General features: G+C 44.8%; 14 protein-coding genes across 14 annotated transcripts; all 14 read right to left on the bottom strand.

The window, feature by feature from the left end:
- Positions 1-643: 643 nt before the first annotated feature.
- On the bottom strand, positions 644-7726 carry LOC121182840 (mucin-2-like; the record flags this gene model as incomplete). Its single annotated transcript, XM_041039466.1, has 6 exons — positions 644-827; positions 1834-1961; positions 2681-4190; positions 4295-4304; positions 4780-6043; positions 6416-7726. Coding segments are annotated over 6 exons (4407 nt in total), but the record flags the coding sequence as incomplete, so codon positions are not given.
- A 2184-nt stretch (positions 7727-9910) lies between these two features.
- Positions 9911-12597, bottom strand: LOC121182841 (mucin-5AC-like; the record flags this gene model as incomplete). The annotated part of the gene is made up of 3 exons (XM_041039467.1): positions 12581-12597; positions 10494-12119; positions 9911-10433 (listed from the first exon to the last, which is right to left on the bottom strand). Coding segments are annotated over exons 1-3 (2166 nt in total), but the record flags the coding sequence as incomplete, so codon positions are not given.
- Positions 12598-14221: 1624 nt separating this feature from the next.
- On the bottom strand, positions 14222-17368 carry LOC121182842 (mucin-5AC-like; the record flags this gene model as incomplete). The annotated part of the gene is made up of 6 exons (XM_041039468.1): positions 14222-14372; positions 14466-14902; positions 15260-15971; positions 16065-16174; positions 16424-16731; positions 16861-17368. Coding segments are annotated over 6 exons (2226 nt in total), but the record flags the coding sequence as incomplete, so codon positions are not given.
- Positions 17369-21205: 3837 nt separating this feature from the next.
- LOC121182843 (mucin-5AC-like) lies at positions 21206-28792 on the bottom strand (the record flags this gene model as incomplete). The annotated part of the gene is made up of 4 exons (XM_041039469.1): positions 21206-21835; positions 26003-26959; positions 27389-28051; positions 28277-28792. Coding segments are annotated over 4 exons (2766 nt in total), but the record flags the coding sequence as incomplete, so codon positions are not given.
- A 1860-nt stretch (positions 28793-30652) lies between these two features.
- On the bottom strand, positions 30653-33892 carry LOC121182844 (mucin-5AC-like; the record flags this gene model as incomplete). Its single annotated transcript, XM_041039470.1, has 4 exons — positions 30653-31175; positions 31236-32132; positions 32328-32854; positions 33110-33892. Coding segments are annotated over 4 exons (2730 nt in total), but the record flags the coding sequence as incomplete, so codon positions are not given.
- A 2628-nt stretch (positions 33893-36520) lies between these two features.
- LOC121182845 (mucin-5AC-like) lies at positions 36521-41934 on the bottom strand (the record flags this gene model as incomplete). The annotated part of the gene is made up of 3 exons (XM_041039472.1): positions 41930-41934; positions 39428-40094; positions 36521-37837 (listed from the first exon to the last, which is right to left on the bottom strand). Coding segments are annotated over exons 1-3 (1989 nt in total), but the record flags the coding sequence as incomplete, so codon positions are not given.
- A 775-nt stretch (positions 41935-42709) lies between these two features.
- LOC121183870 (mucin-5AC-like) lies at positions 42710-45061 on the bottom strand (the record flags this gene model as incomplete). The annotated part of the gene is made up of 2 exons (XM_041041168.1): positions 42710-43232; positions 43293-45061. Coding segments are annotated over 2 exons (2292 nt in total), but the record flags the coding sequence as incomplete, so codon positions are not given.
- Positions 45062-48946: 3885 nt separating this feature from the next.
- LOC121182846 (mucin-5AC-like) lies at positions 48947-54004 on the bottom strand (the record flags this gene model as incomplete). The annotated part of the gene is made up of 3 exons (XM_041039473.1): positions 48947-50731; positions 52214-52245; positions 53116-54004. Coding segments are annotated over 3 exons (2706 nt in total), but the record flags the coding sequence as incomplete, so codon positions are not given.
- A 2925-nt stretch (positions 54005-56929) lies between these two features.
- On the bottom strand, positions 56930-59893 carry LOC121183639 (mucin-5AC-like; the record flags this gene model as incomplete). The annotated part of the gene is made up of 2 exons (XM_041040798.1): positions 56930-58592; positions 58755-59893. Coding segments are annotated over 2 exons (2802 nt in total), but the record flags the coding sequence as incomplete, so codon positions are not given.
- Positions 59894-62317: 2424 nt separating this feature from the next.
- LOC121182847 (mucin-5AC-like) lies at positions 62318-64366 on the bottom strand (the record flags this gene model as incomplete). The annotated part of the gene is made up of 2 exons (XM_041039474.1): positions 62318-62962; positions 63479-64366. Coding segments are annotated over 2 exons (1533 nt in total), but the record flags the coding sequence as incomplete, so codon positions are not given.
- A 528-nt stretch (positions 64367-64894) lies between these two features.
- On the bottom strand, positions 64895-76137 carry LOC121182848 (phospholipase A2 inhibitor and Ly6/PLAUR domain-containing protein-like; the record flags this gene model as incomplete). Its single annotated transcript, XM_041039475.1, has 7 exons — positions 76089-76137; positions 75406-75507; positions 75134-75301; positions 74870-74986; positions 72645-72786; positions 72339-72435; positions 64895-64948 (listed from the first exon to the last, which is right to left on the bottom strand). Coding segments are annotated over exons 1-7 (729 nt in total), but the record flags the coding sequence as incomplete, so codon positions are not given.
- Positions 76138-97323: 21186 nt separating this feature from the next.
- On the bottom strand, positions 97324-100172 carry LOC121183927 (phospholipase A2 inhibitor and Ly6/PLAUR domain-containing protein-like). Its single transcript, XM_041041247.1, has 5 exons — positions 100068-100172; positions 99717-99818; positions 99449-99619; positions 99171-99287; positions 97324-98012 (listed from the first exon to the last, which is right to left on the bottom strand). The coding sequence occupies exons 1-5, from the start codon at positions 100114-100116 to the stop codon at positions 97771-97773; spliced, it is 681 nt and encodes a 226-aa protein (XP_040897181.1). The 5' UTR covers positions 100117-100172; the 3' UTR covers positions 97324-97770.
- A 13956-nt stretch (positions 100173-114128) lies between these two features.
- Positions 114129-120420, bottom strand: LOC121182849 (urokinase plasminogen activator surface receptor-like). Its single transcript, XM_041039476.1, has 7 exons — positions 120185-120420; positions 119272-119373; positions 118999-119166; positions 118758-118874; positions 117780-118060; positions 115260-115296; positions 114129-114379 (listed from the first exon to the last, which is right to left on the bottom strand). The coding sequence occupies exons 1-7, from the start codon at positions 120234-120236 to the stop codon at positions 114138-114140; spliced, it is 999 nt and encodes a 332-aa protein (XP_040895410.1). The 5' UTR covers positions 120237-120420; the 3' UTR covers positions 114129-114137.
- Positions 120421-126609: 6189 nt separating this feature from the next.
- Positions 126610-129348, bottom strand: LOC121183926 (urokinase plasminogen activator surface receptor-like). The gene is made up of 5 exons (XM_041041246.1): positions 129238-129348; positions 128809-128910; positions 128554-128721; positions 128289-128405; positions 126610-127422 (listed from the first exon to the last, which is right to left on the bottom strand). Exons 1-5 carry the CDS (start codon positions 129287-129289, stop codon positions 127181-127183), a joined length of 681 nt encoding a protein of 226 aa, XP_040897180.1. The 5' UTR covers positions 129290-129348; the 3' UTR covers positions 126610-127180.
- Positions 129349-136200: the final 6852 nt, after the last annotated feature.

Consider the following 136200-nt stretch of genomic DNA (forward strand, 5'->3'; position numbering starts at 1 on the left):
CTTGTCTGTCCGTTCCCAAAATTAGTTTTCTGCTTTACTTATCAACTTTTTTTAATGTGTAATTTATATTTTATTAATTTAAACAAACAAATTAAATTCACTGCATTTTCTCCATCCAGACAATCATGAGACCAGATCTAGCTTAAAATCACCTGCATTCACACTTGTCAAACCTAGACTTGATTTACAAATAGAAACAGAAAACTGTTTAAGCACAGTTGTAGATTTAGGAAAAACAGAAAAATGGCAGTTTCCACCATCAGACCGGGTATAAATTAAAAACCACTATTAACTACAGGTTGTTGTAGTTTGAGTAATGGTTGTTGTTATAGGGGTGGCAGTTGTTGTTAGAGCAGTACTTGTAGATATGGCACCAATTGTTAATGGTACAGAAAGTGTTGTTGTTGGACTAGTAGTTGCCGAAGAGGTTGTTGTAGCAGTTGTAGTTGGAGTACTGATTGTTGTAGTAGAGATGGAAGTTGTTGTTGGTGCAGCGGTTGTTGCAGTTGGGCTAGTGGAGGTTCTTGTAAGGGCAGCAGTTGTTGGCACAGAAGTCGTGGTTGCCGCAGCAGTTGTAGTTGAGGCAGCAGTTGTTAGAATTTGGGCACCAGTTCTTGATGGCACAGAAGTCATTGTAGTTGAGCTAGTACCTGTTGAGGCAGCGGTTGCTGTTGGTGTAGGGGCGGCAGATGATGTTGGCACAGTAGTCGTGGTTGGAGTAGTGGTTGTTGTTTTGGAGATGGCAGTTGTTGTTGAAGCAGCAGTTGAGGCGGTGGTTGTTGATGTTCTTGTTAGAGCTGCAGTTGTTGTAGCTTGGGCAGCGGTTGCTGTCGGCACAAGAATCGTTGCTGCAGCAGTTGTAGTTAAACCAGCAGTGGCTGTAGTCATATGCTTAAACTTGCCAGATTTGGACTAGATCAATTGATGTTTTAAAAGAGGAAGGGAAGCCAGAGACTTTTGCTGCCATGCATGTACTCAGTTGTAAAAAACGGTTTTGAATGTTGAAATGTTGAACGTCTTGAATTAAAGTCACTTCACATTTGTTACTGGTTCATCATTCTATGCTTTTCGGTTAAAAACACCCCAACAGGAAACAGTTGTTATCTCATTCATCAGCTTTATTAGACAGATTGTAAGATTATAATATATATAGTGCAGTTGATGTCAGCACATTAAACAAAGCAGTACGTTTTTGTGCTGAAGCAAAGAAGAGAATACAAAAGATTATATAATGAGTGATGATATTTAGATAACACATGATTACATATAGAATAAATTAAAGTGAATAAACAATATGTACCAACAGATAAATAAATTGCAATTAAATAAATACTTAAGTGATGGAATAAGATTTACATTTTATATGTTCTATTATACCATGATAATGCTCAATTTTGACAGGCTAGAAGAGTGTACTTATTTTAAGGTAAGTGAACAGCTGAGACAAAGCATCTTCCAAATTATTTAGGAACCACACAGCTCATTTTGGATGATCTCTTATCCTTTGTTTACCAGATCATTGTAGACAAAAAAGTAGTGTTCCCTTGTGAATATACATTTATCAACTACACAACTTACTTATCCCATCTCATGCTTTCTAAGACTCTATACCCTTTTTTTAATCCTACATTTGGAATTGATGACCTGTGTAACTGCCAAAGGTGGAAGTGAGAAGTGAGCAACATGGCTTCACAATTCATAAGGTCAGTTCAGAGTCTTTCTAGTGGCTTCAAGGATGCGTTGTCCCTGCTCCTTCTGTGTTCTAGAAAAGGGTATAGATAAGGAGCACCAGCAGCAAATGGGTCACACCAACTCTGATAAAGGAGGCGTCACTTGATGCCATAGAGGTTGATGCTGAAGCAGAGGTTGTTGGAGCAGAAGTTGTTGTAGAAGCTGCTGTTATAGTTGGGGATGTGGTTGCTGAAGGGGTAGACATTGTTGTGGTGGCAGTTGCAGTAGGGCTAATGTTTGATGTTGGAGGGATGGAAGTTGTAGTTTGGGAAGAAGTTCTTGTTGGTGCAGCAGACGTTGTTGCAGCAGTTATTTTAGTTGTAGCAGTAACTGTTAAAATTGGGACAGAAGCTGATGTTAACACAGAAGTTGTTGTTTCTGCACTAGTTGTTGAAGTTTGGATAACAGCTGATGTAGTTGGGGCAGCAGTTGTTGTAGTCAAGACTGCAGTGCTTGTAGTTTCAGTATCAGTTGATGAAAAAGAAGTTGCTGTAGTTGGTCCAGTAGTTGTCTTTGAGGCTGCAGTTGTTGTAGTTTGGACTGAGGTTATTGTAGTGGCAGCAGTTGTTGTTGGCACTACACTTGTGGTTGATGGGCCAGTAGTGGTTGTTATATGGGTGGCAGTTTCTTCAGATGGGCCAGCAATTGTTGCAGATTGGGAACCAGTTGCTGTTGGCACAGAAGTTGTAGTTGAGTGAGTAGTTGTTGAGGTGGTGGTTGTTGTGGCTAGGGCAGCAGTTGAGGTTAGCACCATAATTGTAGCTGGGCCAGTGGTTGTTTTAGGGGAGGCAGTTGTTGTTGGGATAGTTGTCGTGGCTTGGGCAGCAGTTGAGGTTAGCACCATAATTGTAGCTGGGCCAGTGGTTGTTTTAGGGGAGGCAGTTGTTGGGATAGTTGTCATTTTCGTTTGAGCAGCATTTGTTGTACTTGGGCTGCTGGTTGTTGTTACAAGGGCTGCAGTTGATGTTGGTACAGCAGTCGTGGTTGCATTGGCAGCTGTAGTTTGACTAATGTTTAGTGTTGTAGGAGTGGAAGTTGTTGAGGTTGGGCCAGTAGTTGTTATGACAGCAGCGGTGGTTGTTGCTGAAGCAGTAGTTGGAACAGTGGTCGCTGAAGTTGGGCCAGTGGTGGTTGTTGTCAAGTCAGCAGTTGTTGTCAAAACAGCAGTTGTGGTTGCTTCAACAGTTGTTGTAGTTTGAGTGGTGCTTGCTGTTGAAGGGCTGGCGGTTGTTGTTTGGACATCTGCCGTTGCTGGCACTATAGTTGCTGTAATTGGGCCAGTGGTGGTTGTTGTTGGGGCTGCAGTTGTTGGAGTTTCGGCAGCAGTTGTTGTTAGCATCATAGTTGTAGTTGGGCCAGAAGTTGTTGTAGAGGTAGCAGTTGTTGTAGGGATGGTTGTTGTCGTTTGAGCAGCAGTTGTTGTACCTGGGCTGCTGGTTGTTGTTACAGGGGCTGCAGTTGTTGTTGGTACAGCAGTCGTAGTTTCATTGGCAGCTGCAGTTTGACTAATGGTTAGTGTTGTAGGAGTGGAAGTTGTTGAGGTTGGGCCAGTAGTTGTTGTTGGGGCAGCAGGGGTGGTTGTTGATGAAGGAGTAGCTGAAGTTTGAACAGTGATTGTTGAAGTTAGGCCAGTGGTGGTTGTTGGGGCAGCAGTGGTAGTTGTTGATGAAGCAGTAGCTGTAGTTGGAACTCTGGTTGTGGAAGTTGGGCCAGTGGTGGTTGTAGGGGCAGCAGTGGTGGTTGTTGATGAAGCAGTAGCTGTATTTGAAACAGTAGTTGTTGAAGTTGGGCCAGTGGTGGTTGTTGATGAAGCAGTAGCTGGAGTTGGAACAGTGGTTGTTGAAGGTGAGCCAATGGTGGTTGTTGGGACAGCAGTGGTGGTTGTTGATGAAGCAGTAGTTGTAGTTGGAACACTGGTGCTTGAAGTTGGGCCAGTGGTAGATGTTGTCAAGTCAGTAGTTGTTTTAAATACAGCAGTTGTGGTTGCTGCAGCAGTTGTAGTTTGAGTGGTGCTTGTTGTTGAAGGGCTGGCAGTTGTTGATGGAGCAGAAGTTGTTTTTGATTGGGCTCCAGTTGTTGATGGGATAAAAGTTGTTGTAGTTGGGCCAGTGGTGGTTGTTGGGGGAGCAGTTGTACTTGGGCTGCTGGTTGTTGGTACAGCAGTCATGGTTGCATCAGAAGCTGAAGTTTGAGCAGTGATTAGTGTTGAAGGAGTGGAAATTGTTGAAGTTGGGCCAGTGGTGGTTGTTGAGGCAGAAGTGTTGGTCGTTGCTGAAGCAGTAGTTGTGGTTGGAATGGTGGTTGTTGAAGTTGGGCCAGTGGTGGTCGTTGGGGCCGCAGTGGTGGTTGTTGATGAAGCAGTAGTTGTGGTTGGAATAGTGGTTGTTGAAGTTAGGCCAGTGGTGGTTGTTGGGGCAGCAGTGGTGGTTGTTAATGAAGCAATAGTTGCAGTTGGAACACTGGTTGTTGAAGTTGGGCCAATGGTGGTTGTTGTCAAGTCATCAGTTGTTTTCAATACAGCAGTCGTGCTTTCTGCAGCAGTTGTAGTTTGAGTGGTGCTTGCTGTTGAAGGGCTGGCAGTTGTTGATGGAGCAGAAATTGTTGTTGATTGGGCTCCAGTTGTAGTAGTTGGGCCAGTGGTGGTTGTTGGTGGAGCAGTTGTTGTAGGGATACTTCTCATTTTAGTTTGAGAAGCAGTTGTTGTACTTGGGCTGCTGGTTGTTGGTACAGCAGTCGTGGTTGCATCAGCAGCTGAAGTTTGAGCAGTGGTTAGTATTGAAGGAGTGGAAATTGTTGACGTTGGGCCAGTGGTGGTGGTTGGGGCAGCAGTGGTGGTGGTTGCTGAAGCAGTAGTTGTGGTTGGAGCGGTGGGTGTTGAAGTTAGGACAGTGGTGGTTTTTGGGGCAGCAGTGGTGGTTGTTGATGAGGCAGTAGCTGTAGATTGAACAGTGGTTGTTGAAGTTGGGCCAGTGGTTGTTGTTGGGGCAGCAGTGGTGGTTGTTGATGAAGCAGTAGCTGTAGTTGGAACAGTGGTTGTTGAAGTTGGGCCAGTGGTGGTTGTTGGGACAGCAGTAGTGGTTGTTGATGAAGCAGTAGTTGTAGTTGGAACACTGCTTGTTGAAGTTGGCCCAATGGTGGTTGTTGGGCCAGCAGTGGTGGTTGTTGATGAAGCTGTAGTTGTAGTTGGAACACTGGTTGTTGATGTTGGGCCAGTGGTGGTTTTTGGGGCAGCAGTGGTGGTTGTTGATGAAGCAGTAGTTGTAGTTTGAACACTGGTGCTTGAAGTTGGGCCAGTGGTGGATGTTGTCAAGTCAGCAGTTGTTTTCAATACAGCAGTTGTGGTTGCTGCAGCAGTTGTAGTTTGAGTGGTGCTTGTTGTCGAAGGGCTGGCAGTTGTTGATAGGGCTCCAGTTGTTGATGGGATGAAAGTAATTGTAGTTGGGCCAGTGGTGGTTGTTGAAGTTGGGCCAGTGGTGGTTTCTAGGGCAGCAGTGGTGGTTGTTGATGAAGCAGTAGTTGTAGTTGGAACACTGGTGCTTGAAGTTGGGCCAGTGGTGGATGTTGTCAGGTCAGCAGTTGTTTTCAATACAGCAGTTGTGGTTGCTGCAGCAGTTGTAGTTTGAGTGGTGCTTATTGAAGGGCTGGCAGTTGTTGATGGAGCAGAAGTTGTTGTTGATTGGGCTCCAGTTGGGCCAGTGGTGGTTGTTGGGGTAGCAGTTGTTCTAGTTTGAGCAGCAGTTGTTGTACTTGGGCTGCTGGTTGTTGGTACAGCAGTCGTGGTTGCATCAGAAGCTGAAGTTTGAGCAGTGGTTAGTGTTGAAGGAGTGGAAATTGTTGAAGTTGGGCCAGTGGTGGTTGTTGGGGCAGCAGTGGTGGTCGTTGCTGAAGCAGTAGTTGTGGTTGGAATGGTGGTTGTTGAAGTTTGGCCAGTGGTGGTCATTGGGGCCGCAGTGGTGGTGGTTGCTGAAGCAGTAGTTGTGGTTTGAGTGGTGGTTGCAGTAGCTGAAGTTTGAGCAGTGGTTGTTGAAGTTAGGCCAATGGTGGTTGTTGGGGCAGTAGTGGTGGTTGTTAATGAAGCAGTAGTTGTAGTTGGAACTCTGGTTGTGGAACTCTGGTCAGTGGTGGTTGTTGGGGCAGCAGTGGTGGTTGTTGATGAAGCAGTAGCTGTAGTTGGAACACTGCTTGTTGAAGTTGGCCCAATGGAGGTTGTCGGAGCAGCAGTGGTGGTTGTTGCTGAAGCAGTAATTGTGGTTGGAGTGGTGGTTGTTGAAGTTGGGCCAGTGGTGGTTGTTGGGGCAGCAGTGGTGGTTATTGATGAAGCTGTAGTTTCAGTTGGAACACTGGTTGTTGAAGTTGGGCCAATGGTGGTTGTTGTCAAGACATCAGTTGTTTTCAATTCAGCTGTCATGGTTTCTGCAACAGTTGTAGTTTGAGTGGTGCTTGCTGTTGAAGAGCTGGCAGTTGTTGATGGGGCAGAAGTTGTTGTTGATTGGGCTCCATTTGTTGATGGATTAAAAGTCGTTGTAGTTGGGCCAGTGGTGGTTGTTGAAGTTGGGCCAGTGGTGGTTTCTAGGGCAGCAGTGGTGGTTGTTGATGAAGCAGTAGCTGTAGTTGGAACCATGGTTTTTGAAGTTGTGGTTGTGGTTTGAGTGGTGGTTGCAGTAGCTGAAGTTTGAGCAGTGGTTGTGGTAGTGGTGGTTGTTAATGAAGCAGTAGTTGTAGTTGGAACACTGCTTGTTGAAGTTGGGCCAGTGGTGGTTGTTGGGGCAGCAGTGGTGGTTGTTGATGAAGCAGTAGTTGTAGTTGGAATTCTGGTTGTGGAACTCTGGTCAGTGGTGGTTGTTGGGGCAGCAGTGGTGGTTGTTGATGAAGCAGTAGCTGTAATTGGAACAGTGGTTGTTGAAGTTGGGCCAGTGGTGGTTGTTGGGGCAGCAGTGGTGGTTGTTGATGAAGCAGTACTTGTAGTCGGAACACTGCCTGTTGAAGTTGGCCCAATGGTGGTTGTTGGGTCAGCAGTGGTGGTTGTTGATGAAGCAGTAGCTGTAGTTGGAACAATGGTTGTTGAAGTTGGGCCAGTGGTGGTTGTTGGGGGAGCAGTGGTGGTTGTTGATGAAGCAGTAGTTGTAGTTTGAACACTGGTTGTTGAAGTTGGGCCAATGGTGGTTGTTGTCAAGTCAGCAGTTGTTTTCAATACAGCAGTCGTGGTTGCTGCAGCAGTTGTAGTTTGAGTGGTGCTCGCGGTTGAAGAGCTGGCAGTTGATGGAGCAGAAGTTGTTGTTGATTGGGCTCCAGTTGTTGATGGGATAAAAGTTGTTGTAGTTGGGCCAGTGGTGGTTGTTGGGGCAGCAGTGGTGGTTGTTGATGAAGCAGTAGCTGAAGTTTGAGCAGTGGTTGTTGAAGTTAGGCCAATGGTGGTTGTTGGGGCAGTAGTGGTGGTTGTTAATGAAGCAGTAGCTGTAGTTGGAACAATGGTTGTTGAAGTTGGGCCAGTGGTGGTTGTTGGGGGAGCAGTGGTGGTTGTTGATGAAGCAGTAGTTGTAGTTTGAACACTGGTTGTTGAAGTTGGGCCAATGGTGGTTGTTGTCAAGTCATCAGTTGTTTTCAATACAGCAGTCGTGGTTGCTGCAGCAGTTGTAGTTTGAGTGGTGCTCGCGGTTGAAGAGCTGGCAGTTGATGGAGCAGAAGTTGTTGTTGATTGGGCTCCAGTTGTTGATGGGATAAAAGTTGTTGTAGTTGGGCCAGTGGTGGTTGTTGGGGCAGCAGTGGTGGTTGTTGATGAAGCAGTAGTTGTAGTTGGAACACTGCTTGTTGAAGTTGGCCCAATGGTGGTTGTTGAGCCAGCAGTGGTGGTTGTTGATGAAGCTGTAGTTGTAGTTGGAACACTGGTTGTTGATGTTGGGCCAGTGGTGGTTTTTGGGGCAGCAGTGGTGGTTGTTGATGAAGCAGTAGTTGTAGTTTGAACACTGGAGCTTGAAGTTGGGCCAGTGGTGGATGTTGTCAAGTCAGCAGTTGTTTTCAATACAGCAGTTGTGGTTGCTGCAGCAGTTGTAGTTTGAGTGGTGCTTGTTGTTGAAGGGCTGGCAGTTGTTGATAGGGCTCCAGTTGTTGATGGGATAAAATTAGTTGTAGTTGGGCCAGTGGTGGTTGTTGAAGTTGGGCCAGTGGTGGTTTCTAGGGCAGCAGTGGTGGTTGTTGATGAAGCAGTAGCTGTAGTTGGAACCATGGTTGTTGAAGTTGGGCCAGTGGTGGTTGTCGGGGAAGCAGTGGTGGTTGTTGATGAAGCAGTAGTTGTAGTTGGAACTCTGGTTGTGGAACTCTGGTCAGTGGTGGTTGTTGGGGCAGCAGTGGTGGTTGTTGATGAAGCAGTAGTTGTAGTTGGAACACTGGTTGTTGAAGTTGGGCCAGTGGTGGTTTCTAGGGCAGCAGTGGTGGTTGTTGATGAAGCAGTAGTTGTAGTTGGAACACTGGTTGTTGAAGTTGGGCCAGTGGTGGTTGTTGGGGCAGCAGTGGTGGTTGTTGATGAAGCAGTAGCTGTAGTTGGAACAGTGGTTGTTGAAGTTGTGCCAGTGGTGGTTGTTGGGGCAGCAGTGGTGGTTGTTGATGAAGCAGTAGTTGTAGTTGGAACACTGGTTGTTGAAGTTGGGCCAGTGGTGGTTTCTAGGGCAGCAGTGGTGGTTGTTGATGAAGCAGTAGCTGTAGTTGGAACCATGGTTGTTGAAGTTGGGCCAGTGGTGGTTGTTGGGGAAGCAGTGGTGGTTGTTGATGAAGCAGTAGCATTAGTTTTAACAGTGGTTGTTGAAGTTGTGCCAGTGGTGGTTGTTGGGGCAGCAGTGGTGGTTGTTGATGAAGCAGTAGTTGTAGTTGGAACACTGCTTGTTGAAGTTGGCCCAATGGTGGTTGTTGGGGCAGCAGTGGTGGTTGTTGCTGGAGCAGTAATTGTGGTTGGAGTAGTGGTTGTTGAAGTTGGGCCAATGGTGGTTTCTGGGGCAGCAGTGGTGATTGTTGATGAAGCAGTAGCTGTAGTTGGAACCATGGTTGTTGAAGTTGGGCCAGTGGTGGTTGTTGGGGCAGCAGTGGTGGTTGTTGATGAAGCAGTAGTTTCAGTTGGAACACTGGTTGTTGAAGTTGGGCCAATGGTGGTTGTTGTCAAGACATCAGTTGTTTTCAATTCAGCTGTCATGGTTTCTGCAACAGTTGTAGTTTGAGTGGTGCTTGCTGTTGAAGAGCTGGCAGTTGTTGATGGGGCAGAAGTTGTTGTTGATTGGGCTCCATTTGTTGATGGATTAAAAGTTGTTGTAGTTGGGCCAGTGGTGGTTGTTGGGGGAGCAGTTGTTGTAGGAATACTTGTAATTGTAGTTTGAGCAGCAGTTGTTGTACTTGGGCTGCTGGTTGTTGGTACAGCATTCGTGGTTGCATCAGCAGCTTTAATTTGAGCAGTGGTTAGTATTGAAGGAGTGGAAATTGTTGACGTTGGGCCAGCAGTAGTTGTGGTTGTGGTTGGAGTGGTGGTTGCAGTAGCTGAAGTTTGAGCAGTGGTTGTTGAAGTTAGGCCAATGGTGGTTGTTGGGGCAGTAGTGGTGGTTGTTAATGAAGCAGTAGTTGTAGTTGGAACACTGGTTGTTGAAGTTGGGCCAGTGGTGGTTGTTGGGGCAGCAGTGGTGGTTGTTGATGAAACAGTAGTTGTAGTTGGAATTCTGGTTGTGGAACTCTGGTCAGTGGTGGTTGTTGGGGCAGCAGTGGTGGTTGTTGATGAAGCAGTAGCTGTAGTTGGAACAGTGGTTGTTGAAGTTGGGCCATTGGTGGTTGTTGGGGCAGCAGTGGTGGTTGTTGATGAAGCAGTACTTGTAGTCGGAACACTGCCTGTTGAAGTTGGCCCAATGGTGGTTGTTGGGGCAGCAGTGGTGGTTGTTGATGAAGCATTAGCTGTAGTTGGAACAATGGTTGTTGAAGTTGGGCCAGTGGTGGTTGTTGGGGGAGCAGTGGTGGTTGTTGATGAAGCAGTAGTTGTAGTTTGAACACTGGTTGTTGAAGTTGGGCCAATGGTGGTTGTTGTCAAGTCATCAGTTGTTTTCAATACAGCAGTCGTGGTTGCTGCAGCAGTTGTAGTTTGAGTGGTGCTCGCGGTTGAAGAGCTGGCAGTTGATGGAGCAGAAGTTGTTGTTGATTGGGCTCCAGTTGTTGATGGGATAAAAGTTGTTGTAGTTGGGCCAGTGGTGGTTGTTGGGGTAGCAGTTTTTGTAGGGATACTTGGTGTTGTAGTTTGAACAGGAGTTGTTGTACTCGGGTTGCTGGTTGTTGGTACAGCAGTCGTGGTTGCATCAGCAGCTGAAGTTTGAGCAGTGGTTAGTGTTGAAGGAGTGGAAATTGTTGAAGTTGGGCCAGCAGTAGTTGTGGTTGTGGTTGGAGTGGTGGTTGCAGTAGCTGAAGTTTGAGCAGTGGTTGTTGACGTTAGGCCAATGGTGGTTGTTGGGGCAGCAGTGGTGGTTGTTAATGAAGCAGTAGCTGTAGTTGGAACAATGGTTGTTGAAGTTGGGCCAGTGGTGGTTGTTGGGGGAGCAGTGGTGGTTGTTGATGAAGCAGTAGTTGTAGTTTGAACACTGGTTGTTGAAGTTGGGCCAATGGTGGTTGTTGTCAAGTCATCAGTTGTTTTCAATACAGCAGTCGTGGTTGCTGCAGCAGTTGTAGTTTGAGTGGTGCTCGCGGTTGAAGAGCTGGCAGTTGATGGAGCAGAAGTTGTTGTTGATTGGGCTCCAGTTGTTGATGGGATAAAAGTTGTTGTAGTTGGGCCAGTGGTGGTTGTTGGGGCAGCAGTGGTGGTTGTTGATGAAGCAGTAGTTGTAGTTGGAACACTGCTTGTTGAAGTTGGCCCAATGGTGGTTGTTGAGCCAGCAGTGGTGGTTGTTGATGAAGCTGTAGTTGTAGTTGGAACACTGGTTGTTGATGTTGGGCCAGTGGTGGTTTCTAGGGCAGCAGTGGTGGTTGTTGATGAAGCAGTAGCTGTAGTTGGAACCATGGTTGTTGAAGTTGGGCCAGTGGTGGTTGTTGGGGAAGCAGTGGTGGTTGTTGATGAAGCAGTAGTTGTAGTTGGAACTCTGGTTGTGGAACTCTGGTCAGTGGTGGTTGTTGGGGCAGCAGTGGTGGTTGTTGATGAAGCAGTAGCTGTAGTTGGAACAGTGGTTGTTGAAGTTGTGCCAGTGGTGGTTGTTGGGGCAGCAGTGGTGGTTGTTGATGAAGCAGTAGTTGTAGTTGGAACACTGCTTATTGAAGTTGGCCCAATTATGGTTGTTGGGGCAGCAGTGGTGGTTGTTGCTGGAGCAGTAATTGTGGTTGGAGTGGTGGTTGTTGAAGTTGGGCCAATGGTGGTTTCTGGGGCAGCAGTGGTGATTGTTGATGAAGCAGTAGCTGTAGTTGGAACCATGGTTGTTGAAGTTGGGCCAGTGGTGGTTGTTGGGGAAGCAGTGGTGGTTGTTGATGAAGCAGTAGTTGTAGTTGGAACTCTGGTTGTGGAACTCTGGTCAGTGGTGGTTGTTGGGGCAGCAGTGGTGGTTGTTGATGAAGCAGTAGCTGTAGTTGGAACAGTGGTTGTTGAAGTTGGGCCAGTGGTGGTTGTTGGGGCAGCAGTGGTGGTTGTTGATGAAGCAGTAGTTTCAGTTGGAATACTGGTTGTTGAAGTTGGGCCAATGGTGGTTGTTGTCAAGACATCAGTTGTTTTCAATTCAGCTGTCATGGTTTCTGCAACAGTTGTAGTTTGAGTGGTGCTTGCTGTTGAAGAGCTGGCAGTTGTTGATGGGGCAGAAGTTGTTGTTGATTGGGCTCCATTTGTTGATCTATTAAAAGTTGTTGTAGTTGGGCCAGTGGTGGTTGTTGGGGGAGCAGTTGTTGTAGGAATACTTGTAATTGTAGTTTGAGCAGCAGTTGTTGTACTTGGGCTGTTGGTTGTTGGTACAGCAGTCGTGGTTGCATCAGCAGCTTTAATTTGAGCAGTGGTTAGTATTGAAGGAGTGGAAATTGTTGACGTTGGGCCAGCAGTAGTTGTGGTTGTGGTTGGAGTGGTGGTTGCAGTAGCTGAAGTTTGAGCAGTGGTTGTTGAAGTTAGGCCAATGGTGGTTGTTGGGGCAGTAGTGGTGGTTGTTAATGAAGCAGTAGTTGTAGTTGGAACACTGGTTGTTGAAGTTGGGCCAGTGGTGGTTGTTGGGGCAGCAGTGGTGGTTGTTGATGAAACAGTAGTTGTAGTTGGAATTCTGGTTGTGGAACTCTGGTCAGTGGTGGTTGTTGGGGCAGCAGTGGTGGTTGTTGATGAAGCAGTACCTGTAGTTGGAACAGTGGTTGTTGAAGTTGGGCCAGTGGTGGTTGTTGGGGCAGCAGTGGTGGTTGTTGATGAAGCAGTACTTGTAGTCGGAACACTGCCTGTTGAAGTTGGCCCAATGGTGGTTGTTGGGGCAGCAGTGGTGGTTGTTGATGAAGCATTAGCTGTAGTTGGAACAATGGTTGTTGAAGTTGGGCCAGTGGTGGTTGTTGGGGGAGCAGTGGTGGTTGTTGATGAAGCAGTAGTTGTAGTTTGAACACTGGTTGTTGAAGTTGGGCCAATGGTGGTTGTTGTCAAGTCATCAGTTGTTTTCAATACAGCAGTCGTGGTTGCTGCAGCAGTTGTAGTTTGAGTGGTGCTCGCGGTTGAAGAGCTGGCAGTTGATGGAGCAGAAGTTGTTGTTGATTGGGCTCCAGTTGTTGATGGGATAAAAGTTGTTGTAGTTGGGCCAGTGGTGGTTGTTGGGGTAGCAGTTGTTGTAGGGATACTTGGTGTTGTAGTTTGAACAGGAGTTGTTGTACTCGGGTTGCTGGTTGTTGGTACAGCAGTCGTGGTTGCATCAGCAGCTGAAGTTTGAGCAGTGGTTAGTGTTGAAGGAGTGGAAATTGTTGAAGTTGGGCCAGCAGTAGTTGTGGTTGTGGTTGGAGTGGTGGTTGCAGTAGCTGAAGTTTGAGCAGTGGTTGTTGAAGTTAGGCCAATGGTGGTTGTTGGGGCAGCAGTGGTGGTTGTTAATGAAGCAGTAGCTGTAGTTGGAACAATGGTTGTTGAAGTTGGGCCAGTGGTGGTTGTTGGGGGAGCAGTGGTGGTTGTTGATGAAGCAGTAGTTGTAGTTTGAACACTGGTTGTTGAAGTTGGGCCAATGGTGGTTGTTGTCAAGTCATCAGTTGTTTTCAATACAGCAGTCGTGGTTGCTGCAGCAGTTGTAGTTTGAGTGGTGCTCGCGGTTGAAGAGCTGGCAGTTGATGGAGCAGAAGTTGTTGTTGATTGGGCTCCAGTTGTTGATGGGATAAAAGTTGTTGTAGTTGGGCCAGTGGTGGTTGTTGGGGCAGCAGTGGTGGTTGTTGATGAAGCAGTAGTTGTAGTTGGAACACTGCTTGTTGAAGTTGGCCCAATGGTGGTTGTTGAGCCAGCAGTGGTGGTTGTTGATGAAGCTGTAGTTGTAGTTGGAACACTGCTTGTTGATGTTGGGCCAGTGGTGGTTTCTAGGGCAGCAGTGGTGGTTGTTGATGAAGCAGTAGCTGTAGTTGGAACCATGGTTGTTGAAGTTGGGCCAGTGGTGGTTGTTGGGGAAGCAGTGGTGGTTGTTGATGAAGCAGTAGTTGTAGTTGGAACTCTGGTTGTGGAACTCTGGTCAGTGGTGGTTGTTGGGGCAGCAGTGGTGGTTGTTGATGAAGCAGTAGCTGTAGTTGGAACAGTGGTTGTTGAAGTTGGGCCAGTGGTGGTTGTTGGGGCAGCAGTGGTGGTTGTTGATGAAGCAGTACTTGTAGTCGGAACACTGCCTGTTGAAGTTGGCCCAATGGTGGTTGTTGGGGCAGCAGTGGTGGTTGTTGATGAAGCAGTAGCTGTAGTTGGAACAATGGTTGTTGAAGTTGGGCCAGTGGTGGTTGTTGGGGGAGCAGTGGTGGTTGTTGATGAAGCAGTAGTTGTAGTTTGAACACTGGTTGTTGAAGTTGGGCCAATGGTGGTTGTTGTCAAGTCATCAGTTGTTTTCAATACAGCAGTCGTGGTTGCTGCAGCAGTTGTAGTTTGAGTGGTGCTCGCGGTTGAAGAGCTGGCAGTTGATGGAGCAGAAGTTGTTGTTGATTGGGCTCCAGTTGTTGATGGGATAAAAGTTGTTGTAGTTGGGCCAGTGGTGGTTGTTGGGGCAGCAGTGGTGGTTGTTGATGAAGCAGTAGCTGAAGTTTGAGCAGTGGTTGTTGAAGTTAGGCCAGTGTTGGTCGTTGGGGCAGCAGTGGTGGTTGTTGATGAAGCAGTAGTTGTGGTTGGAACAATGGTTGTTGAAGTTGGGCCAGTGGTGGTTGTTGGGGGAGCAGTGGTGGTTGTTGATGAAGCAGTAGTTGTAGTTTGAACACTGGTTGTTGAAGTTGGGCCAATGGTGGTTGTTGTCAAGTCATCAGTTGTTTTCAATACAGCAGTCGTGGTTGCTGCAGCAGTTGTAGTTTGAGTGGTGCTCGCGGTTGAAGAGCTGGCAGTTGTTGATGGAGCAGAAGTTGTTGTTGATTGGGCTCCAGTTGTTGATGGGATAAAAGTTGTTGTAGTTGCGCCAGTGGTGGTTGTTGGGGTAGCAGTTGTTGTAGGGATACTTGGTCTTGTAATTTGGACAGGAGTTGTTGTACTCGGGTTGCTGGTTGCTGGTACAGCAGTCGTGGTTGCATCAGCAGCTGAAGTTTGAGCAGTGGTTAGTGTTGAAGGAGTGGAAATTGTTGACGTTGGGCCAGTGGTGGTTGTTGGGGCAGCAGTGGCGGTGGTTGCTGAAGCAGTAGTTGTGGTTGGAGTGGTGGTTGTTGAAGTTAGGACAGTGGTGGTTTTTGGGGCAGCAGTGGTGGTTGTTGATGAAGCAGTAGCTGTAGATTGAACAGTGGTTGTTGAAGTTGGGCCAGTGGTTGTTGTTGGGGCAGCAGTGGTGGTTGTTGATGAAGCAGTAGTTGTAGTTGGAACTCTGGTTGTGGAACTTGGGTCAGTGGTGGTTGTTGGGGCAGCAGTGGTGGTTGTTGATGAAGCAGTAGCTGTAGTTGGAACACTGCTTGTTGAAGTTGGCCCAATGGTGGTTGTCGGAGCAGCAGTGGTGGTTGTTGCTGAAGCAGTAGCTGTAGTTGGAACAGTGGTGGTTGAAGTTGGGCCAGTGGTGGTTGTTGGGGCAGCAGTGGTGGTTATTGATGAAGCTGTAGTTTCAGTTGGAACACTGGTTGTTGAAGTTGGGCCAATGGTGGTTGTTGTCAAGACATCAGTTGTTTTCAATTCAGCTGTCATGGTTTCTGCAACAGTTGTAGTTTGAGTGGTGCTTGCTGTTGAAGAGCTGGCAGTTGTTGATGGGGCAGAAGTTGTTGTTGATTGGGCTCCATTTGTTGATGGATTAAAAGTCGTTGTAGTTGGGCCAGTGGTGGTTTCTAGGGCAGCAGTGGTGGTTGTTGATGAAGCAGTAGCTGTAGTTGGAACCATGGTTTTTGAAGTTGTGGTTGTGGTTTGAGTGGTGGTTGCAGTAGCTGAAGTTTGAGCAGTGGTTGTGGTAGTGGTGGTTGTTAATGAAGCAGTAGTTGTAGTTGGAACACTGGTTGTTGAAGTTGGGCCAGTGGTGGTTGTTGGGGCAGCAGTGGTGGTTGTTGATGAAGCAGTAGTTGTAGTTGGAATTCTGGTTGTGGAACTCTGGTCAGTGGTGGTTGTTGGGGCAGCAGTGGTGGTTGTTGATGAAGCAGTAGCTGTAGTTGGAACAGTGGTTGTTGAAGTTGGGCCAGTGGTGGTTGTTGGGGCAGCAGTGGTGGTTGTTGATGAAGCAGTACTTGTAGTCGGAACACTGCCTGTTGAAGTTGGCCCAATGGTGGTTGTTGGGGCAGCAGTGGTGGTTGTTGATGAAGCAGTAGCTGTAGTTGGAACAATGGTTGTTGAAGTTGGGCCAGTGGTGGTTGTTGGGGGAGCAGTGGTGGTTGTTGATGAAGCAGTAGTTGTAGTTTGAACACTGGTTGTTGAAGTTGGGCCAATGGTGGTTGTTGTCAAGTCAGCAGTTGTTTTCAATACAGCAGTCGTGGTTGCTGCAGCAGTTGTAGTTTGAGTGGTGCTCGCGGTTGAAGAGCTGGCAGTTGATGGAGCAGAAGTTGTTGTTGATTGGGCTCCAGTTGTTGATGGGATAAAAGTTGTTGTAGTTGGGCCAGTGGTGGTTGTTGGGGTAGCAGTTGTTGTAGGGATAGTTGGTGTTGTAGTTTTAACAGGAGTTGTTGTACTCGGGTTGCTGGTTGTTGGTACAGCAGTCGTGGTTGCATCAGCAGCTGAAGTTTGAGCAGTGGTTAGTGTTGAAGGAGTGGAAATTGTTGACGTTGGGCCAGCAGTAGTTGTGGTTGTGGTTGGAGTGGTGGTTGCAGTAGCTGAAGTTTGAGCAGTGGTTGTTGAAGTTAGGCCAATGGTGGTTGTTGGGGCAGTAGTGGTGGTTGTTAATGAAGCAGTAGCTGTAGTTGGAACAATGGTTGTTGAAGTTGGGCCAGTGGTGGTTGTTGGGGGAGCAGTGGTGGTTGTTGATGAAGCAGTAGTTGTAGTTTGAACACTGGTTGTTGAAGTTGGGCCAATGGTGGTTGTTGTCAAGTCATCAGTTGTTTTCAATACAGCAGTCGTGGTTGCTGCAGCAGTTGTAGTTTGAGTGGTGCTCGCGGTTGAAGAGCTGGCAGTTGATGGAGCAGAAGTTGTTGTTGATTGGGCTCCAGTTGTTGATGGGATAAAAGTTGTTGTAGTTGGGCCAGTGGTGGTTGTTGGGGCAGCAGTGGTGGTTGTTGATGAAGCAGTAGTTGTAGTTGGAACACTGCTTGTTGAAGTTGGCCCAATGGTGGTTGTTGAGCCAGCAGTGGTGGTTGTTGATGAAGCTGTAGTTGTAGTTGGAACACTGGTTGTTGATGTTGGGCCAGTGGTGGTTTTTGGGGCAGCAGTGGTGGTTGTTGATGAAGCAGTAGTTGTAGTTTGAACACTGGAGCTTGAAGTTGGGCCAGTGGTGGATGTTGTCAAGTCAGCAGTTGTTTTCAATACAGCAGTTGTGGTTGCTGCAGCAGTTGTAGTTTGAGTGGTGCTTGTTGTTGAAGGGCTGGCAGTTGTTGATAGGGCTCCAGTTGTTGATGGGATAAAATTAGTTGTAGTTGGGCCAGTGGTGGTTGTTGAAGTTGGGCCAGTGGTGGTTTCTAGGGCAGCAGTGGTGGTTGTTGATGAAGCAGTAGCTGTAGTTGGAACCATGGTTGTTGAAGTTGGGCCAGTGGTGGTTGTTGGGGAAGCAGTGGTGGTTGTTGATGAAGCAGTAGTTGTAGTTGGAACTCTGGTTGTGGAACTCTGGTCAGTGGTGGTTGTTGGGGCAGCAGTGGTGGTTGTTGATGAAGCAGTAGCTGTAGTTGGAACAGTGGTTGTTGAAGTTGTGCCAGTGGTGGTTGTTGGGGCAGCAGTGGTGGTTGTTGATGAAGCAGTAGTTGTAGTTGGAACACTGGTTGTTGAAGTTGGGCCAGTGGTGGTTGTTGGGGCAGCAGTGGTGGTTGTTGATGAAGCAGTAGCTGTAGTTGGAACACTGCTTGTTGAAGTTGGCCCAATGGTGGTTGTTGGGGCAGCAGTGGTGGTTGTTGCTGGAGCAGTAATTGTGGTTGGAGTAGTGGTTGTTGAAGTTGGGCCAATGGTGGTTTCTGGGGCAGCAGTGGTGATTGTTGATGAAGCAGTAGCTGTAGTTGGAACCATGGTTGTTGAAGTTGGGCCAGTGGTGGTTGTTGGGGCAGCAGTGGTGGTTGTTGATGAAGCAGTAGTTTCAGTTGGAACACTGGTTGTTGAAGTTGGGCCAATGGTGGTTGTTGTCAAGACATCAGTTGTTTTCAATTCAGCTGTCATGGTTTCTGCAACAGTTGTAGTTTGAGTGGTGCTTGCTGTTGAAGAGCTGGCAGTTGTTGATGGGGCAGAAGTTGTTGTTGATTGGGCTCCATTTGTTGATGGATTAAAAGTTGTTGTAGTTGGGCCAGTGGTGGTTGTTGGGGGAGCAGTTGTTGTAGGAATACTTGTAATTGTAGTTTGAGCAGTAGTTGTTGTACTTGGGCTGCTGGTTGTTGGTACAGCATTCGTGGTTGCATCAGCAGCTTTAATTTGAGCAGTGGTTAGTATTGAAGGAGTGGAAATTGTTGACGTTGGGCCAGCAGTAGTTGTGGTTGTGGTTGGAGTGGTGGTTGCAGTAGCTGAAGTTTGAGCAGTGGTTGTTGAAGTTAGGCCAATGGTGGTTGTTGGGGCAGTAGTGGTGGTTGTTAATGAAGCAGTAGTTGTAGTTGGAACACTGGTTGTTGAAGTTGGGCCAGTGGTGGTTGTTGGGGCAGCAGTGGTGGTTGTTGATGAAACAGTAGTTGTAGTTGGAATTCTGGTTGTGGAACTCTGGTCAGTGGTGGTTGTTGGGGCAGCAGTGGTGGTTGTTGATGAAGCAGTACCTGTAGTTGGAACAGTGGTTGTTGAAGTTGGGCCAGTGGTGGTTGTTGGGGCAGCAGTGGTGGTTGTTGATGAAGCAGTACTTGTAGTCGGAACACTGCCTGTTGAAGTTGGCCCAATGGTGGTTGTTGGGGCAGCAGTGGTGGTTGTTGATGAAGCATTAGCTGTAGTTGGAACAATGGTTGTTGAAGTTGGGCCAGTGGTGGTTGTTGGGGGAGCAGTGGTGGTTGTTGATGAAGCAGTAGTTGTAGTTTGAACACTGGTTGTTGAAGTTGGGCCAATGGTGGTTGTTGTCAAGTCATCAGTTGTTTTCAATACAGCAGTCGTGGTTGCTGCAGCAGTTGTAGTTTGAGTGGTGCTCGCGGTTGAAGAGCTGGCAGTTGATGGAGCAGAAGTTGTTGTTGATTGGGCTCCAGTTGTTGATGGGATAAAAGTTGTTGTAGTTGGGCCAGTGGTGGTTGTTGGGGTAGCAGTTGTTGTAGGGATACTTGGTGTTGTAGTTTGAACAGGAGTTGTTGTACTCGGGTTGCTGGTTGTTGGTACAGCAGTCGTGGTTGCATCAGCAGCTGAAGTTTGAGCAGTGGTTAGTGTTGAAGGAGTGGAAATTGTTGAAGTTGGGCCAGCAGTAGTTGTGGTTGTGGTTGGAGTGGTGGTTGCAGTAGCTGAAGTTTGAGCAGTGGTTGTTGAAGTTAGGCCAATGGTGGTTGTTGGGGCAGCAGTGGTGGTTGTTAATGAAGCAGTAGCTGTAGTTGGAACAATGGTTGTTGAAGTTGGGCCAGTGGTGGTTGTTGGGGGAGCAGTGGTGGTTGTTGATGAAGCAGTAGTTGTAGTTTGAACACTGGTTGTTGAAGTTGGGCCAATGGTGGTTGTTGTCAAGTCATCAGTTGTTTTCAATACAGCAGTCGTGGTTGCTGCAGCAGTTGTAGTTTGAGTGGTGCTCGCGGTTGAAGAGCTGGCAGTTGATGGAGCAGAAGTTGTTGTTGATTGGGCTCCAGTTGTTGATGGGATAAAAGTTGTTGTAGTTGGGCCAGTGGTGGTTGTTGGGGCAGCAGTGGTGGTTGTTGATGAAGCAGTAGTTGTAGTTGGAACACTGCTTGTTGAAGTTGGCCCAATGGTGGTTGTTGAGCCAGCAGTGGTGGTTGTTGATGAAGCTGTAGTTGTAGTTGGAACACTGGTTGTTGATGTTGGGCCAGTGGTGGTTTCTAGGGCAGCAGTGGTGGTTGTTGATGAAGCAGTAGCTGTAGTTGGAACCATGGTTGTTGAAGTTGGGCCAGTGGTGGTTGTTGGGGAAGCAGTGGTGGTTGTTGATGAAGCAGTAGTTGTAGTTGGAACTCTGGTTGTGGAACTCTGGTCAGTGGTGGTTGTTGGGGCAGCAGTGGTGGTTGTTGATGAAGCAGTAGCTGTAGTTGGAACAGTGGTTGTTGAAGTTGTGCCAGTGGTGGTTGTTGGGGCAGCAGTGGTGGTTGTTGATGAAGCAGTAGTTGTAGTTGGAACACTGCTTATTGAAGTTGGCCCAATTATGGTTGTTGGGGCAGCAGTGGTGGTTGTTGCTGGAGCAGTAATTGTGGTTGGAGTGGTGGTTGTTGAAGTTGGGCCAATGGTGGTTTCTGGGGCAGCAGTGGTGATTGTTGATGAAGCAGTAGCTGTAGTTGGAACCATGGTTGTTGAAGTTGGGCCAGTGGTGGTTGTTGGGGAAGCAGTGGTGGTTGTTGATGAAGCAGTAGTTGTAGTTGGAACTCTGGTTGTGGAACTCTGGTCAGTGGTGGTTGTTGGGGCAGCAGTGGTGGTTGTTGATGAAGCAGTAGCTGTAGTTGGAACAGTGGTTGTTGAAGTTGGGCCAGTGGTGGTTGTTGGGGCAGCAGTGGTGGTTGTTGATGAAGCAGTAGTTTCAGTTGGAATACTGGTTGTTGAAGTTGGGCCAATGGTGGTTGTTGTCAAGACATCAGTTGTTTTCAATTCAGCTGTCATGGTTTCTGCAACAGTTGTAGTTTGAGTGGTGCTTGCTGTTGAAGAGCTGGCAGTTGTTGATGGGGCAGAAGTTGTTGTTGATTGGGCTCCATTTGTTGATCTATTAAAAGTTGTTGTAGTTGGGCCAGTGGTGGTTGTTGGGGGAGCAGTTGTTGTAGGAATACTTGTAATTGTAGTTTGAGCAGCAGTTGTTGTACTTGGGCTGTTGGTTGTTGGTACAGCAGTCGTGGTTGCATCAGCAGCTTTAATTTGAGCAGTGGTTAGTATTGAAGGAGTGGAAATTGTTGACGTTGGGCCAGCAGTAGTTGTGGTTGTGGTTGGAGTGGTGGTTGCAGTAGCTGAAGTTTGAGCAGTGGTTGTTGAAGTTAGGCCAATGGTGGTTGTTGGGGCAGTAGTGGTGGTTGTTAATGAAGCAGTAGTTGTAGTTGGAACACTGGTTGTTGAAGTTGGGCCAGTGGTGGTTGTTGGGGCAGCAGTGGTGGTTGTTGATGAAGCAGTAGTTGTAGTTGGAATTCTGGTTGTGGAACTCTGGTCAGTGGTGGTTGTTGGGGCAGCAGTGGTGGTTGTTGATGAAGCAGTAGCTGTAGTTGGAACAGTGGTTGTTGAAGTTGGGCCAGTGGTGGTTGTTGGGGCAGCAGTGGTGGTTGTTGATGAAGCAGTACTTGTAGTCGGAACACTGCCTGTTGAAGTTGGCCCAATGGTGGTTGTTGGGGCAGCAGTGGTGGTTGTTGATGAAGCAGTAGCTGTAGTTGGAACAATGGTTGTTGAAGTTGGGCCAGTGGTGGTTGTTGGGGGAGCAGTGGTGGTTGTTGATGAAGCAGTAGTTGTAGTTTGAACACTGGTTGTTGAAGTTGGGCCAATGGTGGTTGTTGTCAAGTCATCAGTTGTTTTCAATACAGCAGTCGTGGTTGCTGCAGCAGTTGTAGTTTGAGTGGTGCTTGTTGTTGAAGGGCTGGCAGTTGTTGATAGGGCTCCAGTTGTTGATGGGATAAAAGTAGTTGTAGTTGGGCCAGTGGTGGTTGTTGAAGTTGGGCCAGTGGTGGTTTCTAGGGCAGCAGTGGTGGTTGTTGATGAAGCAGTAGCTGTAGTTGGAACCATGGTTGTTGAAGTTGGGCCAGTGGTGGTTGTTGGGGAAGCAGTGGTGGTTGTTGATGAAGCAGTAGCTTTAGTTTTAACAGTGGTTGTTGAAGTTGTGCCAGTGGTGGTTGTTGGGGCAGCAGTGGTGGTTGTTGATGAAGCAGTAGTTGTAGTTGGAACACTGCTTGTTGAAGTTGGGCCAATGGTGGTTCCTGGGGCAGCAGTGGTGATTGTTGATGAAGCAGTAGTTGTAGTTGGAATTCTGGTTGTGGAACTCTGGTCAGTGGTGGTTGTTGGGGCAGCAGTGGTGGTTGTTGATGAAGCAGTAGCTGTAGTTGGAACAGTGGTTGTTGAAGTTGGGCCAGTGGTGGTTGTTGGGGCAGCAGTGGTGGTTGTTGATGAAGCAGTACTTGTAGTCGGAACACTGCCTGTTGAAGTTGGCCCAATGGTGGTTGTTGGGGCAGCAGTGGTGGTTGTTGATGAAGCAGTAGGTGTAGTTGGAACAATGGTTGTTGAAGTTGGGCCAGTGGTGGTTGTTGGGGGAGCAGTGGTGGTTGTTGATGAAGCAGTAGTTGTAGTTTGAACACTGGTTGTTGAAGTTGGGCCAATGGTGGTTGTTGTCAAGTCATCAGTTGTTTTCAATACAGCAGTCGTGGTTGCTGCAGCAGTTGTAGTTTGAGTGGTGCTCGCGGTTGAAGAGCTGGCAGTTGATGGAGCAGAAGTTGTTGTTGATTGGGCTCCAGTTGTTGATGGGATAAAAGTTGTTGTAGTTGGGCCAGTGGTGGTTGTTGGGGTAGCAGTTTTTGTAGGGATACTTGGTGTTGTAGTTTGAACAGGAGTTGTTGTACTCGGGTTGCTGGTTGTTGGTACAGCAGTCGTGGTTGCATCAGCAGCTGAAGTTTGAGCAGTGGTTAGTGTTGAAGGAGTGGAAATTGTTGAAGTTGGGCCAGCAGTAGTTGTGGTTGTGGTTGGAGTGGTGGTTGCAGTAGCTGAAGTTTGAGCAGTGGTTGTTGACGTTAGGCCAATGGTGGTTGTTGGGGCAGCAGTGGTGGTTGTTAATGAAGCAGTAGCTGTAGTTGGAACAATGGTTGTTGAAGTTGGGCCAGTGGTGGTTGTTGGGGGAGCAGTGGTGGTTGTTGATGAAGCAGTAGTTGTAGTTTGAACACTGGTTGTTGAAGTTGGGCCAATGGTGGTTGTTGTCAAGTCATCAGTTGTTTTCAATACAGCAGTCGTGGTTGCTGCAGCAGTTGTAGTTTGAGTGGTGCTCGCGGTTGAAGAGCTGGCAGTTGATGGAGCAGAAGTTGTTGTTGATTGGGCTCCAGTTGTTGATGGGATAAAAGTTGTTGTAGTTGGGCCAGTGGTGGTTGTTGGGGCAGCAGTGGTGGTTGTTGATGAAGCAGTAGTTGTAGTTGGAACACTGCTTGTTGAAGTTGGCCCAATGGTGGTTGTTGAGCCAGCAGTGGTGGTTGTTGATGAAGCTGTAGTTGTAGTTGGAACACTGGTTGTTGATGTTGGGCCAGTGGTGGTTTCTAGGGCAGCAGTGGTGGTTGTTGATGAAGCAGTAGCTGTAGTTGGAACCATGGTTGTTGAAGTTGGGCCAGTGGTGGTTGTTGGGGAAGCAGTGGTGGTTGTTGATGAAGCAGTAGTTGTAGTTGGAACTCTGGTTGTGGAACTCTGGTCAGTGGTGGTTGTTGGGGCAGCAGTGGTGGTTGTTGATGAAGCAGTAGCTGTAGTTGGAACAGTGGTTGTTGAAGTTGTGCCAGTGGTGGTTGTTGGGGCAGCAGTGGTGGTTGTTGATGAAGCAGTAGTTGTAGTTGGAACACTGCTTATTGAAGTTGGCCCAATTATGGTTGTTGGGGCAGCAGTGGTGGTTGTTGCTGGAGCAGTAATTGTGGTTGGAGTGGTGGTTGTTGAAGTTGGGCCAATGGTGGTTTCTGGGGCAGCAGTGGTGATTGTTGATGAAGCAGTAGCTGTAGTTGGAACCATGGTTGTTGAAGTTGGGCCAGTGGTGGTTGTTGGGGAAGCAGTGGTGGTTGTTGATGAAGCAGTAGTTGTAGTTGGAACTCTGGTTGTGGAACTCTGGTCAGTGGTGGTTGTTGGGGCAGCAGTGGTGGTTGTTGATGAAGCAGTAGCTGTAGTTGGAACAGTGGTTGTTGAAGTTGGGCCAGTGGTGGTTGTTGGGGCAGCAGTGGTGGTTGTTGATGAAGCAGTAGTTTCAGTTGGAATACTGGTTGTTGAAGTTGGGCCAATGGTGGTTGTTGTCAAGACATCAGTTGTTTTCAATTCAGCTGTCATGGTTTCTGCAACAGTTGTAGTTTGAGTGGTGCTTGCTGTTGAAGAGCTGGCAGTTGTTGATGGGGCAGAAGTTGTTGTTGATTGGGCTCCATTTGTTGATCTATTAAAAGTTGTTGTAGTTGGGCCAGTGGTGGTTGTTGGGGGAGCAGTTGTTGTAGGAATACTTGTAATTGTAGTTTGAGCAGCAGTTGTTGTACTTGGGCTGTTGGTTGTTGGTACAGCAGTCGTGGTTGCATCAGCAGCTTTAATTTGAGCAGTGGTTAGTATTGAAGGAGTGGAAATTGTTGACGTTGGGCCAGCAGTAGTTGTGGTTGTGGTTGGAGTGGTGGTTGCAGTAGCTGAAGTTTGAGCAGTGGTTGTTGAAGTTAGGCCAATGGTGGTTGTTGGGGCAGTAGTGGTGGTTGTTAATGAAGCAGTAGTTGTAGTTGGAACACTGGTTGTTGAAGTTGGGCCAGTGGTGGTTGTTGGGGCAGCAGTGGTGGTTGTTGATGAAACAGTAGTTGTAGTTGGAATTCTGGTTGTGGAACTCTGGTCAGTGGTGGTTGTTGGGGCAGCAGTGGTGGTTGTTGATGAAGCAGTACCTGTAGTTGGAACAGTGGTTGTTGAAGTTGGGCCAGTGGTGGTTGTTGGGGCAGCAGTGGTGGTTGTTGATGAAGCAGTACTTGTAGTCGGAACACTGCCTGTTGAAGTTGGCCCAATGGTGGTTGTTGGGGCAGCAGTGGTGGTTGTTGATGAAGCATTAGCTGTAGTTGGAACAATGGTTGTTGAAGTTGGGCCAGTGGTGGTTGTTGGGGGAGCAGTGGTGGTTGTTGATGAAGCAGTAGTTGTAGTTTGAACACTGGTTGTTGAAGTTGGGCCAATGGTGGTTGTTGTCAAGTCATCAGTTGTTTTCAATACAGCAGTCGTGGTTGCTGCAGCAGTTGTAGTTTGAGTGGTGCTCGCGGTTGAAGAGCTGGCAGTTGATGGAGCAGAAGTTGTTGTTGATTGGGCTCCAGTTGTTGATGGGATAAAAGTTGTTGTAGTTGGGCCAGTGGTGGTTGTTGGGGTAGCAGTTGTTGTAGGGATACTTGGTGTTGTAGTTTGAACAGGAGTTGTTGTACTCGGGTTGCTGGTTGTTGGTACAGCAGTCGTGGTTGCATCAGCAGCTGAAGTTTGAGCAGTGGTTAGTGTTGAAGGAGTGGAAATTGTTGAAGTTGGGCCAGCAGTAGTTGTGGTTGTGGTTGGAGTGGTGGTTGCAGTAGCTGAAGTTTGAGCAGTGGTTGTTGAAGTTAGGCCAATGGTGGTTGTTGGGGCAGCAGTGGTGGTTGTTAATGAAGCAGTAGCTGTAGTTGGAACAATGGTTGTTGAAGTTGGGCCAGTGGTGGTTGTTGGGGGAGCAGTGGTGGTTGTTGATGAAGCAGTAGTTGTAGTTTGAACACTGGTTGTTGAAGTTGGGCCAATGGTGGTTGTTGTCAAGTCATCAGTTGTTTTCAATACAGCAGTCGTGGTTGCTGCAGCAGTTGTAGTTTGAGTGGTGCTCGCGGTTGAAGAGCTGGCAGTTGATGGAGCAGAAGTTGTTGTTGATTGGGCTCCAGTTGTTGATGGGATAAAAGTTGTTGTAGTTGGGCCAGTGGTGGTTGTTGGGGCAGCAGTGGTGGTTGTTGATGAAGCAGTAGTTGTAGTTGGAACACTGCTTGTTGAAGTTGGCCCAATGGTGGTTGTTGAGCCAGCAGTGGTGGTTGTTGATGAAGCTGTAGTTGTAGTTGGAACACTGCTTGTTGATGTTGGGCCAGTGGTGGTTTCTAGGGCAGCAGTGGTGGTTGTTGATGAAGCAGTAGCTGTAGTTGGAACCATGGTTGTTGAAGTTGGGCCAGTGGTGGTTGTTGGGGAAGCAGTGGTGGTTGTTGATGAAGCAGTAGTTGTAGTTGGAACTCTGGTTGTGGAACTCTGGTCAGTGGTGGTTGTTGGGGCAGCAGTGGTGGTTGTTGATGAAGCAGTAGCTGTAGTTGGAACAGTGGTTGTTGAAGTTGGGCCAGTGGTGGTTGTTGGGGCAGCAGTGGTGGTTGTTGATGAAGCAGTACTTGTAGTCGGAACACTGCCTGTTGAAGTTGGCCCAATGGTGGTTGTTGGGGCAGCAGTGGTGGTTGTTGATGAAGCAGTAGCTGTAGTTGGAACAATGGTTGTTGAAGTTGGGCCAGTGGTGGTTGTTGGGGGAGCAGTGGTGGTTGTTGATGAAGCAGTAGTTGTAGTTTGAACACTGGTTGTTGAAGTTGGGCCAATGGTGGTTGTTGTCAAGTCATCAGTTGTTTTCAATACAGCAGTCGTGGTTGCTGCAGCAGTTGTAGTTTGAGTGGTGCTCGCGGTTGAAGAGCTGGCAGTTGATGGAGCAGAAGTTGTTGTTGATTGGGCTCCAGTTGTTGATGGGATAAAAGTTGTTGTAGTTGGGCCAGTGGTGGTTGTTGGGGCAGCAGTGGTGGTTGTTGATGAAGCAGTAGCTGAAGTTTGAGCAGTGGTTGTTGAAGTTAGGCCAGTGTTGGTCGTTGGGGCAGCAGTGGTGGTTGTTGATGAAGCAGTAGTTGTGGTTGGAACAATGGTTGTTGAAGTTGGGCCAGTGGTGGTTGTTGGGGGAGCAGTGGTGGTTGTTGATGAAGCAGTAGTTGTAGTTTGAACACTGGTTGTTGAAGTTGGGCCAATGGTGGTTGTTGTCAAGTCATCAGTTGTTTTCAATACAGCAGTCGTGGTTGCTGCAGCAGTTGTAGTTTGAGTGGTGCTCGCGGTTGAAGAGCTGGCAGTTGTTGATGGAGCAGAAGTTGTTGTTGATTGGGCTCCAGTTGTTGATGGGATAAAAGTTGTTGTAGTTGCGCCAGTGGTGGTTGTTGGGGTAGCAGTTGTTGTAGGGATACTTGGTCTTGTAATTTGGACAGGAGTTGTTGTACTCGGGTTGCTGGTTGCTGGTACAGCAGTCGTGGTTGCATCAGCAGCTGAAGTTTGAGCAGTGGTTAGTGTTGAAGGAGTGGAAATTGTTGACGTTGGGCCAGTGGTGGTTGTTGGGGCAGCAGTGGCGGTGGTTGCTGAAGCAGTAGTTGTGGTTGGAGTGGTGGTTGTTGAAGTTAGGACAGTGGTGGTTTTTGGGGCAGCAGTGGTGGTTGTTGATGAAGCAGTAGCTGTAGATTGAACAGTGGTTGTTGAAGTTGGGCCAGTGGTTGTTGTTGGGGCAGCAGTGGTGGTTGTTGATGAAGCAGTAGTTGTAGTTGGAACTCTGGTTGTGGAACTTGGGTCAGTGGTGGTTGTTGGGGCAGCAGTGGTGGTTGTTGATGAAGCAGTAGCTGTAGTTGGAACACTGCTTGTTGAAGTTGGCCCAATGGTGGTTGTCGGAGCAGCAGTGGTGGTTGTTGCTGAAGCAGTAGCTGTAGTTGGAACAGTGGTGGTTGAAGTTGGGCCAGTGGTGGTTGTTGGGGCAGCAGTGGTGGTTATTGATGAAGCTGTAGTTTCAGTTGGAACACTGGTTGTTGAAGTTGGGCCAATGGTGGTTGTTGTCAAGACATCAGTTGTTTTCAATTCAGCTGTCATGGTTTCTGCAACAGTTGTAGTTTGAGTGGTGCTTGCTGTTGAAGAGCTGGCAGTTGTTGATGGGGCAGAAGTTGTTGTTGATTGGGCTCCATTTGTTGATGGATTAAAAGTCGTTGTAGTTGGGCCAGTGGTGGTTTCTAGGGCAGCAGTGGTGGTTGTTGATGAAGCAGTAGCTGTAGTTGGAACCATGGTTTTTGAAGTTGTGGTTGTGGTTTGAGTGGTGGTTGCAGTAGCTGAAGTTTGAGCAGTGGTTGTGGTAGTGGTGGTTGTTAATGAAGCAGTAGTTGTAGTTGGAACACTGGTTGTTGAAGTTGGGCCAGTGGTGGTTGTTGGGGCAGCAGTGGTGGTTGTTGATGAAGCAGTAGTTGTAGTTGGAATTCTGGTTGTGGAACTCTGGTCAGTGGTGGTTGTTGGGGCAGCAGTGGTGGTTGTTGATGAAGCAGTAGCTGTAGTTGGAACAGTGGTTGTTGAAGTTGGGCCAGTGGTGGTTGTTGGGGCAGCAGTGGTGGTTGTTGATGAAGCAGTACTTGTAGTCGGAACACTGCCTGTTGAAGTTGGCCCAATGGTGGTTGTTGGGGCAGCAGTGGTGGTTGTTGATGAAGCAGTAGCTGTAGTTGGAACAATGGTTGTTGAAGTTGGGCCAGTGGTGGTTGTTGGGGGAGCAGTGGTGGTTGTTGATGAAGCAGTAGTTGTAGTTTGAACACTGGTTGTTGAAGTTGGGCCAATGGTGGTTGTTGTCAAGTCAGCAGTTGTTTTCAATACAGCAGTCGTGGTTGCTGCAGCAGTTGTAGTTTGAGTGGTGCTCGCGGTTGAAGAGCTGGCAGTTGATGGAGCAGAAGTTGTTGTTGATTGGGCTCCAGTTGTTGATGGGATAAAAGTTGTTGTAGTTGGGCCAGTGGTGGTTGTTGGGGTAGCAGTTGTTGTAGGGATAGTTGGTGTTGTAGTTTTAACAGGAGTTGTTGTACTCGGGTTGCTGGTTGTTGGTACAGCAGTCGTGGTTGCATCAGCAGCTGAAGTTTGAGCAGTGGTTAGTGTTGAAGGAGTGGAAATTGTTGACGTTGGGCCAGCAGTAGTTGTGGTTGTGGTTGGAGTGGTGGTTGCAGTAGCTGAAGTTTGAGCAGTGGTTGTTGAAGTTAGGCCAATGGTGGTTGTTGGGGCAGTAGTGGTGGTTGTTAATGAAGCAGTAGCTGTAGTTGGAACAATGGTTGTTGAAGTTGGGCCAGTGGTGGTTGTTGGGGGAGCAGTGGTGGTTGTTGATGAAGCAGTAGTTGTAGTTTGAACACTGGTTGTTGAAGTTGGGCCAATGGTGGTTGTTGTCAAGTCATCAGTTGTTTTCAATACAGCAGTCGTGGTTGCTGCAGCAGTTGTAGTTTGAGTGGTGCTCGCGGTTGAAGAGCTGGCAGTTGATGGAGCAGAAGTTGTTGTTGATTGGGCTCCAGTTGTTGATGGGATAAAAGTTGTTGTAGTTGGGCCAGTGGTGGTTGTTGGGGCAGCAGTGGTGGTTGTTGATGAAGCAGTAGTTGTAGTTGGAACACTGCTTGTTGAAGTTGGCCCAATGGTGGTTGTTGAGCCAGCAGTGGTGGTTGTTGATGAAGCTGTAGTTGTAGTTGGAACACTGGTTGTTGATGTTGGGCCAGTGGTGGTTTTTGGGGCAGCAGTGGTGGTTGTTGATGAAGCAGTAGTTGTAGTTTGAACACTGGAGCTTGAAGTTGGGCCAGTGGTGGATGTTGTCAAGTCAGCAGTTGTTTTCAATACAGCAGTTGTGGTTGCTGCAGCAGTTGTAGTTTGAGTGGTGCTTGTTGTTGAAGGGCTGGCAGTTGTTGATAGGGCTCCAGTTGTTGATGGGATAAAATTAGTTGTAGTTGGGCCAGTGGTGGTTGTTGAAGTTGGGCCAGTGGTGGTTTCTAGGGCAGCAGTGGTGGTTGTTGATGAAGCAGTAGCTGTAGTTGGAACCATGGTTGTTGAAGTTGGGCCAGTGGTGGTTGTTGGGGAAGCAGTGGTGGTTGTTGATGAAGCAGTAGTTGTAGTTGGAACTCTGGTTGTGGAACTCTGGTCAGTGGTGGTTGTTGGGGCAGCAGTGGTGGTTGTTGATGAAGCAGTAGCTGTAGTTGGAACAGTGGTTGTTGAAGTTGTGCCAGTGGTGGTTGTTGGGGCAGCAGTGGTGGTTGTTGATGAAGCAGTAGTTGTAGTTGGAACACTGGTTGTTGAAGTTGGGCCAGTGGTGGTTGTTGGGGCAGCAGTGGTGGTTGTTGATGAAGCAGTAGCTGTAGTTGGAACACTGCTTGTTGAAGTTGGCCCAATGGTGGTTGTTGGGGCAGCAGTGGTGGTTGTTGCTGGAGCAGTAATTGTGGTTGGAGTAGTGGTTGTTGAAGTTGGGCCAATGGTGGTTTCTGGGGCAGCAGTGGTGATTGTTGATGAAGCAGTAGCTGTAGTTGGAACCATGGTTGTTGAAGTTGGGCCAGTGGTGGTTGTTGGGGCAGCAGTGGTGGTTGTTGATGAAGCAGTAGTTTCAGTTGGAACACTGGTTGTTGAAGTTGGGCCAATGGTGGTTGTTGTCAAGACATCAGTTGTTTTCAATTCAGCTGTCATGGTTTCTGCAACAGTTGTAGTTTGAGTGGTGCTTGCTGTTGAAGAGCTGGCAGTTGTTGATGGGGCAGAAGTTGTTGTTGATTGGGCTCCATTTGTTGATGGATTAAAAGTTGTTGTAGTTGGGCCAGTGGTGGTTGTTGGGGGAGCAGTTGTTGTAGGAATACTTGTAATTGTAGTTTGAGCAGTAGTTGTTGTACTTGGGCTGCTGGTTGTTGGTACAGCATTCGTGGTTGCATCAGCAGCTTTAATTTGAGCAGTGGTTAGTATTGAAGGAGTGGAAATTGTTGACGTTGGGCCAGCAGTAGTTGTGGTTGTGGTTGGAGTGGTGGTTGCAGTAGCTGAAGTTTGAGCAGTGGTTGTTGAAGTTAGGCCAATGGTGGTTGTTGGGGCAGTAGTGGTGGTTGTTAATGAAGCAGTAGTTGTAGTTGGAACACTGGTTGTTGAAGTTGGGCCAGTGGTGGTTGTTGGGGCAGCAGTGGTGGTTGTTGATGAAACAGTAGTTGTAGTTGGAATTCTGGTTGTGGAACTCTGGTCAGTGGTGGTTGTTGGGGCAGCAGTGGTGGTTGTTGATGAAGCAGTACCTGTAGTTGGAACAGTGGTTGTTGAAGTTGGGCCAGTGGTGGTTGTTGGGGCAGCAGTGGTGGTTGTTGATGAAGCAGTACTTGTAGTCGGAACACTGCCTGTTGAAGTTGGCCCAATGGTGGTTGTTGGGGCAGCAGTGGTGGTTGTTGATGAAGCATTAGCTGTAGTTGGAACAATGGTTGTTGAAGTTGGGCCAGTGGTGGTTGTTGGGGGAGCAGTGGTGGTTGTTGATGAAGCAGTAGTTGTAGTTTGAACACTGGTTGTTGAAGTTGGGCCAATGGTGGTTGTTGTCAAGTCATCAGTTGTTTTCAATACAGCAGTCGTGGTTGCTGCAGCAGTTGTAGTTTGAGTGGTGCTCGCGGTTGAAGAGCTGGCAGTTGATGGAGCAGAAGTTGTTGTTGATTGGGCTCCAGTTGTTGATGGGATAAAAGTTGTTGTAGTTGGGCCAGTGGTGGTTGTTGGGGTAGCAGTTGTTGTAGGGATACTTGGTGTTGTAGTTTGAACAGGAGTTGTTGTACTCGGGTTGCTGGTTGTTGGTACAGCAGTCGTGGTTGCATCAGCAGCTGAAGTTTGAGCAGTGGTTAGTGTTGAAGGAGTGGAAATTGTTGAAGTTGGGCCAGCAGTAGTTGTGGTTGTGGTTGGAGTGGTGGTTGCAGTAGCTGAAGTTTGAGCAGTGGTTGTTGAAGTTAGGCCAATGGTGGTTGTTGGGGCAGCAGTGGTGGTTGTTAATGAAGCAGTAGCTGTAGTTGGAACAATGGTTGTTGAAGTTGGGCCAGTGGTGGTTGTTGGGGGAGCAGTGGTGGTTGTTGATGAAGCAGTAGTTGTAGTTTGAACACTGGTTGTTGAAGTTGGGCCAATGGTGGTTGTTGTCAAGTCATCAGTTGTTTTCAATACAGCAGTCGTGGTTGCTGCAGCAGTTGTAGTTTGAGTGGTGCTCGCGGTTGAAGAGCTGGCAGTTGATGGAGCAGAAGTTGTTGTTGATTGGGCTCCAGTTGTTGATGGGATAAAAGTTGTTGTAGTTGGGCCAGTGGTGGTTGTTGGGGCAGCAGTGGTGGTTGTTGATGAAGCAGTAGTTGTAGTTGGAACACTGCTTGTTGAAGTTGGCCCAATGGTGGTTGTTGAGCCAGCAGTGGTGGTTGTTGATGAAGCTGTAGTTGTAGTTGGAACACTGGTTGTTGATGTTGGGCCAGTGGTGGTTTCTAGGGCAGCAGTGGTGGTTGTTGATGAAGCAGTAGCTGTAGTTGGAACCATGGTTGTTGAAGTTGGGCCAGTGGTGGTTGTTGGGGAAGCAGTGGTGGTTGTTGATGAAGCAGTAGTTGTAGTTGGAACTCTGGTTGTGGAACTCTGGTCAGTGGTGGTTGTTGGGGCAGCAGTGGTGGTTGTTGATGAAGCAGTAGCTGTAGTTGGAACAGTGGTTGTTGAAGTTGTGCCAGTGGTGGTTGTTGGGGCAGCAGTGGTGGTTGTTGATGAAGCAGTAGTTGTAGTTGGAACACTGCTTATTGAAGTTGGCCCAATTATGGTTGTTGGGGCAGCAGTGGTGGTTGTTGCTGGAGCAGTAATTGTGGTTGGAGTGGTGGTTGTTGAAGTTGGGCCAATGGTGGTTTCTGGGGCAGCAGTGGTGATTGTTGATGAAGCAGTAGCTGTAGTTGGAACCATGGTTGTTGAAGTTGGGCCAGTGGTGGTTGTTGGGGAAGCAGTGGTGGTTGTTGATGAAGCAGTAGTTGTAGTTGGAACTCTGGTTGTGGAACTCTGGTCAGTGGTGGTTGTTGGGGCAGCAGTGGTGGTTGTTGATGAAGCAGTAGCTGTAGTTGGAACAGTGGTTGTTGAAGTTGGGCCAGTGGTGGTTGTTGGGGCAGCAGTGGTGGTTGTTGATGAAGCAGTAGTTTCAGTTGGAATACTGGTTGTTGAAGTTGGGCCAATGGTGGTTGTTGTCAAGACATCAGTTGTTTTCAATTCAGCTGTCATGGTTTCTGCAACAGTTGTAGTTTGAGTGGTGCTTGCTGTTGAAGAGCTGGCAGTTGTTGATGGGGCAGAAGTTGTTGTTGATTGGGCTCCATTTGTTGATCTATTAAAAGTTGTTGTAGTTGGGCCAGTGGTGGTTGTTGGGGGAGCAGTTGTTGTAGGAATACTTGTAATTGTAGTTTGAGCAGCAGTTGTTGTACTTGGGCTGTTGGTTGTTGGTACAGCAGTCGTGGTTGCATCAGCAGCTTTAATTTGAGCAGTGGTTAGTATTGAAGGAGTGGAAATTGTTGACGTTGGGCCAGCAGTAGTTGTGGTTGTGGTTGGAGTGGTGGTTGCAGTAGCTGAAGTTTGAGCAGTGGTTGTTGAAGTTAGGCCAATGGTGGTTGTTGGGGCAGTAGTGGTGGTTGTTAATGAAGCAGTAGTTGTAGTTGGAACACTGGTTGTTGAAGTTGGGCCAGTGGTGGTTGTTGGGGCAGCAGTGGTGGTTGTTGATGAAGCAGTAGTTGTAGTTGGAATTCTGGTTGTGGAACTCTGGTCAGTGGTGGTTGTTGGGGCAGCAGTGGTGGTTGTTGATGAAGCAGTAGCTGTAGTTGGAACAGTGGTTGTTGAAGTTGGGCCAGTGGTGGTTGTTGGGGCAGCAGTGGTGGTTGTTGATGAAGCAGTACTTGTAGTCGGAACACTGCCTGTTGAAGTTGGCCCAATGGTGGTTGTTGGGGCAGCAGTGGTGGTTGTTGATGAAGCAGTAGCTGTAGTTGGAACAATGGTTGTTGAAGTTGGGCCAGTGGTGGTTGTTGGGGGAGCAGTGGTGGTTGTTGATGAAGCAGTAGTTGTAGTTTGAACACTGGTTGTTGAAGTTGGGCCAATGGTGGTTGTTGTCAAGTCATCAGTTGTTTTCAATACAGCAGTCGTGGTTGCTGCAGCAGTTGTAGTTTGAGTGGTGCTTGTTGTTGAAGGGCTGGCAGTTGTTGATAGGGCTCCAGTTGTTGATGGGATAAAAGTAGTTGTAGTTGGGCCAGTGGTGGTTGTTGAAGTTGGGCCAGTGGTGGTTTCTAGGGCAGCAGTGGTGGTTGTTGATGAAGCAGTAGCTGTAGTTGGAACCATGGTTGTTGAAGTTGGGCCAGTGGTGGTTGTTGGGGAAGCAGTGGTGGTTGTTGATGAAGCAGTAGCTTTAGTTTTAACAGTGGTTGTTGAAGTTGTGCCAGTGGTGGTTGTTGGGGCAGCAGTGGTGGTTGTTGATGAAGCAGTAGTTGTAGTTGGAACACTGCTTGTTGAAGTTGGGCCAATGGTGGTTCCTGGGGCAGCAGTGGTGATTGTTGATGAAGCAGTAGTTGTAGTTGGAATTCTGGTTGTGGAACTCTGGTCAGTGGTGGTTGTTGGGGCAGCAGTGGTGGTTGTTGATGAAGCAGTAGCTGTAGTTGGAACAGTGGTTGTTGAAGTTGGGCCAGTGGTGGTTGTTGGGGCAGCAGTGGTGGTTGTTGATGAAGCAGTACTTGTAGTCGGAACACTGCCTGTTGAAGTTGGCCCAATGGTGGTTGTTGGGGCAGCAGTGGTGGTTGTTGATGAAGCAGTAGGTGTAGTTGGAACAATGGTTGTTGAAGTTGGGCCAGTGGTGGTTGTTGGGGGAGCAGTGGTGGTTGTTGATGAAGCAGTAGTTGTAGTTTGAACACTGGTTGTTGAAGTTGGGCCAATGGTGGTTGTTGTCAAGTCATCAGTTGTTTTCAATACAGCAGTCGTGGTTGCTGCAGCAGTTGTAGTTTGAGTGGTGCTCGCGGTTGAAGAGCTGGCAGTTGATGGAGCAGAAGTTGTTGTTGATTGGGCTCCAGTTGTTGATGGGATAAAAGTTGTTGTAGTTGGGCCAGTGGTGGTTGTTGGGGCAGCAGTGGTGGTTGTTGATGAAGCAGTAGCTGAAGTTTGAGCAGTGGTTGTTGAAGTTAGGCCAGTGTTGGTCGTTGGGGCAGCAGTGGTGGTTGTTGATGAAGCAGTAGTTGTGGTTGGAACAATGGTTGTTGAAGTTGGGCCAGTGGTGGTTGTTGGGGGAGCAGTGGTGGTTGTTGATGAAGCAGTAGTTGTAGTTTGAACACTGGTTGTTGAAGTTGGGCCAATGGTGGTTGTTGTCAAGTCATCAGTTGTTTTCAATACAGCAGTCGTGGTTGCTGCAGCAGTTGTAGTTTGAGTGGTGCTCGCGGTTGAAGAGCTGGCAGTTGTTGATGGAGCAGAAGTTGTTGTTGATTGGGCTCCAGTTGTTGATGGGATAAAAGTTGTTGTAGTTGCGCCAGTGGTGGTTGTTGGGGTAGCAGTTGTTGTAGGGATACTTGGTCTTGTAATTTGGACAGGAGTTGTTGTACTCGGGTTGCTGGTTGCTGGTACAGCAGTCGTGGTTGCATCAGCAGCTGAAGTTTGAGCAGTGGTTAGTGTTGAAGGAGTGGAAATTGTTGACGTTGGGCCAGTGGTGGTTGTTGGGGCAGCAGTGGCGGTGGTTGCTGAAGCAGTAGTTGTGGTTGGAGTGGTGGTTGTTCCAATGGTGGTTGTTGAGCCAGCAGTGGTGGTTGTTGATGAAGCTGTAGTTGTAGTTGGAACACTGGTTGTTGATGTTGGGCCAGTGGTGGTTTCTAGGGCAGCAGTGGTGGTTGTTGATGAAGCAGTAGCTGTAGTTGGAACCATGGTTGTTGAAGTTGGGCCAGTGGTGGTTGTTGGGGAAGCAGTGGTGGTTGTTGATGAAGCAGTAGTTGTAGTTGGAACTCTGGTTGTGGAACTCTGGTCAGTGGTGGTTGTTGGGGCAGCAGTGGTGGTTGTTGATGAAGCAGTAGCTGTAGTTGGAACAGTGGTTGTTGAAGTTGTGCCAGTGGTGGTTGTTGGGGCAGCAGTGGTGGTTGTTGATGAAGCAGTAGTTGTAGTTGGAACACTGCTTATTGAAGTTGGCCCAATTATGGTTGTTGGGGCAGCAGTGGTGGTTGTTGCTGGAGCAGTAATTGTGGTTGGAGTGGTGGTTGTTGAAGTTGGGCCAATGGTGGTTTCTGGGGCAGCAGTGGTGATTGTTGATGAAGCAGTAGCTGTAGTTGGAACCATGGTTGTTGAAGTTGGGCCAGTGGTGGTTGTTGGGGAAGCAGTGGTGGTTGTTGATGAAGCAGTAGTTGTAGTTGGAACTCTGGTTGTGGAACTCTGGTCAGTGGTGGTTGTTGGGGCAGCAGTGGTGGTTGTTGATGAAGCAGTAGCTGTAGTTGGAACAGTGGTTGTTGAAGTTGGGCCAGTGGTGGTTGTTGGGGCAGCAGTGGTGGTTGTTGATGAAGCAGTAGTTTCAGTTGGAATACTGGTTGTTGAAGTTGGGCCAATGGTGGTTGTTGTCAAGACATCAGTTGTTTTCAATTCAGCTGTCATGGTTTCTGCAACAGTTGTAGTTTGAGTGGTGCTTGCTGTTGAAGAGCTGGCAGTTGTTGATGGGGCAGAAGTTGTTGTTGATTGGGCTCCATTTGTTGATCTATTAAAAGTTGTTGTAGTTGGGCCAGTGGTGGTTGTTGGGGGAGCAGTTGTTGTAGGAATACTTGTAATTGTAGTTTGAGCAGCAGTTGTTGTACTTGGGCTGTTGGTTGTTGGTACAGCAGTCGTGGTTGCATCAGCAGCTTTAATTTGAGCAGTGGTTAGTATTGAAGGAGTGGAAATTGTTGACGTTGGGCCAGCAGTAGTTGTGGTTGTGGTTGGAGTGGTGGTTGCAGTAGCTGAAGTTTGAGCAGTGGTTGTTGAAGTTAGGCCAATGGTGGTTGTTGGGGCAGTAGTGGTGGTTGTTAATGAAGCAGTAGTTGTAGTTGGAACACTGGTTGTTGAAGTTGGGCCAGTGGTGGTTGTTGGGGCAGCAGTGGTGGTTGTTGATGAAACAGTAGTTGTAGTTGGAATTCTGGTTGTGGAACTCTGGTCAGTGGTGGTTGTTGGGGCAGCAGTGGTGGTTGTTGATGAAGCAGTACCTGTAGTTGGAACAGTGGTTGTTGAAGTTGGGCCAGTGGTGGTTGTTGGGGCAGCAGTGGTGGTTGTTGATGAAGCAGTACTTGTAGTCGGAACACTGCCTGTTGAAGTTGGCCCAATGGTGGTTGTTGGGGCAGCAGTGGTGGTTGTTGATGAAGCATTAGCTGTAGTTGGAACAATGGTTGTTGAAGTTGGGCCAGTGGTGGTTGTTGGGGGAGCAGTGGTGGTTGTTGATGAAGCAGTAGTTGTAGTTTGAACACTGGTTGTTGAAGTTGGGCCAATGGTGGTTGTTGTCAAGTCATCAGTTGTTTTCAATACAGCAGTCGTGGTTGCTGCAGCAGTTGTAGTTTGAGTGGTGCTCGCGGTTGAAGAGCTGGCAGTTGATGGAGCAGAAGTTGTTGTTGATTGGGCTCCAGTTGTTGATGGGATAAAAGTTGTTGTAGTTGGGCCAGTGGTGGTTGTTGGGGTAGCAGTTGTTGTAGGGATACTTGGTGTTGTAGTTTGAACAGGAGTTGTTGTACTCGGGTTGCTGGTTGTTGGTACAGCAGTCGTGGTTGCATCAGCAGCTGAAGTTTGAGCAGTGGTTAGTGTTGAAGGAGTGGAAATTGTTGAAGTTGGGCCAGCAGTAGTTGTGGTTGTGGTTGGAGTGGTGGTTGCAGTAGCTGAAGTTTGAGCAGTGGTTGTTGAAGTTAGGCCAATGGTGGTTGTTGGGGCAGCAGTGGTGGTTGTTAATGAAGCAGTAGCTGTAGTTGGAACAATGGTTGTTGAAGTTGGGCCAGTGGTGGTTGTTGGGGGAGCAGTGGTGGTTGTTGATGAAGCAGTAGTTGTAGTTTGAACACTGGTTGTTGAAGTTGGGCCAATGGTGGTTGTTGTCAAGTCATCAGTTGTTTTCAATACAGCAGTCGTGGTTGCTGCAGCAGTTGTAGTTTGAGTGGTGCTCGCGGTTGAAGAGCTGGCAGTTGATGGAGCAGAAGTTGTTGTTGATTGGGCTCCAGTTGTTGATGGGATAAAAGTTGTTGTAGTTGGGCCAGTGGTGGTTGTTGGGGCAGCAGTGGTGGTTGTTGATGAAGCAGTAGTTGTAGTTGGAACACTGCTTGTTGAAGTTGGCCCAATGGTGGTTGTTGAGCCAGCAGTGGTGGTTGTTGATGAAGCTGTAGTTGTAGTTGGAACACTGCTTGTTGATGTTGGGCCAGTGGTGGTTTCTAGGGCAGCAGTGGTGGTTGTTGATGAAGCAGTAGCTGTAGTTGGAACCATGGTTGTTGAAGTTGGGCCAGTGGTGGTTGTTGGGGAAGCAGTGGTGGTTGTTGATGAAGCAGTAGTTGTAGTTGGAACTCTGGTTGTGGAACTCTGGTCAGTGGTGGTTGTTGGGGCAGCAGTGGTGGTTGTTGATGAAGCAGTAGCTGTAGTTGGAACAGTGGTTGTTGAAGTTGGGCCAGTGGTGGTTGTTGGGGCAGCAGTGGTGGTTGTTGATGAAGCAGTACTTGTAGTCGGAACACTGCCTGTTGAAGTTGGCCCAATGGTGGTTGTTGGGGCAGCAGTGGTGGTTGTTGATGAAGCAGTAGCTGTAGTTGGAACAATGGTTGTTGAAGTTGGGCCAGTGGTGGTTGTTGGGGGAGCAGTGGTGGTTGTTGATGAAGCAGTAGTTGTAGTTTGAACACTGGTTGTTGAAGTTGGGCCAATGGTGGTTGTTGTCAAGTCATCAGTTGTTTTCAATACAGCAGTCGTGGTTGCTGCAGCAGTTGTAGTTTGAGTGGTGCTCGCGGTTGAAGAGCTGGCAGTTGATGGAGCAGAAGTTGTTGTTGATTGGGCTCCAGTTGTTGATGGGATAAAAGTTGTTGTAGTTGGGCCAGTGGTGGTTGTTGGGGCAGCAGTGGTGGTTGTTGATGAAGCAGTAGCTGAAGTTTGAGCAGTGGTTGTTGAAGTTAGGCCAGTGTTGGTCGTTGGGGCAGCAGTGGTGGTTGTTGATGAAGCAGTAGTTGTGGTTGGAACAATGGTTGTTGAAGTTGGGCCAGTGGTGGTTGTTGGGGGAGCAGTGGTGGTTGTTGATGAAGCAGTAGTTGTAGTTTGAACACTGGTTGTTGAAGTTGGGCCAATGGTGGTTGTTGTCAAGTCATCAGTTGTTTTCAATACAGCAGTCGTGGTTGCTGCAGCAGTTGTAGTTTGAGTGGTGCTCGCGGTTGAAGAGCTGGCAGTTGTTGATGGAGCAGAAGTTGTTGTTGATTGGGCTCCAGTTGTTGATGGGATAAAAGTTGTTGTAGTTGCGCCAGTGGTGGTTGTTGGGGTAGCAGTTGTTGTAGGGATACTTGGTCTTGTAATTTGGACAGGAGTTGTTGTACTCGGGTTGCTGGTTGCTGGTACAGCAGTCGTGGTTGCATCAGCAGCTGAAGTTTGAGCAGTGGTTAGTGTTGAAGGAGTGGAAATTGTTGACGTTGGGCCAGTGGTGGTTGTTGGGGCAGCAGTGGCGGTGGTTGCTGAAGCAGTAGTTGTGGTTGGAGTGGTGGTTGTTGAAGTTAGGACAGTGGTGGTTTTTGGGGCAGCAGTGGTGGTTGTTGATGAAGCAGTAGCTGTAGATTGAACAGTGGTTGTTGAAGTTGGGCCAGTGGTTGTTGTTGGGGCAGCAGTGGTGGTTGTTGATGAAGCAGTAGTTGTAGTTGGAACTCTGGTTGTGGAACTTGGGTCAGTGGTGGTTGTTGGGGCAGCAGTGGTGGTTGTTGATGAAGCAGTAGCTGTAGTTGGAACACTGCTTGTTGAAGTTGGCCCAATGGTGGTTGTCGGAGCAGCAGTGGTGGTTGTTGCTGAAGCAGTAGCTGTAGTTGGAACAGTGGTGGTTGAAGTTGGGCCAGTGGTGGTTGTTGGGGCAGCAGTGGTGGTTATTGATGAAGCTGTAGTTTCAGTTGGAACACTGGTTGTTGAAGTTGGGCCAATGGTGGTTGTTGTCAAGACATCAGTTGTTTTCAATTCAGCTGTCATGGTTTCTGCAACAGTTGTAGTTTGAGTGGTGCTTGCTGTTGAAGAGCTGGCAGTTGTTGATGGGGCAGAAGTTGTTGTTGATTGGGCTCCATTTGTTGATGGATTAAAAGTCGTTGTAGTTGGGCCAGTGGTGGTTTCTAGGGCAGCAGTGGTGGTTGTTGATGAAGCAGTAGCTGTAGTTGGAACCATGGTTTTTGAAGTTGTGGTTGTGGTTTGAGTGGTGGTTGCAGTAGCTGAAGTTTGAGCAGTGGTTGTGGTAGTGGTGGTTGTTAATGAAGCAGTAGTTGTAGTTGGAACACTGGTTGTTGAAGTTGGGCCAGTGGTGGTTGTTGGGGCAGCAGTGGTGGTTGTTGATGAAGCAGTAGTTGTAGTTGGAATTCTGGTTGTGGAACTCTGGTCAGTGGTGGTTGTTGGGGCAGCAGTGGTGGTTGTTGATGAAGCAGTAGCTGTAGTTGGAACAGTGGTTGTTGAAGTTGGGCCAGTGGTGGTTGTTGGGGCAGCAGTGGTGGTTGTTGATGAAGCAGTACTTGTAGTCGGAACACTGCCTGTTGAAGTTGGCCCAATGGTGGTTGTTGGGGCAGCAGTGGTGGTTGTTGATGAAGCAGTAGCTGTAGTTGGAACAATGGTTGTTGAAGTTGGGCCAGTGGTGGTTGTTGGGGGAGCAGTGGTGGTTGTTGATGAAGCAGTAGTTGTAGTTTGAACACTGGTTGTTGAAGTTGGGCCAATGGTGGTTGTTGTCAAGTCAGCAGTTGTTTTCAATACAGCAGTCGTGGTTGCTGCAGCAGTTGTAGTTTGAGTGGTGCTCGCGGTTGAAGAGCTGGCAGTTGATGGAGCAGAAGTTGTTGTTGATTGGGCTCCAGTTGTTGATGGGATAAAAGTTGTTGTAGTTGGGCCAGTGGTGGTTGTTGGGGTAGCAGTTGTTGTAGGGATAGTTGGTGTTGTAGTTTTAACAGGAGTTGTTGTACTCGGGTTGCTGGTTGTTGGTACAGCAGTCGTGGTTGCATCAGCAGCTGAAGTTTGAGCAGTGGTTAGTGTTGAAGGAGTGGAAATTGTTGACGTTGGGCCAGCAGTAGTTGTGGTTGTGGTTGGAGTGGTGGTTGCAGTAGCTGAAGTTTGAGCAGTGGTTGTTGAAGTTAGGCCAATGGTGGTTGTTGGGGCAGTAGTGGTGGTTGTTAATGAAGCAGTAGCTGTAGTTGGAACAATGGTTGTTGAAGTTGGGCCAGTGGTGGTTGTTGGGGGAGCAGTGGTGGTTGTTGATGAAGCAGTAGTTGTAGTTTGAACACTGGTTGTTGAAGTTGGGCCAATGGTGGTTGTTGTCAAGTCATCAGTTGTTTTCAATACAGCAGTCGTGGTTGCTGCAGCAGTTGTAGTTTGAGTGGTGCTCGCGGTTGAAGAGCTGGCAGTTGATGGAGCAGAAGTTGTTGTTGATTGGGCTCCAGTTGTTGATGGGATAAAAGTTGTTGTAGTTGGGCCAGTGGTGGTTGTTGGGGCAGCAGTGGTGGTTGTTGATGAAGCAGTAGTTGTAGTTGGAACACTGCTTGTTGAAGTTGGCCCAATGGTGGTTGTTGAGCCAGCAGTGGTGGTTGTTGATGAAGCTGTAGTTGTAGTTGGAACACTGGTTGTTGATGTTGGGCCAGTGGTGGTTTTTGGGGCAGCAGTGGTGGTTGTTGATGAAGCAGTAGTTGTAGTTTGAACACTGGAGCTTGAAGTTGGGCCAGTGGTGGATGTTGTCAAGTCAGCAGTTGTTTTCAATACAGCAGTTGTGGTTGCTGCAGCAGTTGTAGTTTGAGTGGTGCTTGTTGTTGAAGGGCTGGCAGTTGTTGATAGGGCTCCAGTTGTTGATGGGATAAAATTAGTTGTAGTTGGGCCAGTGGTGGTTGTTGAAGTTGGGCCAGTGGTGGTTTCTAGGGCAGCAGTGGTGGTTGTTGATGAAGCAGTAGCTGTAGTTGGAACCATGGTTGTTGAAGTTGGGCCAGTGGTGGTTGTTGGGGAAGCAGTGGTGGTTGTTGATGAAGCAGTAGTTGTAGTTGGAACTCTGGTTGTGGAACTCTGGTCAGTGGTGGTTGTTGGGGCAGCAGTGGTGGTTGTTGATGAAGCAGTAGCTGTAGTTGGAACAGTGGTTGTTGAAGTTGTGCCAGTGGTGGTTGTTGGGGCAGCAGTGGTGGTTGTTGATGAAGCAGTAGTTGTAGTTGGAACACTGGTTGTTGAAGTTGGGCCAGTGGTGGTTGTTGGGGCAGCAGTGGTGGTTGTTGATGAAGCAGTAGCTGTAGTTGGAACACTGCTTGTTGAAGTTGGCCCAATGGTGGTTGTTGGGGCAGCAGTGGTGGTTGTTGCTGGAGCAGTAATTGTGGTTGGAGTAGTGGTTGTTGAAGTTGGGCCAATGGTGGTTTCTGGGGCAGCAGTGGTGATTGTTGATGAAGCAGTAGCTGTAGTTGGAACCATGGTTGTTGAAGTTGGGCCAGTGGTGGTTGTTGGGGCAGCAGTGGTGGTTGTTGATGAAGCAGTAGTTTCAGTTGGAACACTGGTTGTTGAAGTTGGGCCAATGGTGGTTGTTGTCAAGACATCAGTTGTTTTCAATTCAGCTGTCATGGTTTCTGCAACAGTTGTAGTTTGAGTGGTGCTTGCTGTTGAAGAGCTGGCAGTTGTTGATGGGGCAGAAGTTGTTGTTGATTGGGCTCCATTTGTTGATGGATTAAAAGTTGTTGTAGTTGGGCCAGTGGTGGTTGTTGGGGGAGCAGTTGTTGTAGGAATACTTGTAATTGTAGTTTGAGCAGTAGTTGTTGTACTTGGGCTGCTGGTTGTTGGTACAGCATTCGTGGTTGCATCAGCAGCTTTAATTTGAGCAGTGGTTAGTATTGAAGGAGTGGAAATTGTTGACGTTGGGCCAGCAGTAGTTGTGGTTGTGGTTGGAGTGGTGGTTGCAGTAGCTGAAGTTTGAGCAGTGGTTGTTGAAGTTAGGCCAATGGTGGTTGTTGGGGCAGTAGTGGTGGTTGTTAATGAAGCAGTAGTTGTAGTTGGAACACTGGTTGTTGAAGTTGGGCCAGTGGTGGTTGTTGGGGCAGCAGTGGTGGTTGTTGATGAAACAGTAGTTGTAGTTGGAATTCTGGTTGTGGAACTCTGGTCAGTGGTGGTTGTTGGGGCAGCAGTGGTGGTTGTTGATGAAGCAGTACCTGTAGTTGGAACAGTGGTTGTTGAAGTTGGGCCAGTGGTGGTTGTTGGGGCAGCAGTGGTGGTTGTTGATGAAGCAGTACTTGTAGTCGGAACACTGCCTGTTGAAGTTGGCCCAATGGTGGTTGTTGGGGCAGCAGTGGTGGTTGTTGATGAAGCATTAGCTGTAGTTGGAACAATGGTTGTTGAAGTTGGGCCAGTGGTGGTTGTTGGGGGAGCAGTGGTGGTTGTTGATGAAGCAGTAGTTGTAGTTTGAACACTGGTTGTTGAAGTTGGGCCAATGGTGGTTGTTGTCAAGTCATCAGTTGTTTTCAATACAGCAGTCGTGGTTGCTGCAGCAGTTGTAGTTTGAGTGGTGCTCGCGGTTGAAGAGCTGGCAGTTGATGGAGCAGAAGTTGTTGTTGATTGGGCTCCAGTTGTTGATGGGATAAAAGTTGTTGTAGTTGGGCCAGTGGTGGTTGTTGGGGTAGCAGTTGTTGTAGGGATACTTGGTGTTGTAGTTTGAACAGGAGTTGTTGTACTCGGGTTGCTGGTTGTTGGTACAGCAGTCGTGGTTGCATCAGCAGCTGAAGTTTGAGCAGTGGTTAGTGTTGAAGGAGTGGAAATTGTTGAAGTTGGGCCAGCAGTAGTTGTGGTTGTGGTTGGAGTGGTGGTTGCAGTAGCTGAAGTTTGAGCAGTGGTTGTTGAAGTTAGGCCAATGGTGGTTGTTGGGGCAGCAGTGGTGGTTGTTAATGAAGCAGTAGCTGTAGTTGGAACAATGGTTGTTGAAGTTGGGCCAGTGGTGGTTGTTGGGGGAGCAGTGGTGGTTGTTGATGAAGCAGTAGTTGTAGTTTGAACACTGGTTGTTGAAGTTGGGCCAATGGTGGTTGTTGTCAAGTCATCAGTTGTTTTCAATACAGCAGTCGTGGTTGCTGCAGCAGTTGTAGTTTGAGTGGTGCTCGCGGTTGAAGAGCTGGCAGTTGATGGAGCAGAAGTTGTTGTTGATTGGGCTCCAGTTGTTGATGGGATAAAAGTTGTTGTAGTTGGGCCAGTGGTGGTTGTTGGGGCAGCAGTGGTGGTTGTTGATGAAGCAGTAGTTGTAGTTGGAACACTGCTTGTTGAAGTTGGCCCAATGGTGGTTGTTGAGCCAGCAGTGGTGGTTGTTGATGAAGCTGTAGTTGTAGTTGGAACACTGGTTGTTGATGTTGGGCCAGTGGTGGTTTCTAGGGCAGCAGTGGTGGTTGTTGATGAAGCAGTAGCTGTAGTTGGAACCATGGTTGTTGAAGTTGGGCCAGTGGTGGTTGTTGGGGAAGCAGTGGTGGTTGTTGATGAAGCAGTAGTTGTAGTTGGAACTCTGGTTGTGGAACTCTGGTCAGTGGTGGTTGTTGGGGCAGCAGTGGTGGTTGTTGATGAAGCAGTAGCTGTAGTTGGAACAGTGGTTGTTGAAGTTGTGCCAGTGGTGGTTGTTGGGGCAGCAGTGGTGGTTGTTGATGAAGCAGTAGTTGTAGTTGGAACACTGCTTATTGAAGTTGGCCCAATTATGGTTGTTGGGGCAGCAGTGGTGGTTGTTGCTGGAGCAGTAATTGTGGTTGGAGTGGTGGTTGTTGAAGTTGGGCCAATGGTGGTTTCTGGGGCAGCAGTGGTGATTGTTGATGAAGCAGTAGCTGTAGTTGGAACCATGGTTGTTGAAGTTGGGCCAGTGGTGGTTGTTGGGGAAGCAGTGGTGGTTGTTGATGAAGCAGTAGTTGTAGTTGGAACTCTGGTTGTGGAACTCTGGTCAGTGGTGGTTGTTGGGGCAGCAGTGGTGGTTGTTGATGAAGCAGTAGCTGTAGTTGGAACAGTGGTTGTTGAAGTTGGGCCAGTGGTGGTTGTTGGGGCAGCAGTGGTGGTTGTTGATGAAGCAGTAGTTTCAGTTGGAATACTGGTTGTTGAAGTTGGGCCAATGGTGGTTGTTGTCAAGACATCAGTTGTTTTCAATTCAGCTGTCATGGTTTCTGCAACAGTTGTAGTTTGAGTGGTGCTTGCTGTTGAAGAGCTGGCAGTTGTTGATGGGGCAGAAGTTGTTGTTGATTGGGCTCCATTTGTTGATCTATTAAAAGTTGTTGTAGTTGGGCCAGTGGTGGTTGTTGGGGGAGCAGTTGTTGTAGGAATACTTGTAATTGTAGTTTGAGCAGCAGTTGTTGTACTTGGGCTGTTGGTTGTTGGTACAGCAGTCGTGGTTGCATCAGCAGCTTTAATTTGAGCAGTGGTTAGTATTGAAGGAGTGGAAATTGTTGACGTTGGGCCAGCAGTAGTTGTGGTTGTGGTTGGAGTGGTGGTTGCAGTAGCTGAAGTTTGAGCAGTGGTTGTTGAAGTTAGGCCAATGGTGGTTGTTGGGGCAGTAGTGGTGGTTGTTAATGAAGCAGTAGTTGTAGTTGGAACACTGGTTGTTGAAGTTGGGCCAGTGGTGGTTGTTGGGGCAGCAGTGGTGGTTGTTGATGAAGCAGTAGTTGTAGTTGGAATTCTGGTTGTGGAACTCTGGTCAGTGGTGGTTGTTGGGGCAGCAGTGGTGGTTGTTGATGAAGCAGTAGCTGTAGTTGGAACAGTGGTTGTTGAAGTTGGGCCAGTGGTGGTTGTTGGGGCAGCAGTGGTGGTTGTTGATGAAGCAGTACTTGTAGTCGGAACACTGCCTGTTGAAGTTGGCCCAATGGTGGTTGTTGGGGCAGCAGTGGTGGTTGTTGATGAAGCAGTAGCTGTAGTTGGAACAATGGTTGTTGAAGTTGGGCCAGTGGTGGTTGTTGGGGGAGCAGTGGTGGTTGTTGATGAAGCAGTAGTTGTAGTTTGAACACTGGTTGTTGAAGTTGGGCCAATGGTGGTTGTTGTCAAGTCATCAGTTGTTTTCAATACAGCAGTCGTGGTTGCTGCAGCAGTTGTAGTTTGAGTGGTGCTTGTTGTTGAAGGGCTGGCAGTTGTTGATAGGGCTCCAGTTGTTGATGGGATAAAAGTAGTTGTAGTTGGGCCAGTGGTGGTTGTTGAAGTTGGGCCAGTGGTGGTTTCTAGGGCAGCAGTGGTGGTTGTTGATGAAGCAGTAGCTGTAGTTGGAACCATGGTTGTTGAAGTTGGGCCAGTGGTGGTTGTTGGGGAAGCAGTGGTGGTTGTTGATGAAGCAGTAGCTTTAGTTTTAACAGTGGTTGTTGAAGTTGTGCCAGTGGTGGTTGTTGGGGCAGCAGTGGTGGTTGTTGATGAAGCAGTAGTTGTAGTTGGAACACTGCTTGTTGAAGTTGGGCCAATGGTGGTTCCTGGGGCAGCAGTGGTGATTGTTGATGAAGCAGTAGTTGTAGTTGGAATTCTGGTTGTGGAACTCTGGTCAGTGGTGGTTGTTGGGGCAGCAGTGGTGGTTGTTGATGAAGCAGTAGCTGTAGTTGGAACAGTGGTTGTTGAAGTTGGGCCAGTGGTGGTTGTTGGGGCAGCAGTGGTGGTTGTTGATGAAGCAGTACTTGTAGTCGGAACACTGCCTGTTGAAGTTGGCCCAATGGTGGTTGTTGGGGCAGCAGTGGTGGTTGTTGATGAAGCAGTAGGTGTAGTTGGAACAATGGTTGTTGAAGTTGGGCCAGTGGTGGTTGTTGGGGGAGCAGTGGTGGTTGTTGATGAAGCAGTAGTTGTAGTTTGAACACTGGTTGTTGAAGTTGGGCCAATGGTGGTTGTTGTCAAGTCATCAGTTGTTTTCAATACAGCAGTCGTGGTTGCTGCAGCAGTTGTAGTTTGAGTGGTGCTCGCGGTTGAAGAGCTGGCAGTTGATGGAGCAGAAGTTGTTGTTGATTGGGCTCCAGTTGTTGATGGGATAAAAGTTGTTGTAGTTGGGCCAGTGGTGGTTGTTGGGGCAGCAGTGGTGGTTGTTGATGAAGCAGTAGCTGAAGTTTGAGCAGTGGTTGTTGAAGTTAGGCCAGTGTTGGTCGTTGGGGCAGCAGTGGTGGTTGTTGATGAAGCAGTAGTTGTGGTTGGAACAATGGTTGTTGAAGTTGGGCCAGTGGTGGTTGTTGGGGGAGCAGTGGTGGTTGTTGATGAAGCAGTAGTTGTAGTTTGAACACTGGTTGTTGAAGTTGGGCCAATGGTGGTTGTTGTCAAGTCATCAGTTGTTTTCAATACAGCAGTCGTGGTTGCTGCAGCAGTTGTAGTTTGAGTGGTGCTCGCGGTTGAAGAGCTGGCAGTTGTTGATGGAGCAGAAGTTGTTGTTGATTGGGCTCCAGTTGTTGATGGGATAAAAGTTGTTGTAGTTGCGCCAGTGGTGGTTGTTGGGGTAGCAGTTGTTGTAGGGATACTTGGTCTTGTAATTTGGACAGGAGTTGTTGTACTCGGGTTGCTGGTTGCTGGTACAGCAGTCGTGGTTGCATCAGCAGCTGAAGTTTGAGCAGTGGTTAGTGTTGAAGGAGTGGAAATTGTTGACGTTGGGCCAGTGGTGGTTGTTGGGGCAGCAGTGGCGGTGGTTGCTGAAGCAGTAGTTGTGGTTGGAGTGGTGGTTGTTGAAGTTAGGACAGTGGTGGTTTTTGGGGCAGCAGTGGTGGTTGTTGATGAAGCAGTAGCTGTAGATTGAACAGTGGTTGTTGAAGTTGGGCCAGTGGTTGTTGTTGGGGCAGCAGTGGTGGTTGTTGATGAAGCAATAGTTGTAGTTGGAACTCTGGTTGTGGAACTTGGGTCAGTGGTGGTTGTTGGGGCAGCAGTGGTGGTTGTTGATGAAGCAGTAGCTGTAGTTGGAACACTGCTTGTTGAAGTTGGCCCAATGGTGGTTGTCGGAGCAGCAGTGGTGGTTGTTGCTGAAGCAGTAGCTGTAGTTGGAACAGTGGTTGTTGAAGTTGGGCCAGTGGTGGTTGTTGGGGCAGCAGTGGTGGTTATTGATGAAGCTGTAGTTTCAGTTGGAACACTGGTTGTTGAAGTTGGGCCAATGGTGGTTGTTGTCAAGACATCAGTTGTTTTCAATTCAGCTGTCATGGTTTCTGCAACAGTTGTAGTTTGAGTGGTGCTTGCTGTTGAAGAGCTGGCAGTTGTTGATGGGGCAGAAGTTGTTGTTGATTGGGCTCCATTTGTTGATGGATTAAAAGTCGTTGTAGTTGGGCCAGTGGTGGTTGTTGAAGTTGGGCCAGTGGTGGTTTCTAGGGCAGCAGTGGTGGTTGTTGATGAAGCAGTAGCTGTAGTTGGAACCATGGTTTTTGAAGTTGTGGTTGTGGTTTGAGTGGTGGTTGCAGTAGCTGAAGTTTGAGCAGTGGTTGTGGTAGTGGTGGTTGTTAATGAAGCAGTAGTTGTAGTTGGAACACTGGTTGTTGAAGTTGGGCCAGTGGTGGTTGTTGGGGCAGCAGTGGTGGTTGTTGATGAAGCAGTAGTTGTAGTTGGAATTCTGGTTGTGGAACTCTGGTCAGTGGTGGTTGTTGGGGCAGCAGTGGTGGTTGTTGATGAAGCAGTAGCTGTAGTTGGAACAGTGGTTGTTGAAGTTGGGCCAGTGGTGGTTGTTGGGGCAGCAGTGGTGGTTGTTGATGAAGCAGTAGTTGTAGTTGGAACTCTGGTTGTGGAACTTGGGTCAGTGGTGGTTGTTGGGGCAGCAGTGGTGGTTGTTGATGAAGCAGTAGCTGTAGTTGGAACACTGCTTGTTGAAGTTGGCCCAATGGTGGTTGTCGGAGCAGCAGTGGTGGTTGTTGCTGAAGCAGTAGCTGTAGTTGGAACAGTGGTTGTTGAAGTTGGGCCAGTGGTGGTTGTTGGGGCAGCAGTGGTGGTTATTGATGAAGCTGTAGTTTCAGTTGGAACACTGGTTGTTGAAGTTGGGCCAATGGTGGTTGTTGTCAAGACATCAGTTGTTTTCAATTCAGCTGTCATGGTTTCTGCAACAGTTGTAGTTTGAGTGGTGCTTGCTGTTGAAGAGCTGGCAGTTGTTGATGGGGCAGAAGTTGTTGTTGATTGGGCTCCATTTGTTGATGGATTAAAAGTCGTTGTAGTTGGGCCAGTGGTGGTTGTTGAAGTTGGGCCAGTGGTGGTTTCTAGGGCAGCAGTGGTGGTTGTTGATGAAGCAGTAGCTGTAGTTGGAACCATGGTTTTTGAAGTTGTGGTTGTGGTTTGAGTGGTGGTTGCAGTAGCTGAAGTTTGAGCAGTGGTTGTGGTAGTGGTGGTTGTTAATGAAGCAGTAGTTGTAGTTGGAACACTGGTTGTTGAAGTTGGGCCAGTGGTGGTTGTTGGGGCAGCAGTGGTGGTTGTTGATGAAGCAGTAGTTGTAGTTGGAATTCTGGTTGTGGAACTCTGGTCAGTGGTGGTTGTTGGGGCAGCAGTGGTGGTTGTTGATGAAGCAGTAGCTGTAGTTGGAACAGTGGTTGTTGAAGTTGGGCCAGTGGTGGTTGTTGGGGCAGCAGTGGTGGTTGTTGATGAAGCAGTACTTGTAGTCGGAACACTGCCTGTTGAAGTTGGCCCAATGGTGGTTGTTGGGTCAGCAGTGGTGGTTGTTGATGAAGCAGTAGCTGTAGTTGGAACAATGGTTGTTGAAGTTGGGCCAGTGGTGGTTGTTGGGGGAGCAGTGGTGGTTGTTGATGAAGCAGTAGTTGTAGTTTGAACACTGGTTGTTGAAGTTGGGCCAATGGTGGTTGTTGTCAAGTCAGCAGTTGTTTTCAATACAGCAGTCGTGGTTGCTGCAGCAGTTGTAGTTTGAGTGGTGCTCGCGGTTGAAGAGCTGGCAGTTGATGGAGCAGAAGTTGTTGTTGATTGGGCTCCAGTTGTTGATGGGATAAAAGTTGTTGTAGTTGGGCCAGTGGTGGTTGTTGGGGTAGCAGTTGTTGTAGGGATACTTGGTGTTGTAGTTTTAACAGGAGTTGTTGTACTCGGGTTGCTGGTTGTTGGTACAGCAGTCGTGGTTGCATCAGCAGCTGAAGTTTGAGCAGTGGTTAGTGTTGAAGGAGTGGAAATTGTTGACGTTGGGCCAGCAGTAGTTGTGGTTGTGGTTGGAGTGGTGGTTGCAGTAGCTGAAGTTTGAGCAGTGGTTGTTGAAGTTAGGCCAATGGTGGTTGTTGGGGCAGTAGTGGTGGTTGTTAATGAAGCAGTAGCTGTAGTTGGAACAATGGTTGTTGAAGTTGGGCCAGTGGTGGTTGTTGGGGGAGCAGTGGTGGTTGTTGATGAAGCAGTAGTTGTAGTTTGAACACTGGTTGTTGAAGTTGGGCCAATGGTGGTTGTTGTCAAGTCATCAGTTGTTTTCAATACAGCAGTCGTGGTTGCTGCAGCAGTTGTAGTTTGAGTGGTGCTCGCGGTTGAAGAGCTGGCAGTTGATGGAGCAGAAGTTGTTGTTGATTGGGCTCCAGTTGTTGATGGGATAAAAGTTGTTGTAGTTGGGCCAGTGGTGGTTGTTGGGGCAGCAGTGGTGGTTGTTGATGAAGCAGTAGTTGTAGTTGGAACACTGCTTGTTGAAGTTGGCCCAATGGTGGTTGTTGAGCCAGCAGTGGTGGTTGTTGATGAAGCTGTAGTTGTAGTTGGAACACTGGTTGTTGATGTTGGGCCAGTGGTGGTTTTTGGGGCAGCAGTGGTGGTTGTTGATGAAGCAGTAGTTGTAGTTTGAACACTGGAGCTTGAAGTTGGGCCAGTGGTGGATGTTGTCAAGTCAGCAGTTGTTTTCAATACAGCAGTTGTGGTTGCTGCAGCAGTTGTAGTTTGAGTGGTGCTTGTTGTTGAAGGGCTGGCAGTTGTTGATAGGGCTCCAGTTGTTGATGGGATAAAATTAGTTGTAGTTGGGCCAGTGGTGGTTGTTGAAGTTGGGCCAGTGGTGGTTTCTAGGGCAGCAGTGGTGGTTGTTGATGAAGCAGTAGCTGTAGTTGGAACCATGGTTGTTGAAGTTGGGCCAGTGGTGGTTGTTGGGGAAGCAGTGGTGGTTGTTGATGAAGCAGTAGTTGTAGTTGGAACTCTGGTTGTGGAACTCTGGTCAGTGGTGGTTGTTGGGGCAGCAGTGGTGGTTGTTGATGAAGCAGTAGCTGTAGTTGGAACAGTGGTTGTTGAAGTTGTGCCAGTGGTGGTTGTTGGGGCAGCAGTGGTGGTTGTTGATGAAGCAGTAGTTGTAGTTGGAACACTGGTTGTTGAAGTTGGGCCAGTGGTGGTTGTTGGGGCAGCAGTGGTGGTTGTTGATGAAGCAGTAGCTGTAGTTGGAACAGTGGTTGTTGAAGTTGTGCCAGTGGTGGTTGTTGGGGCAGCAGTGGTGGTTGTTGATGAAGCAGTAGCTGTAGTTGGAACACTGGTTGTTGAAGTTGGGCCAGTGGTGGTTTCTAGGGCAGCAGTGGTGGTTGTTGATGAAGCAGTAGCTGTAGTTGGAACCATGGTTGTTGAAGTTGGGCCAGTGGTGGTTGTTGGGGAAACAGTGGTGGTTGTTGATGAAGCAGTAGCATTAGTTTTAACAGTGGTTGTTGAAGTTGTGCCAGTGGTGGTTGTTGGGGCAGCAGTGGTGGTTGTTGATGAAGCAGTAGTTGTAGTTGGAACACTGCTTGTTGAAGTTGGCCCAATGGTGGTTGTTGGGGCAGCAGTGGTGGTTGTTGCTGGAGCAGTAATTGTGGTTGGAGTAGTGGTTGTTGAAGTTGGGCCAATGGTGGTTTCTGGGGCAGCAGTGGTGATTGTTGATGAAGCAGTAGCTGTAGTTGGAACCATGGTTGTTGAAGTTGGGCCAGTGGTGGTTGTTGGGGCAGCAGTGGTGGTTGTTGATGAAGCAGTAGTTTCAGTTGGAACACTGGTTGTTGAAGTTGGGCCAATGGTGGTTGTTGTCAAGACATCAGTTGTTTTCAATTCAGCTGTCATGGTTTCTGCAACAGTTGTAGTTTGAGTGGTGCTTGCTGTTGAAGAGCTGGCAGTTGTTGATGGGGCAGAAGTTGTTGTTGATTGGGCTCCATTTGTTGATGGATTAAAAGTTGTTGTAGTTGGGCCAGTGGTGGTTGTTGGGGGAGCAGTTGTTGTAGGAATACTTGTAATTGTAGTTTGAGCAGTAGTTGTTGTACTTGGGCTGCTGGTTGTTGGTACAGCATTCGTGGTTGCATCAGCAGCTTTAATTTGAGCAGTGGTTAGTATTGAAGGAGTGGAAATTGTTGACGTTGGGCCAGCAGTAGTTGTGGTTGTGGTTGGAGTGGTGGTTGCAGTAGCTGAAGTTTGAGCAGTGGTTGTTGAAGTTAGGCCAATGGTGGTTGTTGGGGCAGTAGTGGTGGTTGTTAATGAAGCAGTAGTTGTAGTTGGAACACTGGTTGTTGAAGTTGGGCCAGTGGTGGTTGTTGGGGCAGCAGTGGTGGTTGTTGATGAAACAGTAGTTGTAGTTGGAATTCTGGTTGTGGAACTCTGGTCAGTGGTGGTTGTTGGGGCAGCAGTGGTGGTTGTTGATGAAGCAGTACTTGTAGTCGGAACACTGCCTGTTGAAGTTGGCCCAATGGTGGTTGTTGGGGCAGCAGTGGTGGTTGTTGATGAAGCATTAGCTGTAGTTGGAACAGTGGTTGTTGAAGTTGGGCCAGTGGTGGTTGTTGGGGCAGCAGTGGTGGTTGTTGATGAAGCAGTACTTGTAGTCGGAACACTGCCTGTTGAAGTTGGCCCAATGGTGGTTGTTGGGGCAGCAGTGGTGGTTGTTGATGAAGCATTAGCTGTAGTTGGAACAATGGTTGTTGAAGTTGGGCCAGTGGTGGTTGTTGGGGGAGCAGTGGTGGTTGTTGATGAAGCAGTAGTTGTAGTTTGAACACTGGTTGTTGAAGTTGGGCCAATGGTGGTTGTTGTCAAGTCATCAGTTGTTTTCAATACAGCAGTCGTGGTTGCTGCAGCAGTTGTAGTTTGAGTGGTGCTCGCGGTTGAAGAGCTGGCAGTTGATGGAGCAGAAGTTGTTGTTGATTGGGCTCCAGTTGTTGATGGGATAAAAGTTGTTGTAGTTGGGCCAGTGGTGGTTGTTGGGGTAGCAGTTGTTGTAGGGATACTTGGTGTTGTAGTTTGAACAGGAGTTGTTGTACTCGGGTTGCTGGTTGTTGGTACAGCAGTCGTGGTTGCATCAGCAGCTGAAGTTTGAGCAGTGGTTAGTGTTGAAGGAGTGGAAATTGTTGAAGTTGGGCCAGCAGTAGTTGTGGTTGTGGTTGGAGTGGTGGTTGCAGTAGCTGAAGTTTGAGCAGTGGTTGTTGAAGTTAGGCCAATGGTGGTTGTTGGGGCAGCAGTGGTGGTTGTTAATGAAGCAGTAGCTGTAGTTGGAACAATGGTTGTTGAAGTTGGGCCAGTGGTGGTTGTTGGGGGAGCAGTGGTGGTTGTTGATGAAGCAGTAGTTGTAGTTTGAACACTGGTTGTTGAAGTTGGGCCAATGGTGGTTGTTGTCAAGTCATCAGTTGTTTTCAATACAGCAGTCGTGGTTGCTGCAGCAGTTGTAGTTTGAGTGGTGCTCGCGGTTGAAGAGCTGGCAGTTGATGGAGCAGAAGTTGTTGTTGATTGGGCTCCAGTTGTTGATGGGATAAAAGTTGTTGTAGTTGGGCCAGTGGTGGTTGTTGGGGCAGCAGTGGTGGTTGTTGATGAAGCAGTAGTTGTAGTTGGAACACTGCTTGTTGAAGTTGGCCCAATGGTGGTTGTTGAGCCAGCAGTGGTGGTTGTTGATGAAGCTGTAGTTGTAGTTGGAACACTGGTTGTTGATGTTGGGCCAGTGGTGGTTTTTGGGGCAGCAGTGGTGGTTGTTGATGAAGCAGTAGTTGTAGTTTGAACACTGGAGCTTGAAGTTGGGCCAGTGGTGGATGTTGTCAAGTCAGCAGTTGTTTTCAATACAGCAGTTGTGGTTGCTGCAGCAGTTGTAGTTTGAGTGGTGCTTGTTGTTGAAGGGCTGGCAGTTGTTGATAGGGCTCCAGTTGTTGATGGGATAAAATTAGTTGTAGTTGGGCCAGTGGTGGTTGTTGAAGTTGGGCCAGTGGTGGTTTCTAGGGCAGCAGTGGTGGTTGTTGATGAAGCAGTAGCTGTAGTTGGAACCATGGTTGTTGAAGTTGGGCCAGTGGTGGTTGTTGGGGAAGCAGTGGTGGTTGTTGATGAAGCAGTAGTTGTAGTTGGAACTCTGGTTGTGGAACTCTGGTCAGTGGTGGTTGTTGGGGCAGCAGTGGTGGTTGTTGATGAAGCAGTAGCTGTAGTTGGAACAGTGGTTGTTGAAGTTGTGCCAGTGGTGGTTGTTGGGGCAGCAGTGGTGGTTGTTGATGAAGCAGTAGTTGTAGTTGGAACAGTGGTTGTTGAAGTTGGGCCAGTGGTGGTTGTTGGGGCAGCAGTGGTGGTTGTTGATGAAGCAGTAGCTGTAGTTGGAACAGTGGTTGTTGAAGTTGTGCCAGTGGTGGTTGTTGGGGCAGCAGTGGTGGTTGTTGATGAAGCAGTAGTTGTAGTTGGAACACTGGTTGTTGAAGTTGGGCCAGTGGTGGTTTCTAGGGCAGCAGTGGTGGTTGTTGATGAAGCAGTAGCTGTAGTTGGAACCATGGTTGTTGAAGTTGGGCCAGTGGTGGTTGTTGGGGAAACAGTGGTGGTTGTTGATGAAGCAGTAGCATTAGTTTTAACAGTGGTTGTTGAAGTTGTGCCAGTGGTGGTTGTTGGGGCAGCAGTGGTGGTTGTTGATGAAGCAGTAGTTGTAGTTGGAACACTGGTTGTTGAAGTTGGGCCAGTGGTGGTTTCTAGGGCAGCAGTGGTGGTTGTTGATGAAGCAGTAGCTGTAGTTGGAACCATGGTTGTTGAAGTTGGGCCAGTGGTGGTTGTTGGGGAAACAGTGGTGGTTGTTGATGAAGCAGTAGCATTAGTTTTAACAGTGGTTGTTGAAGTTGTGCCAGTGGTGGTTGTTGGGGCAGCAGTGGTGGTTGTTGATGAAGCAGTAGTTGTAGTTGGAACACTGCTTGTTGAAGTTGGCCCAATGGTGGTTGTTGGGGCAGCAGTGGTGGTTGTTGCTGGAGCAGTAATTGTAGTTGGAACACTGGTTGTTGAAGTTGGGCCAGTGGTGGTTTCTAGGGCAGCAGTGGTGGTTTTTGATGAAGCAGTAGCTGTAGTTGGAACCATGGTTGTTGAAGTTGGGCCAGTGGTGGTTTCTAGGGCAGCAGTGGTGGTTGTTGATGAAGCAGTAGCTGTAGTTGGAACCATGGTTGTTGAAGTTGGGCCAGTGGTGGTTGTTGGGGAAACAGTGGTGGTTGTTGATGAAGCAGTAGCATTAGTTTTAACAGTGGTTGTTGAAGTTGTGCCAGTGGTGGTTGTTGGGGCAGCAGTGGTGGTTGTTGATGAAGCAGTAGTTGTAGTTGGAACACTGCTTGTTGAAGTTGGCCCAATGGTGGTTGTTGGGGCAGCAGTGGTGGTTGTTGCTGGAGCAGTAATTGTGGTTGGAGTAGTGGTTGTTGAAGTTGGGCCAATGGTGGTTTCTGGGGCAGCAGTGGTGATTGTTGATGAAGCAGTAGCTGTAGTTGGAACCATGGTTGTTGAAGTTGGGCCAGTGGTGGTTGTTGGGGCAGCAGTGGTGGTTGTTGATGAAGCAGTAGTTTCAGTTGGAACACTGGTTGTTGAAGTTGGGCCAATGGTGGTTGTTGTCAAGACATCAGTTGTTTTCAATTCAGCTGTCATGGTTTCTGCAACAGTTGTAGTTTGAGTGGTGCTTGCTGTTGAAGAGCTGGCAGTTGTTGATGGGGCAGAAGTTGTTGTTGATTGGGCTCCATTTGTTGATGGATTAAAAGTTGTTGTAGTTGGGCCAGTGGTGGTTGTTGGGGGAGCAGTTGTTGTAGGAATACTTGTAATTGTAGTTTGAGCAGTAGTTGTTGTACTTGGGCTGCTGGTTGTTGGTACAGCATTCGTGGTTGCATCAGCAGCTTTAATTTGAGCAGTGGTTAGTATTGAAGGAGTGGAAATTGTTGACGTTGGGCCAGCAGTAGTTGTGGTTGTGGTTGGAGTGGTGGTTGCAGTAGCTGAAGTTTGAGCAGTGGTTGTTGAAGTTAGGCCAATGGTGGTTGTTGGGGCAGTAGTGGTGGTTGTTAATGAAGCAGTAGTTGTAGTTGGAACACTGGTTGTTGAAGTTGGGCCAGTGGTGGTTGTTGGGGCAGCAGTGGTGGTTGTTGATGAAACAGTAGTTGTAGTTGGAATTCTGGTTGTGGAACTCTGGTCAGTGGTGGTTGTTGGGGCAGCAGTGGTGGTTGTTGATGAAGCAGTACCTGTAGTTGGAACAGTGGTTGTTGAAGTTGGGCCAGTGGTGGTTGTTGGGGCAGCAGTGGTGGTTGTTGATGAAGCAGTACTTGTAGTCGGAACACTGCCTGTTGAAGTTGGCCCAATGGTGGTTGTTGGGGCAGCAGTGGTGATTGTTGATGAAGCATTAGCTGTAGTTGGAACAATGGTTGTTGAAGTTGGGCCAGTGGTGGTTGTTGGGGGAGCAGTGGTGGTTGTTGATGAAGCAGTAGTTGTAGTTTGAACACTGGTTGTTGAAGTTGGGCCAATGGTGGTTGTTGTCAAGTCATCAGTTGTTTTCAATACAGCAGTCGTGGTTGCTGCAGCAGTTGTAGTTTGAGTGGTGCTCGCGGTTGAAGAGCTGGCAGTTGATGGAGCAGAAGTTGTTGTTGATTGGGCTCCAGTTGTTGATGGGATAAAAGTTGTTGTAGTTGGGCCAGTGGTGGTTGTTGGGGTAGCAGTTGTTGTAGGGATACTTGGTGTTGTAGTTTGAACAGGAGTTGTTGTACTCGGGTTGCTGGTTGTTGGTACAGCAGTCGTGGTTGCATCAGCAGCTGAAGTTTGAGCAGTGGTTAGTGTTGAAGGAGTGGAAATTGTTGAAGTTGGGCCAGCAGTAGTTGTGGTTGTGGTTGGAGTGGTGGTTGCAGTAGCTGAAGTTTGAGCAGTGGTTGTTGAAGTTAGGCCAATGGTGGTTGTTGGGGCAGCAGTGGTGGTTGTTAATGAAGCAGTAGCTGTAGTTGGAACAATGGTTGTTGAAGTTGGGCCAGTGGTGGTTGTTGGGGGAGCAGTGGTGGTTGTTGATGAAGCAGTAGTTGTAGTTTGAACACTGGTTGTTGAAGTTGGGCCAATGGTGGTTGTTGTCAAGTCATCAGTTGTTTTCAATACAGCAGTCGTGGTTGCTGCAGCAGTTGTAGTTTGAGTGGTGCTCGCGGTTGAAGAGCTGGCAGTTGATGGAGCAGAAGTTGTTGTTGATTGGGCTCCAGTTGTTGATGGGATAAAAGTTGTTGTAGTTGGGCCAGTGGTGGTTGTTGGGGTAGCAGTTGTTGTAGGGATACTTGGTGTTGTAGTTTGAACAGGAGTTGTTGTACTCGGGTTGCTGGTTGTTGGTACAGCAGTCGTGGTTGCATCAGCAGCTGAAGTTTGAGCAGTGGTTAGTGTTGAAGGAGTGGAAATTGTTGAAGTTGGGCCAGCAGTAGTTGTGGTTGTGGTTGGAGTGGTGGTTGCAGTAGCTGAAGTTTGAGCAGTGGTTGTTGAAGTTAGGCCAATGGTGGTTGTTGGGGCAGCAGTGGTGGTTGTTAATGAAGCAGTAGCTGTAGTTGGAACAATGGTTGTTGAAGTTGGGCCAGTGGTGGTTGTTGGGGGAGCAGTGGTGGTTGTTGATGAAGCAGTAGTTGTAGTTTGAACACTGGTTGTTGAAGTTGGGCCAATGGTGGTTGTTGTCAAGTCATCAGTTGTTTTCAATACAGCAGTCGTGGTTGCTGCAGCAGTTGTAGTTTGAGTGGTGCTCGCGGTTGAAGAGCTGGCAGTTGATGGAGCAGAAGTTGTTGTTGATTGGGCTCCAGTTGTTGATGGGATAAAAGTTGTTGTAGTTGGGCCAGTGGTGGTTGTTGGGGTAGCAGTTGTTGTAGGGATACTTGGTGTTGTAGTTTGAACAGGAGTTGTTGTACTCGGGTTGCTGGTTGTTGGTACAGCAGTCGTGGTTGCATCAGCAGCTGAAGTTTGAGCAGTGGTTAGTGTTGAAGGAGTGGAAATTGTTGAAGTTGGGCCAGCAGTAGTTGTGGTTGTGGTTGGAGTGGTGGTTGCAGTAGCTGAAGTTTGAGCAGTGGTTGTTGAAGTTAGGCCAATGGTGGTTGTTGGGGCAGCAGTGGTGGTTGTTAATGAAGCAGTAGCTGTAGTTGGAACAATGGTTGTTGAAGTTGGGCCAGTGGTGGTTGTTGGGGGAGCAGTGGTGGTTGTTGATGAAGCAGTAGTTGTAGTTTGAACACTGGTTGTTGAAGTTGGGCCAATGGTGGTTGTTGTCAAGTCATCAGTTGTTTTCAATACAGCAGTCGTGGTTGCTGCAGCAGTTGTAGTTTGAGTGGTGCTCGCGGTTGAAGAGCTGGCAGTTGATGGAGCAGAAGTTGTTGTTGATTGGGCTCCAGTTGTTGATGGGATAAAAGTTGTTGTAGTTGGGCCAGTGGTGGTTGTTGGGGCAGCAGTGGTGGTTGTTGATGAAGCAGTAGTTGTAGTTGGAACACTGCTTGTTGAAGTTGGCCCAATGGTGGTTGTTGAGCCAGCAGTGGTGGTTGTTGATGAAGCTGTAGTTGTAGTTGGAACACTGGTTGTTGATGTTGGGCCAGTGGTGGTTTTTGGGGCAGCAGTGGTGGTTGTTGATGAAGCAGTAGTTGTAGTTTGAACACTGGAGCTTGAAGTTGGGCCAGTGGTGGATGTTGTCAAGTCAGCAGTTGTTTTCAATACAGCAGTTGTGGTTGCTGCAGCAGTTGTAGTTTGAGTGGTGCTTGTTGTTGAAGGGCTGGCAGTTGTTGATAGGGCTCCAGTTGTTGATGGGATAAAATTAGTTGTAGTTGGGCCAGTGGTGGTTGTTGAAGTTGGGCCAGTGGTGGTTTCTAGGGCAGCAGTGGTGGTTGTTGATGAAGCAGTAGCTGTAGTTGGAACAGTGGTTGTTGAAGTTGTGCCAGTGGTGGTTGTTGGGGCAGCAGTGGTGGTTGTTGATGAAGCAGTAGTTGTAGTTGGAACACTGCTTATTGAAGTTGGCCCAATTATGGTTGTTGGGGCAGCAGTGGTGGTTGTTGCTGGAGCAGTAATTGTGGTTGGAGTGGTGGTTGTTGAAGTTGGGCCAATGGTGGTTTCTGGGGCAGCAGTGGTGATTGTTGATGAAGCAGTAGCTGTAGTTGGAACCATGGTTGTTGAAGTTGGGCCAGTGGTGGTTGTTGGGGAAGCAGTGGTGGTTGTTGATGAAGCAGTAGTTGTAGTTGGAACTCTGGTTGTGGAACTCTGGTCAGTGGTGGTTGTTGGGGCAGCAGTGGTGGTTGTTGATGAAGCAGTAGCTGTAGTTGGAACAGTGGTTGTTGAAGTTGGGCCAGTGGTGGTTGTTGGGGCAGTAGTGGTGGTTGTTGATGAAGCAGTAGTTTCAGTTGGAATACTGGTTGTTGAAGTTGGGCCAATGGTGGTTGTTGTCAAGACATCAGTTGTTTTCAATTCAGCTGTCATGGTTTCTGCAACAGTTGTAGTTTGAGTGGTGCTTGCTGTTGAAGAGCTGGCAGTTGTTGATGGGGCAGAAGTTGTTGTTGATTGGGCTCCATTTGTTGATCTATTAAAAGTTGTTGTAGTTGGGCCAGTGGTGGTTGTTGGGGGAGCAGTTGTTGTAGGAATACTTGTAATTGTAGTTTGAGCAGCAGTTGTTGTACTTGGGCTGTTGGTTGTTGGTACAGCAGTCGTGGTTGCATCAGCAGCTTTAATTTGAGCAGTGGTTAGTATTGAAGGAGTGGAAATTGTTGACGTTGGGCCAGCAGTAGTTGTGGTTGTGGTTGGAGTGGTGGTTGCAGTAGCTGAAGTTTGAGCAGTGGTTGTTGAAGTTAGGCCAATGGTGGTTGTTGGGGCAGTAGTGGTGGTTGTTAATGAAGCAGTAGTTGTAGTTGGAACACTGGTTGTTGAAGTTGGGCCAGTGGTGGTTGTTGGGGCAGCAGTGGTGGTTGTTGATGAAGCAGTAGTTGTAGTTGGAATTCTGGTTGTGGAACTCTGGTCAGTGGTGGTTGTTGGGGCAGCAGTGGTGGTTGTTGATGAAGCAGTAGCTGTAGTTGGAACAGTGGTTGTTGAAGTTGGGCCAGTGGTGGTTGTTGGGGCAGCAGTGGTGGTTGTTGATGAAGCAGTACTTGTAGTCGGAACACTGCCTGTTGAAGTTGGCCCAATGGTGGTTGTTGGGGCAGCAGTGGTGGTTGTTGATGAAGCAGTAGCTGTAGTTGGAACAATGGTTGTTGAAGTTGGGCCAGTGGTGGTTGTTGGGGGAGCAGTGGTGGTTGTTGATGAAGCAGTAGTTGTAGTTTGAACACTGGTTGTTGAAGTTGGGCCAATGGTGGTTGTTGTCAAGTCATCAGTTGTTTTCAATACAGCAGTCGTGGTTGCTGCAGCAGTTGTAGTTTGAGTGGTGCTTGTTGTTGAAGGGCTGGCAGTTGTTGATAGGGCTCCAGTTGTTGATGGGATAAAAGTAGTTGTAGTTGGGCCAGTGGTGGTTGTTGAAGTTGGGCCAGTGGTGGTTTCTAGGGCAGCAGTGGTGGTTGTTGATGAAGCAGTAGCTGTAGTTGGAACCATGGTTGTTGAAGTTGGGCCAGTGGTGGTTGTTGGGGAAGCAGTGGTGGTTGTTGATGAAGCAGTAGCTTTAGTTTTAACAGTGGTTGTTGAAGTTGTGCCAGTGGTGGTTGTTGGGGCAGCAGTGGTGGTTGTTGATGAAGCAGTAGTTGTAGTTGGAACACTGCTTGTTGAAGTTGGGCCAATGGTGGTTCCTGGGGCAGCAGTGGTGATTGTTGATGAAGCAGTAGTTGTAGTTGGAATTCTGGTTGTGGAACTCTGGTCAGTGGTGGTTGTTGGGGCAGCAGTGGTGGTTGTTGATGAAGCAGTAGCTGTAGTTGGAACAGTGGTTGTTGAAGTTGGGCCAGTGGTGGTTGTTGGGGCAGCAGTGGTGGTTGTTGATGAAGCAGTACTTGTAGTCGGAACACTGCCTGTTGTAGTTGGCCCAATGGTGGTTGTTGGGGCAGCAGTGGTGGTTGTTGATGAAGCAGTAGCTGTAGTTGGAACAATGGTTGTTGAAGTTGGGCCAGTGGTAGTTGTTGGGGGAGCAGTGGTGGTTGTTGATGAAGCAGTAGTTGTAGTTTGAACACTGGTTGTTGAAGTTGGGCCAATGGTGGTTGTTGTCAAGTCATCAGTTGTTTTCAATACAGCAGTCGTGGTTGCTGCAGCAGTTGTAGTTTGAGTGGTGCTCGCGGTTGAAGAGCTGGCAGTTGATGGAGCAGAAGTTGTTGTTGATTGGGCTCCAGTTGTTGATGGGATAAAAGTTGTTGTAGTTGGGCCAGTGGTGGTTGTTGGGGTAGCAGTTGTTGTAGGGATACTTGGTGTTGTAGTTTGAACAGGAGTTGTTGTACTCGGGTTGCTGGTTGTTGGTACAGCAGTCGTGGTTGCATCAGCAGCTGAAGTTTGAGCAGTGGTTAGTGTTGAAGGAGTGGAAATTGTTGAAGTTGGGCCAGCAGTAGTTGTGGTTGTGGTTGGAGTGGTGGTTGCAGTAGCTGAAGTTTGAGCAGTGGTTGTTGAAGTTAGGCCAATGGTGGTTGTTGGGGCAGTAGTGGTGGTTGTTAATGAAGCAGTAGCTGTAGTTGGAACAATGGTTGTTGAAGTTGGGCCAGTGGTGGTTGTTGGGGGAGCAGTGGTGGTTGTTGATGAAGCAGTAGTTGTAGTTTGAACACTGGTTGTTGAAGTTGGGCCAATGGTGGTTGTTGTCAAGTCATCAGTTGTTTTCAATACAGCAGTCGTGGTTGCTGCAGCAGTTGTAGTTTGAGTGGTGCTTGCTGTTGAAGAGCTGGCAGTTGTTGATGGGGCAGAAGTTGTTGTTGATTGGGCTCCATTTGTTGATCTATTAAAAGTTGTTGTAGTTGGGCCAGTGGTGGTTGTTGGGGGAGCAGTTGTTGTAGGAATACTTGTAATTGTAGTTTGAGCAGCAGTTGTTGTACTTGGGCTGTTGGTTGTTGGTACAGCAGTCGTGGTTGCATCAGCAGCTTTAATTTGAGCAGTGGTTAGTATTGAAGGAGTGGAAATTGTTGACGTTGGGCCAGCAGTAGTTGTGGTTGTGGTTGGAGTGGTGGTTGCAGTAGCTGAAGTTTGAGCAGTGGTTGTTGAAGTTAGGCCAATGGTGGTTGTTGGGGCAGTAGTGGTGGTTGTTAATGAAGCAGTAGTTGTAGTTGGAACACTGGTTGTTGAAGTTGGGCCAGTGGTGGTTGTTGGGGCAGCAGTGGTGGTTGTTGATGAAGCAGTAGTTGTAGTTGGAATTCTGGTTGTGGAACTCTGGTCAGTGGTGGTTGTTGGGGCAGCAGTGGTGGTTGTTGATGAAGCAGTACCTGTAGTTGGAACAGTGGTTGTTGAAGTTGGGCCAGTGGTGGTTGTTGGGGCAGCAGTGGTGGTTGTTGATGAAGCAGTACTTGTAGTCGGAACACTGCCTGTTGAAGTTGGCCCAATGGTGGTTGTTGGGGCAGCAGTGGTGGTTGTTGATGAAGCAGTAGCTGTAGTTGGAACAATGGTTGTTGAAGTTGGGCCAGTGGTGGTTGTTGGGGGAGCAGTGGTGGTTGTTGATGAAGCAGTAGTTGTAGTTTGAACACTGGTTGTTGAAGTTGGGCCAATGGTGGTTGTTGTCAAGTCATCAGTTGTTTTCAATACAGCAGTCGTGGTTGCTGCAGCAGTTGTAGTTTGAGTGGTGCTTGTTGTTGAAGGGCTGGCAGTTGTTGATAGGGCTCCAGTTGTTGATGGGATAAAAGTAGTTGTAGTTGGGCCAGTGGTGGTTGTTGAAGTTGGGCCAGTGGTGGTTTCTAGGGCAGCAGTGGTGGTTGTTGATGAAGCAGTAGCTGTAGTTGGAACCATGGTTGTTGAAGTTGGGCCAGTGGTGGTTGTTGGGGAAGCAGTGGTGGTTGTTGATGAAGCAGTAGCTTTAGTTTTAACAGTGGTTGTTGAAGTTGGGCCAATGGTGGTTGTTGTCAAGACATCAGTTGTTTTCAATTCAGCTGTCATGGTTTCTGCAACAGTTGTAGTTTGAGTGGTGCTTGCTATTGAAGAGCTGGCAGTTGTTGATGGGGCAGAAGTTGTTGTTGATTGGGCTCCATTTGTTGATCTATTAAAAGTTGTTGTAGTTGGGCCAGTGGTGGTTGTTGGGGGAGCAGTTGTTGTAGGAATACTTGTAATTGTAGTTTGAGCAGCAGTTGTTGTACTTGGGCTGTTGGTTGTTGGTACAGCAGTCGTGGTTGCATCAGCAGCTTTAATTTGAGCAGTGGTTAGTATTGAAGGAGTGGAAATTGTTGACGTTGGGCCAGCAGTAGTTGTGGTTGTGGTTGGAGTGGTGGTTGCAGTAGCTGAAGTTTGAGCAGTGGTTGTTAAAGTTAGGCCAATGGTGGTTGTTGGGGCAGTAGTGGTGGTTGTTAATGAAGCAGTAGTTGTAGTTGGAACACTGGTTGTTGAAGTTGGGCCAGTGGTGGTTGTTGGGGCAGCAGTGGTGGTTGTTGATGAAGCAGTAGTTGTAGTTGGAATTCTGGTTGTGGAACTCTGGTCAGTGGTGGTTGTTGGGGCAGCAGTGGTGGTTGTTGATGAAGCAGTAGCTGTAGTTGGAACAGTGGTTGTTGAAGTTGGGCCAGTGGTGGTTGTTGGGGCAGCAGTGGTGGTTGTTGATGAAGCAGTACTTGTAGTCGGAACACTGCCTGTTGAAGTTGGCCCAATGGTGGTTGTTGGGGCAGCAGTAGCTGTAGTTGGAACAATGGTTGTTGAAGTTGGGCCAGTGGTGGTTGTTGGGGGAGCAGTGGTGGTTGTTGATGAAGCAGTAGTTGTAGTTTGAACACTGGTTGTTGAAGTTGGGCCAATGGTGGTTGTTGTCAAGTCATCAGTTGTTTTCAATTCAGCTGTCATGGTTTCTGCAACAGTTGTAGTTTGAGTGGTGCTTGCTGTTGAAGAGCTGGCAGTTGTTGATGGGGCAGAAGTTGTTGTTGATTGGGCTCCATTTGTTGATCTATTAAAAGTTGTTGTAGTTGGGCCAGTGGTGGTTGTTGGGGGAGCAGTTGTTGTAGGAATACTTGTAATTGTAGTTTGAGCAGCAGTTGTTGTACTTGGGCTGTTGGTTGTTGGTACAGCAGTCGTGGTTGCATCAGCAGCTTTAATTTGAGCAGTGGTTAGTATTGAAGGAGTGGAAATTGTTGACGTTGGGCCAGCAGTAGTTGTGGTTGTGGTTGGAGTGGTGGTTGCAGTAGCTGAAGTTTGAGCAGTGGTTGTTAATGTTAGGCCAATGGTGGTTGTTGGGGCAGTAGTGGTGGTTGTTAATGAAGCAGTAGTTGTAGTTGGAACACTGGTTGTTGAAGTTGGGCCAGTGGTGGTTGTTGGGGCAGCAGTGGTGGTTGTTGATGAAGCAGTAGTTGTAGTTGGAATTCTGGTTGTGGAACTCTGGTCAGTGGTGGTTGTTGGGGCAGCAGTGGTGGTTGTTGATGAAGCAGTAGCTGTAGTTGGAACAGTGGTTGTTGAAGTTGGGCCAGTGGTGGTTGTTGGGGCAGCAGTGGTGGTTGTTGATGAAGCAGTACTTGTAGTCGGAACACTGCCTGTTGAAGTTGGCCCAATGGTGGTTGTTGGGGCAGCAGTGGTGGTTGTTGATGAAGCAGTAGCTGTAGTTGGAACAATGGTTGTTGAAGTTGGGCCAGTGGTGGTTGTTGGGGGAGCAGTGGTGGTTGTTGATGAAGCAGTAGTTGTAGTTTGAACACTGGTTGTTGAAGTTGGGCCAATGGTGGTTGTTGTCAAGTCATCAGTTGTTTTCAATACAGCAGTCGTGGTTGCTGCAGCAGTTGTAGTTTGAGTGGTGCTCGCGGTTGAAGAGCTGGCAGTTGATGGAGCAGAAGTTGTTGTTGATTGGGCTCCAGTTGTTGATGGGATAAAAGTTGTTGTAGTTGGGCCAGTGGTGGTTGTTGGGGTAGCAGTTGTTGTAGGGATACTTGGTGTTGTAGTTTGAACAGGAGTTGTTGTACTCGGGTTGCTGGTTGTTGGTACAGCAGTCGTGGTTGCATCAGCAGCTGAAGTTTGAGCAGTGGTTAGTGTTGAAGGAGTGGAAATTGTTGAAGTTGGGCCAGCAGTAGTTGTGGTTGTGGTTGGAGTGGTGGTTGCAGTAGCTGAAGTTTGAGCAGTGGTTGTTGAAGTTAGGCCAATGGTGGTTGTTGGGGCAGTAGTGGTGGTTGTTAATGAAGCAGTAGCTGTAGTTGGAACAATGGTTGTTGAAGTTGGGCCAGTGGTGGTTGTTGGGGGAGCAGTGGTGGTTGTTGATGAAGCAGTAGTTGTAGTTTGAACACTGGTTGTTGAAGTTGGGCCAATGGTGGTTGTTGTCAAGTCATCAGTTGTTTTCAATACAGCAGTCGTGGTTGCTGCAGCAGTTGTAGTTTGAGTGGTGCTCGCGGTTGAAGAGCTGGCAGTTGATGGAGCAGAAGTTGTTGTTGATTGGGCTCCAGTTGTTGATGGGATAAAAGTTGTTGTAGTTGGGCCAGTGGTGGTTGTTGGGGTAGCAGTTTTTGTAGGGATACTTGGTGTTGTAGTTTGAACAGGAGTTGTTGTACTCGGGTTGCTGGTTGTTGGTACAGCAGTCGTGGTTGCATCAGCAGCTGAAGTTTGAGCAGTGGTTAGTGTTGAAGGAGTGGAAATTGTTGAAGTAGGGCCAGCAGTAGTTGTGGTTGGAGTGGTGGTTGCAGTAGCTGAAGTTTGAGCAGTGGTTGTTGAAGTTAGGCCAATGGTGGTTGTTGGGGCAGCAGTGGTGGTTGTTAATGAAGCAGTAGCTGTAGTTGGAACAATGATTGTTGAAGTTGGGCCAGTGGTGGTTGTTGGGGGAGCAGTGGTGGTTGTTGATGAAGCAGTAGTTGTAGTTTGAACACTGGTTGTTGAAGTTGGGCCAATGGTGGTTGTTGTCAAGTCATCAGTTGTTTTCAATACAGCAGTCGTGGTTGCTGCAGCAGTTGTAGTTTGAGTGGTGCTCGCGGTTGAAGAGCTGGCAGTTGATGGAGCAGAAGTTGTTGTTGATTGGGCTCCAGTTGTTGATGGGATAAAAGTTGTTGTAGTTGGGCCAGTGGTGGTTGTTGGGGTAGCAGTTGTTGTAGGGATACTTGGTGTTGTAGTTTGAACAGGAGTTGTTGTACTCGGGTTGCTGGTTGTTGGTACAGCAGTCGTGGTTGCATCAGCAGCTGAAGTTTGAGCAGTGGTTAGTGTTGAAGGAGTGGAAATTGTTGAAGTTGGGCTTCTGGTGGTTTTTGGAGCATCAGTGGTGGTTGTTGCTGAAGCAGTAATTGTGGTTGGAGTGGTGGTTGTTGAAGTTAGGCCAATGGTGGTTTCTGGGGCAGCAGTGGTGGTTGTTGATGAAGCAGTAGCTTTAGTTGGAACCATGGTTGTTGAAGTTGTGCCAGTGGTGGTTGTTGGGGAAGCAGTGGTGGTTGTTGATGAAGCAGTAGTTGTAGTTGGAACTCTGGTTGTGGAAGTTGGGACAGTGGTGGTTGTTGGGGCAGCAGTGGTGGTTGTTGATGAAGCAGTAGCTTTAGTTTTAACAGTGGTTGTTGAAGTTGGGCCAGTGGTGGTTGTTAGGGCAGCAGTGGTGGTTATTGATGAAGCTGTAGTTTCAGTTGGAACACTGGTTGTTGAAGTTGGACCAGTGGTGGTTGTTGGGCCAGCAGTGGTGGTTGTTGATGAAGCTGTAGTTGTAGTTGGAACTCTGGTTGTGGAAGTTGGGCCTGTAGTGGTTGTTGGGGCAGCAGTGGTGGTTGTTGATGAAGCAGTAGCTGTAGTTGGAACAATGGTTTTTGAAGTTGGGCCAATGGTGGTTGTTGTCAAGTCATCAGTTGTTTTCAATACATCAGTCGTGGTTGCTGCAGCAGTTGTAGTTTGAGTGGTGCTTGTTATTGAATGGCTGGCAGTTGTTGATGGAGCAGAAATTGTTGTTGATTGGGCTCCAGTTTTTGTAGTTGGGCCAGTGGTGGTTGTTGGGGGAGCAGTTGTTGTAGGGATACTTGTCATTTTATTTTGAGAAGCAGTTGTTGTACTTGGGCTGCTGGTTGTTGGTACAGCAGTCGTGGTTGCATCAGCAGCTGAAGTTTGAGCAGTGGTTCGTGTTGAAGGAGTGGAAATTGTTGATGTTGGGCCAATGGTGGTTGTTGGGGCAGCAGTGGTGGTTGTTCCTGAAGCAGTAGTGGTAGTTGGAGTGGTGGTTGTTGGGGCAGCAATGGCGGTGGTTGCTAAAGCAGTAGTTGTGGTTGGAGTGGTGGTTGCCGTAGCTGAAGTTTGAGCAGTGGTTGTTGAAGTTAGGCCAGTGGTGGTTGTTGGGGCAGCAGTGGTGGTTGTTGATGAAGCAGTAGCTGAAGTTTGAACAGTGGTTGTTGAAGTTGGGCCAGTGGTGGTTGTTGGGGCAGCAGTGGTGGTCGTTGATGAAGCAGTAGTTGTAGATGGAACACTAGTTGTTGAAGTTGGGCCAGTGGTGGTTGTTAGGGCAGCAGTGGTGGTTGTTGATGAAGCAGTAGTTGTGGTTGGAGCAGTGGTTGTTGAAGTTAGTGCAGTGGTGGTTTTTGGGGCAGCAGTGGTGGTTGTTGATGAAGCAGTAGTTGTAGGTGGAACACTGGTGCTTGAAGTTGGGCCAGTGGTGGATGTTGTCAAGTCAGCAGTTGTTTTCAATACAGCAGTTGTAGTTTGAGTGGTGCTCACGGTTGAAGAGCTGGCAGTTGATGGAGCAGAAGTTGTTGTTGATTGGGCTCCAGTTGTTGATGGGATAAAAGTTGTTGTAGTTGGGCCAGTGGTGGTTGTTGGGGGAGCAGTTGTTGTAGGGATACTTGTTGTTGTAGTTTGAGCAGCAGTTGTTGTACGTGGGATGCTGGTTGTTGGTACAGCAGTCGTGGTTGCATCAGCAGCTTTAATTTGAGCAGTGGTTAGTATTGAAGGAGTGGAAATTGTTGACGTTGGGCCAGCAGTAGTTGTGGTTGTGGTTGGAGTGGTGGTTGCAGTAGCTGAAGTTTGAGCAGTGGTTGTTGAAGTTAGGCCAATGGTGGTTGTTGGGGCAGTAGTGGTGGTTGTTGATGAAGCAGTAGTTGTAGTTGGAATTCTGGTTGTGGAACTCTGGTCAGTGGTGGTTGTTGGGGCAGCAGTGGTGGTTGTTGATGAAGCAGTAGCTGTAGTTGGAACAGTGGTTGTTGAAGTTGGGCCAGTGGTGGTTGTTGGGGCAGCAGTGGTGGTTGTTGATGAAGCAGTACGTGTAGTCGGAACACTGCCTGTTGAAGTTGGCCCAATGGTGGTTGTTGGGGCAGCAGTGGTGGTTGTTGATGAAGCAGTAGCTATAGTTGGAACAATGGTTGTTGAAGTTGGGCCAGTGGTGGTTGTTGGGGGAGCAGTGGTGGTTGTTGATGAAGCAGTAGTTGTAGTTTGAACACTGGTTGTTGAAGTTGGGCCAATGGTGGTTGTTGTCAAGACATCAGTTGTTTTCAATTCAGCTGTCATGGTTTCTGCAACAGTTGTAGTTTGAGTGGTGCTTGCTGTTGAAGAGCTGGCAGTTGTCGATGGGGCAGAAGTTGTTGTTGATTGGGCTCCATTTGTTGATGGATTAAAAGTTGTTGTAGTTGGGCCAGTGGTGGTTGTTGGGGGAGCAGTTGTTGTAGGAATACTTGTAATTGTAGTTTGAGCAGCAGTTGTTGTACTTGGGCTGCTGGTTGTTGGTACAGCAGTCGTGGTTGCATCAGCAGCTTTAATTTGAGCAGTGGTTAGTATTGAAGGAGTGGAAATTGTTGACGTTGGGCCAGCAGTAGTTGTGGTTGTGGTTGGAGTGGTGGTTGCAGTAGCTGAAGTTTGAGCAGTGGTTGTTGAAGTTAGGCCAATGGTGGTTGTTGGGGCAGTAGTGGTGGTTGTTAATGAAGCAGTAGTTGTAGTTGGAACACTGGTTGTTGAAGTTGGGCCAGTGGTGGTTGTTGGGGCAGCAGTGGTGGTTGTTGATGAAGCAGTAGTTGTAGTTGGAATTCTGGTTGTGGAACTCTGGTCAGTGGTGGTTGTTGGGGCAGCAGTGGTGGTTGTTGATGAAGCAGTAGCTGTAGTTGGAACAGTGGTTGTTGAAGTTGGGCCAGTGGTGGTTGTTGGGGCAGCAGTGGTGGTTGTTGATGAAGCAGTACTTGTAGTCGGAACACTGCCTGTTGAAGTTGGCCCAATGGTGGTTGTTGGGGCAGCAGTGGTGGTTGTTGATGAAGCAGTAGCTGTAGTTGGAACAATGGTTGTTGAAGTTGGGCCAGTGGTGGTTGTTGGGGGAGCAGTGGTGGTTGTTGATGAAGCAGTAGTTGTAGTTTGAACACTGGTTGTTGAAGTTGGGCCAATGGTGGTTGTTGTCAAGTCATCAGTTGTTTTCAATACAGCAGTCGTGGTTGCTGCAGCAGTTGTAGTTTGAGTGGTGCTTGTTGTTGAAGGGCTGGCAGTTGTTGATAGGGCTCCAGTTGTTGATTGGATAAAAGTAGTTGTAGTTGGGCCAGTGGTGGTTGTTGAAGTTGGGCCAGTGGTGGTTTCTAGGGCAGCAGTGGTGGTTGTTGATGAAGCAGTAGCTGTAGTTGGAACCATGGTTGTTGAAGTTGGGCCAGTGGTGGTTGTTGGGGAAGCAGTGCTGGTTGTTGATGAAGCAGTAGCTTTAGTTTTAACAGTGGTTGTTGAAGTTGTGCCAGTGGTGGTTGTTGGGGCAGCAGTGGTGGTGGTTTCTGAAGCAGTAGTTGTGTTTGGAGCGGTGGGTGTTGAAGTTAGGCCAGTGGTGGTTTTTGGGGCAGCAGTGGTGGTTGTTGATGAAGCAGTAGTTGTAGTTGGAACGGTGGTTGTTGAAGTTGGGCCAGTGGTGGTTGTTGACAAGTCAGCAGTGGTGGTTGTTGATGAAGCAATAGCTGACGTTTGAGCAGTGGTTGTTGGAGTTAGGCCAGTGGTGGTCGTTGGGGCAGCAGTGGTGGTTGTTAATGAAGCAGTAGTTGTGGTTGGAATAGTGGTTGTTGAAGTTAGGCCAGTGGTGGTTGTTGGGGCAGCAATGGTGGTTGTTGCTGAAGCAGTAATTGTGGTTGGAGCAGAAGTTGTTGTTGATTGGGCACCAGTTGTTGATGGGATAAAAGTTGTTGTAGTTGGGCCAGTGGTGGTTGTTGGGGTAGCAGTTGTTGTAGTTTGAGCAGCAGTTGTTGTACTTGGGCTGCTGGTTGTTGGTACAGCAGTCATGGTTACATCAGAAGCTGAAGTTTGAGCAGTGGTTAGTGTTGAAGGAGTGGAAATTGTTGAAGTTGGTCCAGTGGTGGTTATTGGGGTAGCAGTGGTGGTCGTTGCTGAAGCAGTAGTTGTGGTTGGAATGGTGGTTGTTGAAGTTTGGCCAGTGGTGGTGGTTGCTGAAGCAGTAGTTGTGGTTGGAGTGGTGGTTGCATTAGCTGAAGTTTGAGCAGTGGTTGTTGAAGTTAGGCCAATGGTGGTTGTTGGGGCAATAGTGGTGGTTGTTAATGAAGCAGTAGTTGTAGTTGGAACACTGGTTGTTGAAGTTGGGCCAGTGGTGGTCATTGGGGCAGCAATGGTGGTGGTTGCTGAAGCAGTAGTTGTGGTTGGAATAGTGGTTGCAGTAGCTGAAGTTTGAGCAGTGGTTGTTGAAGTTAGGCCAGTGGTGGTTGTTGATGAAGCAGTAGCTGTAGTTGGAAAAGTGGTTGTTGAAGTTGGGCCAGTGGTGGTTGTTGTCAAGTCAGTAGTGGTGGTTGTTGATGAAGCAATAGCTGACGTTTGAGCAGTGGTTGTTGAAGTTAGGCCAGTGGTGGTCGTTGGGGCAGCAGTGGTGGTTGTTGATGAAGCAGTAGTTGTAGTTTGAACACTGGTGCTTGAAGTTGGGCCAGTGGTGGATGTTGTCAAGTCAGCAGTTGTTTTCAATACAGTAGTTTTGGTTGCTGCAGCAGTTGTAGTTCGAGTGGTGCTTGTTGTTGAAGGGCTGGCAGTTGTTGATAGGGCTCCAGTTGTTGATGTGATAAAAGTAGTTGTAGTTGGGCCAGTGGTGGTTGTTGATGAAGCAGTAGCTGTAGTTGGAATCATGGTTGTTGAAGTTTGGCCAGTGGTGGTTGTTGGGGAAGCAGTGGTGGTTGTTGATGAAGCAGTAGTTGTAGTTGGAACTCTGGTTGTGGAAGTTGGGCCAGTGGTGGTTGTTGGGGCAGCAGTGGTGGTTGTTGATGAAGCAGTAGCTTTAGTTTTAACAGTAGTTGTTGAAGTTGTGCCATTGGTGGTTGTTGATGGAGCAGTAGTTGTAGTTGGAACACTGCTTGTTGAAGTTGGCCCAATGGTGGTTGTTGGGGCAGCAGTGGTGGTTGTTGCTGAAGCAGTAATTGTGGTTGGAGTGGTGGTTGTTGAAGTTGGGCCAATGGTGGTTTCTGGGTCAGCAGTGGTGGTTGTTGATGAAGCAGTAGCTGTAGTTGGAACCATGGTTGTTGAAGTTGTACCAGTGGTGGTTGTTGGGGAAGCAGTGGTGGTTGTTGATGAAGCAGTAGTTGTAGTTGGAACACTGGTGCTTGAAGTTGGGCCAGTGGTGGATGTTGTCAGGTCAGCAGTTGTTTTCAATACAGCAGTTATGGTTGCTGCAGCAGTTGTAATTTGAGTGGTGCTCGCGGTTGAAGAGCTGGCAGTTGTTGATGGAGCAGAAGTTGTTGTTGATGGGATAAAAGTTGTTGTAGTTGGAGTGGTGGTCGTTGAAGTTGGGCCAGTGGTGGTTGTTGGGGCAGCAGTGGTGGTTGTTGATGAAGCAGTAGCTGAAGTTTGAACAGTGGTTGTTGAAGTTGGGCCAGTGGTGGTTGTTGGGGCAGCAGTGGTGGTTATTGATGAAGCTGTAGTTTCAGTTGGAACACTGGTTGTTGAAGTTGGACCAGTGGTGGTTGGTGTGGCAGAACTGGTGTTTGTTGATGAAGCTGTAGTTGTAGTTTGAACACTGGTTGTTGAAGTTGGGCCAATGGTGGTTGTTGTCAAGTCATCAGTTGTTTTCAATACAGCAGTCGTGGTTTCTGCAGCAGTTGTAGTTTGAGTGGTGCTTGCTGTTGAATGGCTGGCAGTTGTTGATGGAGCAGAAATTGTTGTTGATTGGGCTCCAGTTGTTGTAGTTGGGCCAGTGGTGGTTGTTGGGGGAGCAGTTGTTGTAGGGATATTTGTCATTTTAGTTTGAGAAGCAGTTGTTGTACTTGGGCTGCTTGTTGTTGGTACAGCACTCGTGGTTGCATCAGCAGCTTTAATTTGAGCAGTGGTTAGTGTTGAAGGAGTGGAAGTTGTTGATGTTGGGCCAGTGGTGGTGGTTGGGGAAGCAGTAGTTGTAGTTGGAGTGGTGGTTGTTGAAGTTGGGCCAGTGGTATTTTCTGGGGCAGCAGTGGTGGTTGTTGATGAAGCAGTAGCTGTAGTAAGAACACTAGTTGTTGAAGTTGGGCCAATGGTGGTTGTTGTCAAGTCAACAGTTGTTTTCAATACAGCAGTTGTGGTTGCTGCAGCAGTTGTAGTTTGAGTGGTGCTTGCTTTTGAAGGGCTGGCAGTTGTTGATGGAGCAGAAGTTGTTGTAGTTGGGACAGTGGTGGTTGTTGGGGGAGCAGTCGTTGTAAGGATACTTGTTGTAGTTTGAGCAGCAGTTGTTGTACTTGGGCTGCTGGTTGTTGGTACAGCAGTTGTGGCTGCATCAGCAGCTGAAGTTTGAGCAGTGGTTAGTGTTGAAGGAGTGGAAATTGTTGACGTTGGGCCAGTGGTGGTGGTTGGGGCAGCAGTGGTGGTGGTTGCTGAAGCAGTAGTTGTAGTTGGAATGGTAGTTGTTGAAGTTGGGCCAGTGGTGGTTGTTGGGGCAGCAGGGGTGGTTGTTGAAGTTGGGCCAGTAGTGGTGATTGTTGATGAAGCAGCAGCTGTTGTTGGAAGACTGGTTATTAAAGTTTGGCCAGTGGTGGTTGTTGTCAAGTCAGCTTTTGTTGTCAAAACAGCAGTCGTGGTTGCTGCAGCAGTTGTTTTAGTTTGAGTGGTGCTTGCTGTTGAAGGGCTCGCAGTTGTTGATGAAGAAGAAGTTGTTGTAGATTGGTTTTCACTTGTTGATGGGACAAAAGTTGTTGTAGTTGGGCCAGCAGTTGTTGAAGCAGCAATGGTTGTTTTTTGGTCTGCAGTTGATATAGTTTCGGCAGCAGTTGTTGTTAACACAGTAGTTGTAGTTGGGCCAGTAGTTGTTGTAGGGATGGTTGTTGTTGTAGGGATGGTTGTTGTTGTATTTGGTCTTCGGGTTGTTGTTACAAGGTCTGCAGTTGTTGTCAGTACAGCAGTTGTGGTTGCATCAACAGCTGTAGTTTGAGTAGTGGTTTTTGTTGTAGGAGTTAAAGTTGTTGAAGTTGGGCCAGTAGTTGTTGTCGGGGCAGCAGTGGTGGTGATTGCTGAAGCAGTAGTTGTAGCTGGGCCAGTAGGGTTTGTTGTAGCCGGGCTTGAGGTTGTTGTTGGGAGAGTATTGCACAATTTGGTCCCACAGCAGTTTGGTCCACTGCTTATGCTACCAACATTTTGCATAAAAGGTAGCGTACCCAGGCTTTTAGCAGCTGTACACAGGTTCATAGATGCACACCCAAAGGCTGGTAAAGTCATGGACCCACTTGTCACTGGAGATGAAAAATTACAGTTTCACCGTACAAATACAACTGTTGTTAATTACTTCAGTAACAGGTAAATAAATAGCAAAGCCTCCATGTTAATAGTGAAACTACATTTGGTAATGATGTGATAATTTAAATTTATCTTTAAAAACAGCAGCAGCCATGAAATTGATGGTAAGAAAGTCAGTAAGCGAACACTCTTACATCTTACTCAGCATAGTTTACTTATGCATTATTTAAGAGACTTGATTTTTTAAAAAGAATGATAAAGCTGGAATTCCTAAATAAATAAATAAGTTCAGTTGTAACCTGATGGAGGCAAAGTGTTGGTGGCAACAGAGGATGAAATCAAACATGAGACATAGGTTGATTTATTCACCTCATAGTCTGTCCCAGAAATAAGAAGTTTGATTTGCAGTTGAAAGGAGTTAAAACAGAGTGTATCTCTCTTTCTCTCTCTCTTTCTTGTTCTCTCTCTGTATATATATATTCTACATTTCCTGTTTTATTTTGAAGCCCTTTTCCTTATGTATCTGTTTTTAGATCACTTCCTGTCTTTGTCTCATTTCCCACCTTGTTGATTGTCAGCCCTGCCCTACTGTGAATTACCTGTTGCCAATTAACCCCAGTGTATATATGTTGCCTTGCCTGTTGTCATATCCCAGTTTTTTCCTGCTGTGTTCATTCTTAAGTTTGTGCCTGTATACACCTGTGCTCCTTCCTGTGTTTGCTTCATGGATTTGTCTCCTTTGTTGGTCCTTGTTTTCCTGTGGACTTAACTCCATTGCCTTGCTTGCTCTAAGTAAGAAAGTTTGCTTTTGAGCGTGTGATCCCAGCATTTTACTCCTTTAAAGATGATTTTTTTTTTAATTACCCAAGTTTTGTTTCCTAAACATGGACTTAATGCCAGTGATTTTGAGATACTTAAAAGACAATATTCCTATTTGTCCATCTGGGTGGTGTTTGCATCTGGGTCCTTTCCCTTGTGTTCCTGGCCACAGCTGCCAATATAACATAACTAACTCAGAGTTAAAGTGGTTTCTCTTTCTGAACTGAAAACCCAGAGTTTCCCCCAATTTGGGATTAATAAACCCCCCTAAACCTGCTATATGGTAAATACCCCAGGTGTACTCCAGGATCTGGTGACATCAGTGTTGGGTGTAGTTACATGTGCCACAGTGCACGTGAATAAACACACCCAATCAAACTCATAAGTGATGGAGGGTGTTGTTATAGGTGAAACAGATCTAAAACAGTCAACCTGAGAGGACATCAAAACACTGTTTTTCAGTCTGGTGCTATGAAAAAAAATATGAATGAAAACGTAATTAATAAAAGTATGTAATTATTATCAGAAAAATGTACTCATAGACTCAAAAAAGTATGCTACTCTCATGAATGATCCCTCTCAGATTGTTCTGTTATTACAAATTCTAGATTTAGTTCATTAATTGCTTAGTTGATTAAAGAAAATTAATTTGAAACTATTTTGAGGATCAAATAATCAACTGTCACACAAAAATATCCAAACAGTAATGGATTTAGTTTATCAAAGTTAAGAATGAAATATCTCTTAGTTTTGGACTTTTGTTTGGACAAAACAGCAAAGTTGATATCATCACCTTCAGTTCTGGGAAACTGTGATGGGCAGTTTTCAGGTAGAATAAACAATTAACTGAGAAAATAACAGGGAGATTAATAGATAATTTTTAGTCACACTAGTCAATGTGTGCTGGATAAATCTATACCGTTTTTTAAGATGATCTGTCATAATACCTTAATCTGTAAAGTAACGAGTCACTAGCTGTCATATAAATGTAGGGCATAATGTAGGGATAAAAATAACATGATAGAAGTATGAATAAAAGTGAATTACAATTGCTCAAAATTGTAGGTACTTGATTAAATGTATTTCGAATAGAATAGAATAGAATGCCTTTTATTGTCATTGGATATCTTTTACATGTACAACGAGATGGAAAACAGTATTTCATTACTTTTCCACTTTTTTGTCCAGATTTCACAAGTATGAATTTGCTTGAAATACTGAGGTAGTAGGACAGATTAGAGATATAACATGAAGACTCACCACTGGCTTGAAAGCAGTAGTCCTCAACTCCCTTACACTGTAATGTAGTGGTGCATTGAGAGGTGACGGGGTCACAAGTGAGACACTGCAGGCTGTTATATGACTGAGCAGCAGGGACTGAAACAGAAAAAATGTCATTTATTTTAGAAAGAGAGAAAATGTAACATCCACAAAATGAAAATTGTGTTAGAAGAAGGATGTCAATATTCTTTCCTTATCTATCTTATCATTGGTCATCTTTAATTTACTACTATCTGTACTTACAAGCTAGAGTTTCTGAGTTGCAGTTATCTATGTTGCAGCACTTAGCAGATGCAGCTGCACTTGAACCACCCAAGTTGGCTGAAAATGTCTGAGAGCCTGTGGATGGACACAAGGAGGACGGTGCACACGCCTTGTAGATTTGCTGAGCTGGAGTTCCAGATGAAGTGGCTGCACAGTCAAAGTGCAGTTTGTTAATGTTGATGGAAAGAACACACAACTTTGCAGTACATGTGTTTCACTGAAAATTAATAAATGACATCAAGAACATGTACCTTGAATGGAAGCTGTTATACACATCATCTCTGAGGAACAATTAACTGGTACTGTGCTTGAACACTGCTCATTTGTGCAGTTTTGACACTGAAGGGCTCCAGCTGCTATGGGGAGATAAACAATCAATGAAATGATGATCACTTCACAAATGTCAAATTAAAAGTCTGAGATGTTTCAGTTTGTAAAAGCTGATTATTTTTGTTGTACAAAATTAGCTTTAAATGCATGAGACTAGAATGGTTAAAAATGGTTAACAGTGTCTAATATCCATTACTTGACTCTGTAATTATACAGACACATGCACAACCTAGTATTGTTGTGTACCGTATATGCCTTTAGGTACTTAAATGTGTATATTTATTAAATGTCTACATTTTCTTATTTTTGTTCATTTAGTATTTTAAATGGGTGCTTGTCTGTTCCCTGTCTCATTAAACTGTTGTACTGCTGTAATTTAATATGAATTTCTCCTCTGAAGATCAATAAAGTCTTATCCTATCTTATTTTATCTTATCTACAGTTCTGGAGAATACTAACATAGTTTTGGTAAATCATCTGACAAGATTTAGGGCAAGATTTAAATTCATTTCTAAAGTTGGTCCTAGTGAGATTTAGAAATTAAGTTTTAAATGAGACTCTGTGAAACGTCCAGAAACTCTAATGTAAGAATAAGTAGACTCACCTGTGCTGGAGAGCGCCCAGATGAGAGTCAGAAAAAGGATTAGCTTCATCACAGTGAGCAGGTAAGAGTACTGAAGATTAGTTTTTCTGGACAGTGTTTCTCAACTTTGTCAGCACTGCAACACTATTTATAACATAGAGGTGTTGAATAAATGTGTGACAGATGCATTTTTACACTGTAACCATTCAGACTGTCACCTCCTCTTTTGTCATACACTGCGTCATGTCAACACACCTTGCCACACCCTATTTCTTGATTTCAGCAACATTTGTACAGGACTGTGCACCAAAACAAAGTCCTGAATGTAAATATTTCATTTTGATCTCAGCATTTATATGAGAATTATTTATTTTCTGGCATCTTTGATTCTTCTTTCTCCCACCTTCTGTTATCTTTTTCTTCTTTTCTTCTTCTCTCTTCTTCTTCTTTCTTTTGTTTTTTCTTTTTCTTTTGTTTTTTTTTTAAGTCATGCAGCTCAGTTTTATCTTAATAAAAGTTGGTGGACTATGTACACACCAGGGACAACAATGGAAATAAATCCTTAATGAAACTGTCCCGGACAGAAGCTGACATGATGCAGTTTTACTGCATGTAAGAATGTTGTCAGTAAACCAAAACCAGTGAATATTGTAAACAAAATGTAAAAGAAATAATCACATCATTGAATTTGTGTATCCTACTGAACTATGTGCACTGTCACAGTATGGAAATTCAGTCTTTAGATCTTTCTACCATAGTTTCATTTATAGAGAATAATCACATGATATTATTTGGGTGACGTACACGAAGTTGTAATGTTGGAACGCAGTTTTTCATTTATTTTTTGTTTGTCTGAGGCTGAAGAAAAAGCTGTTTCTGCCCCTTTTTTGTCTTAGGGCTCCTCTGAGGAGACCAAATTGATTGATTGTTATCTATACTAACTAACTATACTATATGTTTTCAAACATTTTATTATCTTAAATTCAATTTTTTTCAGTTTCATTCATTTTCTTTCATGTCATCAGCATCATCTGTCAGATACTGCCATTACATGCACATTAGTTCCTGTTATGTCTCATCTTTCTTCATTGCCAGCATGAACAAAATACTTTGTTTCTCAACAAACAGCGGCACTTTGGAGACATTTGCCCTGCTGAATATGAGGTGAAACACCTTTTTAAAACCTGCTGCCTTGCTGACCACAACATGACTCCAGTTGAGAATACACCTATATATGTACATACTGTATTCTGCATCTCCCATGTTGTTTGAGTGACTTGGTTGGTTAAGTGACCTGGTTATTCATAATTTAAATATAAATATATAAATATAATTTCTTAAATAGAGCTAGGGTCATAAAATAAGCAGCAGCCAGCTGGTTAATGATTTGTCAGTGAACGTCAGCACTCAGTAAAGTGTCCCTTTATAGGGTTTGCCTGTAGTCTTCTCTCAGGATCAGGTGTCTAACAGGTTGAGCCGTGGAACTTTGTTACATAACGATCTAGTGCATGCATCAGTGACAGACTTTTAAAAATAGGCTGGGCGTCTGAAATTAATTACAAAAGATTTTCTCCGTCCCTCACCTTAGGCAACCGCCCAGCTTACCTATAGCTAAAACCAGCCCTACCTAAAGAGAAACAAAAACAATACATGTGTCATGATGCAGAGACCAGCTCATTGTTTTGACAGGGTGGAAACTATTTGGCATTCCGTACAAGGCAATGCCCTTACTTCTAATTCATAATCACATAACTGGCTCTGCAAGCTATGTGATTATGAAGGGTGCTTCAAGTGCTTCTTGTTTTTCATTATCTGGAATGCTGTGAAACTGGTTTGTAGACTTTATTTAATGGTGCTCTTACCTGCCCATATTAATACCGTACCTGTAAAACTACATAGCAATTTCTTAATAACAGATTAAGCACAGTAGATAAAGTACTTTAAAATTACACCTTAACCAGGTGCAATGCTAAAATGCTGTTTAATGCATCAGTAATTATGACAATACAGTAACATAGAGTTTGAGAGTTGCTAAAAACTCTACCATGTTTTACCATTGTTGGAAAGCAACTGAAGTTATAATAATATAACAATAACATAATGAATAATATCACAATAATCCAATAATACAAAGTGCGTACTCTAGTTATATACCAATATTATGAGCCCACTCTCCATCATGAGTACTCTGACACTTGACACTTAAGTACATTATGTTTAAAATACATCTGAAGAAAATAATTTTCATAGTGAAAAAAAACCTTTTATGACTCCACAGCAAGTCAAGCATGTTCTTCAAGGTGTAGGCGGACCTGTTTCCATGTCAACGATCAAGAGAAAACTTCATGACCAAAACTTCAGGGGATTCACTACAACCATGTGGTAAACCTCAGACACAGAAAGGCCAGGTTAACTTCATGAAAAAATTTAGAAAGAAACCAGTGCAGTTTTCAGAATCAGAATCAGCTTTATTCGCCAAGTACGCATACACATACAAGGAATTTTTGCCGGCAGTTGTCGTCTCTCTAGTGACAAGGTAGCAAGGTAAAAAACAAGGTAACAAATCTATATACAATAGGTACAGTTAAATGTAGAATTTTGAAAACTGATGTCTTTCACCTGGGCAGGCTGAAACACCAGGTCTTGGACCTCTAACTGTATAGAACATTTCAAGTTTCTGAGTATTGACCGTTGCACTTTTCAGGCAACTACCATGATATGCCAGTATCTTTTATGAGTAAAATAACCTGCGTCATCATGCTGTCAGACCCACGCCTTCCTTAACTCCAGCTGACTTCGAATGGAAGCATGTAATAGTTTGATTCACAGAAACAAACAAAGCAACAGACAATGGCAGTTTTAAAACTTAGTTTCAGTTGATAAAAATTGGACTTAAAGACTGTATCACTGACTACATCATTTTCTGTGTTGATAATAACATACCCAGCAAAGAAATTTACTATTTCCCTCACAATAATCCTTGGGTTGTCAGCAACCTGAAATACTTGTTAAACAAGAAGAAAAGGGCTTAAATAAACAGAGCTGTTACAAAGGGAACTGAAGGTGAAGATTAAGGATGGGGAACAAGTCTACAAGCACAAACTGGCATAGCTGCTGCTGCAGGATCTAGCAGGTCTAAATGGGCATGAGAAAGACCTTGGGTCCAGAGCAAAAGGAAGGATCACAGCTTTAGGGAGATCAAGAGCTGGCTGATGACCTGAATCTGTTTTTGAACAGACTTGACGGGTGTACCCCCCCTTGCCTGTTGCCTGGGGCTCACACACATCTCACCCTCCCTTCACCACCTCAGCTGTAAAACTCCACTCATCATCACAGGTCAACAGGACAACTGGACTTGAAGGAATTAGCCCCAGACTGCTCAGTGCACCACCTCTCCTGTGTCAGCTGAACCCTCATGAAGCTCCTCAGCAGACCTGGACTTTTGTCTGAAAGCTTTCTTGCTCTTCTCTTGTCTTTGACGTCCACAGACATTTCAGTCAGTGGAAGTTTGAACGAGCTGGAAACACCTTGATACCTTTTCATAGTCTCTCCTGCACCAGTTAGCTTCATTTCAGATCCTCATGGTTCAGGGAATTTATCATCAGCTGATAAGTCCCAATGACAATTATTGATCTGAATTATTGCTCTAAGTCCTACTGAGTCAATGAAGGCTCAGGAGTTAGTGAAGTTCTGACTATGCTACAAGTAGGAGGGTGCCCAAACTGTCATTAATTTTATTTTGTAAGTTCCTGAAATAAAAATCAAGCGAAAAAGTAAGTAAAAAAGGTACAAAAATCAATGCATGTGTTTTTGCTGCAGGCGCTGTCTTTACTTTTTTCACTTCAAATTCAACAAAATATAGAATTTGTCCAGAGGTGCTTGTCAAGTCGATTTTATTTATATAACATTTTTCACACAATTCAAATGTATTTAACATCAGCATAAAAGCAAACTGACCAAGATTAGAAAACCAATCAAAACAATAAGGAAAATAAAACAAAAAGTGAAAAAAAAACTACATCACATGTACAAATAAAAATGGTAAAAAGCAAAAATCAAAAGAAATGCAACATTGGTCATAAGCTTGAGAAAACAAAAAGGCTTTAAACTTTCTTTTAAATGTGGATAATGTTGTGACTGATAGCAGGTTATCTCGGGTCCAAGAGAGCGGGTCCAAACTAAAAACTTAGTTTGAATACTTTAGAGTGTGCGCTTGACTACTTCTTTGAGGCAGCACAGTTTCAATGGTATTTAGTGTTACTGGTTGAGCTTTAATAATTCTTCAGTGGTCTGTCCTCTGCCGTGTTTGCTCACTGTGCCATGTGATGCTGGGTTGTCAGGTGGCTGTCTATGTCCATTAAAGGTTATCCTCTGTGGGGATTTTCTGTTATGGAAAATTAAGGTTTAATGAATTTGTTTCTTCAATGAAGTCTTGTATATTTTTGTGCCATATAAAAGCCTGGACCGGACTGGTTTAACAAAGGTGGAGGCAGCATTAGGCTTCCTTCAAATATTTAATAATTAAAAGTTTTTACTTTGCTTTTCAGGATGACGTTGTTACATTTCTCTCAGGATTTTCAAGCATAATCACCAGGCTCAGATTTTATTTTTAAAGTTTAACAGGATTTAGAGTTGTCTACGTTATGGATACATAGTCACCCACGTATAGTTAGGTTTCGTGTCAGATCGGTTGTCTTTAAGAATTTGGTAAACATAGGATTGGTTTTTAAACCATGTTGTGTTGACATTGCCACGCCTGCTGTTGTTGTATAGATGTCACAGCCACTCACTATTTTTACCACAGTGACAGGCCTTTGAAAATCCTTCTTCATTGAGTAGATTGTGTATCACACACACACACACACACACACACACACACACACACACACACACACACACACACACACACACCTAGCTTACATATGCCATTGTTCATTACTAAGTATATTATTTTATACATTATAAACATTACATGATCCTACATTATAAACAATACAGATTGTGTTTTATAATTTATTAATTTTAGTTTTTGATGTGGTTGAGGATATTCAAACCTGCAGAAAGCTGAGTTTGCAAATTCAGATACAGTTTCTGTTTCTATTTCAGATACTTTAGATGTCCATCCTGTCTGTCAATCAGCAACCTGCCAGTACTTTCTTTGCACAGTCCAGTTAAATACATTAGAAGTTGAAAAATGTATGTGTGCCATGACTGTTGCACTCACTACCGCAAGAGTGAGCTGGTCTCAATTCTATTAAAATAGTAGTCATAGTCTAGATTCATATTATAACTGTTTAACATCTCAGATACTGTAGATGTATATTTTAGTGATCTTAAGGCTTGTGTTATTATTAAACCAATGACAGCCTTTCCAGGCATAACACTTAATTTTCTGTGGAAATAATGAGGTGCTGCAAAAGCCCTGGAGGCCCCAGGTCTGGACAATTTGATAAGGCATAGAGCAGCAGGAAATGGGAATACTTAAATAAAATATGAATAGGCCCTAACTATAACTTACAACTAAGCACAAAATTTGAGGGAATTTGCAAATTATTTCTCCACTGCTGTCTTCAGTGCTGCAAAAATAACTTTGAAATGTTTTTTTCTCTTCTCAAATCAGTCCCTCATGCCCCTTTCTCCCAGAACATTTTTTCAAATTTCACACAGTGCATCTGCAGTTTGATGAAACGTCTTTGAATTCAGTTGCCTCAAAAAGAACCTGTATGTAGGACTTTGTGAGATTGCAGCTTGCAACCAACTCAGCACCCCTCCCCTCCCTTTCCAGGTGTGAAGGAGAACCTACCTGGCCTTCAGGTAACCTAAGCTGTAGCAGTGGGCCTGCCATCTACGTAGATATAAAGGGCTTATTCTAAGCTCAAGAAAACACAACAGTTCTTAGTTTCTGGTGATTATAAACTAATGGAAACATAATTATGAACGTTACACTCCATTTCTGCCAGAAGCTACCCCTGAATTCATCACACTGCACAATTAAATTTAATTTACAAAAGTTTTAATTTTCTCTTTCCTGTCATGATCAGTAACGTTAGTTATAAAAGAAGTTATACATGTGGGATTGTTGTCGATGGATAGGGAAGATTTTATTGCGTACACAGATACATTTACATACAATGATATACAATTTAAATACATCATTGTGACAGTGGATTGTGCCACGCAAGGCAGCTCAATCTTTTTTTCTGTGAAATTTCAGTCAGCACCATCAGACCTGTAGCAAACACTGTCACTACTGCTGGGCACAGTGGACAAAAGCTCATCAACTCTTATTGTAATATGAGATTTTAGCAAAATTTTTAGTCAAGTTAAATAGATTAAAATTCCTTCCTTGGTTAGTCCATCCCTTTTATGACAGTAAAATGGCTCCAGCTCATGCTCATCTAGTTAATTTTATCATGAAGATAAAATAGTGCTGAATAAATGAGATTTAATAATAAATAATTCTAGGTTATATTGTTCCTACTGGTTTTCCATTGTACTTTATACTTGATGACCAGTTTCATCTCGAAGAAAATCCTTTTTTATGGACTTGTCATCGTGGAGTCAATCATTTCTATCAGGAGAGACCACTATATGCACTTTTTGTCTATTGCTGCATGGATTGCATAATTATTGTCCCTGCTTGTAAGAACACTGTCATTAACTGACAACTGCAAGTCAAATTGCACCAGTACTGTGTAATTCAAAATAAAAAAAAGGAAAAAGACAAAAAAAAACAAAACACTGAAGAAATCATGTTTTGTTCTGTGTCTAAAAATTAATTTCAGATATGAGTGTTAGTGTTTTTTAATGAAATATATTATTAAATATCATGTTTATACAATTTACAAAAGGATAATTACACTTAAATAATATTACAGGATTCAGTTAATTTGAAAGACAAAAGTTTGAAAGAAAATGTGTATAAGCTAATAAAATTAAATTAAATCTGTGAAAGAGTTTTCCCTCATGTATGCATTTGTGTCTGTGACATTGCTGCTCCTTTCAAAGTCCTTGTGATAAATTCAAGAAGGTGCTTGATCCATAAATTTGTGTTCTAATACAAAACAAAGACAAGCAGTCCAAGTAGCAGATGAATCATACCCACTCTGATACAGCAGGCATCACTGGTGGCAGTTGTGGCTGGCTGTGCTGCTGCGGTAGATGTTGTTAGGGCAGAAGTGGTTGTAGTTGTAGTTGGGGTAGCAGTTGTTGTAGGGGAAATGGTTGTTGTTGGGGGGATAGGTGTTGTAGTTGGGACACCAGTTGTTGTGACAATGGTTGATGTTGGGGTGGAAGTTGTTGCTGCAACAATTGTATTTGTGGCAGTGGTTGTTGTAGGGGTTGCAGCTGTTGTCTGAGGAGCAGTTGCTCGAGCTGGTATAGCAGTTGTTGCTGTTGGGGCAACAGTTGTAGTTTGGACATCAGTTGTAGTTGGGGCAGTGGATATTGTAGTTTCTGCAGTATTTGTTGCTAGGATAGCACCAGTTGTACTTGTAACGGTTGTAGTTGTAGGGGCAACAGCTGTTGTGGTTGAGGCAGCAATTATAGTTGGGGTACCAGTCGTTATAGGTGTAGATGTTGGCACAGCAGTTGTAGTTGGGGCAATGGTTGTTGCTGCAGAAGCTGTTGTAGTTAATTCTGCCATTGTTGTTGTTGAGGCAGCAGTTGTTTTAGTTGGCACAGCAGTTGGGGTGGTTGGGGAAGCAGTTGTGGTGGTTGGGCCAGCAGTTTTTGTAGTTAGGGAAGTGGCTGTTGTTGCTGGCGAAGCAGTTGGTGTTAGGTCAGTTGTTGTTGGGACAGCATTTGTAGCTAGGGCAACAATTATAGCAGTTGCAGTTGTGGGGACTGTGGTTGTTGTAGTCGAGGCAGCAGTTGTAGTTAGGGCAGCAATGGTACTTGTAGCGGTTGTTGTTGCTTCAGCAGTTGTTGTAGTCGGGGAAGCAGTTGTTGGGGGTTCAGTTGTTGTTGGAATAAGATTTGTTGTAGCAAGAATTGTTGTTGCAGGAGCAGCTGTGTTTGTGCCAGTGGCTGTTGTTGGAGCAGCAGCTGTGAGGAGTTCAGTTGTTGTCAGGACAGCAATTGTTGCAGTTGGAGCAGTGGTTGTTGTTGGAGAATCAGTTGTGGCAGGAGCAGTAGTTGTTAATGCTGTGGCTTCTGTTGTAGTTGTAGCAGTTGCAGTTGTGGGAGCTGTGGTTGTTTTTTCTGCAGCAGCTGTAGTTGGAGCAGTGGTTGTTGTAGCTGGGGTGGAAGTAGTTGATGCAGCAGTTATTGGCTCAGTAGTTGTAGTTAGAGCAGAGATTGTTGTCTGTGCAGGAGCTTTTGTAGTTACTGCTAGCGTTGATGTTGAGGCAGCATTTGTTGTACTTGGGGTAGCAGTTGTACTTATGACTTTTGCACTTGTGGGTGATGCAGTAGTTGTTGCTGCAGTGGTTGTTGTAGTAAGGGAAGCAGTTGTGGGGGGTTCAGTTATTATTGGGGCAGTGGTTGTAATTGGGGCAGTGGTTTTAGTAGTAGTTGGGATAGCAGTTGTTGTAGTTGGGGCAGCAGTTGTTTGGCCAAAAGTTGTTGTAGTTGGTGCAGTGGTTGTTGTTAGGGCAGCAGTTGTAGCAGGATCAGCAGTTGTTGATGCTGTTGCAGCTGTTGTAGATTTAGCAGCTGCAGTTGTGGGAACTGTGGTTGTTGTGTCCGCAGCAGTTGTTGTAGTTGGGGAAGCAGCTATTCGGCCAGAAGTTGTTGTAGTTGGTGCAGTGGCTGTTGTTGTTGGGGCAGCAGTTGTAGAAGGAGCAGCTGTTGTTGATGCTGCTGCAGTTATGGGAACTGTGGTTGTTGTTTCTGCAGCAGTTGGGAAAGCAGATGTAGGAGTTGCAGTTGCTGCCGCAACAGTTGTACTTGTGGCAGTTGTTGTTGCTGCAGCAGCAGTTGTTGTAGTTGGGGAAGCAGTTGTGGGGGGTTCAGTTGTTGTTGTGGCAGCTGCTATTGCAGTTGGGACTGTGGCTGTTGGGCCAACAGTTGTTGTCTGTACAGCAGTTGTTGCAGAGGCAGTGGTTGTTACTGCCGTAGCAGCTGTTGTAGTTGGGAAAGTTGTTGTTATTGGGGCAGCAGTTGTAGCAGGGGCCATAATTGTTGATGCTGTGGCAGCTGTTGTAGTTGTAGCAGTTGCAGTTGTGGGTGCTGTGGTTGTTTTTTCTGCAGCAGTTGTAGTTAGGGTGGAAGTTGTTGATACAGCAGTTGTACTTGGTGTAGCAGTTGTTGGCTCAACGTTTGTAGTTGAAGCAGAGGTTGTTGTCTGTGCAGGAGCTGTTGTAGTTAATGCTGGCATTGTTGAGGCAGAATTTGTTGTACTTGTAGTGGTTGGACTTGCTGCTGTGGTAGTTGTTGATGCAGCAGTTGTTGAAGTTGGGACAGAAGTAGTGGTTGTTGCTGCAGCATTTGTTGTACTTGGGGTAGCAGTTGTACTTATAACTTTTGCACTTGTGGGTGATGCAGTAGTTGTTGCTGCAGCGGTTGTTGTAGTAAGGGAAGCAGTTGTGGGGAATTCAGTTGTAATTGAGGCAGTGGTTGTAGTAATTGGGACAGCAATTGTTGACGCAGCAGTTGTTGACATTTGGGCAGCAGTAGTTGTAGGCGTGGAAGCTGTTGTTTGTGCAGCAGTTATTGCTGCAGCAGTAGTAATTGAAGCAGCAGAAGAGATTGTTGTTTCTCCAGCAGTTGTAGTTGGGGAAGTAGTTGTAGCTGGGGCAGCAGTTGCAGCATTTGTAGTTGTAGGGACGGCAGTTGTTGGGGTCGTGCTTGTTGAAGCAGTGGTTGTAGTTGGGGAAGCACTTGTGGGGGGTTCGGTTTTTGTTGGGGCTGTCGTAGTTGGGGCAGTGGCTGTTGTTGGCTCAGCAATTGTTGACATTTGGGCAGCAGTAGTTGTAGGTGTGGAAGTTGTTGTTGGGGCAACAGTTGTTGGAGTTGGTGCGTCAGTTATAGCAGCAGTTGCAGTTGGGGCAACAGTTGCTGTCAGGGCAGTTGTGAACTCAATTGTTGGCATAAAATTTATTGTAGTTGGGGCATTGATTGTTGTTGCTGTGGCTGGAGAAGTGGTTGTTGCTGCAGCAGCAGTTTTGATAGGTTCGGTCGTTGCTGGGGCAGCACTTGTAGGTGTGAAAGTTGTTGTTGGGACAACCGTTGTTGTAGGTGTGGATGTTGTTGGTGCAGTTGTTGTAGTTGGGGCAGGCATTGTTGTTGCAGTAGCAGCTGTGATTATGGCAGTGGTTGTTATTGGGGCAGCAGTTGTAGCAGGGGCCATAGTTGTTGATGCTGTGGCAGCTGTTGTAGTTGTATCAGTTGCAGTTGTGGGTGCTGTGGTTGTTTTTTCTGCAGCAGTTGTAGTTAGGGTGGAAGTTGTTGATACAGCAGTTGTACTTGGTGTAGCAGTTGTTGGCTCAACATTTGTAGTTGAAGCAGAGATTGTTGTCTGTGCAGGAGCTGTTGTAGTTAATGCTGGCATTGTTGAGGCAGCATTATTTGTATTTGTAGTAGTTGGACTTGTTGCTGTGGTAGTTGTTAATGCAGCAGTTGTTGAAGTTGGGACAGCAGTAGTGGATGTTGCTGCAGCATTTGTTGTACTTGGGGTAGCAGTTGTACTTATAACTTTTGCATTTGTGGGTGATGCAGTAGTTGTTGCTGCAGTGGTTGTTGTAGTAAGGGAAGTTGTTGAAGGTGTGGACGTTGTTGGTGCAGTTGTTGTAGTTGGGGCAAGCATTGCTGTTGCAGTAGCAGCTGTGATTATGGCAGTGGTTGTTGTTGGAGCAGCAATTGTGGGGGGGTTGGTTATCGTTGGAATGGCAGTTGTTGTAGGTGGAGCAGTGGCACTAGTTGGTGTGGAAGTTGTTGATGCAGCAGCTATTGTAGTTGGGGTAGCAGTTGTTGTTTCAACAGTTGTAGTTTGAGCAGTGGTTGTTGTTGGGGCAACAGTTGTACTTGTGGCAGTTGCAGTTGTTGGTGCAATAGTTGTCATTGTCTGGGCAGTGGTTTTTGTTGTTGAGGCAGCAATTGTTGTAGTTAGGGCAGCGGTTGTACTTGTAGCAGTTGCAGTTGTGGGTGCTCCGGTAGTTGTTGCCGCAGCAGTTGCTGTAGTTGAGGAAACAGTTGTAGCTGTGACAGCAGTTGTAGCATTTACACTTGTTGTCAGGGCCGCGGTTGTTGTAGCAGCAGTTGTAGTTGGGGAAGCACTTGTGAGGGGTTTGGTTTTTGTTGGGGCTGTAGTTGTTGTAGTTGGGGCAGTGGCTGTTGTTGGCTCAGCAGCTGTTGATGTTGGGGGAGAGGTAGTTGTAGGTGTGGAAGTTATTGTTGGGACAGCAATTGTTGATGTTGTGGCAGCTGTTGTAGCAGTTGCAGTTGTGGGTGCTGTGGTTGTTGTTTCTGTAGCAGTTGTAATTGGAACAGCAGAAGTTGTTGCTGTTTCTGCAGCAGTTGTTGTAATTGGGGAAGCAGTTGTTTGGCCAGAAGTTGTTGTAGTTGGTGCAGTGGCTGATGGGGCAACAGTTGTTTCCTGTGCAGCAGTTGTAGCAGAGGCAGTAGTTGTTACTGCTACAGTAGCCGTAATTGTAGAAGTAGTAGCAGTTGTGGGGGTTTTGGTGTTTTTTCCTGCAGCAGTCATAGTAGTTGGGGAAACAGTTGTGGGGGGTTCAGTTATTATTGGCACAGCAGTTGTAATTGGGGTAGTGGTTTTAGTAGTAGTTGGGGCAGCAGTTGTTATACTTGGGGCAGTGGCTTTAGTAGTAGATGGGGCAGCAGTTGTTTGGCCAGAAGTTGCTGCAGTGGTTGTTGTTGTTGGGGCAGCAGTTGTAGCAGGATCTGTCATTGTTGATGCTGTTGCAGCTGTTGTAGTTTTAACGGCTGCAGTTGTGGGAACCGTGGTTGTCGTTTCTGCAGCAGTTGTAATTGGAACAGCAGAAGTAGTTGTTTCTGCAGCAGTTGTTGTAGTTGGAGAAGCAGTTGTTTGACTAGAATTTGTTGTTGTTGGTGGTGCAGTTGTAGCAGAGGCAGTGGTTGTTACTGCCACAGCACCCGTAATTGCAGTAGTTGCAGTTGTGGGAGCTGTTGCAGCTGTTGTAGTTTTAACGGCTGCAGTTGTGGGAACTGTGGTTGTTGTTTCTGCATCAGTTGTAATTGGAACAGCAGAAATAGTTGTTGTTTCTGCAGCAGTTGTTGTAGCTGGGGAAGCAGTTGTTTGGCCAGAAGTTGTTGTAGTTGGTGCAGTGGCTGATGGGGCAACAGTTGTTGCCTGTGCAGCAGTTGTAGCAGAGGCAGTGGTTGTTACTGCTGCAGCACCCGTAATTGCAGTAGTTGCAGTTGTGGGAGCTGTTGCAGCAATTGCAGCAGTTGTTGTTGGCTCAAATGTTGTAGTTGGGGCAGTGGTTGTTATTGGGGCAGCAGTTGTAGCAGGGGCCATAGTTGTTGATGCTGTGGCAGCTGTTGCGGTTGTAGCAGTTGTAGTTGTTGCCTGTGCAGTAGTTGTAGGTAGGGCAGAGGTTGCTGTCTGTGCAGAAGTTGTAGTTAATGCTGACATTGTTGTTGAGGCAGAATTTGTTGTACTTGGGGTAGTAGTTGTACTTATAACTATTGCACTTGTGGGTGATGCAGTAGTTGTAATAACTGGGATAGCAGTTGTTGACGCAGCAGTTGTTGACGTTTGGGCAGCAGTAGTTGTAGGTGTGGAAGTTGTTTGTGCAACAGTTATTACTTCAGAAGTTGTAATTGGACCAGCAGAAGTGGTTGTTGTTTCTGTAGTTGGGACTACAGCAGTTGTTTGGCCAGAAGTTGTTGTAGTTGGTGCAGTGGTTGTTGTTGTTGGGGCAGCAGTTGTAGCAGGATCAGTAGTTGTTGATGCTGTTGCAGCTGTTGTAGTTTTAACGGCTGCAGTTGTGGGAACTGTGGTCGTTGTTTCTGCAGCAGTTGTAATTGGAACAGCAGAAGTAGTTGTTGTTTCTGCGGCAGTTGTAGATGGAGAAGCAGTTGTTTGATCAGAAGTTGTTGTTGTTGGTGGTGCAGTTGTAGCAGAGGCAGTGGTTGTTACTGCCACAGCAGCCGTAATTGCAGTAGTTGCAGTTGTGGGAGCTGTTGCAGCAATTGCAGCAGTTGTTGGCTCAACAGTTGTATTTGGGGAAGTGGTTGTTATTGGGGCAGCAGTTGTAGCAGGGGCTGTAGTTGTTGCAGCTGTTGTAGCAGCTGCAGTTGTGGGAACTGTGGTTGTTGTTTCTGCAGCAGTTGTTGTAGCTGGGGAAGCAGTTGTTTGGCCAGAGGTTGTAGTTGGTGCCGTGGCTGTTGGGATAACAGTTGTTGCCTGTGCAGCAGTTGTAGCAGTGGCAGTGGTTGTTACTGCTGCAGCAGCCGTAATTGAAGTAGTTGCAGTTGTGGGAGCTGTTGTAGCAGTTGTTGTTGGCTCAACAGTTGTAGTTGGGGCAGTGGTTGTTATTGGGACAGCAGTTGTAGCAGGGGCCGTAGTTGTTGATGCTGTGGCAGCTGTTGTGGTTGTAGCAGTTGTAGTTGTTGCCTGTGCAGTAGTTGTAGGTAGGGCAGAGGTTACTGTCTGTGCAGAAGTTGTTGTAGTTAATGCTGGCGTTGTTGAGGCAGAATTTGTTGTACTTGGGGTAGTAGTTGTACTTATAACTATTCCACTTGTGGGTGATGCAGTAGTTGTAGTAACTGGGATAGCAGTTGTTGACGCAGCAGTTGTTGATGTTTGGGCAGCAGTAGTTGTAGGTGTGGAAGTTGTTTGTGCAACAGTTATTACTTCAGAAGTTGTAATTGGACCAGCAGAAGTGGTTGTTGTTTCTGTAGTTGGGACTACAGCAGTTGTTTGGCCAGAAGTTGTTGTAGTTGGTGCAGTGGTTGTTGTTGTTGGGGCAGCAGTTGTAGCAGGATCAGTAGTTGTTGATGCTGTTGCAGCTCTTGTAGTTTTAACAGCTGCAGTTGTGGGAACTGTGGTCGTTGTTTCTGCAGTAGTTGTAATTGGAACAGCAGAAGTAATTGTTGTTTCTGCAGCAGTTGTAGTTGGAGAAGCAGCTGTTTGACCAGAAGTTGTTGTTGTTGGTGCAGTTGTAGCAGAGGCAGTGGTTGTTACTGCCACAACAGCCGTAATTGTAGTAGTTGCAGTTGTGGGAGCTGTTGCAGCAATTGCAGCAGTTGTTGTTGGCTCAACAGTTGTAGTTGGGGCAATGGTTGTTATTGGGGCAGCAGTTGTAGCAGGGACTGTAGTTGTTGATGTTGTGGCAGCTGTTGTAGCAGTTGCAGTTGTGGGAACTGTGATTGTTGTTTCTGTAGCAGTTGTAATTGGAATAGCAGAAGTCGTTGCTGTTTCTGCAGCAGTTGTTGTAGTTGGGGAAGCAATTGTTTGGCCAGAAGTTGTTGTAGTTGGTGCAGTGGCTGATGTTGCAACAGTTATTTCCTGTGCAGCAGTTGTAGCAGAGGCAGTAGTTGTTACTGCCACAGTAGCCGTAATTGTAGTAGTAGTAGCCGTTGTAGGGGTTTTGGTTGTTTTTCCTGCAGCAGTCGTAGTAGTTGGGGAAACAGTTGTGGGGGGTTCAGTTATTATTGGCACAGCAGTTGTAATTGGGGTAGTGGTTTTAGTAGTAGTTGGGACAGCAGTTGTTATAGTTGGGGCAGCAGTTGTTTGGCCAGAAGTTGTTGTAGTTGCTGCAGTGGTTGTTGTTGTTGGGGCAGCAGTTGTAGCAGGATCTGTAGTTGTTGATGCTGTTGCAGCTGTTGTAGTTTTAACGGCTGCAGTTGTGGGAACTCTGATTGTTGTTTCTGCAGCAGTTGTTGTAGATGGAGAAGCAGTTGTTTGACCAGAAGTTGTTGTTGTTGTTGGTGCAGTTGTAGCAGAGGCAGTGGTTGTTACTGCCGCAGCAGTTGTTGTTGGCTCAACAGTTGTAGTTGGGGCAGTGGTTGTTGTTGGCTCAACAGTTGTAGTTGGGGCAGTGGTTGTTGTTTCTGCATCAGTTGTAATTGGAACAGCAGAAGTAGTTTTTGTTTCTGCAGCAGTTGTTTGGCCAGAAGTTGTTGTAGTTGGTGCAGTGGCTGATGGGGCAACAGTTGTTTCCTGTGCAGCAGTTGTAGCAGAGGCAGTGGTTGTTACTGCTACAGCAGCTGTAATTGTAGTAGTTGCAGTTGTGGGAGCTGTTGCAGCAGTTGTTGGCTCAACAGTTGTAGTTGGGGCAGTGGTTGTTATTGGGGCAGCAGTTGTAGCAGGGGCCGTAGTTGTTGATGCTGTGGCAGCTGTTGTGGTTGTAGCAGTTGTAGTTGTTGCCTGTGCAGTAGTTGTAGGTAGGGCAGAGGTTGCTGTCTGTGCAGAAGTTGTTGTAGTTAATGCTGCCATAGTTTTTGAGGCAGAATTTGTTGTACTTGGGGTAGTAGTTGTACTTATAACTATTGCACTTGTGGGTGATGCAGTAGTTGTAGCAACTGGGACAGCAGTTGTTGACGCAGCAGTTGTTGACGTTTGGGCAGCAGTAGTTGCAGGTGTGGAAGTTATTGTTTGTGCAATAGTTGTTATTATTTTAGAAGTTGTAATTGGACCAGCAGAAGTGGTTGTTGTTTCTGTAGTTGGGACTACAGCAGTTGTTTGGCCAGAAATTGTTGTAGTTGGTGGGGCAGCAGTTGTTTGGCCAGAAATTGTTGTAGTTGGTGGGGCAGCAGTTGTAGCAGGATCAGTAGTTGTTGATGCTGTTGCAGCTGTTGTAGTTTTAACAGCTGCAGTTATGGGAACTGTGGTTGTTGCTTCTGCAGCAGTTTTCTTTGGAGTAGTGGTTGTTGTAGCTGGGGTGGAAGTAGCTGATGTAGCAGGTGTACTTGGTGTAGTTTGGACAGCAGATGCAGGAGTTGCAGTTGTTGGTGCAACAGTTGTTGTTGCCGGGGAAGTGATTGTTGTAGCAATTGTTGTAGTTAGGGCAGCAGTTGTAGTTGGTGCAGCAGTTGTGGTAGGGGCAACAGTTGCAGTTGGGGCAACAGTTGTTGTTAGGGCAGTTGTGGTGAGTTCAGTGGTTGGCATAAAATTTGTTGTAATTGGGGCAGCGATTCTTGTTGCAGTTGTTGCTGTGGTAGGGGGTTCGGTTGTTGTTGGGACGGCAGTTGTTGTAGGTGGGGCAGTGGTAGTTGTAGTAGCTGCAGTTGTGGGAGCTGTGGTTGTTGTTTCTGCAGCAGTGGTAGTTGGAGTATTGGTTGTTGTAGCTGGGGTGGAAGTTGTTGATGCAGCAGTTATTGTACTTGATGTAGTTGGGACAGCAGTTGTAGGAGTTGCAGTTGGTTGTGCAACAGTTGTTGTAGTTGGGGCAGTGATTGTTGTTGATGAGACAGCAATTGTAGTTAGGGAAGCAGTTGTAGCTGTGGCAGTTGCAGTTGTGGGTTCTGTGGTAGTTGTTGCTTCAGCAGTTGTAGTTGGGGAAGCAGTTGTAGCTTGGACAGCAGTTGTAGCAGTTGCAGTAGTAGGGACTGCAGTTGTTGTTGGGGCCGTGGTTGTTGTTGTTGTTGAGTCAGCAGTTGTAGTTGGGGCAGTAGTTGTCGTGGTTGGAGCAGTAATTGTAGTTGGGGCAATGGTTATTATTATTGGGGTTGCAGCAGTATTGCACAAACTGGTCTCACAACAGGTTGGTCCACTACTAATGGTACCAACATGTTGCATAAAAGGTAGGATACCCAGGCTGGTGGCAGCTGCACACAAGTTCATAGATGCACAGCCAAAGGCTGGAGAAGTGGTGGACCCACTTGTCACTGTAGATAAAAAAAATTACAGTTTGGCTACAAATTCAGTTTTGCTTTATTTGGGGCTAATGAATTATCTAAGTATTATCAGAAAAAATGTACTTACTTTAGATTATAAAGTAAAAGTATACTACTCTTTATGCAGATTTGTCCCTCTCAGACTGCTTTTACATTTTTTTTTTATTGTACTTGATTTAGAGCAAACACTTTGGTGCAACAATTTCTAAAGACTCACCACTGGCTTGAAAGCAGCGGTCCTCCACTCCCTTACACTGTAATGTAGTGATGCATTGAGAGGTGACGGGGTCACAAGTGAGACACTGTCGGCCATTATGTGACTGAGTATCAGGTACTGAAACAGAAAAGAACGTCATCATTTATCTGAGAAAGAGAGAAAATTTAAGTGTCACAAAATGAAAATAGAAGATGTCAGAAGAAGGATGTTAATATTCTTTCTTTATCTATCTTATCATTGGTCATCCTAAATTCATTTACTTGTCTATCTGTACTTACAAGCTAGAGTTTCTGAGTTGCAGTTATCTGTGTTGCAGCACTTAGCAGATGCAACTGCACTTGAACCACCCAAGTTGGCTGAAAATGTCTGAGAGCCTGTGGATGGACACAAGGAGGACGGTGCACACGCCTTGTAGATTTGCTTTGCTGGAGTTCCAGATGAAGTGGCTGCACAGTCAAAGTGCAGTTTGTTAATGTTGATGGAAAGAACACACAACTTTGCAGTACATGTGTTTCACTGAAAATTAATAAATGACATCAAGAACATGTACCTTGAATGGAAGCTGTTATACACATCATCTCTGAGGAACAATTAACTGGTGCTGTGCTTGAACACTGCTCATTTGTGCAAGTTTGACACTGACGTGCTCCAGCTGCAATGGGGAGATAAACAGTCAGAGAAATGATGATCACATTAATAATGTCAAATTAAATGTTTGGGTTGCAAGGTTTGCTGATATTTAAATGCAGAAAATTCTCCTTTTCGAAAAGACCCATATGACCCATGTTCGTTTAAAGTGTCTAATATACACCACAGGGCTCTTGTTATTTTATATGTTGTGTTTCCTTTGATTCTTGTACTGCTGTTCTGTGACTTATGAATTTTCCCCTGTGAATCAATAAAGTCATATTTTCAAGTATATTAAATTAGTTCTGTTTAATTAAAACACACATGCTATTATTCAGTGTAAATTTTAAATGATGTCTTCAAAATCAGTTCTGATAAAAAAAAATTTGAATTAGTTTTAAATGAGGCTCTGTGGAACCTCCAGAATCCCTCACGTAAGAGTAAATAAACTTACCTGTGCTGGAGAGCGCCCAGATGAGAGTCAGAGAAAGGATCAGCTTCACCATGATGAACAGGTAAAAGTACTGCAGGTTCCTTTTCCTGAATGGTGATATTCCACCTGATCAGCACTGCAACACTTTATATACTGTACAGGTGCTGAGTAAATTTACGACAGACACATACGTAAAAACCTAAGGGATTGGGTGTGCTCCCATTCTCCTTTGTCACTTGGAAAATGATCATCATGTCAGCACACCTTAACACACCCTTTGTCATTTCAGCAGACTTGTTTTATTGTGATACAAAACCAAAAAAAGTATGAAACACATACACCAATTTATCATATATATATATATTCATCTTTATTTATATTTATATTTATTATTATTATTATATAATCCCTTGAGACCGAGGTAACGGATGACTGCACAAAGGTTGATGTCTAATTTCTCAGACAGAACTGACTTGCAATTTTCAATTACCCAAAACAGAAATGCCACAAAAGTTAACTTCAGACTCACTAATCACTTAAAGAGTTGAATTGAACATCCACATAGTAAGAGCTGTATTACCCATGTTCTTCTGCCTCAGGCCACAAATTTATTTCTCATCCCTCGTGGTTGGTGGACCTTTAAAACACCAGGAGCAACAGGAGACACAAATCCAGAACACAGCTGGGAAAGTCTGATTAGTTATGTTTATATAGATCTATTAGAATATTGACAGTAAACCATGACCAATATATTTTATGAGCAAAATCAGATCTTTGAATACTGATTAATGTGAATTTTCATTGTATTAAACTGCACTCTTTAGATCTTTCTTAATAATTTCACTTTGTCATGACTAGCCCCTAAGGGGGCTGTTTTTGGGAATCCTTTTATGTTCTGAACTCTTTTGTGGACTTTTGAACTCTTGTTTAGTTTAAGTTTTGTTTATAGTTCCTGTTTTATTTTGAAATCACTTCCCTTGTGTATCATATCTTGTTCTACTTCCTGTCTTTGTCTTGTTTCCCTCCTCTGTGATTGTCTGCACCACCCTAATTGGTTTCACCTGTTGCCCATTGCCTTGTGTATTTAAGTCTTGTTGCTTCCCTGTGTTCTTGTCAGTTCGTTTTTGTCCCATGCTGTTGTCATACGTTTAGTCTCATGCTCTCATGTCTTTTGCCAGTGATCAAGTCATGGTATTTCCCTAGTCAGGTCATGTATTATTTGTTACTTTGTTTCTGATTTTGTTTTGCTCCTTGTTCAGTCTTCCTCCTCTCAAAGAGTGATTCTGTGTTCACGTTTTGCATTTTTGTTCTTGTGCCTTTTTTCCCCTTTATGGGTGATTCTTGTCTGTTACTTTGTCCAGTTGGTTTGCCTTCCTCCTTCGTGAGTAATTTTCTGTTGATACTTTGTTAGAATAAATAATTATTTTTTTTGGACTGTGTATGAGGGGTCATGCATTTGGGTCCTAGTCCTTGCCTCCAAGTCTTGACACACTTCTGGAACATTAACATGTAAATCCTTTTTAGCAACTTAATAATTCTAAAAAGTAGATAAATAAAAGTAGAAAGACTGTCTGAGCTGCATTATCTTTCATTTATTTTTTTTATTATTTGTTTCATACATCTGAAAGCCTACAAAGAAAGAAGAGCATAAGATTTCCTTTGATGCAAAAGTCAAAGACCATGTCTATGACAAATGCATTAAACATTTGACTGGTGAAATTTGCCTGTCATGCTTTTGAAAAGAATTCCCTTACATGTTGCATATGCTTCTTGTTGTTCATCATCTTCTCTGTTGTGACCTGGCAACCTGTCTGTATCCTCTCTTCAGTGATGCTGTTAATTGAACATACAACCTTGAATAGAAGCTGGCATCTGCTTACATCTTAATGCAAAAGCAATAACAACAATACAGTAATATTATGTTTTTGATAATATCACAACAATCAAGTTATATAAAGTATGTACTCTTTAGTTATAAAATTCTAAGATGGCCGTTCTGCATTTGTCCTATCTTGTCCTAATATTTTTCTTAAGTAAATCTTTAAAGGCATGGCTTTTACTTGCAGTGGTGGACAGTGGTGGACAAGTAAATCTGCTCCAAAATGATAAAGTTATGGTAACAGCTGTAGAATCAACAGCTCTCCAGATGTTGACATCAGCTAACTCAATGTTTGGATGTGACTTTACATCTTGGTCGGTCACCTGTGATGCAACAGTCAACGCCACAAATTCCGGTTAAGGAAAGTCAGAATTTAAAAAACAGATTTTAGGCCACTGTGCTGTCTTAAGTGACATTAAATGTTTTTATTTGCTTGTTTTTGTTTTGTTTTTTCCTTTAAGGATTCACTTCTACATCACTGAATAATATTTTTCCTGGATGGTCTTGTAATGTTATTCTGAGAGTTTTCAAACATAATTATCAGGCTCAGATTAGATTGTTGTAGCTGTCTTCTAAATCACTTCTTAGTTTCGTGTCAAATCAAGTGTCATAAAGAATCTGGATTAAAGACAATAAAAATAGGACTTCACTGTGTTGTTGACACTCTCTGGCAACATTGCCACACCTCCCATTGTTCATTTGACGCCACATCCACCCTCTATTTACACCTCAATAATACGCCTTTGAAAATCAAATGTACATTCCTCATATGGAAGGTGGTGTATCATACACACAGCTTATACTTGTGACGTTATTTTTGCCCTGTACTGTCATCTGTGTGGGGACAGCTCATGCTGTATTAACAAAAAGAAAACAGGGAGGCTGTTTCACAAAAAAAATAGTTTTAGTCATTGTAGTCATTTCACCAACTTAACACGAGGAAGATAAAACAAAAATAACATCAAAAAAGTTTTGTTTTTCTCTTTTATTGTCTTGAATAATGCCTAGATTTGTTTTATATTGAGGATCCTTTAAATTGTTTCTCACTTCTGTCTTTAATGAGAAATCATATTTGTGTGGACTTCATCCTGCAGTAAATTGTTTTTGTCAGGAGAGGGCACTGTAACACCTTTGTGATATGTTACCACTTGTAGAACAATGACACTGACTGGGAACCTGATCAGAATTTTACACCTGTACTCTGTACTTTACACCTGTGTAACTGTTAAAATATCAGAGTAAAAAAAAAAAATAGTATAATAATAATAAGAATAGAGGTTAAAATGTAAAACAGTCAACATATAACTTAAGTTCAATTTGAAGCATCAAAGAAAGAGGCAATTCATTTTTGTCTTTATTATGAGGACAGTTTTCCCTTTCATTTATTTTTGACATTTATATTGGCATTGTTTTTATTCTTTTCACTAATATTTACAGCAACTTAAGCTATTGATCAGTGTTACAACATTCAACTCATTTGAAATACACAGAGGTTTGAGAGAAAATCCTTAGGGAAAATAAACCAAGTAAATTCACACTGTGAAAAAAAGATTGTTTTCCATCTGTTGTGTGCTCATGTATGTGTATCTGTTGCATTGGTGTCTTCTTATCACACCTCAGCTTCACCCAGACTCCACCCCCTTTATCCTAAATTTGGATTTTCTAGCCCCTGTAACTTCCCACTAAAGATGGCAGTGAGCAGTAAACCTAAGTTCAGGCTTCTGAAGGTCAGTTCAGAGTCCTGATGGCTTCAAAGGTGCTTTGTCCATTTTTTCTTTCTGTTCTAATAGAAGGTAAAGGCAAGGAGAGTGAGCAGCAGAGGGATCACACCCAGTCTGATACAGCAGGCATCACTGCCAATTGTTGCTGCGATAGTGTTGCACAAATTGGTCGCACAACAGGTTGGCCCACGGGCAATGTTACCCACACTTTGTAAGATAGGTATGCTGGATGGGTTGGAGGCAGCTGTACACAGGTTTGCAGATGCACAGCCAAAGAACAGAGAAGAGGTGGACCCAATCGTCACTAGATAAGAAAGATAAAGGTTTTATGATGCAAATGATATTTTTTGTTAATTAGCTCATTTCAGGAAGGAGTATTCAAAACATTCACTCTAATAAAAATAGCAGTGCCCCATTTTACAAAGATTCCATCACAAGTTAAAGTCATTCATTAAAAGAAATTAACTATTCTTATTAAGATTTTTGGCCCTGATTCCATTTAATATTGGGGATCTGCCAATACCTTGTCTGATCTGATACTGATCTGGTATTTACCTAAATGTTGATTAAAATGCTGACACATGGAAATAACAGGTGTAGCCCAATACATCTGACACTACACAAGCTCCTTCATTCAAATACTTAAGGTCTGGATTCTAACATTTTAAGTTAACACTTAAATGTTTGACATGATACAGATGAAAGTTTAACCCGGGGGAAGGAAAACTGAAAACAAATAAATGTAACGCAGTGAGCCAGAGGGAAGACCCATTCATTTTGTTGGATTTGTTGGATCTATAAACACCTTATACACCTTATACCTTATAAACAGTCTTTGCTCATGTGCAGACAGTGACTTGCAGAAAACACTGTGTCCAACAGACATGTTTAATTTTTGTCTGTTATCATGTTACTTAGTGAATAAAATTTAAATAGCTACAGCTGATGTGATCGAACGAGGGAAACATTTTTCATTTTAACAGGTGAAAGCCACAGACTGCAACGGCTAAAACTTGAGTTAGGGTTAGCAACAATGCTCAAACTTTGATGGTTACATCTTCTCAAATGTTAGAATTTGGTGCTTTTCTTTGTCTTATATAATAGTAAACTGAATCACCTGTTTCTTTTGGACTCTGGGTTTGACAAAAAAAGGATTGATTATGAAAATCTTCAGTTGTTACAGGCCTTATTGGATTATTATTACTGATGTGAATATTTTTGTAAGCAGTTTTTGTCATAAAACTTTAATCTGTAAAGTAACAATAAGTCACTTCAGCTGTCATGCACTGTGAATGTTGTAAAAAATAAAATATTTATCTCTGAAATGTAATGGGTTCAAAGTAAATGTATCTTGTTCCATTGGTTGATTTTCCAGACAAGCAGAAATTAGTTTCAAATTCTTTGAGGTAGTAGAACAGATTTGTAGTTGATCTGTAATTAAGTATATAATAAAAAGACTCACCACTCATTCCAAAGCAGAGGTTCTCTGCTCCCTTACACTGTAATGTAGTGTTGCACTGAGAGGTGAGGGGGTTACAAGTGAAACACTGCAGGCTGTTATCTGACTGAGCACCAGGTACTGAAACAGAAAAGGACGTCATCATTTATCTGAGGAAGAGAGAAGATTTAAGAATCGCAAAGTGAAAATGGAAGATGTCAGAAGATGGATGTCAATATTTTTTCCTTATCAATTTTATCACTGGTTGACTTAAATAAATATACTCGTCCATCTGCACTTACAAGCTAGAGTTTCTGAGTTGCAGTTATCTGTGTTGCAGCACTTAGAGGATCCAACTGCATTTGCACCACCCAAGCTGACTGAAAATGTCTGAGAGCCTGTGGCTGGACACAGTGAGGATGGTGCACACGCCTTATAGATGAGCCGAGCTGGAGTTTCAGATGAAGAAGTGGCTGCAGAGTCAAAGTGCAGTTTGTTAATGTTGATGGAAAGAACACACAACTTCAGCAGCAGCTGCAGTACATGTGTTTCACTGAAAAGAAAGTATACCTTGAATGGAAGCTGTTATACACATTGTCCCTGAGGGACATGTAACTGGTACTGTGCTTGGACACTGCGTATCTATGCACATTTGACACTGAAGTGCTCCAGCTGCAATGCGGAGAAAAACAGTCAGAGAAATCATGATCACTTTACAAATTTGGGCTCACAGAGTTACATGTACAAGGATCTCTGTGATTCTCTGTGACCTTCTTTTGTCTTTAGACTGTTTCTTGTCCTGATGGACAGTAGTATGTGAACTGTTCAATACCTCACAAATGTCATATCGGAAGTACAACATCTTTAGGCTCACAGAGTTCACAAGGTTTAATATTCTTGTTTGAGAATAAGTAGACTCACCTGTGTTGGAGAGTGCCCAGATCAGAGTCAGAGAAAAGATCAGCTTCATCGTGATGAACAAGTAAGAGTACTGCTGGTTAGTTTTCCCGGATGGTGATACTCCACCTGATCAGCACTGCAACACTTTATATACCGTACAGGTGCTGAGCAAATACAAATGAATGATGCATATGTAAACACTTCAGGGATTTTGTGCTTCCTGGTTCTCCTGGAAAGATCTGGGACTAACCAAACATCAGACATTATAATGTTTTATTGAGATAGATGAGAGTGTTTCCTTGTTTTTCCTGATATCTGTATGTAAAAAAAGTAATAGTTATGCACTAACTCACAAACTTCCTCCCCCCCCCCCACACACACACACACACATCTATTAGCTGGTGCAACAATCCCTTCTAATGTGTGGATCTGTGTGTGAGTAACAATCTCTCTCTTAATTTTTTGTTTTTCAGTTTCCTTAAATCTTACATTAAATTCTCAGTTTTTGGTTTGTTTGATTTCCCATCTTAAGATGAAAATAGGGAAACACAGCCATTTCTCTTTTTGTTAAGTAAATTGAGGGATCTCATGGATCCTCCTGTGGACCATCACAGCTGACAAACATATGTGTTCATCAACAGAATGTTTTATTTTTGACGTTGCGTCAGTGATGATGTGATTTTGATAGTTTGTGTCTTACCTGTTAAAGTAGATCTGTGCTACATGTGTGCACAGATCTACCTGTGTGACCTGTGTGTCATCTGTACACAGCCCATTTCCTGGAAATGACTTAAACTATGTTTTGTAGGAAACATGAAAACTCATTTCCCTCATTCTTTATTCACTGCTCCTGGATAAACTACTTTTCATTTCATCTGTTTTTTTTTTCAGTTGAAATGACAAACTAAGGTGGCAAGATTATGGAAAGTGCTGTGAAACCAACAGCTGTCCAGACGTTGATGTAAACTAACTTTACATGTTGATGTGACTTTACATTCTGGTTTTATTGTATGTCAGAAATTATAATACTACACAAACATTATATGTTTTTATTGAACATAACATGTAAACGTTCACAGTGCAAGGTGGAAAAGTATGTGAACCCCTAGCCTAATGACTTCTCCAAGATCTAATTGAAGCCAGGAGTGAGCCAACCTTGAGTCCAGTCAGTGTGATGATATTGGATGTGTTGCTGAAAGCTGTCCTGCCCTTTACACACACACACCAGTTTTGGGTTTACTGGTTTCATGAAACACTGCCTGATGTGAACCATGCCTCGCAGAAAAGAGCTCTCAGAAGACCTACAATCAAGAATTGTTGACTTGCATGAAGCTGGAAAGGGTTACAAAAGTATCTTCAAAAGCCTTGATGTTCATGTGTCCACAGTAAGACAGACTGTCTACAAATGGAGAAAGTTCAGCACTGTTGCTACTCTCCTTAGGTGTGGTCGTCCTGTAAAGATGACTGCAAGAGCACAGTGCAGAATGCTCAATGCTCAATGAGGTAAAGAAGAATCCTAGAGTGTCAGCTAAAGACTTACAGAAATCTCTGGCACATGCTAACATTTTTGTTGACACATCTACAATAAGGAATGCAAACTAAACAACCTAGACAAGAGGCCCAGAGTCCAAAAAAGGGGTTCAAAACATAAAAGTTTTCAGAAAACAGCCCCCTAAGGGGCTAGTCATGACAGAAACCGTCTGACATGCTGTATAAAAGAATGCCCCTACTATTATCTCAGTGTTTTCTCTTCATGCGCATTTTGTTTTTTATCATCAGGAATGTTGTGAAACAGGCAACTGTCCATTCAGAGATGGTGTGAAGTGTGTTGATTATGCTACCAGTGTATCACCTTGAGTGAACTGTGTCACCTTGCGTGAACTGAGGTTCAGGTCAGTACTCAAACTTACCAATGGTGTAAAGTAATTGGGTAAATTTACACAACTAATCTGCTGAAATACACTTTTGAAGCATTTGCACTTTACTTGAGTAAGTCCATAGAAAGGTTTTTACTTCTTTTTCTACACATTATACTTCAACTCCTGATGAAAACATTGTGTATTTTGTTTAAAATAATTAGTTATTTTCTGGTAAACCTGCAGTGACTCATTATTTTATTGGTTGTTTAGTCTGTAAAACATAAACCTATAAGAAATGACTGAGTAAAAAGATATAACACCAATGTTTAAACAATGACAAGAAAAAATCCTGTATAAAGCATCACATAAAAGTGCGGAAGTGAGACCACAAAATCAATTGTGCCTAATTTTGTTAAATTATCATATTTCATGTTACTGTGAAACACTGTAGCTGGTAGATTTTTTATTTTTGTACTGGCACAGGTTTTGTATGTAAAATCTTCATCTGAAAGAAAACTATACATGTTTAAGCTTTGCATGGGAACATAACTGTCAGGGTCTCTGCTGGAGCCAGGGCTTTTATTTTGAAGTTTATTGTTTTGCTTACGTTTTAGTTAACTTCCTGTTTTATTTTGTTACTCACTGTTCTCCTCTCGTTTCAGGTGTCTTGTCTTCCCCCGCCTCGTGTGTTCACCTGCCTGTGATTACCTGCTCTTCCCTAATGTGTCACACCTGTGTCCAATTGTCTTCCCATCCCTGGTGTATTTAGTGTGTGTCTTTCCCCGCACTTGTTGCCAGTTTGTTTTGTGTGCCTTGCCGCAAACTTACCAGCGTATCATAGCTCTCTAGCAGCCTAGTTGTGTTTTTGGATCCTTGCTCTGTTTTTCGACCTGTCTCTCGCCTTGCCCTCTAGTACTTTCGCCCGTGTCTTCTCGTGCTTCGACCTACGCTGGATTACTGGACTCTGCCTTCGCCTGCCCCCCTTGGGACCTCTGCCCCGCGGACTGTCTTCCTGGCTACCGGACCCACTGCTGCCTGATCCCTCTGTGCTTTCGCCTCTACTGACTGCTTGCCTGTGTACCGATCTAGACACTATTAAAGGATTTTGTTTTGAACTCTCTCTGTGCCTGGTCTGCACCTGTGTCCGCCACCCCTCAGAACAGTTCAGGTGAACGCCTGACATTACAAACTGGCCACAATGGACACAGCGGACCAGGACGAGGTACACGCCGCCCTGGTTAATCAGGGCGGCTTGATTCAAGACCACGCGGAGTGGCTAGGCAGTCTACAGCAGGGAATGTCCGACCTTTCCGCCAGGACCGAACACCAGATGGCGTCGTTCGGCGAGCTGCTCACCCAGCTGGGCCAGCAGATCCAGCGGCTGCTGCCGGCTACACCACCTCCGCCTCCTGCCCCAGCTGAGATCGTGCGGCCACCTCCGGCGACGCCACCCAGCTTCGCCTGCCTCACTCCACCTGAAAGGTTCTCCGGGGAATCCGGAGACTGTCGGCCGTTCCTCACCCAGTGCAATCTTCACTTCGAGCTCCAACCGCATCTCTTCCCGTCCGAACGATCCAAGGTGGCCTACGTCATCTCCCGCTTGACCGGGCGGGTGGAGGCATGGGCTACATCTGAGTGGGAGAGACGCACTGCCATCTGCGACTCCCTTCCAGCTTTCGTCGACGCCATGACCCTCATCTTTCAGCATACCCGGCCGGGAAGAGAGGCCGCCTGCCACCTGATGAGGCTCCGTCAGGGAGATCGGAGGGCGGCTGACTACGCCATAGAGTTTCGTTCCCTGGCCACGGACAGCGGGTGGAATCCCCCGGCGCTCATGGACGCGTTCGTGCACGGTTTGTCTAGCTCCTTAAAGGACCAGCTGGCTCCGTTGGAGCCACCCTCAACCCTGGATGACCTAATTGCCTTAACTATTAGAATTGACAATAGACTGTTCGACAGGGAGCAGGAGCGGCGCGCCGCTTCTCGCTCCGAGCCCCGTCAGACAGCCAAGACGGTGGCATCCTCTGGCTCACCCCACACCTCTAACCCCTCTGTCTCCTCAGGTTTTCCGCCTCCCCAGATGAGGACCGAGGAGCCGATGCAGCTGGGTCGTAACCGGCTCACGGAGAGGGAGCGCCAGCAGCGGCGGCAGTCAGGTGCGTGTTTCTACTGCGGCCAGGGGGGTCACCTAGTGGCGGAGTGCAGACTGCGCCCAAACGCCCCCGCTCGTCAATAGCTGTGGGCAGTTTGACGAGCGGGGAGGATTCGCCCACTAAGAAGAAGTCTTGTTTTTCTGTGGAGGCGGCAGTCTGCTTTCCGGGGGGCTCTGTTCCTGTTTCGGCCCTAATTGACTCCGGGGCCGAACAGAGCCTCCTGGACGCTGAGCTGGCCAGGCAGGCAGGCATTCAATTGGAACCCCTGGATCATCCCATTCCCGTCACTTCCCTGAATGGCCGCCTAGTGTCCACAGTTAAGTTTCGCACCGCACCCGTTCACCTCATCATTTCTGGTAATCATCACGAGCACCTTCGTTTTTTTGTTTTTTCCTCCCCCCATAACCCTGTAGTTCTTGGTCACCCCTGGTTAATTCTCCACAATCCACTCCTTGATTGGCCCTCCAACCGGATCACCGGCTGGAGTGATCACTGCCACGCCGCCTGCCTGCGTTCAGCTCAGACTCCCGGGGGTGATTCCTCTGGCACGGTGGAGACGCCGCCCGCACCTGACCTCTTCAGCGTGCCCCGGGAGTACCACGACCTAGCTGCTGTGTTTTGTAAGTCCAGAGCTCTGTCTTTGCCCCCTCACAGACCCTATGACTGCCCCATCGACCTCCTGCCAGGGGCCACCTTGCCTAAAGCTAGGCTGTATAGCCTGGCTAAGCCTGAGCGGGAGGCGATGGAGCAGTATATTTCGGACTCTCTGAGCTCTGGCATCATTCGGCCCTCGTCCTCACCTGTGGGGGCGGGATTCTTCTTTGTTGGTAAGAAGGACGGCTCCCTCCGTCCTTGTATTGATTATCGTGGACTAAATGACATTACAGTAAAGAACCGCTACTCGTTGCCGCTGATGAACTCAGCATTTGAAACACTGCAGGGGGCGCGGGTGTTCACCAAGTTAGACCTCAGGAACGCCTACCACCTGGTCCGTATCCGGGCAGGTGACGAGTGGAAGACGGCCTTCCGAACACCGCTCGGCCACTTTGAATATCTGGTGATGCCCTTCGGCCTAACAAATGCCCCTGCAGTGTTTCAGAACCTGATTAATGATGTCCTCAGGGACTTTTTGCATTGTTTTGTGTTTGTTTATTTAGATGACATTTTAGTTTTTTCTCGGAGCATCACCGAACATAGGCGGCATGTTCGGTTGGTGCTCCAGCGGCTGCTAGAGAACAAATTGTTTGTTAAAGCCGAAAAGTGTGTCTTTCACTCACCTTCTGTTTCGTTTTTAGGTTTTGTTGTGGCGGAAGGAGAGGTGAGACCTGATCCAGAGAAGGTGAGGGCGGTCCTCGAATGGCCTGTCCCAGAGAACCGGAAACAACTGCAGCGGTTCCTGGGATTCGCTAATTTCCTGAGACGCTTCATTCGGAACTACAGTGTCGTGGCCGCCCCCCTGACGGGTCTCACGTCCCCTTCGTTTGGTCCCCTGAAGCTGCTTCTGCTTTCAGACAGCTGAAGGTTTTGTTTACCTCCGCGCCTGTCTTGGTACAACCAGACCCCTCCAGCCAGTTCATTGTGGAGGTGGATGCCTCAGACTCCGGGGTGGGTGCAGTGCTCTCCCAGAGGTCCCCTAAGGACGGGAGACTGCACCCATGCGCGTTTTTCTCCCGCCGGTTATCACCGGCGGAGCGAAATTACGATGTGGGAAACCGAGAGCTACTGGCAATTAAGTTGGCCCTGGAGGAATGGAGACATTGGCTGGAGGGGGGCCTCTCAGCCCTTCGTAGTCTGGACTGATCACAAGAATTTGGCCTACATCCAGACTGCGAAGCGGCTGAATTCTAGACAGGCGCGGTGGTCGTTATTTTTTGGTCGTTTTCAATTTTCTATTTCTTTTCGCCCTGGCTCCAAGAACACCAAGCCTGACGCCCTCTCCCGTCAGTTTGAGGCAGCAGAGGTCACTCCCTCTTCAGAGACCATAGTGCCCCCCTCCTGTGTGCTTGGCGCCCTCTCCTGGCGGATAATGGATGAGGTCCGCAACGCCCAGATCCAGGAGCCTGACCCCGGAGGGGGACCCCCCAGCAGGACATTCGTTCCCAGGGCCGTCCGCCCTAAAGCCTTGCAGTGGGCCCACGCAACCCGTCTCACCTGCCACCCAGGGGCCCGTCGGACTGAGTCATTCCTTCGCCGTCGTTTCTGGTGGCCCGGCCTGGCTAAGGACGTCCGGGAGTTTGTGGCCGCCTGCCCGACCTGCGCCTTCAATAAGGGCAGCAACCAGCCACCTGCAGGCGAACTTCACCCTCTGCCAGTGCCGGGTCGCCCCTGGTCCCACATCGCCCTGGACTTTGTAACTGGTTTGCCACCCTCTAAGGGTAAGACTACAATATTGACCATAGTTGACCGGTTCTCCAAGTCTGCACATTTTATAGCCCTGTCCAAGCTTCCATCAGCCCTAGAAACCGCACAATTACTCACCAAGCATGTTTTCAGACTTCACGGAATCCCACAGGACATTGTTTCAGACCGTGGACCCCAGTTCATCTCCCAGGTCTGGCGGGCCTTCTGCTCGGCATTTGGGTCCACTGCAAGCCTTTCCTCGGGGTTCCACCCACAGACCAATGGCCAAACTGAGAGGACCAATCAAGATCTGGAGGCCGCCCTCCGATGCGTCTGTTCCCGCCGCCAAACCACCTGGAGTGTTGACTTACCGTGGGTAGAATACGCACACAATTCCCTCACCTCATCTGCCTCTGGTCTCTCCCCGTTTGAGTGTGCACTAGGTTACCAACCCCCTCTGTTTCCTGAGGATGAGGCCGAACTCTCCGTCCCCTCGGTACAGCATCACTACCGGCGGTGCAGACGCATCTGGAGGGAGGCCCGGGCAGCCCTGCTCCGCTCGTCCGCTACCAACAAGAGGCTGGCTGACCGACATCGCTCCATGGCTCCAACCTACTCTGTAGGACAGTCAGTACTCCTCTCTACCACAAACATCCGGCTCCGCACTGAATCTAGAAAGCTCTCACCCAAGTTCATCGGACCCTTTGAAATCATCAAGATCATCAATCCCGTCGCCGTTAAGCTCCGTCTTCCCAGAACCATGAGAATCCACCCGGTCTTCCACGTTTCTCAGCTTAAGCCACACCAGACCAGCCCGCTTCAACCCACCTCTGCACCACCACCTCCTCCTCGCCTCATCGACGGTCAGCCAGCCTACACTGTACGAAGACTTTTGGACGTTCGGCGGCGGGGCAGGGGCTTCCAGTACCTGGTGGACTGGCAGGGATATGGCCCCGAGGAGAGGTCCTGGGAACCAACATCACGGATTCTGGACCAGACTCTCATCCGGGACTTTCACCGCCGGCATCCTGAGAAGCCAGGAGGTGCGCCAGGAGGCGCCCGTTGAGGGGGGGGTACTGTCAGGGTCTCTGCTGGAGCCAGGGCTTTTATTTTGAAGTTTATTGTTTTGCTTACGTTTTAGTTAACTTCCTGTTTTATTTTGTTACTCACTGTTCTCCTCTCGTTTCAGGTGTCTTGTCTTCCCCCGCCTCGTGTGTTCACCTGCCTGTGATTACCTGCTCTTCCCTAATGTGTCACACCTGTGTCCAATTGTCTTCCCATCCCTGGTGTATTTAGTGTGTGTCTTTCCCCGCACTTGTTGCCAGTTTGTTTTGTGTGCCTTGCCGCAAACTTACCAGCGTATCATAGCTCTCTAGCAGCCTAGTTGTGTTTTTGGATCCTTGCTCTGTTTTTCGACCTGTCTCTCGCCTTGCCCTCTAGTACTTTCGCCCGTGTCTTCTCGTGCTTCGACCTACGCTGGATTACTGGACTCTGCCTTCGCCTGCCCCCCTTGGGACCTCTGCCCCGCGGACTGTCTTCCTGGCTACCGGACCCACTGCTGCCTGATCCCTCTGTGCTTTCGCCTCTACTGACTGCTTGCCTGTGTACCGATCTAGACACTATTAAAGGATTTTGTTTTGAACTCTCTCTGTGCCTGGTCTGCACCTGTGTCCGCCACCCCTCAGAACAGTTCAGGTGAACGCCTGACAATAACGTTTAGGAGACAGGGCTGACATGTCAATGAAATGTGGAATGAAATGAGGTGAAATAAAAGAATTAAGTATAAAATGGAAACACTCATTTAAAGCATGCATGTAGTCCATTATTGTACAGACGTCACATTCAAATCGAATATATTGCATAGAGTGACACTTCTGCTGAAGAAATTAAGTTGGTTCAGTAAAACTGTTTCTCATTTCAAACACTGTACAGTTGTGTCTTGTTTGCAAATCAGAACAAGCTAAATGTGACAGAATGCATCATTTTGTGCTGCTCAGTAGGTCACTGTGCTTTAGTTGATCTAGTTTTCTAACCGTAATGGTGTTAGTTTAAAAGCTGTGTTGAATTTTGGTACTTGTTAGTTTAAGTGACTTTACACTTTGAGTTTTAACTGTTCTGTCCTGACTTATATGCTATTAAATGCTGCTGTATTGACTTTTTTTCTTTTTTTTCCATTGCAGGGGTTTTCATATTTTTCATGTGACATCAAATAACACATTCAGGCTCAGAGCGATATTTAGGCAGTGCTGTGTTGATGACACCCTCTGGTGACATTGTCACACCTGGTATTGTTGTTGAATGGATGCCACTGCAACTCTCTATCATTAACTCGATAACAGGTCATTGAAAATCAAACGTATGTTTTTCATTGTGTAACACACACATCTACGTGTGTGACATTCTTTCTCCCTTTCTCATGACTGACTCTGCTGTTTACCATTGGCACATCTTTGTTCACGATCAAAGGAAAAACAGTTTCACCAGGGTATGTTTGTATTATGTACTAAATATTTTAAGCAAAAGTGCAGAACTTTTTCTGGTTTCTGTACTGATGCTATCTAGCTCCACCTGTACATATGTGGCATGCACCTGAGCAAGCCACTCACACTGTGGTCACCACAGCTCAGATTTCATCTGTGGATCAGAGGGAATGCAAACTACATTTTTGGTTAATGCAAAACATTGCAAGGAAATGCAAAATGTACTGTGAGATAAAGCAGTAGAAGTAGATCAGAAACAAATATCCAATCCTGACCCCTCAGGCCTCAGTGTTGAAAATAAGGCTAGAACTTAACTGACAAAGAGTGAGATGTTGTATTTTAAGGTTTTAGTGTTGTCAGTAAAACATTGAAAAATTTAGATGGGGGTTTGAGAGAAAACACCCTGCAAACGTGTGTCAAGTAAATTAAAGGTGTGAGATCTAATACTAGCTCACTGCTGAAGCTGCAAACAGAAGTCATATTTTGTAAATATGAGAGTGTGGAACATGAATGGCAAAGTAAACATTGTTGTCAGCTACAGTGTCTTTTTGTGATTGACTTCAGGTCAGAGTTTTTCCATCTCATTTCAGCTGTATTTGTTACTGAGCCGTCTTACATGCTATTGACATTTTTTTGACTAATTATAGGTCAGCACCTGATGTTGCCTTTTCAGGCTGGGATTAAAGTTAATGTCACTATAATGTCACAGTGTTTTCAGGCGTATTAAAAAAAAAACAATCAGGCTACGATTGAGCTGCAATTGTTTGTTGTCTTTTGACATTTATCAGGGATTTTGATTTATTATTGTGGTTGGTGTAGAATCAAACAGACACATAAGTTTCAATGCACGAAATGTGCTGCACAGGTGTATTAAAGAATCTGTTAAGCTAAATGATGATAAACCACAAGTCTGACTTTTCAACAGTGGTGTGTTCATGACGCCCTCTGGTCACTTTGCCACACCTGCTTTATTTGTTGAATAGATGCCACTGCAACTCTCTATCATTAACTCAATAACAGATTTTTGAAAATCAAACGTATTCTTTTCATCGTGTAGTACACACATCTATGTGTGTGACATTCTTTCTACCTTTCTCGTGACTAACTCTGTTTACCGTTGGGACATCTTTGTTCACTATCAAAGGAAAAACAGTTTCACCAGGTATGTGTTTGTATTACGTACTAAGCATTTTAAGCAAAAATGCTGAACTTTTTCTGGTTTCTGTACTGATGCTATCTAGCTCCGCCTGTACATATGTGGCATGCACCTGAGCAAGCCACTCACACTGTGGTCACCACAGCTCAGATTTCATCTGTGGATCAGAGGGAATGCAAACCACATTGTTGGTTAATGCAAAACATTGCATGGAAATGTAAAATGTACTGTGAGATAAAGCAGAAGTAGATCAGAAACAAATATCCAATCCTGACCCCTCAGGCCTCAGTGTTGAAAATAAGGCTAGAACTTAACTGACAAAGAGTGAGATGCTGTATTTTAAGGTTTTAGTGTTGTCAGTAAAACACTGAAAAATTTAGATGGGTGTCTGAGAGGAAAGCCCTTGCAAACAGGTACCAAGTAAATTAATGGTGTGAGATCTAATATTAACTCACTGTTTGAGCTACAAACAGAAGTCATATTTTGTAAATATGAGAGTGTGGAACATGAATGGCAAAGTAAACGTTGTTGTCAGCTACAGTGTCTTTTTGTGATTGACTTCAGGTCAGAGTTTTTCCGTCTCATTTCAGCTGTATTTGTTACTGAGCCGTCTTACATGCTATTAAATGCTGTGGTACTGACATTTATTTGAGTAATTATATGTCAGCACCTAATGTTGCCTTTTCAGGCTGGGATTAATGTTAATGTCACTATAATGTCACAGTGTTTTCAGACGTATTAAAAAAAAAACATAACCAGGCTCCGATTGAGCAGCAATTCTTTGTTGTCTTTTGACATTTATCAGTGATTTTGATTTATTATTGTGGTTGGTGTAGAATCAAACAGACGCATAAGTTTCAATGCACGAAATGTGCTGCACAGGTGTATTAAAGAATCTGTTAAGCTAAATGATGGTAAACCACAAGTCTGACTTTTCAACAGTGGTATGTTGATGACGCCTTCTGGTGACATTGCCACACCTGCTTTTGTTGTTGAATAGATGCCACTGTGACTCTCTATCAGTGACGAACAGCCATGTTTTATTACAACAGTATTTATATTATAACAATCTCTAACTCCAACATTGCTAACACAATTTAGAACTTAAAGTATTAAATAAATATACTCTACATACATAAAAGTGGCAAAAAATATACACAATCACACATAACAACAGCAGAGAATAACAATAATATAAAATAAAAACAATATAGTTTTATTATTTTAAAATAAAAAATAAAAGAATAATATACAAATAAATTATAGAATAAATATTCTGAATAGCACAAATCCTTCATCACACAAATGAAAACACACTAACGGAAATCTAATTCTAACACTATTGCACTAAGAGCAGCAAACAAAAACTAAAACTAAAACCTGACCTTTCTGGCCTTCCTTGATGCAAAATCATCAATAATGTCATCATATGAAATCTGCTCCCATATTGAGTGATTGATACTGGTGACAGCAAGGCCAGTGAGCCATTCCTGAGACATGGCCGCTTAGCGGCGCAGATTTTTTTTTTTTCCCACGTGGTTGTGCTGCCCCCCATGTGATGCCGCCCCGGGTGGCTGCCCGGTTCGTCTGTGCCAAAAACCGCCACTGCTCAATAACAGATCTTTGAAAATCAAATGTATGCTTTTCATATTGTGGGACACACATCTATGTGTGTTCTTTCTACCTTTCTCATGACTGACTCTGCTGTTTGCCATTGGGACATCTTTGTTCACTATCAAAGGAAAAACAGTTTCACCAGGTATGTTTGTATCACGTATTAAGCATTTTTCCACAAAAATGCAGAACTTTTTCTCGTTTCTGCACCAATACTATCTAGCGCCAACTGTACACATGTGACATGCACCTGACTTGAAAGTCAAATGTATGTTTTTCATTATGTAACACACACATCTATGTGTGTGACATTCTTTCTACTTTTCTCATGACTGACTCTGCTGTTTCTTGTCGGGACACCCTTGTTCATTACCAATGGAAAAAAAATCTCCCCTCCCTTTTCCATGAGTGGATCAACAGTAGACAGTTCTTACTGCATGTGGGTCGTTAAGACATGAACTGTATTTCTAATGTAACTTAGCCACAGCTTGTCCAAATGATTTGTGTGTTGATGTCAAGTATTGTTTTATTCTGAAAATCCTGTCAGCAGCAGCCTGAGCAACTCAGGCGACTAATACCTGCAGAGACTATAGTGTAAGAATAAGTAGATCTACCTGTGCTGGAGAGTGAGAATCAGTGAAAGGATCAGGATAATTTTATTGTAAAGGAGAAATGTTTTGTGATGTGAACTGAAATGTGACAGTACAGACTGCAGCACAGCTAACACAAGAGTCTCTTATCTTGGAGTCTCTATCTTTACATCTTTGATGATATAGAACTAATACTTTCTTCTTTGTAAATATTCCTGTGATACCAAATAATAAAAAAGAAGAATATTGCTTTTTCATAGTCACTATGTGCATAGCAATCTATTAATGGTTTATTTTTGCATACTGTTCTGACTTTGTCAGTGTTTCAATAAAGTTACGTTGTGTTGTGTGGGGTTGAGCTCCACCTAGTGGTGTTTCCTGAGTGCTGCAGCTTTTCTGCCGGACTCTGGTGTGTGTGGCGATGTTCAAGTGCTCCACCACAAAGTTGGTTGTCAAGCCTTGGAGTGGAACCGACAGTATGAGTGGATGCATTTTGTTTGTTTGTTTGTTTGTTGTACCGGGGTCTGTCTGAGGTAGTGTTTGAGATGTTTATTTTAAGTTTAAGAAAACATGCAAATCGCTAAGCTAAGCGCAAGCAAGAAGCTAGTTAGGCCATTATGGCTAATTTACTTTATTGTTTAGCCTCATTATGTGTTCTGGTGTGAACTGTAATATGTAATAATAATTATTTTGTGACATGTTGTGTATCTATTTGTCTTTCAGTTTTACAAAAGACATAAGAAGAGTCAGTAAAGCAATAAGGAAAATCTACTGGGTCTTTTTATTTGTTAGCTATCTGTCAGCCAGGACAGAATACATACATTTTTTTGTGTTGATGTAGATGCCTTCAATGAGAAATCGTATTTGTGTGGACTTCATCCTGCAGTAAACAGTTTTTGTCAGGAGAGGGCACTGTAACACCTTTGTGACATGTTACCAGTTGTTGTCATCAGTTGTCGAAACAATGTCACTGACTGGGAGCCTGATCTGAATTTTACACCTGTGCTGTAAATGTTTAAATATCAGAGTAGAAGAAGAAGAAAGGTAAAAAAAAAATCCAGATATAACTTAAGAGGGCATGGTGGTGCACTGGTTAGCACTGTTGCCTCACAGCAAGAGGGTTTTCGGTGTGTTTTCTCCTGGTACTGCGGCTTTCTCTCACAATTCCAAAATGCATGTTAGGTTAATTGGCTACTCTACATTGCCCCTGGGTGTGTGTGTGTGTGTGTGTGTGTGTGTGTGTGTGTGTGTGTGTGTGGTTGTTTGTCTTTGTGTGTCAGTAGTGTGATTGAATGGCAACCAGTCCAGGGTGTACCCTGCCTCTTGCCCATTGTCAGCTGGGATAGGCTCCAGCTCCCCTGTGACCCTGACAGATCAAGCGGTATAGAAAATGGATGGATGGATATATCTTAAGTTCAACTTGAAATATGAAAGAAATACAGAAAATTCATTTTTGACTTTATTATGAGGACAGTTTTCCCTTTTCCCTTTAATTTAAGACATTTGTATTACCATTGTTTTTATTTTTTTCATTGAATATTTGTAGGATTTACAGGAACTTAAACTATTGATCAGTGTTACAGCATTCAACTGTCTGTGTATTTGAAATACACAGAGGTTTGAGAGAAAATCCTTAGGGAAAATAAACCAAGTAAATTCACACTGTGAAAAAAAGATTGTTTTGCATCTGTTATGTGTTCCTCTATGTGTATCTGTTGCATTGGTGTCTTCTTATCCCACCTCAGCTTCACCCAGACTTTATCCTAAATTTGGATTTTCTAACCCCTGTAACTTCCCACTAAAGATGGCAGTGAGCAGTAAACCCAAGTTCAGGCTTCTGAAGGTCCGTTCAGAGTCCTGATGGCTTCAAAGGTGCTTTGTCCATTTTTACTTTCTGTTCTAATAGAAGGTAAAGGCAAGGAGTGTGAGCAGCAGAGGGATCACACCCAGTCTGATACAGCAGGCATCACTGCCAATCGTTGCTGCGATAGTGTTGCACAAATTGGTCGCACAACAGGTTGGCCCACGGGTGATGTTACCTACACTTTGTAAGATAGGTATGCTGGATGGGTTGGAGGCAGCTGAACACAGGTTTGCAGATGCACAGCCAAAGACCAGAGAAGAGGTGGACCCAATCGTCACTAGATAAGAAAGATAAAGGTTTTATGATGCAAATGATATTTTTTGTTAATTCGCTCATTTCAGGAAGGAGTATTCAAAACATTCACTCTAATAAAAATAGCAGTGCCCCACTTTACAAAGATTCCATCACAAGTTAAAGTCATTCATGAAAAGAAATTAACTATTCTGATTAAGATTTTTGGCCCTAATTCCATTTACTATTGGGGATCTTCCAATACCTTGTCTGATCTGATACTTGTATTTACCTAAATGTTGATTAAAATTCATTTGACACATGAAAATAAGTGTAGCCCAATACATCTGACTCTACACAAGCTCCTTCTGTCATAATATTACTTAGGAAATTAATCTTAATTAGCGACAGCTGATAATCAACAGAGGGAAACGTTTCTTGTCGCCTCACAGCAACAGCACACCATGTGCAGTTTGTATGCTCTCCCACAAGCTTGCATTGGTTCCATCCAGCTACTCCGGCTTCCTCCCACATTCCATTAGGTTAATTGGCAACAATGTAACCCGCCTGCCACCTGAAGTCGCCTGTTTTTGTGGGATTGGCTCCAGCCCCCCACCCTGACAGCGTGAGAGGATAGGCGGTATAGAAAATGGATGGATGTTTTTGGGGGGTTTTTTGGGGCTCTTGGTTCCACAAAAGATGAATTGTTATGAGCTATCTGAACTGAGAAAGTCATCAGTAGTTACAGGCCTAATTAGATTATTAATGTGAAGTAACAATAAGTCACTACAGCTGTCATACACTGTGAATGTTGTGCAATAAAAAATTAAACATTTGCCTCTGAAATGTAATGGATTCAAATTCTCTGAGGTAGTAGATCAGATTTGTAGATGATCTGTATTTAACTACATAATATAAAGACTCACCATTCATTCCAAAGCAGCGGTTTGTCATACAAATCGCCTAATTGGTTTGGTTTGTCATCTGAATCACGTGGCGGGATCGAGTGTGTTCAGGGATAGGATAGCTCTATATAGTGGCGGTCATTTGAATGTTTCTTTGCAGAGTAGGTTGGTTTGTTGTGGTTGTTAGGTGTTAGTAGTAGCAGTAGTGTTGATAACATATTTTTGGAGAATCAGTGTAGATAGAGCAATAGATATATAATATATAAATTAGATAGATAGATAGATAGATATAGATAGAGAGTTATATAGATATATAGTCCTACAGGTTTTTTTTATCAAGGCTGGGGAAATAGTTAAAGAAGAAACCGATTAAGTCCAAAAACTGTAGATAAACTGTTATTTCTTAATTAAAAACTCATGAACAGTTACTGTACACAAGCACACCCACTGCCCTGTTCTTTGAGCAAACTGCCCTGTTTCAAGCACACCCTCTTTACCCACGTACACATAAACCTCTTTGCCAATGAAGCCCAAAACATACCATGACATAATCTGTATTTTCACCAGTGCCATGTGAAAATTACATCAGTTCGTATTTGTAGAGCACATCTCATGAATGTAACAGCACCATTTCAATGTTTCATAACACAAAATATAAGTGAATATTATATAGGGTTACATTCAGCCATGCCAAATAACAAACATGGTCTCCTATTATCATTATTATTATTAATCCACTTGAAACCACATTATCGTCTGGTGCCGTCAAACAGAAAAGTACTATTTATCTAGCTCCATGATAGTAAGACTCAGACAAGAGTCAGACATGTGTGTTTTGGTTAGGAAAAATCACGTGATTTATGACATGTGAACCACTTCACTGCTTCATTCGGTATCGAAACCCTATCATTGGTTTAGTTGTCTTGCAACAATGTAGCGTGGGTTCAATTCCCATCAGAGCTGTGTGTTATTTAGCTCATGAATTAGACATTTGGAATGAGATCACATTTGCCATCTGGAGACTGAACACCCAGTATTCAACATCTTTTAAGCTATGGATCCTTTAGACTTGTTTTAGGATAGCTTACGATTCATAACACAAAATATCAGACCAAGTATATTGCTGTTTCCAACAACAATCGGACTTGTCAAATAATATAGCCTATGTATTTAATATATATATTTTATATTTGTATTTTATTGTGTCAGCTTGAAACCATACAAACATGTAAGTGTAGTCGAACAAGAATGTGTATGCCGAATCAAATCCCAAACAATCCATGAACCAATAAATGACACATCTTGATTGCACTACATTTTATTGACCACTTGATGTCCTACTCGAGCACTGTCTCATTGATGCCTCGGGTAATGAACCATTTTTTTGAATCAGGTGTCGAAGCTTCAACAAAGCCTCGATCAGCCATCATTAACCACAGCCTCCTCACTTTTATACTGGTGGACTGCACCTTCTCAAGAAATTGATATCAATTATCTCTTCCAGCACGCTTACAGTTAAATACGAAATTCTCAAATAGAAGTTCAGTTAAACTTACTTTGAAAGCACATATTTCTTTTTAAACAAGATACTTATACAGGTCATTTCACCACAAAAAACAAAACACCCCTCCCACTCTACCACACTTGGTTTCTTCCCCTGTGAACCCCTCTATATAACCAAATGGACCACTCCAGCTCAGGTTTGGCTGTTCCTGGTCTCACAGAGGAAGAAGTGCAACAAAGGAGACAGGTGAACACAAGTTAAATTCAGTAAACCAAATACACAATCACAATGTGTCTTCTCTCCTTCACCCCCTCCTCCAAATGTTCATATCACACACATCACCACCAGCACTTCACACCAGGATCAACATTCTGATAAAATCTGCCTGAGAAAGAGTGTGTAGCACATGTGCCTTACTTTAGTGCACGAGGTCTCCCTGTGACAGTAAAATAAAACAATTTAATTTAATTTAAAGCAAAAGAACAAATTAGGTAACCACAATATAATAAATGTAAGTAAATTAAACATGGGTTTATTTAGAATTACTAAGGAAATCAGAGTAACAAATACTCAGAATTTTTGTGCTGAAACTGCTTATATAATTTATTTGAAATTACTAGTACAGTCAAATTAAAAAATATGTCTAGATTTAGATGAATGTATTGCGTGCAACCACTTTAAATATTAAAATTGAGTAAATTCAACAAAACATTTTTTTCAGTGAACCAACACTGTTTCATAATACAGAGGGGCACGAGGGAGCGATGACTTTTCTCTTCCTCCCTATCACTGAATTGTAAAAATGCACTTGTCATTATTGGATGCATATTGCATTGGTGTCTTCTTATCCCACCTCAGCTTCACAAAGACTCCATCCCCTTTTTCCTAAATTCTGATTTTCTAGCCCCTGTAACTTCCCACCAAAGATGGCAATCAGCTATAAACCCAAGTCCAGGCTTCTAAAAGTCCGTTCAGAGTCCTTCTGATGGCTTCACAGGTGCTTCTGTGCTGCATTTTTCTGTATTTTAATAGAGAGTATAGATAAGAAGCCCAGGCAGTAGATGGATCACACCCAGTCTCATACAACAGACATCACTGGCGGATGATGTAGTTGTGGCAGATTGTGTTGCTGATGTGGTGGTTGGTGTTGGGTTGACAGTTGTTGTGAAATTAGTGCACAAACTGGTTTCACAACAGCTGAGTTCACTGCTGACTTTGCCCAGAAATAGTTTCACAAATGGGTCAGCAACAACTCCACACTGCTTACCAGATATACAGCCAGAGATTGGAGAAGTGCTTCCAGTGAATTCATTCGTCACTGTAGATGAAAAATAACTGAGTTACTATATAACTCTGAAAATGTGCAGAGAGGGTCACAGGGAAAGTCTCATGTGAGCAGGACAGATAATGAGAATCTCTGTTTACAGGATGGAAGCAGAAATGCTTGTTTTTGGTGACATCCACTGGTTTAATTTCTCATCTCCCTGCAGAGACGTACAAGTGTTCACCAGGACGTGGTGACACCAGTGTTGGGTGTGGTTATATCTGACCAGATAGAACCAGTAAAACAAGGCTTTTCAGTCTACTGAGACCACAATGTTAAAATACTGTATTACAAGTAAAAATCAGTTTTACAAGTTTTACAGATACAATCAGAAAAATGTATCCATAGTGACAACACTACCAGTAACCTGTTCCTCATGCAGAATGGTCACTGTCACAGAGTTCTGTTATACATTGTATATTTTATATGATTGAGAGCTGCAATGATTAGTCAATTAACTGCTTTGTCAATGGAAAGCTACAGTCCTAATTGCATCACTATGACAGAGCTGTCATAATATCTGTCAAGATAATCTGTCATAAAATGTTTAATACTTGATAAATGTATTTCATTACTTTTGTCCACTGGTTGATTTTCCAGATCTCACAAGCAGGAATTTGTGCAAATGCTTGAAGGTAGAAAAACCAATATGAAGACGATCTTTGATAAACTAAATAACATGACAACTCACCACTGGCTTGAAAGCAGCGGTCCTCCAGTCCTTTACACTGTAATATAGTGTTGCACTGAGAGGTGACAGGGTCACAAGTGAAACACTGCAGGCTGTTATCGGACTGATCAGTAAGGACTGAAAAAGCAAAGAATATTTATTATTAAATGAAAACAGAACACGTCAGGGGACAGATGCCAGTATTCTTTCCTTGTTTACCTTTGCTCATCTTAAATAAATATACTCGTCCATCTGTACTTACAAGTCAGAGTTTCTGAGTTGCAGTTATCTGTGTTGCAGCACAGATAATTTATAAATATAGAAGAACCGATGTTGAATGAAAATGTCCGGGAGTTTGTGGCTGGACACACTGAGGACGGTGCACACTGTTTGAAGAAGACTCTCCGTTCTTGATTGCTATATGAAGTGCCTGCAGAGTCAAAGTGGAGTTCATTAATGTTGATGGAAAGAACACACAACTTTGCAATACATGTGTTTCACGGAAAAGTAATAGAAGACATGAAGAAAAGACTACCTTGAAGAGAAGCTGTTATACACATTGTCTCTGAGGAACATGTAACTGGTACTGTGCTTGAACACTGCTCATTTGTGCAAGTTTGACACTGAAGTGCTCCAGCTGCAATAGGGAGAAAAACAGTCAGTGAAATCTTGATCACAACACAAATGTCAAATTTAATGTGTGAGGTCTTCAGGGTTATAGGGATTTGAGAGTCAAAGGGATTTTAGAACATGTTCATTGTGATGGTTAAAAATGATTTAACCCTGTGAAGCCTGTCAGTTATTTTCTTAACCCTGTAAGAAATAACTGACTGAAATTTCTTTTTATTTTTTAAATTTAACTATTTTTTAAATTTAACTATAACTATTTACCCCCCCCCAATTATTTGATAACCATTTAACAAATATGTTTTTTGTATCGTATTTGACACATTGGGCCTTTGCTACAAATTAGCAGACCACAACAATGTCTATTTTAGAAAAAAAAAGCAAAAACAAAAGCTGATAAATGCATTTTGAACTCTTTAACAACAACAACTTATTTTGCCTTGTGGTGCACTGTGACAGTGCTGACAGTGTGCCACCAAATGTATATACCATCTTCAGGATTTGAATCTGAACTTGTAAAGTGCAGACAGCATATCGAGGAGGTCAACACCTCCCATGATCTTGTTGTATGTTTCAACAATGGCTGGTCTGGGAACCACTGTGTGTTTTCGATGTTCGATCCCAGCACCTCACGCTTCCCACTGGTTTGATGCCCACAAAAGAAGACAGAAGGTTCACAACTTTCACACCATCTAACGTAACAATGATGACGCTGTCCTGATTTACACTGAAATCTGTTGACCCTCTTCCTCTTTTCATCAACTCCTTTACATCCATCAGGTTACAGTCTTTTATCCCACAACCTGCTCCAGTGGACTTACCTGCGCTGGAGAGCGCCCAGATGAGAATCAAAGAAAGGATCAGCTTCATCATGATGAACAGGTAAAAGTACTGCAGATTAGTTTTCCTGGATGGTGATACTCCACTTGATCAGCACTGCAACAATTTAAATAATCCGTAGGTGTTGAAGTGGATAACAGAAGAGCCAGCACTTGGCAGCAAGGAAAAACTCCCTTTTAACAAGTAGAAACATTGAACAGAATCTGACTCAGTCTGCCTCAACTGGTTGGGTTGAGAGAGAGAGGCAGAGGCAGAGAGGGAGATAGAGAGAGTTAGAAGGGGGGAGGGGGGGGGGGGGGGGGAGGGCAAGAGGGGAGGAAAGAGAACTTGGGACAATGCAGGTTTCATGAAGACAGCAAGATTAAAAGTAATGAGAGAATAAAAGAACTAATGATGGTCAGACTAATAGTAGGAATAATAATAACTAATGAGGCTAGTAATGGGGGCAGTAGATCCACAGCAGCAGATCCAGACTCTACAGCTCAGAGGGCAGATGAACCTGCAGAGAGCGACAGCAGAAGAAAAGAGAGGAAAGAAAGCACAAAACTACAGGAAAGGGAAGAAGTTGAGTTAGTTACATGTATTAATGGGATATGAATGAGAACAGATAGAGAGAAAGAGGAGCTCGGTGCATGATGGGAAGTCCCCCAGCAGTCTAAGCCTATAGCAGCTTAACTAGTACATGGTTCAAGCAAAGCCTGAGCCAGAGCTAACTACATGCTTTATCAAAAAGTGTGTTGGTACAGTTCAGTTACAATTCACTGCTGGTTTTTGGAAGCCGCTCTGCAGATACTACATAAAGGAGCAATGAAGGAAGGAGTTCAGCAATACAGTAGCTTCATTACAACCATGCCAGTTCATTACAAACAACCACTGCATGCAGTGGCAGTTTTTGGCACGGGCGAACCGTGGTGGTTGTTTGTCTTTGTATATTATTCTTTTATTTTTTATTATTTTAAAATTATAAACTTATATTGTTTTTATTTTATATTATTGTTATTCCATGCTGTTGTTATGTGTGATTGTTTATATTTTTGCCACTTTTTTGTATATAGAGTATATTTATTTAAATTCTGATAACTTTAATTTCTAAATTGTCTTGGCAATGTTAGAGTTGTAGATTGTTATAATATAAATATTGTTATAATAAAACATGGCTGTTCGTGGCTTAGAGGTTAAGGTTGGGGGTGGGGTGGGGGGTTCGCTCGGAGGGGGTCCTGCCCGGGGAGTAATTCAGTGTAGAACAGGGACATCTTTGATCACTATCAAAGGAAAAACAGTTTCACCAGGATATGTTTGTATTACATATGCATGCACCTGACCAAGCCACTCACACTGTGGTCACCACAGCTCAGAGTACCTCTGTGGATCAGAGGGAATGCAAACTACATTATTGCTTAATGCAAAACATTGCAAGGTAATACAAAATGTACTGTGAGATAAAGCAGAAGTAGATCAGAAACAAATATCCAATCCTGACCCCTCAGGCCTCAGTGTTGAAAATAAGGCTAGAACTTAACTGACAAACAGTGAGGTGCTGTATTTTAAGGTTTTAGTGTTGTCAGTAAAACACTGAAAAATTTAGATGGGTGTCTGAGAGGAAAGCCCTTGCAAACAGGTACCAAGTAAATTAAAGGTGTGAGATCTAATATTAGCTCACTGCTTGAGCTACAAACAGAAGCTATATTTTGTAAATATGAGTGTCTGGAACATGAATGGCAAAGTAAACATTGTTGTCAGCTCTTTTTGTGATTGACTTCAAGTCAGAGTTTTTCCGTCTCATTTGAGCTGTATTTGTTACTGAGCTGTCTTACATGCTATTGAATGCTGCTGTACTGGCATTTTTTTGACTAATTATAGGTCAGCACCTGATGTTGCCTTTTCAGGCTGGGATTAATGTTAATGTCACTATAATGTCACTGTGTTTTCAGGCATATTAAAAAAACATAATCAGGTTCCAATTGAGCAGCAATTGTTTGTTGTCTGTTGACATTTATTATTGTGGTTGGTGTGGAATCAAACAGGTAAGTTTCAAGTCAAAATGTGCTGCACAGGTGTATTAAAGAATCTGTTAAGTTAAATGATGATAAACCACAAGTCTGACTTTTCAACAGTGCTGTGTTGATGACGCCTTCTGGTGACTTTGCCACACCTGCTTTATTTGTTGAATAGATGCCACTGCAATTCTCTATCAGTAACTCAATAACAGATCTTTGAAAATCAAATGTATGCTTTTCATTGTGTGAGACACACATCTATGTGTATGACATTCTTTCTACCTTTCTCGTGACTGACTCTGCTGTTTATCGTTGGGAGATCTTTGTTCACTATCAAAGGAAAAACAGTTTCACCAGGTTTGTGTTTGTATTACATGCTAAGCATCTTTCAGCAAAAATGCAGAACTTTTTCTGGTTTCTGTGCCGATGCTATCTAGCTCCAGCTGTACACGTTGCATGCACCTGAGCAAGCCACTCACACTGTGGTCACCACAGCTCAGATTTTTTCTGTGGATCAGAGGAAATGCAAACTACATTGTTGGTTAATGCAAAATGTTGCAAGGAAATGCAAAATGTACTGTGAGATAAAGCAGAAGTAGATTAGAAACAAAAATCTTATCCTGAACCCCTCAGGCCTCGGTGTTGGAAATAAGGCTAGAACTTAACTGACAAAGAGTGAGATGCTGTATTTTAAGGTTTTAGTGTTGTCAGTAAAACATTGAAAAATTTAGATGGGTGTCTGAGAGGAAAGCCCTTGCAAACAGGCACCAAGTAAATTAATGGTGTGAGATCTAATATTAGCTCACTGCTTGAGCTACAAACAGAAGCTATATTTTGTAAATATGAGTGTCTGGGACATGAATGGCAAAGTAAACATTGTTGTCAGCTACAGTGTCTTTTTGTGATTGACTTCAAGTCAGAGTTTTTCCGTCTCATTTCAGCTGTATTTGTTACTGAGCCGTCTTACATGCTATTGAATGCTGCTGTATTGACTTATTCTATGTCATTTTATATTATAGGTATAAAACATTATAGGTCATCAGGTGACATTCTTTCTACCTTTCTCGTGACTAACTCTGTTTACCGTTGGGACATCTTTGTTCACTATCAAAGGAAAAACAGTTTCACCAGGTATGTGTTTGTATCACGTATTAAGCATTTTTCAGCAAAAATGCTGAACTTTTTCTGGTTTCTGTTCCCGATACCGGATCTAGCTCCAGCTGTACACATGTGGCATGCACCTGACTTGAAAATCAAATGTATGTTTTTCATTGTGTAACACACACATCTATGTGCTGTATTTGTTAATGAGCAGTCTTACATGCTATTGAATGCTGCTGTATTGACTATAGGTCATTTTATATTATAGGTATAAAACATTATAGGTCCTCAGGTGACATTCTTTCTACTTTTCTCATGACTGACTCTGCTGTTTCTTGTCGGGACATCCTTGTTCATTACCAAAGGAAAAACAGAAAAAAAAATCTCCCTTCCCTTTTCCATGAGTGGATCAGGAGCAGACAGTTCTTACTGCATGTGGGTCGTTAAGACATGAACTGTATTTCTAATGTAACTTAGCCTCAGCTTGTCCAAATGATTTGTGTGTTAATGTCAAGTATTGTTTTATTCTGAAAATCCTGTCAGCAGCAGCCTGAGCAACCCTGGCGACTAATACCTGCAGAGACTACAATGTAAGAATAAGTAGATCTACCTGTGCTGGAGAGTGAGAATCAGTGAAAGGATCAGGATAATTTTATTGTAAAGGAGAAATGTTTTGTGATGTGAACTGAAATGTGACAGTACAGACTGCAGCACAGCTAGCACAAGAGTCTCTTATCTTGGAGTCTCTATCTTTATATCTTTGATGATATAGAACTAATACTTTTAGTTGAGGAGCACTTCTCCAACAACAACCCACGGGAAATGTGGAGAGGCATCAGGACCATAACAGACTACAAGAACAGCAACCAGCAGATCAGCCACGATCCCGCTCTGCCTGACACCTTAAATACGTTCTTTGCACGCTTTGACACTCCTGGCAGCAGAGAGACTGTTCATCTCCCACAGCTAGAGGAGCAGTCCCAGCCTCTCGTCCTGCAGTATCACCAGGTGAGCTCCACCCTGAAGAGGACTAACACCAACAAAGCTGCAGGACCAGATAAGGTGTCAGGTCGGGTCCTGAAGCTGTGTGCACATCAGCTAGCTGGTGTTTTTCTGGACATTTTCAACTTGTCCCTGCAGTTAGCTTCAGTTCCTGCATGCCTTAAGTCCTCCATCATTGTGCCTGTGCCGAAAAAATCTGCCGTCACCAGCCTCAACGACTACCGCCCAGTCGCTCTGACACCGGTAATCATGAAGTGCTTTGAGAGGATCGTCTTAAGTCACATCAAAGACACCATCCCTGCTACTCTGGACAGACATCAGTTCGCCTACAGAGAGAACCGATCAACAGAGGATGCGGTCTCTCTAGCACTGCACACAGCCCTCACTCACCTGGAGCACCCCAACACCTACGTCAGGATGTTGTTCGTGGATTTCAGTTCAGCTTTCAACACTGTGATCCCGGACAAGCTGACTCTGAAACTTCACAACCTGGGACTGCCTGGCCTCTTGTGCTACTGGATCAGGGACTTTCTCACCAACAGGCCTCAAGTGGTGAGAATTGGCAACACCACATCATCCACACTGATCCTGAGCACAGGCACACCGCAGGGGTGTGTGCTCAGCCCAGCCCTTTTCACCCTGTTTACACACGACTGTACCGCCATTCATTCCACCAACATAGTCGTAAAGTTTGCAGACGACACCACCGTAGTGGGTCTCATATCGGACAATGATGAGACTCACTACAGAGAGGAGATCCAGCACCTGACAGGATGGTGTGCAGACAACAACCTTGTCCTGAACACCAGCAAGACCAAGGAGGTCATTGTGGACTTTAGGAGATCCAGGAGGATGGAACACACCCCTCTCCTCATCCATGGGGAGGAGGTGGAGCGGGTGGACAACATCAAGTTCCTGGGCATCCACATCACATCTGACCTCACTTGGTCCATGCACACCTCCCACCTGGTGAAGAAGGCTCAACAAAGGCTCTTCTTCCTCAGGAAGCTCAAAAGGTCTAGACTCTCCCCTCAGCTCCTGACAAACTTCTACAGAGCCACAATAGAGAGCATCCTCTGTTTGAGTGCAACAGTGTGGTACGGGAGCTGCACTGCACAAGACAGGAAGGACTTGGCCCGGGTGGTGAAAACAGCACAGGGGATCGTGGGGAGTCCTCTTCCACAACTGGACTCTATATACGACAGCCGGGTTCAAAGGAGGGCCAGTCGTATAGCTGCAGACCCCACCCACCCAGGTCACAAACTGTTTGTACCTCTCCCTCTGGCAAGAGGTACAGGAACATCAGAACCCACACCAATAGGCTAAGACACAGCTTTTTCCCCAGAACTGTGAAATCCATCACCCCATCTCCTCACACATCCACCCTCCACCAATCCAAAGGCTGATCACTAGACGCCTGCAAAAAGACACTCATGCTGCACTGCACTTTAGTCAGAAATAAGTCAGAAATAAGCTGTACTCTGACCCATATATCCATATTCATACCAGTCACTTTATATATTGTTGCACTGTTCACCATATTCTTTATCCCTATTTTATTTTATATTTTATTCTATTTTATACTTATTTAGATAGATTTTAAATATGCCTTTTATGTTACTATTTGTGCCAAAGAGCTGCTGTACAAAATTTCATTGTGCCTTGCATAATGACAATAAAGATTCTTCATTCTTGATTCTTGATTCTTTCTTCTTTGTAAATATTGCTGTGATACCAAGAAATAAAAAAAGAAGAATATTGTCTGTTGGTCCTTTCCCTTGTTATTATTGCATAGTGCATAGTCACTATGTGCATAGTCATCTATTAATGGTTTATTTATGCATACATTTTTTTTACATTTGTGTTGATGTAGATGCCTTTAATGAGAAATCATGTTTGTGTGGACTTCATCCTGCAGTAAACAGTTTTTGTCAGGAGAGGGCATTGTAACACCTTTGTGACATTTTACCAGTTGTTGTTACCAGTTGTCAAAACAATGTCACTGACTGGGAACCTGATCTGAATTTTACACTTGTTCTGTAAATGTTAAATGTCAGAGTATAAGAAGAAGAAGAAGAGGAAGAAGAAGAAGAAAGGTAAAAAAAAATCCAGATCTAACTTAAGAGGGCGGCATGGTGGTGCAGTGGTTAGCAGAGGGTTTGAACCCCTCAGTGCATGTTCTCCTGATACTGCGGCTTTCTCTCACAATCTCAAAATGCATGTTAGGTTAACATTGGCTTCTCTACATTGCCCCTGGGTGTGAGTGTGTGTTTGTGCGTGTGTGCGTGTGTGTGTGTGAAAATTAATTTTTGACTTTATTATGAGGACAGTTTTCCCCTTTCCCTTTCATTTATTTTAGACATTTATAGCATCATTTTAATTTTTTTCATTGAATATTTGTAGGATTTACAGCAACTTAAACTATCAAATCAAAGAAATTTTTGACTTTATTATGAGGACAGTTTTCCCTTTCATTTATATTTGACATTTATATTAGCATTGTTTTTAGTCTTTTCATTGAATATTTACAGCAACTTAAGCTATTGATCAGTGTTACAACATTCAACTCATTTGAAATACACAGAGGTTTGAGAGAAAATCATCAGGGAAAATAAACCAAGTAAATTCACACTGTGAAAAAAAGATTGTTTTCCATCTGTTGTGTGTTCATGTATGAGTATCTGTTGCATTGGTGTCTTCTTATCACACCTCAGCTTCACCCAGACTCCACCCCCTTTATCCTAAATGTGGATTTTCTAGCCCCTGTAATTTCCCACTAAAGATGGCAGTGAGCAGTAAACCCAAGTTCAGGCTTCTGAAGGTCTGTTCAGAGTCCTGATGGCTTCAAAGGTGCTTTGTCCATTTTTACTTTCTGTTCTAATAGAAGGTAAAGGCAAGGAGTGTGAGTAGCAGAGGGACCACACCCAGTCTGATACAGCAGGCATCACTGCCAATCGTTGCTGCGATAGTGTTGCACAAATTGGTTGCACAACAGGTTGGCCCACTGGTGATGTTACCTACACTTTGTAAGATAGGTATGCTGGATGCGTTGGAGGCAGCTGTACACAGGTTTGCAGATGCACAGCCAAAGACCAGAGAAGAGGTGGACCCAATCGTCACTAGATAAGAAAGACAGAGGTTTTATGATGCAAATGATATTTTTGTTAATTAGCTCATTTCAGGAAGGAGTATTCAAATCATTCACTCTAATAAAAATAGCAGTGCCCCACTTTACAAAGATTCCATCACAAGTTAAAGTCATTCATTAAAAGAAAACTATTCTGATTAAGATTTTTGGTACAGGTGTAGCCCAATACATCTGACACTACACAAGTCATAATATTACTTAGGGAATTAATCTTAATTAGCGACAGCTGATAATCAACAGAGGGAAATGTTTCTAGTTGCCTCACAGCAACAGCACACCGCGTGCAGTTTGTATGCTCTCCCACAAGCTTGCATCAGTTCCATCCAGCTACTCCGGCTTCCTCCCACATTCCATTAGGTTAACTGCCAACTCTAAATCATCCATACGTGTGACTGTGAATGGTTGTTTGTCTCTATATGTCTCTATATGTCAGCCCTTGGATAGACTGGCAACCTGTTCAGGATGTAACCCGCCTGCCACCTGAAGTTGCCTGTTTTTGTGGGATTGGCTCCAGCCCCCCACCCTGACACTGTGATCCTTAATAGAATAGGCGGTATAGAAAATGGATGGATGTTTTTGGGGTTTCTTTGGGCTCTTGGTTCCACAAAAGATGAATTGTTATGAGCTATCTGAACTGAGAAAGTCATCAGTAGTTACAGGCCTAATTAGATTAGTACTGTGAAGTAACAATAAGTCATTACAGCTGTCATACACTGTGAATGTTGTGCAATAAAAAGTTAAATATTTGCCTCTGAAATGTAATGGATTCAAATTCTTTGAGGTACTAGATCAGATTTGTAGATGATCTGTATCTAACTACATAATATAAAGACTCACCATTCATTCCAAAGCAGCGGTTCTCTGCTCCCTTACACTGTAATGTAGTGTTGCACTGAGAGGTGACGGGGTTACAAGTGAAACACTGCAGGCTGTTATCTGACTGAGCACCAGGGACTGAAACAGAAAATAAAGTCATCATTTATCTGAGGAAGAGAGAAAATTTAAGTGTTGCAAAGTGAAAATTGAAGGATGTCAATATTCTTTCCTTATCTAGCTCATCTTTGCCTGTTTTCAATAAATATTCTCGTTCACTTGTACTTACAAGCTAGACTTTCTGAGTTGCAGCTATCCGTGCTGCAGCACTTAGCAGATGCAACTGCATTTGTGCCACCCACGTTGAATGAAAATGTTTGAGAGCCTGTGGCTGGACACAGTGAAGACGGTGCACAGGACTTGAAGATTTGCTGAGTTGATAATCCAGATACAGTGACTGCAGAGTCAAAGTGCAGTTTGTTAATGTTGTTGGAAAGAACACACAATGTTGAAGTACATGTGTTTCCCTGAAAAGAAAGTATACCTTGAAGGGAAGCTGTTATACACATCGTCTCTGAGGAACATGTAACTGGTACAGTGCTTGAACACTGCGTATTTGTGCACGTTTGACACTGAAGTGCTCCAGCTGCAATGGGGAAAAAAACAGTCAGAGAAATCATGATCACTTTGCAGATAGTTACATGTACAAGGATCAAAATCCTTCTTGCTGTAAAGGTTAAAAATGGTTTAAAGCGTCTCATATATAAATCTTAGACTCTTATTATTTTATGTATTTCTTTATGAAATTCCTTTGTCTTTGTCTGTCTTGTACTGCTGAAGTGTAGCATGTGTAAATAATCAGGTATTATTTAAACTCTTTACTAACAATCAGTTCTAATAAAAGGGAAAAAAAGCTCTAAATGAGGCTCTGTGGAATCTTCAGAAACTTTAATGTAAGAATAAATATACTCACCTGTGCTGGACAGCGCCCAGATGAGAGTCAGAGAAAGGATCATCTTCATCATGATGAACAGGTAAGAGTACTGTATGATGGTGAGAATCCACCTGATCAGCACTGCAACACTTTATATACTCTACAGGTGTGGAATAAATTTATGACAGATGCATAGATAAGGGATTGGGCGTGTTCCCATTTTTACAGCATGACCATCCAGACTGTCAGCATCTCTTTTGTTGTAAAATCATCCAGTCAACACACCTTAACACACCCTTTTGTCATTTCATTGACATTTACCTAATAGAAAAGGGAATTTTTTTTCTTTTTGTAACTTTATATTTAATTGAAATTTTATTTTTAATTCGTTGAATGTCTCTCTGATCAAGGTTGGTGGAAACAACAAGGACAATAAGAAATTAATGAAATAGGGTCAAAATGTTGAAATTTCACTGACAGGTTATTTTTATATAAATAGAATAAAATGTTGGTAATAGACCACAACTAATTCATTTTAGCAGCATTTTTTTTTAAATCATCAGAAAATGAAAAATGGTTCAGGCCAGTGTGCATTGTACAGTTCTTTAATTACATTTATGGATTATTATATTATTAAATCAATAAGTGCCTTTAAACCTGGCAGGCAGGAAGATTTACATTTATATTTTCTTTGTTGCTTTGTTTCATGCAAAACATTAGACATTCCTTGATGCAAAAACCGAGGATCATGTTGTAACTGACGTTGTTTTGAAAGGGAGGAAACTGTCTGACATGCTGTATAAAAGAATGCCCCTACAATTATCTCAGTGTTCTCTCTTCATGCGCATTTTGTTTTTTATCATCAGGAATGTTGTGAAACAGGCAACTGTCCATTCAGAGATGGTGTGAAGTGTGTTGATTATGCTACCAGTGTATCACCTTGAGTGAACTGTGTCACCTTGCGTGAACTGAGGTTCAGGTCAGTACTCAAACTTACCAATGGTGTAAAGTATCTGGGTGAATTTACACAACTACTCTGCTGAAATACACTTTTGAAGCATTTGCACATTACTTGAGTAAGTCCATAGAAAGGTTTCTTCTAATTTTTCTACACAATATACTTCAGCTCCTGATGAAAACATATAATGTATAATTTGTTTAAAATAATTCAGCTGACAGTCTTAGTGTCTAGTTATTTTCTGGTAAACTTGTAGTGAATCATTATTTTCTTGGTTGTTTAGTCTGTAAAACATAAACCTATAAGAAATGACAGTCACAGTGTCACCAAGCTCAAACTATTTCAAATGACTTCTTTTGTTCAAACAACAATCCAAAACCTAAGGAAGAAGGAAGAATTAATGTGTTTTACATGAGTGAAAAGATAAAAAAAAGTGAAAGTAAGATCAGACTAGACAGTGTTGCGTTGTTGACACTCTCTGGTGACATTGCCACACCTGCTTTTGTTGTTAAATTGATGCAACCGTGACTTTCTTTCCTTAATAATAGATCATTGAAAACCAAAAGTTTGTTTTTCATTGTGTAACATGTCTACATGTGTGACATTCTTTCTACTTTTCTCACGACTGACTCTTCTCTTTCAGTTCAATTCAATTTTATTTGTATACTGCCAAATAATACCAGAAGTTATCTCAAGGCACTTTGCATATAGAGCAGGTCTAGACCATACTCTTTATAAAATTATCTACAAAAACCCAACATTTCCCCCAAGAGCCAGTACTTGGTGACAATGGCAAGTAAAAACTCCCTTTTAATAGGTAGAAACCTTGAACAGAACCTGGCTCGTGGTGGGAGGAGAGAGAGAGATAGAGACAGAGGAAAGAGAACTTGGGACAATGCAGGTTTCATGAAGACAGCAAGATTAAAAGTAATGAGAGGACAATACCATGATTAGTAATAGGATTAACAGCAATAAAAACAACAACAATAAAAGAACTAATGATGGTCAGACTAATAGTCGGACTAATAATAATTAATGAGGCTAGTAATGGGGGCAGTAGATCCACAGCAGCAGATCCAGACTCTACAGCTCAGAGGGCAGATGAACCTGCAGAGAGCGACAGCAGAAGAGAAGAGAGGAGAGAAAGCACAAAACTACAGGAAAGGGAAGAAGTTGAGTTAGTTACATGTATTAATGGGATATGAATGAGAACAGATAGAGAGAAAGAGGAGCTCGGTGCATGATGGGAAGTCCCCCATCCACTGAGCATGATGTGTTCCTTAACCAGTACATGGTTCAAGTATTCAATGGGAAAAAAAATAAACATCAGTAGAAATTCCATTTAAATTTCTGTGGTTGGTTGATAAGTTGTGAGGTTTTGGGGTGAAAATGGCCCCCAGAGCAAATTAAGACATTTTCAAAGAAGAATTGAAGTGTAAGTAACAGCTGAGCTCAGCTAAAAAAGAATGTTCTGTAATCAATCCAAACACATATCTTCTTTGAAATTAGCTGGAGAAATATTTACTGTTTAATGCCACCTTCCCTCTTTTCCATGAGTGGATCAGCAGCAGACAGTTCTTAATGCAATGTGGGTCATTAAGACATGAACCATATTTCTAAAGTAAATTAGCCACAACTTGTCCAACTGATTTGTGTTTTGTGACGTGAACTGAAATGTGGATTCAAACATATTAATAAACAAAAATTATTGATATGATATAGATGAAAGTTTTAACTCAGGGAATGAAAACTGAAAACAAGTAAATGTAACGCAGTGAGTCAGAGGGAAGAAGTTCATTTTGTTGGATTTTTTGGATCTATAGAAACACTTGCTGTTGTACAGTGATGATGCTTCTTCTACCTTATAAACAGTCTTTGCTCATGTGCAGACACTGACTTGCAGAAAACACTTTATCCAAAAGACATTTCTGTCATAGTCTGTAAATAATGTTAAGTTATGTTTTTGTCTTGTGTCTATGTTGCCTTGTGGTTTCCGCTTTTATTTTGAAATCTAATCTCGTCTTGTTTCAGGTAGCTCGCCCTTCCTTCATGTTTCCCGCCTGTCTGATTGTTTTCCCCGCCCTGATTGTTTTCACCTGTTTCCCATTACCCTGTGTCTACATATTGTCTGTGTCTCCTTTTGTTCTGTGCCAGTTCGTCTTGTCTCTTGTCAAGTGAACCAGTGTTATATCTCACTTCACTCTTCACTCATCTAGTCAGGTCTTGTATTATTTTGCACTTTGTTCTTTTACTGCGCCTTTGCTGCCATGTCTGTTTTGGTTTTTTGGTTTAGTTTGTTAGTTTTCGTCTTGAGTGATTTTGTGTTTTTCCTCGTTATGAGTGATTTTTGGTTCTCCTTTTGTATTTTTGTTTCCCTGCGTTTTTTCCTCATTTGGGTGATAATTATTTGAGACTTTGTTTTTAAAACTTTATTTGTGATCCTATTTCCTGTGGTCATGCTTTTGGGTTCAGTCTTCTGCTCAGTCGTGACAATTTCTTTATGAACTTCCTTTGTCTCTGTCTTTGTCTGTCTTGTACTGCTGAAGTGTAGTATGTGAATTCTTCCTCTGCAGGTCAATAAAGTATTTTTGTATTTAGTTGCTTCAGGAACATGAAATTAGTTCTGTTTAATTAAAATAAATAATCAGGAATTATTTAAACTCTTTACTAAAAATTAGTTCTAATAAAAGGGAAAAATAAACTCTGTGGAACCTCCAGAAACTCTAATGTAAGATAAAGTAGACTCACCTGTGCTGGACAGCGGCCAGATGAGAGTCAGAGAAAGGATCAGTTTCATCATGATGAACAGGTAAGAGTACTGCAGGTTAGTTTTACTGGATGGTGATGTACCTGATCAGCACTGCAACACTTTATATACTCTACATGTGTTGAAATAGATGACAGATGCCTACAGAAAAACCTCAGGGCATAGATGTGTTCCCATTTTTCAGTTTTTCTTCTCTAGTTCATATTTTTGAATGTACGTTAATGTCACACATTGAATGTCTGTCTCTGTCTTCATTATGTATTTGTGCTCCTCCTGATCAAAAGTTATTGTGTTGATCCAGTCCAGGTATGAGGAACACTGCTGGTTTAAGGAGCGGCTCTGTAGATAAAATGTTTGATTTGCTTTCACACCAAATACCACTCCACCAGAGCTTGACTGAGACGACCTTTACTTCGCTTCCTTGTTCTGTGTTTGTGTCGTTTTAACCTCAGTCTAGATAATGAACATTATTATGTATAGTTTCTTTAAACTTTACATAAAAACTGAACCTAAAAATTACACATTGTCTTTTGCAGGGTGTTACTGTGCATGTTACAACATAACAATTGGTTTCATTTACACTAATCACAATAAGTTAGGGATATTGTTATTTACATGAGTGCTTTTCCTATTTGGTCTGAATTTTAATGAAATAAGTAAAAGTTCCCTTTGATATTAATGAATGAGAAGAAACACCATTTTCATTAGTTTAATATTTATTACCCCAAAAATTTAGACAATAACAAGGATAGCCCCAAATAACAAAAATTGACAACATCAGTCGCAGGTGTTTCCACCATTCGCCGCAATGACAGCTTGACAGCGACGTCTCATGCTTCCCACTAGCCTCATGATGTTGTTCTGAGGCAATACGTTTCACTCTTCCACAAGTGCTACATGCAGTTCTGCCAGGTCATGTGGCGGTGGTGTACAATCATCCAGTCTTTGCTTTAGCTGTTCCCAGATGTGCTCTATGGGGTTCAGGTCAGGGGACATTGCTGGCCATACCATATGAGGCACTCCGACTTCCTGAAGTCGAGCTGTGACAATTCTGGCACGATGTGGTGGAGCATTATCATCCATGAACAGAAAGTTGGGGGTGTGCTGGCGGAATTGGGGGATGATGATGAGTTCTATGATGTCTCTGAGGTAAGAACGTGCAGTGACTGAGCCATCTACAATAACCAAATCTATTTTGCACTGACTGGTGATGCCTGCACAGTGTGTTGCACCTCTTCCACCAAAGCGAACCCTGGGGACCATGTTGACATTGGCGTATCGCTCACCTCGCCTTCTCCAGCAATGCTGATGACCATCATTTCTGTGCAAGGTGACCCGACATTCATCAGTGAACAGGACGGTAGACCACTGCTGCATTGTCCAGGTCACATGTTCTTGTGCCCACTGCAAACGTTCAGGGCGGTGTCTTGGTGTCAGTGGAGTCAACTGCAACGGTTGTCTGGCATTCAAGCCAAAGCGGTGGAGTCGGTTGTGAATGGTTTGTCTGGAAACCCTAGTACCCCTCACATCTCGTAAACGGGCCTGCAGCTGTGTGGCAGTTGCATAACGATGTCTGAGTGCATAGGTCCTCAGGTACTGGTCATAGTTGCGGTTTGTCACTCGTGGGGCTCCACTCCTGGGTCTGTCACAAACTCTGCCAGTAGTTCTGTGTCTTGATGCAAGTCTGCTGAGGACACTTTGAGACACAAGAAGTTCACGAGCAACACCTGACTGCCTGCCACCGACCTGAAGGCGCGCTATGGCCAGCTGGTGCTGCTCATCCGTTAAGTGACGTTGTGTGTTCATGGCTGTTTGAATGATGAACTTGGAATGACTTACTGACAATACCAGCTTTTTATACCCACAGAATGTTGAAATTGTAAGGCACACTGTACACAGTGAGACCATTACGTGGAAAACACAAAGTGAGGCGTGTCTATCACAATTGCCTCCATATCCCAAAATTCTCTGAAGTGAAACAAACACCGTATGTATGACATCCACTGAGTCTCTCACAATATCCCTAACTTATTGTGAGTAGTGTAATTGTATATTCAACAGGGACAATAAACTATACATTTACTGCATCTCTTATACCAGAATTTTCATTTTTGTGTGTGGGCCATGGGCAGGGCTTTGGAATCTTAGCTTTAGATCTTTATGCCCGAGATCACTTTCCTTCTTTGTTGACAGGTGGCCATAAGCTATCAGTTCTACAGAATCTCTGTGACAGTTTCTTGGCGAAGGTCCATATAAAGTGAAATTCGTCACATCAAGGTCATTAGCCTTTAATGGCTTTTTCTTGATACAGCTGTTTTCTACTCTTCTAGTTCTCATGTTTTAATATATCTCTAGGACAGAGAAATGTACAGACGGTCCTGCGGCTCCATAAGAAGCTTCTCCCTATGAAAATTAACCTCAGAGGTAACCATGACAACTGGACATACAAAGGACCAAAAACTCTGCTAACTGATAAAAAAACAGAAATCCTGCACACTGCACTGTCGATAACTTGCACTCATTTTATTTATTTATTCACAATCTTTTAATAGAATGTTTCTCCTGCAAGATACATTTTTTTTTGTAGAGCGGCAAAGGATGTCAGAACTCTTTACTGAATCTCTGGTTCATTGACTACCTGCAGCTGCTCCTTCAAAGAAAGAGAGAGATCTTTCTTATACTTTTGAATTGGGGCTAGCAGCTGCCAAAATTTTACCACATGATCCACGAAAAACATTCAGGAGAGTCAGTTCGAAATTTGCTTTGGAACTAAACCAGTTGTTCATGTTTAGAACTAAAATTAACTTTGGTTATAAATGGCCTGTACTTGCATAGAGCTTTTTTAGTCTAATCGTCCAGTCACACACATACAAACACACCATGATCAGGGGCAATTTACGGTTCAGTATCTTGCATGAGGACACTTGCGTATAAGTAACAGTTTATATTTAGATGACAGGGATTTAACTAATTCCTCCAAGGCTTGTTGAAAAATACATGTGCCACCACAGACAGTAGAGGGCGGCAGAGCGCTTGTTGCAGCAGAAACTGAATCTGAATTCCAAGACTGACCAGATGAACATCTGCATGTTTTCTCTGCTTCTTCATTTCTCCTCTTTTACATGTTAGTAATGTCCACAGAAGCACAAAAGAGCATAAATAAGCAAAGTGAAGCACAGTCTCATGTTTTTAAGCTGTAGTAGTTTGTTTTGGTTCACCTAAACAACTAAACACCTCAACCTCATTGAGAACACTAATGATGGCAGACAGTGTTTTC

Source organism: Toxotes jaculatrix, chromosome 6, assembly GCF_017976425.1.
Source record: "Toxotes jaculatrix isolate fToxJac2 chromosome 6, fToxJac2.pri, whole genome shotgun sequence".
NCBI classification, from domain to species: Eukaryota; Metazoa; Chordata; class Actinopteri; family Toxotidae; genus Toxotes; species Toxotes jaculatrix.

Excerpts from the sequence above, each read along its gene's own strand:
- LOC121183927 (XM_041041247.1), bottom strand. The coding sequence starts at position 100,116 with ATGAAGCTGATCTTTTCTCTGACTCTGATCTGGGCACTCTCCAACACA. Across the intron at positions 99,288-99,448 it reads CAACTCAGAAACTCTAGCTT|TACCTGGTGCTCAGTCAGAT; the intron begins GTAAGTGCAGAT and ends TTTCTGTTTCAG. Across the intron at positions 98,013-99,170 it reads CCTCTGCTTTGGAATGAGTG|TGACGATTGGGTCCACCTCT; the intron begins GTGAGTCTTTTT and ends TTTCTTATCTAG.
- LOC121182849 (XM_041039476.1), bottom strand. The coding sequence starts at position 120,236 with ATGATGAAGCTGATCCTTTCTTTGATTCTCATCTGGGCGCTCTCCAGC. Across the intron at positions 119,167-119,271 it reads TATAACAGCTTCTCTTCAAG|GCACTTCATATAGCAATCAA; the intron begins GTAGTCTTTTCT and ends TTGACTCTGCAG. Across the intron at positions 118,061-118,757 it reads CCGCTGCTTTCAAGCCAGTG|TGACGAATGAATTCACTGGA; the intron begins GTGAGTTGTCAT and ends TTTCATCTACAG.
- LOC121183926 (XM_041041246.1), bottom strand. The coding sequence starts at position 129,289 with ATGATGAAGATGATCCTTTCTCTGACTCTCATCTGGGCGCTGTCCAGC. Across the intron at positions 128,722-128,808 it reads TATAACAGCTTCCCTTCAAG|TCACTGTATCTGGATTATCA; the intron begins GTATACTTTCTT and ends TTGACTCTGCAG. Across the intron at positions 127,423-128,288 it reads CCGCTGCTTTGGAATGAATG|TGACGATTGGGTCCACCTCT; the intron begins GTGAGTCTTTAT and ends TTTCTTATCTAG.